The 101,621-nt window shown below is 28.2% G+C and overlaps 2 protein-coding genes across 3 annotated transcripts; both read right to left on the bottom strand.

The window, feature by feature from the left end:
* Window positions 1-1,447: 1,447 nt before the first annotated feature.
* LOC107446020 (immunomodulatory peroxidase) lies at window positions 1,448-69,378 on the bottom strand. 2 transcript variants are annotated; one of them, XM_087167452.1, is made up of 18 exons: window positions 69,120-69,257; window positions 65,367-65,493; window positions 62,931-63,099; window positions 60,122-60,340; window positions 57,201-57,329; window positions 51,219-51,348; window positions 48,921-49,129; window positions 45,377-45,547; window positions 43,933-44,112; window positions 30,702-30,803; window positions 29,825-29,920; window positions 27,961-28,158; window positions 20,000-20,136; window positions 18,784-18,945; window positions 16,594-16,790; window positions 11,768-11,937; window positions 3,573-3,675; window positions 1,448-1,600 (listed from the first exon to the last, which is right to left on the bottom strand). In XM_087167452.1, exons 3-18 carry the CDS (start codon window positions 63,013-63,015, stop codon window positions 1,519-1,521), a joined length of 2,370 nt encoding a protein of 789 aa, XP_087023578.1. In that variant the 5' UTR covers window positions 63,016-63,099; window positions 65,367-65,493; window positions 69,120-69,257; the 3' UTR covers window positions 1,448-1,518. The 2 variants fall into 2 exon arrangements, with proteins under 2 accessions (XP_087023578.1, XP_071035670.2); XM_071179569.2 differs by lacking the exon at window positions 65,367-65,493 and having other exon boundaries at window positions 69,120-69,378.
* A 5,577-nt stretch (window positions 69,379-74,955) lies between these two features.
* On the bottom strand, window positions 74,956-100,494 carry Tbc1d15-17 (TBC1 domain family member 15/17). The gene is made up of 14 exons (XM_043048899.3): window positions 99,911-100,494; window positions 99,706-99,798; window positions 96,706-96,847; window positions 94,795-95,008; window positions 94,274-94,385; window positions 89,051-89,383; window positions 88,181-88,284; window positions 86,548-86,642; window positions 85,255-85,371; window positions 84,523-84,623; window positions 83,791-83,890; window positions 82,374-82,471; window positions 80,913-81,029; window positions 74,956-78,937 (listed from the first exon to the last, which is right to left on the bottom strand). The coding sequence occupies exons 1-14, from the start codon at window positions 99,929-99,931 to the stop codon at window positions 78,632-78,634; spliced, it is 1,953 nt and encodes a 650-aa protein (XP_042904833.2). The 5' UTR covers window positions 99,932-100,494; the 3' UTR covers window positions 74,956-78,631.
* Window positions 100,495-101,621: the final 1,127 nt, after the last annotated feature.

Genomic DNA, 101,621 nt, shown 5'->3' with positions numbered 1-101,621 from the left:
AAGAAACATTTAAATGGGGCGATTAATCTTTAAATGTGGTTAGCTTACGAAGAACTTGATTTAAGCACGCGTAGAGCAAAATTTCATTCATATATTTTTCGCTAATAACCGTATGCTAATCCTTTATTTAAATTGTAAAATAAAATGTTTTTTTAACCTTCTAAAAATTTATTCTTAATTTAATAAAGAGATTTGAATAAAACTTTTCATTGAATAAAAACATTTTATTATCACAGCATGCTTCTGATAGAATGTAATTATATATCAGCTTTTTTATTTTAATTGTTAGTGTGTTCTTCTAATAATTGATACAATTTCAATAATATACCAATGTATGCATAGATTTGCAATAATATGTTTGTCAATTTTTTCAATATATATTTTACAATTATTAATATGAATGCGTAGTCAAGATCTTTAAGCATCTTGAAATTTCTCAACATCTTATATATCGTCTTAATCTTAAAATAAATGTGTTAATTACCTGTCTGAGCTTGTTTCGCAGAATTATTTTTCTAACTTTTTAATTATATTTTAACATTTCTCAAAATCTTATTCTTTATGCTCTAAGTGTATTATTTTTACATTATTATATACAAATCAATTGCTTTAGTACTTTAATTTATGTTTTCCTTTAAAGCGAAATTCCTTTTTAAATTATTGTTAAGATTTTATTGAAAGAAAACTTGGAATTATTGCCAGCTAGCTGAAAATTTAATCTTGTTAAGAAATTAAAAATGTTCTACTGATCAAAATCATTCGTTGCAGAACAGTTGACTATTTACTAAACATACTATTATTTTCGAAAAATGAAGATAAATGATTAATTGTTTTTTTTTATTGCATCTTATTTGTTTGAATAATGAAAATTAAATGCGTATGTGTGCACAGCGAAAAATTTCAACAATTTTTTTTGTTTTTTAAATGAACAAAAAACTATGGACACAAATTTATTTATTTTTTACGTTCAAAGTTATTCTTGCCCGCTAACTTTAAGAAAGTTACCCTTTTCTATCAAAAAGTTAAAAATATTTGCTTAACTCCTTGAATACTTAAGACTGCATCTTATTACGTGAGAAAACTGGTCATTAGATAAAAAGTTATTATAGTGGTCCGTTTTTCCATTTGTGAACTGTAGTATATCAAATTGCTTATGTAGTTATTATTTTCTTATAAGTTATCTGTGTATTTATTATTTTTATAACTTCCATTTCAATTTAAACTACTGCACACAATATATAATTCCCTAATTACTTTAGATAAGACATCAATTCTACAAGCATTAATTCAAGATAAAATGTACCCCATATTAGAGATTTCTAAATGGTTAAATTATACCTTGAAAGCATAAACCAGCATCGAAGAAATGTAATGTATTCTTTAAATGGAACTTACATTAAGCCTTAAGATTCAAAATAATTGGAAATAATGGATGAATGGGTAAATATTTCTTATAAATACTTAGTTTATTTATGTTACATACAGAAGTTTGAATAAAAATATATTTGAACAAAGTAATTACGTCCAAACCGGCTCATTTTTCCATGCACTTAGATTCATTTTTGGTAATTTTCCCTTTGAGCAATCTTCAAATGGATTCCTAGAAAATAAAACAGAATAACTATTATACAGAATTCGTAAAATATTGAGATATAATATCTAGGAAGTGTAATAGTTGCAAACTGAAGAAAATGTATCGAAAACCACTCTAATTATAACTACTTTTCCTCAAACAAATATTTACCAAAAATAAATAAAGATTTTTTCATAGTAAAACTCCCCCCCCCCGTCTTACCCCAGTTGTTAGACGGGTCACATGTTAACTCTAAGAGAAATTCAGAAATACTTGAAATTCAGAGAAAACAAATAACAGATGTTTCTGTTTTATATGAAAATTATGCATGTAACTTACATGTGATGTAGTCAAGGCCGTACTCAAGGAGGAGGGAAAAACGGACAATTGTCTTAGGGTCCGAAACTCTTCAGAGCACGACCAAAATGCGTTACAAAAAATTTAATGTCCTTAATTAGTTTATTAAAATAAAATTGCATGGAATTTATGTATATCTACATAAAAACTACAATTTTACATAAAGTTTTTAAAAATTTTACAAAATATGAAAATATTGCTTTTTGTTCTCTGAGTATAATGTCTGCAATAAATTTTGTCCTGGGTCCCGTAAGACCTTTTTTCCCCCTTCGATGCAGTTATCTTCTTCCTCTGCTGAACTGCAGCTTTCGTGGGCCCAGCATGTACACACATTAAGGGGTACTTGGTCTTACCTCAAGAGTAGAGGTAATCGAAACGAAACAGAACAGTGCTACTATCGGGTTGAATCCTTATTGTTTGTTAGGGCATGAATCTTTAGTATACATATAATAAGCTGGACTAAACATAATCTTTATAACTCCATTGACCAATAAATAAAGGTAGCTTAAGATCAAGGGAACATTAGAAAGTTGGCATTGTAAAACAAACTAATCTATAGAGGCGTCATAAATTAATCAGCAACAGTACTCCAATAGGTACTTCTTGATTAGTAAAATGTAATTCAGAGTTTGTCTGCTAAAAAGTCAAGAAGTTCCCGGTTCCCGGATACCACGCTTATCTATGTATCTTTCATTTCAAAGGTATCAGGTTCAAATCTAGTGTTAGATAGGTTTTTTTTCTCTTTTTACGAATTATTTGATTTTAGGAACTGGAAGCATGCAATAAAATTTTCAAATTAAAGAGCCTTTTTAATTTGATTTTTCCAGCAAATAATTTAAAATTGCGATCATCTCATTCGGTTATTTATAAGGTTATTTATTATCTCATAAGGTTATTTATTTTGAAAATACCCACTTTATTGCGAACAATAGCACCTATACAATTTCACGTGTGCTCTCCATTATTTTTCAGTTGTAAACCAAGAAAAAGGTAAAAGCTACAGGTAAAGATTGGAACGTGATTGCGTTTACCATGCCGAGGGAAAAAGAAATCATGTTCCAATCAAAAAATTAACTCTTTCTTTAAAAAAAATCTGAGTTGAATAATTTTTTTTATATATATTTTTTTTCATTACCCAAATAATAGTTAGCTGTAGTTCTTTTAACGCAGTCTGACTTGATTTTTGCAAAGAAACTCTTATAAAACATTTTGAAAATATATGCTGAAGGCACTTGAAGTTTCTTAAACACTCAGTATTTTTAAGTATTATATACATAACTGTTAATTTATGAATAAGGAAGTTACAATGAAACCTAAAACATTAAAAATAAAACTACACTCACGGACTTTGAGAATCTGTTTCCGAAAGCTATTGTATTTATTACAAAAAAAAAGCTTTATTTTTGACAGAGACAAATTCTTCTTAAACCATAGAACAACACACTGAAATGAGCTGAATACTGGAGTACAAAGTTTAGAAAGAATATTAGGTAATATTTTTTTTCTTATATTTGAGATAAAACTATGTTTTTAAGTATATAAGTATTAGTACTTTATAATCAATAAGGTTTTAAAAGTACTGAAGGCTTCTTTTTATAAGACAAAACTACCATCTTAAATCTGTTAGAACTGTTATACTAACCAATTAGCTGGCTTTACGAAAGATACGAGTTGAACTTCTTTGACATTGGTGTTATCACAGAATAAACGAGATAAAGTAACTTTACGTATCTCCTTCAGTTGTGCTACAATTAAGATAAATATTAATCAAAATTTGATTTAACTACAACAAATATAATTAAGTTATAGACATATAGTACATTAATATAAAACAGATCATATTTATATTAAATCAAAGCAAAGACATACCTGCATGTATTTTCTCTTTTCTTATAATATTTGATTTTATTTATAATTGTGATGCATAATTTTAAGATGGCTATCAATAAAATTAAATAAAAGTATACATAAAAATTCATTTGCAATTGAGCAGAATTGTTAGTGACATTCTCATAGCAAACTCACGAAACGTTTCTTTGACAACAGTTTTTATTTGAATTTTAATAGGTGTTGGCTCTTATAATTAGAACTGAAACATTTCTTTTCGGTTAAGTTTATTTTTGAAACGATAATATCATAAATATAAACGTAATTAATGTTGAACACAATGCACGACTTTGCTAAAAAAAACTTTGTTGACACAAATTCAACAGAAGTCTGCCAAGAATCAACAAAAGTTTGCAGTATCAAACAGATACGCGTTTTCAAAACTTTACAGCACTATAAGAGATACAGCAAATTCTGTTCTCCTTAAAAAATTTCTAAAAATGTATTTCACTTAAGAGGAAGGGCAATGATTCGAAAAAGAAGCGGAACGGATTAATGATAAATGTGGTCCTCATAAACTGGGCTTTCTCATATTTTAATAATTATCTCATATTTTAATAATTATTTCATATTTTAATAATTATCTCATATTTCAATAATTATCTCATATTTTAATAATAATCTCATATTTTAATAATAATCTCATATTTTAATAATTATCTCATATTTTAATATTTACCTCATATTTTAAAGAATACATCTCTAAAAGAATGTTGATAATCTATAGAGTACTGAAAGATTGAAAATAGTTCTCAAAGAGCTGTGGTAGCTCAGAGGATAGAGCGTTCGCCTTCCAATGAGATGAACCGGATTCGAATCTCAGAGATGGTTGGTCGATACGAATTCCGCACCCGTCTCGCACCGACCACAGAGCTGACGTAAAATATCCTCTGTGGTAGACAGATCATGAGTCCGCTTGCCGTCAGGCTAACAGCGAGAGATCTTCGTGGTTTTCCTCTCCATGTAACGCAAATGCGAGTTAGTTCCATCAAAGTCCTCTACGAAGGCAAATGTTTATCAATACTTAATCCAGGAGTTCCCTTGTCTTCTGGATTGGGTTCGAAGTTGCAAGGCTACGGAGTTGAAAATTAGCATTCATAAACCCAAAATTAGGTCGACTGTTCTTCAACTATCATAAAATAAAATACATCTGAATTCTACGTAGGACTTTTTGAGCTGCGTGATGAGATTGAATTAATCATTAAAGAATCACTTAAATACTTTAAAAGAAATTAGAAATGGTATAAATTCACTCTACTGTGTTAAGGGAAATATTTTGTCAAAGAATCAAGCTCAATGTAGGGAAATCCCCACCGAAGCTAGAAAGTTTCCTAAAATTCTCTGATTTTCCCCATCGATACGGATTATGGCTCTTTATGAGTGCAGAGTAACAGACATGGTGAAAGAAGAAAAATATTTCTAACCCAGAAAATTTCCCTAAATCCTCAACATTTTTCCTAAATCTTTTTCAGACCGAAGTAAAACCGAAGTAATCTGCAAAACTATGTAACAGTTGCGAGTATAGTTACTAACTTCAGCCATTGTCCAGAATGTACCATTTATCCATTTGATATATCTATAATTTATCTGAAATTTTAAAAATCACAAAAATAAATTTAAGTAATTAACTTCTACTTCAATTTAAATAGCTATTTATCTTTCTCATCATTACTATTAGTTCCCTATTAAATCATGATGGGAGACCAAAATTTTCCTGAAACTTTCAGAACGCACACACACAAAGACTAAATTAATAGAAGTATAGACAAAAGTATTGCGGCACACCGAAGTAATGTGGAAAAAAAATTTAACAGTTGCGAGTATACAATTAACTTCAACCATTGGCCAGAATGTACCATTTATCCATTTGCCATATCTACCATTTATTTGAAATTTCAAAAATCACAAAAATAAATTTAAGCAATTAACTTCCACTTCAATTTAAATAGCTATTTATCTTTCTCATCATTACTATTAGTTCCCTATTAAATCATGATGGAAGACTAAAATTTTCCTGAAACTTTCAGAACGCACACACACACAAAGACTAAATTAATAGAAGTATAGACAAAAGTATTGCGGCACACCGAAGTAATGTGGAAAAAAAATGTAACAGTTGCGAGTATACAACTAACTTCAACCATTGGCCAGAATGTACCATTTATCCATTTGCCATATCTACCATTTATCTGAAATTTCAAAAATCACAAAAATAAATTTAAGTAATTAACTTCTACTTCAATTTAAATAGCTATTTATCTTTCTCATCATTACTATTAGTTCTCTATTAAATCATGATGGGAGATCAAAAGTTTCTCGAAATTTCCAGAACGCACACACAAAGAGACTAAAGCAATAGACAAAAGTACTGCGGAACCCGTTAAAACTAATTAAGAAACGGAGGAATAGAGTGTGCTAAAGAATTCCAAACCGTATTGTCGTACATTTGTTTGGAACAAGTAAGGTTAATTAGAATCGGGAAACCAATTGAAATTTAAATATTTGCTTATGTTTTCTTTCGCTCTTCAAAACAAACCGTCTTGACGGCTTAACTGAAACCATTAAATCCTTAATTGAGAGTGTCAAGTAGAATTCGCTTTTAAATTCTGTTTGTGTAGTTAAAAGATTATTAAATGCTTTTAGATAATTGCGGAAATGAAATTATTCCGTCTATAATGAAATTATCTGAGAAATTGGGACCTTTTTGTATAATCTACTTAGTACTTTTTAACTATGTCTGTAAAACTATAAAATTAATTTTATTATTCAAAATTTATTTTTAGGGAAGAGCAATTTCAATTCAACCCATTATAATTTACCTCTGATTCACTGTTAGAATTTTCATTCCAAAAATAACAGTAAAGTTTACGGTGAAAAAATATTTATTACTTTCACGGTTTTGAAACCGTTTACAACTAGCATGGTTTCAAAATTATAAAAGAGAAATTCAACTGGACATTGAAGCTAGGCTTTTCGTTAATTAATGGGTATTGAAGTTAGGTTGTGGTTGAGTGTTTATCCAATGAACCGTGGAATGTAGTTTAATTAGTTTAAGTAGTAAACTTTTTCGTACTAAGCAGCTGCCATCTATGTATGAATGAGAGTATCGTATTCCAATAATCCAGGGTCACAAATTAGAAGTGAAGGACATTGAAAACTCTTCATGTTCTGAAGGGTATGGAGGAAATATTGCGGTGTCAACGCTGGGATTCGAACCCTCATCCCGTCAGTTATGAAATTGACAGATTAGCCCTCTTGGCTATAATATATACCCAGCTACAAGGAACTCAGTGGTTTCATTAGGTGGGCCTAGTTGGAGCATTAAATTTCTGGTTGTTTAGCCGTTTTATGTAAAAGCAGCTAATAAGTAGTTTTTCTGACAGTCAACAGTTTGAATACCATCTTATTTATAGTTATTTAACTATTTTGCTTGAATATAATAAAATAACAATAAAATTTCTATTTAGCAGTTTTTTCGAGAAATTTCTAACAGTGTTGCCGAAAAATTCTCAAAAAGTTTATAAATGTTAATGTAAAGAAAAACAACTTCATTCTTGTTCATTCTTAAAACTGTCTTTTCAAATTTTAAATTTGCTATTACATATTATAAAATCATAAGTTTAGTATATTTTGTATTCAAAATTAAATAATGATTTACATTGAAAAAGTATTTAAAATTTAAGAACTAACAAATCAAAATAATGCAATTTTTTAAATTTCATCTCTTCCAAGTTGGTTAGATTTTATATTCATTTCTACTTAACAATTTTATATTCTAATTAAATTTAAAACAAAGGAAGCTGGAGTTGTTAAACTAAGTTCTATTAAGTTCTAGGTTGATGTGCTAAAATTCCAAAGTCATGATAAAAAAAAAAGTTGAACTCAAATTTGTGTTGTCATAAATTTGACATAAGTTCTAAATTTAATTTTAAAATTTTAACGCAAATATTTGTTAGGTAAATATCATTGTACTGTAAAATTCTTATATTTTATAAACATTTAAAAAATACTGTAACTTAAATAAAAGAATATATAATAGAACTTTTACCCTTTTTTTAATCTTTATACTATCTTCTAAATCAATAAAACGATTTTGTTTTCCTAAATAATTTGGGAGTCAGCATAACGTAATTTTATCGATGTGTTAGATATTGATACTTACAATACTTTTATATGTTTTATGATACTTTCTACGATATTTTTATGATAGCAACCGAAATAAAGCTTCATTCTTTTTCCATTTTTATCCAAAAACATTACTATAAATTAAAACTGCAATTTTATATAATAACTTGATAGCTTCTGTAATTGATTAAGTTTGCAATTTTAGTTAATCACTAATTTAAGCAACATTTTTCAAAATCCTTAATTTTGTTACGAAGCGTTTTTCACATTAGGAAAAAGAACATTTTTGGCTGATATGTTTAAAAAGTTTAAAAGGTATATCAAAAATTCATAGTGATCTAAAACATTAAGTATACTCAAAGACATTAATTATGCATTTTTAATGCATTTTTAGTTGGCAACTGGTAATTCATTTAGTTGTCTGTTATTAACGTTAGTACAGAGATTTCGGCTACCTATTTCCACAATAATTAATACCCGCTTAGCAGTTGATTTGAAATGTTTACAATTACAATGTTAAAATGTTACAACATTACAATGTTCATGTTCACCATCTGGATAAAACACCTGATTAATTCATGCTTTTAATGTGTTTTGATGTTTCTTACATGTTTTTAATTGATGTTTTCAACAGTGAAGAATAATATTTTAGGAAAAATAAACCATGATTTTTAAACAAATTTAATAATGAAGTTTTAAACCATTGAAACTTAAATATTGTTTACATTTTGAAATAAAAAATTAAGATAATTTTGTTTTTTAAGCTTTAAATGTAAATGTAATGCTTAAAAAGAAAGTAAAAACTTATAGTGGTATAATTTTCATACTGTTAATATTTAAGACATTTTAAAATTACTACTATTCACCAAATCAATTATTACTATTTATTAATTTCTCTTTTCTTTTAATCCTCCTTATATATATATATATATATATATATATATATATATATATATATATAAGTTCAAAATGAAGAATAAAACAAAGAAAAATTATAGACATATGAAAAAAAGGGGTGGGAAATAATAAGTAAAAAAACAACAAACAACATTTTATTAAAAAAAAAAAAAAAAGTGAAATGTTAATTAAAAAACCGGAAAAAAAAATATATAATCTTTTCTTCAGCCCACACAATTATATCCGCTAAACAGAGTGCTTACTGATATTGTATCAATAAAGCCAAAGCAAAATATATTAATACAATAGTGTGAGGAGCACTCAAAAAAATTTTTTTATAAAATAACTACATAAAAATAGATCATAAAAAGTAAATATAACATGTAAAAACAGATAATAAAATAAAATAAAAAGAAAAAATAAAATAAAAAGAAAAAACATTAAAAAGGGGGGACTATAAAGCGAGTAGCAAAATCATAACAACTTACATGGACAGTTATTTTTCAAGAATGATTTAAAAATGTTTTCGCAGAAAGATTGCCAGATTACAAAATATGAAAACAAAAGATGAAAACAAATGCGCAAATTGAGTGTAACAAAAGGGTTCTAAAGTGTCGTTCTTACTGCACTGCTGAAGTGATTTGTTATTCGGAGTTTTGATTTGTTAGTTACCAAGGATGGGCCCGAAATGGATGTGCACAAGGTAATATTATACTGGATAATTTTAAAAATTGATCATAAATAGTTTTAGAAGATAGATGTTTATTTAAGAAAAAATATAAAATAGAAAAGAGAAACATAAATTGCCTGCTTTGCAAATAATTTTAGCCGCGGATTTGCACGATATGGATTAGCACATAGAAAAATTATTTAAATTATCAAAGAAAAATTTTTTTTCAATAGATAATTTTTAACACGGATTTGCCCGAAATGGATTTGCACATGGAAAAATTAACAAAGAAAAAATTTTAGCAGATAATTTTAACCACGGATTTGCCCGAAATGGATTTGCACATGGAATTGTATAAATTAATAAAGAAATTTTTAGCAAACAAATTTATCCACGGATTTGCCCGAAATGGATTTGCACATGGAAAAACTGTATAGATTAACAAGGGAAATTATTTAGCAAAGGAATTTTTAGTAAATAATTCTAACCACGGATTTGCCCGAAATGGATTTGCACATGGAAAGATTAACAAAGAAAAAATTTTAGTACATAATTATAGCCACGGATTTGCCCGAAATGGATTTGCACATGGAAAAATTACATAAAATAACAAAGAAATTATTTAGTGAATAATTTTGGCAATGAATTTTGGCCTGAAATGGATTTGCACATGGGAAAATCATAAAAATTAACAAAAAAATGTTTAGAAAATATATCTACCAAAATATACGATTAATTCAATGATTTTATATAAAATTTTATTACATTAGTTGGGTATCCATTGTTTTTTATCAGATTTTGAAAGAGTTTATCGATTTGTATTTTGGATAAATAAATATTACTACATATTCTTTTAATTCTGTTCATTTCATTAAAAGTGGTATTTAAATAGATGCTCCTAGAAACATTAGAATTCCAAGTAACTAGTTTATTAATATTAAAATTAAAATCATTTCTTTTATCATATAAATCAACAAAGCAGATATTTTCAACTTTCATAATACCCAAATCCAAAAAACTGAAATTAATATTATCATCATGATTACGAAGTAAGATTAATTCCTCAGGGTATATATCACTCAATAAAACAGTAAAATCTTGGATTAATTACTTATTGTTTTTCTTAACTTTCTTAGTGTTTTCTTGTATTTATTTCTTTATTATATATATATATATATATATATATATATATATATATATATATATATATATATATATATATATATATATATATATATATATATATATAGATAGATATATATATATATATATATATATATATGAAATGTTTAAAAAAAATTTAAAGTCTACTTAATTGGTATTATTATAACAAATTATTATTAATAAGTTCTATTAACTACGCATAAACTGCAAGTATATAGAAAATAAGATAAAATATTGCGAAAATATGGAAAATAATAAAGATTAATGGAAAATTTTAAAGTCTACTTAATTGGCATTATTATAACAAATTATTATTAATAAGTTTTATTAACTACGCATAAGCTGCAAGTATATAGAAAATAAGATAAAATATTGCGAAAATATGGAAAATAATAAAGATTAATGGAAAATTTTAAAGTCTACTTAATTGGTATTATTATAACAAATTATTATTAATAAGTTTTATTAACTACGCATAAGCTGCAAGTATATAGAAAATAAGATAAAATATTGCGAAAATATAGAAAATAATAAAGATTAATGGCAGGAGAAGAAGAGAAATTATTAAAATGAAATCATTTTTAAAAATATTAAGAAAAATTTATTATCTAAAATAATTAAAAATGAAAAAAAAATTAAAATTCGGAAAGCAAAATAAAAATAATAAAGATAAATAAATATTTTTTTGTGTGCTCCTCACACTATTATATTGATATATTTTGCTTTGGATATACCGATACCATAATAGAAAGTACTGCTTTTTACGGATATAATCGTGTTAGCCCATGAAGAAATTATATCTTTTCTTCATTTTCTCTTTCCGGATTTTTAATAAGTTTTTTTAAATAAATAAAAAAAATTTAAAATATTTTTAAAAGTTATATCATTTTAATAATTTTTCTTCTTCTCTTGTCATTAATCTTTATTATTTTCCACATTTTCTCAATATTTTATCTTATTTTCTATACATATATATTCATAAAACATATATGAAATGTTTAAAAAAATTTAATAGCCTACTTAATTGGTAATATGTTAACAAATTATTCCATGAGTAAGAAATTATAAAGTATCTGAAAAATTTTGCATATTACCTTCGTTAAATGATGATTCTTTACCACCATTTTCATACCAAAATCTGTCCCCTAACTTGAGACGTCGAAATTGTTCGGCAATAATGCAAGCAAATGTTGGACCCAGTATAGAATCTGGCAAAGGAGTTTCTGCACTTCCAGCTGGATACAAGTCGACATCATCTACATTCCTAAAAAGTGCATCAGCAAAAGTTATAATAAAAGTTGATGTGCAACTAGTAGTACGTGTTTTTCTTAACTTCAAAACTTAAACTTCTTAACTACTTTTCTTTTCTTTTTCAACTTTTAAAACTTCAGCTTCTTAACTTCTTATTTTTCTTCTTATAGTGATAATTCTTTCTATTAGATTGTCTTATGTAATAAATTAAGTAGTGTTAAAAAAATAGGTTTCGCGTTAAGAATTTATTTACATTAATTTTGTATTTTTATAAAAAAAAACTAAGTTGCGAAGTAATTATTTAGATTTATTTTTGATCCCTTTTAAAATGGCTGCACAAATTATAAACTTAAACGTTACTTTGATGCCGCATACTGCCCTACGAATTATTAATGACGGAGCTTGCCTTTTTCGAGCTATATATTATACGTAGCCTTGGTATAACATATAGCTCGGGATAGAGCGTTCGCCTTCCAATGAAATGAACCACTTTCGAATCCCAGCTATGACTGGTCTATACGAATTCCGCACCCGACTCACACCGATTACAGTGTTGACTTAAAATATCCTCAGAAGTAGATGATTAATGGACCCCTTGCTATCAGTCTAACCGTGGGAGGTTTTCGCAGCTTTCCTCTCCATGTAACGCAAATGCGTGTTAGTTCCATCAAAACTTCCTCCGCGAATTTCTTCCCATACTTGATTTAGGAGTTACCTTGTCTTCTGGATTGAGTTCAAAATTACAAGGCTACGGAGTTGAACATTAGTAGTCGCGAACTTAAAGAATTGGGTAGGTTGCTCAACGACGGTTATAAAATAAAATTTAAAAATGTTATACGATACTCAATTTTTAATTCGAGAGGTGCGTGAGGAAGTTGCAAGTAATGGGTTTTCTAATGGGTTGAGATTTCTATTTTATCACACGTCGGAGATGGAAATAATTTCAATACTTCAGTTGCATACCATACGAAAATGTTCCTAACTCATATTTGCTGTGATTTCAGTAATTTAATAGGTGTTTGAAAGACTTAGCTTTATTACTAAAATTTAATGGATAAAGTAGTTCGTTTACGTCGCACTAGAGCTGCACAATGGGCTATTGGCGACGGTCTGGGAAACGTCCCAGAGGATGAGCCGAAGACATGCCATCACAATTTTGATCCTCTGCAGAGGGGATGGCACCCCCACTTTAATAGCCCTGCACGCGAAGAAAGCACTTCACGGAAGAACAGTTTAACAAGAACCGATACAGCACACCCTCGGTCTCTACGCAGGCTGATCCAAGTGGTCACCCACCTGCACACTGACAGCCAGCAGTCAGTGATGCTTGACTTCGGTGATCTGCTAGAAACTGTGTTTTAACGATCAGTCCACTGCGGGATCAATGGATAAAGAAATTGAACAATAGCGTGGATATCTCTTTAAAATGTTTAAAATCTAAATCAAAGTACAAAAGCTTGGCAAGAGAGGACAGTAAAAGAAATGCTTTACTTATTATTAAAAACTATTAAAGATCTTAGGATTAGAGAAGTGATTGAAGAATTGGAATAATGCAGTTGAACTGTGCATTCGGATTAGTTATTTTAAAAATTTATTTGTTATACGAGATAATTTTGAAAGGTGACCAAGCTGGTTGCCAAAGGCCACTAGTCTATTGTTATTATATTTATGTGGATTAAGGTAATACTTTATTTTGAAAAAAATTTCAAAATTTATATTTTAATGCTTTGTAAGTTTTTTGTTAAAACCTTTTTTTATATCGTTAACTGCAAAAAAATCGCTTTCCAACAACATTATTTTAAAAATATTTTAAAGGAAATATTACCATAAGTTTTTTTAAAGATATTATAATATTTTAACGTTACTGTATATTCATAGATTATAAATGCAATTTTCTTCAGGGTTATCTTACATTAGTACTTTAATTTCAGTAATATTAAACATAGAAAATGTAAACTATTGTGAAATATAGAGCAATAACAAATTAAGTTATTATGAACAGAAAAGAATTTTTTTACCGAAACAAATCATGAATATGATTAAAAACTACAGTAATATAAAACTAATTTAGGAAATATAAACTATTGTGAAATTTAAAACAATAACTAATAAAAATATTAGAAACCGAAAAGAAATTTTAAATCAAACAAAATCACGAATATGAATGAAAACTACAATAATATAAAACTAATATAGAAAATGTAAACTATTATTAAAAACTAAGAAATAACAAATTAAGAGCATCAACAACAATAATCAATAACAAACTAAGAAATAACATAATTTAAATTAAGATATTAGGAAAAGAAAAAAATCATTTATAAAAAAAATCATGAATATGAATAATAAGGTCAAGTAATATAAATGTGTATGAAATAAAGAAAATATGAATTTGATAAAATTAAATTATAAATTTGCTTTGAGCTATGTGATTATGATTTTAAACGAAATAATAAACAAAATGGAAATCAAGAAACGAAATCAGGATTTAGGAAATTCAGAAGATTTGAATAAAATTTTAAAGGTGAATGAAATTATAAATTTGGTTGAAACTTAATAAAATTATTCTAAATTTGATAAAATTATGATTTGAGTTAAAATCGTTATAAATTTTTCAAAAATTTGAATTAAATAACCCTAAATTTGTAGGAAACTAAATTTGAATAAAACTTTCAAATTCTCAATTTGAATTAAATCTTTCAATCATGAATTCAGATTAAACTTTTATAGATTATAAAACTATAAGTTTAAATGAAATTATGAGTTTAAATTGAAGAAATGAATTTAATATTGAATTATGAAAACATTGAAATTTTAATGAAATGATTATAAACTTGAATAAAATTACGCAATTGTCTGAAATTAAATGCGAATAAAATTATTCCTTTTTTTTGGAACTTAAATTTTAAATTAAATTAGAAATTAATTATAAAATTTCAAATTTAATTAGAATTAGGAATTTAAATACTTGTATGAAAGTTGTTAAAAATTATAAACCTGAACAATGTTATAATCTCGGATTAAATTATGAACTTAAATGAATTACTAATTTGAATAAAACTTTGCTTGTAATAGAAGGTACGAATAATTTTTAGTAGATAATTAAAACAATAATTTATTTTTGTATGAAAACTAAAATCCAGCTCTAATAACAGATTTTTTTGTTCATTTTTTCTTAAATTAATGATAATTGCGCTATTATAAATTTAACTAATTATAAACTCGATTATTATAAACGCTATCATTAAAACTTTGCTTGTAAAATAAAAGAATAGAAGATATGAATAATTTTTTTATATATAATTAAAACAATAATTTACTTTTACAAGAAAACTAAAATCTCGCTCTAATAACAAATTTTGTTTGTTTATTTTTTCTTAAATTAATGAGAATTGCGCTATTATAAACTTAACTAATTATAAACTCTATTATTATAAACGCTATCATTAAAACTTTGCTTGTAAAATAAAAGGATAGAAGATATGAACAATTTTTTTATAGATAATTAAAACAATTTATTTTTACATGAAAACTAAAATCTCGCTCTAATAACAAATTTTGTTTGTTTATTTTTTCTTAAATTAATGAGAATTGCGCTATTATAAACTTAACTAATTATAAACTCTATTATTATAAACTCTATTATTATAAACGCTATCATTAAAACTTTGCTTGTAAAATAAAAGGATAGAAGATATCAATAATTTTTTTTATAGATAATTAAAACAATAATTAGTTTTACATGAAAACTAGAATCTCGCTCTAATAACAAATTTTGTTTGTTTATTTTTTCTTAAATTAATGAAAATTGCGCTATTATAAACTTAACTAATTAAAAACTCTATTATTATGAACGCTATCATTAAAACTTTGCCTGTAAAATAAAAGGATAGAAGATATGAATAATTTTTTTTATCGATAATTAAAACAATAATTTACTTTTACATGAAAACTAAAATCTCGCTCTAATAACAAATTTTGTTTGTTCATTTTTTTCTTAAATTAATGAGAATTGCGCTATTATAAACTTAACTAATTATAAACTCTATTATTATAAACGCTATCATTAAAACCTTGCTTGTTAAATAAAAGGATAAAAGATATAAATAATTTTTTTATAGATAATTAAAACAATAATTTATTTTTACATGAAAACTAAAATCTCGCTCTAATAACAAATTTTGTTTGTTCATTTTTTCTTAAATTTATGAGAATTGCGCTATTATAAACTTAACTAATTATAAACTCTATTATTATAAACTCTATTATTATAAACTCTATTATTATAAACGCTGCCATTAAAACTTTGCTTGTAAAATAAAAGGATAGAAGATATGAATAATTTCTTATAATTAATAATTTCTTATTAATTATAAAATTACCATATGAATAATTTCTTATAATTTTGTTTGTTTATTTTTTCTTAAATTTATGAGAATTGCGCTATTATAAACTTAACTAATTATAAACTCTATTATTATAAACGCTGTCATTAAAACTTTGCTTGTAAAATAAAAGGATAGAAGATATGAGTAATTTCTTATAGATAATTAAAACAATAATTTACTTTTGAATGAAAACTATCTAGCTGTAATAACAAATTTTCTTCTTTTTTTCTTGAAATAATGAGAGTTACATTATTATAGGCACATATATAGTTAAAGCTTACCTGTATAGCCTGCTGAAATTTCTAGCCGCTGTTGGATTCATGACGGTGAGTAGATCTTCGAAATTGCGAAGACGAGGCAAACCACAGTATTCACGCCACTCATTGTAGCCCGATAATCCGTGATCACGACCCCTTTGAATATTCAAAGCAATCAGGTCTAATCCATGACCATCCATACTGAACAATCTTCCACTCAGCTATGAACAGCAATTTAATGTTAGTTATAGATTTAACAGTATTGTCTAAATTTACAAATGATTTTCCAAGCTTAATAATTTGTAAACACTATTTTGAATTCATTGTATTAATCTAGTCACTGACTATTGAAATGCAAGAGCAACAGAAAAAGTACTATAGCATCTCGAATTTATAAAAAACGATTTTATTTTTAAAATATATACAGAATTTCTCATAAGACATTAAATATTAGCTTTTGTTAACCGATTCTTGATTTTAAAAAAACTGTAAATTATGTTCCATTATTTTTTCATAGGTAATTGCAAAGAAAAATGTATTCACGTATTATAAAAACCTATCATTGATTTTTTTCATGTATAAAAATAGGTACACATTATACAAGTTTTTAGATTTGAAAATTTCTGTGTCCACATTTGGGAAACTTTAACTAACTTTCAATTTATGTTATTTTTAAGATCAATTTTAATATCTGCTACAGAAGACAACTAATCAAACACCGATTGTAGTATGGTTTATTATTATTATTATTATTATTATAATTATTATTATTATTATTATTATTATTATTATTATTATAAGACCTCACAAAGAAATGGCATAAAGCGTAACACAAATTTCTAGCTATGTATAATGTGTAACACAATTTCAATTTCTGCTACAGAAGACAACTAATCAAATACCGATTGTAGTATGATTTATTACTATTATTAGGCATAAAGTGTGACACAAATTTCTGATATAAAACGTATAGATTGCTGATTTCAAATATTGTAAATTATTATTATTATTATTATTATTACTACTATTATTATAATTATTATTTACTATTATTATTATTATTACTACTATTATTATAATTATTATTTACTATTATTATTATTATTATTATTATTACTACTATTATTATAATTATTATTTACTATTATTATTATTATTATTATTATTATTACTATTATTATAATTATTATTTACTATTATTATTATTATTTATTATCATTATTATTATTATTATTATTTTAAAACTTCTCAAAGAAATGGCATTAAGTGTGACACAAAATTTTTATATCAAACTGAACTTTTTTTATAGACTTTGAACTGCTAATTTTAAATTATTATTGCTATATTAAACTATAAATTGAAACTAAAACTTCTATATCAATTCAACTGAATAATTTTTTCCATTACTCTTTCCGTTATTAATGCTAAAGAAAATGTTTTTCCTACATGGATGGTGCACTATTTTTTTTTTATTCTATTCTATTTTTTGGAGAATCAAGCATAGTAACATTTTTTTTGCGGCCCCTCTAGTCTTTTCGGCACATTTAACGCGCAATATCGCAGAAGCCGAATTATTGCAGAACCATGAGTGAACAAAAGATAAAAACATGTTTAAATTCAGTTCCTCAAAATCAATAAAAATTTAATTTAATAAAAATTTTTAAACAATGCGAGCTTGAAGCTTATAAGTACAAAAGCAATGCAAATTTTGAAACCTTTTAGCTCGTGCTTACGTTTAGATGCCCAGTAAGCATATGTATTTCAAACTATTTACAATGACTTTCATTTTCTTTAAGCAAAAAGTACTTAAATATTTTATTAAAGAAATTTAATTGACTTCTTAATTCAAAAATAAAATATTATATATGCAAATAAAATATCAAATTGATTATAAATTTTTGAATAATCTTTAATTTTATATAAGATATTTTTTTGAAAAATATGATTTCAAAATAATTTTAGAACCAACACATTAACATTAAACACAAACTCTATCAAACTAAGTATTCAAACAAATAGATTATATATGTTACAAGTTACTTAACATTCATAATTAACATTCTTCAACTGGGAAATATGCCTTAAATAATTAACTAAATCATTTAATGATATTGAAAAATGAAAACAAACCATGCGTTTAACTGCTTTAACTACACATAGGCTATAAATAGTAATCGATTAATGTCATTTTATTAATGAAAAATGAGTACTCGCCTCTTGAACTACGTGATGATCAAAGGATTGAGCTGGCTGCAAGATCATCCCTCGAACAAGAGCATCAAAACTGCCTTTTTCATAAAGAATAGATGGGTCGTAACTGTGGCTGAGACTGCTATTATACCTCGCTGCCTGCGCAGTATACATTTCGACTGAACTCTGCCACAAATAAATTAAAAAGCATATTTTAAAAATCAAAAGAATCAAGAATAATAGTCTTTTCAAAGGTTTTTTTTAAGGTTCAGTGCCACTGCCCGGTATACATTTCCCCGGTATACCCTACACTGATATTTTTTTAAGGTTCAGTGCCACTGTCTGGTACACATTTGCCCGGTATACCTTACACTGATGTTTTTTTAATGTTCAGTGCCACTGCCCGGTATACCCTACACTGATATTTTTTAAGGTCAAGTGCCATTGCCCGGTATATATTTGCCCGATACTCCAAACACTGATGTTTCTTCTAATCTATCATCAGTAAGTATTAAAATATTGAATAAATATAATCTATCATCAGTAAGTATTAAAATATCGAATAAATGTAACTATATCCACCAATAAATTAATATCAAATCGGGTGACATTTTGAATTTGTCATTTTTGAATGACATTTTGACGAATCGGAGATGTATTTTATACTTTGCCGGTTTCTCATTTGTCATTCTGTAGAATGCTTAGGAAATGTGTGAAATATAAATCATTTCATACTTTGCCGGCTAACTTTAGGCATTCTATACAATGCCGGATTTCATACTTTGCCGGTAACATATATATTTAAAATCCACATTACTGAATCGTTTACTGTTACTAGAACAAAAGCATACGATTCTGTATATTCAGCAATGGTCACAGAAAGTCAAGTTCTTAAGGTTTTGCAGTACTATCTTCTTTTGTTTTGAGTAGTCCATGTAAAAGCAGATCTTTGTGTAACTTAAGGCTGTTCTCTACGTAGCAACCTGATGTAAGGCGAACGAGCAATTCAACTGATGATGTTTATATTTAGTAATATCAAAAAATTTTTTGCTCGTTCAAAACTTTCAATTTTTGAAAAAATGGACACGGTCAGGAGCAAAATTTCCTAATTTTGTCCTATACTTATAGGACAAAATTTATGTAGCTAATTTGTATATGTAAATAACTGTGAAGTTATTAAAGCAACCAATTAGCATTTTACAGTTATGTATTATAAAAATTAAAAAGAATTTTTACTTACTTGTACTAATGTGTGCCCAAATCTGTTCGCTGCTGAAGCAAATGAATTGGTAATACCAGCATTTAAATCCTGATCATAATCAAAACTATAACCAGTTAGTTTTGGAGTCAGTTCATAGGCTGACATTACTCTATTGCCTGAAACAAAGCATTCTTTAAGGAATCGATACATTGATTATTTTCAGAACTTCGATGATGCATTGAAAAACAATTCAGAGTATGGTGTACCAATCTTTCATAATTGCTACAGCTTTAATTTGTATATTATTCAAATCAGATTAATATGAAAGTTTCGTATTATCATATTTTCTCGCAATGAACTGTGTTTTAATTTGAATGGCCTTTTCTTAAACCTTTTATAATAAAACTGTATTGCGAGTGACTTAAATAGAAGCAACTAAATAGGACTTGAAAGAAATACAGAGTGTCCCAAAATTCATCTTGTATTCATAGTAAGTAGAAACTTTTAATTAAAAATGAAGACTTTTTAATTGATTCTTAAAGTAAACAGTGTAGGATTGTATATGAAACAACATATTATACACACTCTCTTTCATTGACCCTTTTGCATAAATGTGTTTGAATTTCATTGATGCGGCATTTAATTTTAACACGTTGAATGCCATGGGGGTCACCGGTGAAGCACTGAGTTTGTTCGTAGCGCCACGGGAGTCACCGGTGACCGGCGAAGCCAAGATTATTAGAAACACATAGTTCAAGTAAATTTTTAATGCTTTTAATTTTTTTTTGTATTATTATCGTTACTATTAAAATGGTTTGAAGAAATTAATGCAATACATACTGAGAAAATCATTTTGACCAGATAAGCAAGCCGTGTAAAATTAGCGTGGTATTCAACGCCTTAACCTTCAAAGTGTGAGAAATCATAAGCTTGCCGGCATAAACCTTAGACCTCAAACCAAGCCAAAGTAAATATTGAAACCAACAGTGATAAATTACATAATTTGGTTGGACTTTTCCAAGCACTAAATCCAAAACTTACACGACCGCAAAAAATGACACAACTATGCTCAACAATCAAAAACGTTATTCCTTCACGTAGAGCCCTATTGAGTAACTCTGAGCTGCAAACAAAGATCAACAAGGAAAAACATAATTCTCTTGTGTAGGGCTCCTTTTTTAGTAACCCTGAGCTATCAACAAATCACATCAATGAAAAAACGTTACTCTTTCTCTTTGAGTATAGGTCTCCCTTTTAAACAAACCCTGACCTACCGTCATTCGGGGCTACTTTGTGCAGCGGGGGCTACTTTGTGCAAATTCGAATTTGGCATTTTTCAAGTGGTGCTATTCAGTATTATGTTTATTTCACGTTAAAAATGGGTGGAATTTGAAGATAGAAGTCTCTTCTATAACTACAAACATTTTTTCGAATTTTAAAACAATCTCAGAGTGTGTTTCGCTCATCCAATGTCAACAATTTTCCGAGGACGTCGGATGTCGAAAAGTGTGCGTGGAAACTTTAGCTGTGAAATGCAAAGACGTTGATAAAACAATTGTCTTAAGTGCAAAATTTTTTATTTATGCATTAATAAACAATTATATCATGTTAGCGTTAAGAAAATTTAAAATTAATAACAAATAAACGGAAAATGAAAAAAAAATGCACAGTGGGGCTACTTTGTGCAAAGTTTCATTCGTTTTTTTTTCGACAGAAAAATTGTCAGACGTTATAAAAAAATACCTCGAACGAGAAATTACCTTGATTACACTTTAGAAAAGCTGCAACAATGTTTGCAAGCAGTTGCTGGTGGTATGTCGATTGCCGAAGCTTCTCGGAAGTACAAAATCCACGGAAATACTATCTCTAATAAAATTCGCAAGAAACACGTGAAACGTGCTGGTAAACTATTATTTTTCTTCTAATGAATTAATCAAACGATTTAAAACATAAAAATATATTTTATAGGACATCAGGTGATTTTGACAGAAACTGAAGAGCAAGTTCTGTCGTGTTCATTCAAGCATGTTGCGTTCAAATTTATCAATATTATAAATGTTAATGAATATGTAATAATTATTATTTTTGAAATATCCATTTCAATGTTAAAAAAAGCTTATGGTTTCCTTTTGTTTAAGCTCAAATGTTTTGAAATAAACATTCTTTTTAAGAAAAAATTCTTCAAAAAAAATGTTTTTTTAACGCTGAAAATTATTTTCAAACTAATATCTTTACATATCTTGATGTTTTTGTCTTTAAAAATGTCAACAATTAACTTTTTTAACAATTTTATATCAATATTTTACTAAAAACATGATTATTAAACTGAATTCCTATCGCTGCACAAAGTAGCCCCATTTGGGGGCTACTTTGTGCAAGGTATGTCTTGACTTATTATTCGTAAATATTACATACAAATAATGCCAATATTGATCAAATTCACTCGTCTGAGTCCAGTTATGAATATAATATCGATAAATTTTGCTAAAGTTTGAATTAACATAGTTTTTTTACATGTCAAAGTTCAAAAACTGCGAAATCCTGCACAAAGTAGCCCCGAATGACGGTACCAACAAAGTTCAACATAAGAAAACGTTACTCTTTTTTTGTGTTGGGCTCTATATTTTAGTAACTCTGACCGGCCAGCAAAGCTCAATAATGAAAAAACATTATTCTTTCGTATAGGGCTCATTTTTTAGTAACCCTGACCTACCAACAAAGCACATCAATGGAAAAAACGTTACTCTTTTCTTTTGTTTTGGGTTCCATTTAAGTAACCCTAACCTAACAACGCAGCTCAACAATGAAAAAACGATACTCTTTCGCATAGGGCATCCTTTTTAGTAACCCTGACCTACCAACAAAGCACAACTATGAAAACAATGACTTTTTCTTTTGCGTAGGGTTGGTTTTTTTTTTTATTTATAAGCAGCTTAACCAACCCTGCTTAACCAGCTGTGACTGTATTTATTTATTTTATTTTTGAAACAAAATGAGTACAAAATGGTGCAAAATTCCAATATTGCTCAAACTTTGGGACACTGTTTATTAACATTTAACTATATTAGACTAGTTTCGTTTCTTGGTTTCAAAATTAAAATTTCTTCAAAAAAATTATTTTTATACGTAAGGTACAGTATACCGATGAAATTCAAACTCTGTGATCAAAGTGCTTACTTGACTTTCAAAACGAATCTATATCATTTCGAAATATTCTAACAATCTTTTTCAAATTCAATCTCCATCAGAAGTAAATTCTTTTCTTTTATAAGATATTTTAACAAACAAAAATACTCGAGCTCCACCTTGTACCTATTTCCATATTTTTCTCATTAAATTCCAGCGATCGCAAAATCAACAAATTAAACCTTTATAATATTCAATATTTTGTTCGAAAAACGTATTTCATTCCTCCGATCATTACTCATTTAAAATCATCAGTTTGTTAGAAAATAAATTACCTTAAGCTCAAAAAACAATTTGTTCCTAAAAACTATTTAAATCTGTTTAAATGATTACACATTTTCCGAAAATCAGAGGCTTGCAATATAACGTGTTAAGAATTATAATCACTAGTTATGGTTTCATTAGAGTATATTTTAAGCTATGAGTATTAAATAAAAAAAATATATAAATGTAGACAAAAAGTTTGAAAGTAAATACTTTCAGAAATCAAATTTAATGAAACGTTTTATGCAACATTTTTTTCAATTCCAACGAATTTTAATATTCGTGGTATAAAAGCAAGATCTTTCAGATAAGTCTTTTTCAGGGTGTTCTATAATGACTGTCTTTAATATATATTTTTTGAATCGTTCGAAAAAAATTAAGAGTGGTAAAAATTTGCTTTCTAAATCCGCTGCAGTTTCAAACAGTAATCAAATAAGTTTTGGAAGTTTTCCTCTTCCTTATTCCAATACAGATTTGTTAGTTATTATTTATTAGTTATTTATGTTATTTTTATTATGTATTTGTTATTATGTATTTGTTAGTTATTTATGTTTTTTTACTTAAAATATTAATTTTGACCCTTAGTATTTTCTATTTTGACAAGAAATCTAAAAATATCTGTTAAGGACTGTGATTACTTAAAACCTTGTATATTTCAAATGCATAATTAAAACTAAAGCATATATCCAAATTCAATATTTTAAATTTTCGCGAATGCCTTAAAATATATTTCTGGTATACTATAAAATGAAGCATTCTCATAACAGCCCGTTGGGGGAGGGGGAGGGGGTCATGGGGATTAAGATTGCACAACTTCGTGACCAACGTCATGACAGTGGAAATGTGATCAGCATTGTATCTCATATTCTATTTATTCTATTGTACAATCAATAACTTTTTTGAATCTTCTCAAATTCTTGTCAGTTTAATAAATTGCAATTATCATATGTTGTTTCTCGGTTTAACAAAAATGCTAAGTGTATCAATCCACGATTTTCAAACAACACTATATTCGCTGCTCATATTTCACCCGTTTGTTCTAAATTTTTCAAAAATATTTTTTCATTAATATTAAAACATATGAAATTTGCCCGAAAATTATTAAAGCAAATTCTGCCTAAAAACTTTTTATTTCATTTAAAAAAAAAAATTTAAAAGTCCCTAAAATTTTAGAAAGCTAAGAAAGAGTCAAAAAAATAATTAAAAACTGAAATTATATATATTTCACAGTTTAAATTTAACAACAGCAAAATATTTATGTTACAAAATTTTTAATTAGTAGCTGTTGTTGTTGTTCATTTACGTTTCACTAGAGCTGCACAATGGGCTATTGGCGACGGTCTGGGAAACATCCCTGAGGATGATCCGAAGACATGCCATCACAATTTTGATCCTCTGCAGAGGGGGTGACACCCCTGCTTCGGTAGCCCGACGACCTGCACGTGAAGTAGAGCACTTTACGGTAGAACAGTTTAACGAGGACCAATACCGCACACCCTCGGTGATTACGCAGACTAATTACTAGCTACAAGCTGAATATAACTTAAATAAATAAGTGAACTTGCTAAATATGGTTTTCTTACATTATATCAAGCAACTGATTTTTTGTCGCTGATATTGATACGATATTTTAAAAGTTAAAAAAAGTTTGAATGCTTCAAACTATAACTGTTACCGAATAATAACTTTGTGAACTTAGGATGTAGATTTAGAACAATCGGTAAAAGAAGTCCTAGGGCTACTAAATTAAATTAACGTATCCGGCTAGTTTCGACAATTTTTTCTTAAATATCAATATAAAATTTTTGAAAAACTAGTTTATGTGTTTAATTATGTGTATATACTAGCAAAAAATTATTCTTCATTTATTGTTTTTTTTTTTTTAATCACCATTTTTAGGTAAGAATAAGGCATTTTTTTATATACTCTGTAAAAAAAATCTATCGACCAAAATAAAAAAATCCTATGAGAATTTTATTTAGAAGGATATCAACTATTATGTAAAAACAAGTGTATATACTACTGAGTTAGGAATCAGAATTTTGAAAAAAATCAAATTTTTAAATATTTCTGCACTTGACTGCGCGAAAAAACATGCATAAAAAAAGAAATTCTACTTTTTTCTCTTAGTCTGTAGTTAAAAACATGCGTGCTCATAACCATAAATACTCATGAAAAACTGTAGATAATTATTGCAAAAACAACATGAAATATCGTGTTTAAGGTGTTGCAAAATGTGAAGAAAAGAAACTCATTTTGAGATAAACTCATTTGAAGACTTAAAATCACTAGTCTATCCAACGTTATCCCCTTGTACAAAAACTGCTATAACTTTGTAAATAATTAAAGTACAAAAAAAAGTAAAGTATTTTTAGAAAGCTAAGAGTTCAGGGATTTAAAGTTAATAAACTCGATCTCGAAACTTTTGTTCAAAATTTTGACCTGTCAGATACCTTAATAATAATGAAAATTTAAAACAAAATTAAAAAATCAATGAAATGCATGCATATGATTGAAACCATTACTACAGGGAGAAATAAAGCTTTTTATTAATGAATTTTTTTTTCATAAAGAAAAGTAAGAAATCGATACTTTCTAGAAAACAATGAATCACTTAGAATCGCATTAAATCTTATTTTAATTTCCATTTCAAAGAACTTTTTTTTAAGAAAATACATTCCATTGAGGATATTTTTTTGAAATTTATCCCTCATTCATATCCAAATAAATTCATTTATTAAGGCTATGCATTTTAAATATCTCATGATGAAGTAAGTTTTGGAAGGTTTTATGGGGTTTTTTTAGCCTCATTATCATGCATAATTAGATCATCAACTTAATGCAAAAGAAACTTCCAGCACAGAAAAACACCATCAATTTTCGAAAAATTATTAGCAATTGATGTTGCGCCATCTATTGTCTAGAAATGAAACTATGCTTTCATTGCATACTTAATATCAAAATTATCTTTTGAACAGTATTATCTTTCATAACTTATTAAGGCGTCAAAATAGTAAAGACACTGTTACAAATGCTTGAAAACAAATATTTAAAAACCGAATCTATTTACGTATCTATTATTTTCTTTAAAATGATGTCAACTTCCTAAATGTAATTGATACTTCTAGTTCTCATTAGATACCAAGTGTCTTGATACTTTAATGAAATTTGTTAAAATTTTGAACTACTTCATGTGAACAATTGAAAGTTCGTATAATATGTGTTACATGCACTTTAACATTTAAAATAATTAAACTCGAATATTTTTGAATCATAAATATAAATTCTACTGCTTTACTGCCAGCATTTAAAAAAATTAGTTCTCGGGTATTAAATAAATTTTTAACAACAAGTTAGTAATTATTTTACGGTAAAAAAAAGTAAGTATAATCATTTTACGGTAAAAAAAGTAAGTATGTTAAAATCTTTCAAAAAAGTTCTCGTCAGCATTTTTTTTTGCTCATAAAATTCAACCTTTACAAACACCAGTTCAAAGTAGTAGTTTTCGACCATTTGCCCATTTCCGTCTATTTTGAGCCAAATATACATCATTTTTAAGCTCCAATTTCGTTGTTACATAAGAACATTAAGCCAACATAAAAAAATATATAAAAAAAAAAATTTAAAAAAAACGGTTATTTTTAACCCACTAGCGCACAATAAATCTGTTATACGAAAATTTTTTGTCCTCAATATTTTTGAAAAGTTTCTTAAGCGAAACCATCATTTGTTACATGTTGTCTCTAAAGTTAAATCTGAATTTATCTGGACGAAATAAAAAAATTAAGCTTTTTATAGCTTCTTAATGCTTTAGTGACGATCAGACATTTTTTTTTAAAAATATATTCACAATATATTCTAAAAGTATAGATTCAAAATTTTGTACACATCTTGAAATTCTAACGTTGCTATAAATTTTCTGTACTAACTGACCACTTGGAGAGGTGATAAATTAAAACAACTTCGACCTTAGTAAAAATATTTTTTAAAATTAAAATTGCCAGTTTTATGGTCAAAAGTATCTATTGATACCATGAGTCTCAATAACTTTAATTTAAATTGAAATGGAAAAAAAAGGAAAGAAAATGGAAATACACGCTTTGCTGTATTTTGGTTTGGTAACCGGATATCTAACTCTTAACACGTCTCAAAATTAGTTACAAAATTTATTTATGATGGATTACGCTGATAAATAAGAAACTGCTAAACAATTTTTTCAAAAGAGCTATCTCCTGCATCAATATCGTGGCTTAATCAGAGAATAAAATTAAATTACACTTGTGCAAACATCTCACTTTAAAAGATCCGGCAAGCAGTAAAGTAGCGCTTTATATTTTATCAAGTAAGCGCCACCTTTTAGAAAACTTTGTAACTAATTTTTAAACTTGTTTTGGGATAAATTTCTAGTTACCTAATCATAACGTAACTGATCATTTCTATTTCATTTTTCTTTAATTATTTTTCCAAGTAGTCCGTCATTTTATGAACACCAAGTAACGGGGAAGTAATAGGTTTACCTTTTATAAGAAAAAAATACTCTTCATTATTACCTAAAAGTAGAGGCAGGAATTCACTGTATGTAATATGTTGAATTTCAGCGCAAAGCAAACGTCTGGCTTCGTGGAAGAGTATCTCATCATTCCATCCTGGATTCAGTTTAGAGAGTAGATCTGCCAATCGGTTGTGCTCTCTTAGCATTAATCCGTGCATGACACTGAGAAGAATATTTTGATTGGATCGTTTGTCACCTACAAAAATATATATTGTATCTATATAATTGTGAATAAATTGATTTTCCTATCTTTAATGAAATTATACCCTATTAACCAATAAGTATTTGGACCAGCGTGATTGAAAAGAAAAACCAACTTTATTCATAATCAATAGTTGGTAGAGCTTTCAAGAGAGGCAATTACAGCGTGAACCCTCCAGGGCATACTTTCCACAAGTCCTTGTATGACGGCTAGTGGTATTTTCTTCCACTCGGCTTGGAGAAGACATGTAATTTCCTTCACTGATTTTGGACTAGTAGTACACCCCTTAATTCGGCGATCCAACTCGCCCCAGAGGTTCTCGGTAAGGTTCTGTCTGGGCTCTGGGCAGGCCAGTCCATTCTATTAACCCCATTAGCACCATACTAAGCCTTGGTGACCCTCGCAACATGACAGCTGGCACTGTCTTCCTGGAAGTGACAGGAGTCCACCCCGTAAAGCTGCCACAACATAACGAGCACATTGTCATCCAAAATAGTGCAGTAGGCATCGGCGTTGAGCTTACCATGAATGGGGACCAAGGGTCCCAATCCATACCAGGAAAAACACCATTCATTTGCATAGGTGTCCAAATACTTATTGGTAGATAGTGTATATAGAAAATGCTTAAGAACAATTTATATATTAAGTAGTACCGTTTCAAAGATCAAAGATTCAATCTCAAATTAAGGCCACGGAGAAAATAATTCTGATAAAACTACCGTACTATATGGTAAAGACATTACTGGTAAAAAAACATAATTCTGATAATAAAAACCAAAATATATGGTATTTAACCATTCATTTGGTAATTTTTCTATTTATAAATTGTAACGGTCTATCGGAAACTCTAGTTTCCAAAATTGTAATTCTTATTAACCACACATTTAGTGAAACATACGGAACTGGAAAATTATATGAATGGAATAAATAAATGGCTTATTATGCTATGCTCTGAAGTATCATGGCAAATTGCCAAATTTCGCCACATTTACCAAATTTTAACGCGTATTACAAAACGTTATTTTATTGCTAATTTTTCCAAAATCATTACCAAAGTGTCTAGATAAAAACTATCGAGTTTTTGGTGATCCCATAGAGCAAGAAACAATTTAAATTTATTATATTCTGGTAATTTTGAACATACGTTTTTTCTCAGTGTAGACAGCTTTTTTTTTCTTTTACAAAAAAAATATTTGTTGGATTATTAATATTTATTGAAAATTTTAAAAAAAAGATTATTTTTCTTAAACAAAATATTGAAATATTTTATTATAAGCAATAAATAAAATTTTACTTAAAATAGTTTGATTTTACAAAAATCTATTTTTTAATGAGTTTTAGTTTTGATAGTTTGAAAGTTGATAGTTTTTGAAAAAAACAATTATTTTTTATTTTTTGCTATTTTGTTGCTGTTTATTATTATCACTTTTATTATCATCATCAAAAAGAGAAGGGAACGAATTTAGGAACTGGTCAGCAAGCAGCGGCTTTGCCCCTTATCTATAAATTATTTACAAATTTCCAAGTCCAGTTAATGACGGACATTTTAACATTCGTTTTATCTTTTCTATAAGTATTTCAACATACACTAACTTATATTAATTTATTTACAAAGGTTTCTTAATTCTTCAAATTGTGTAAAGAACTTTAAGAAAATGACCTGTAGCAAAACATGGTGTTTCAACTCTGGCACATGGAAGAGCTCGACTTCTGGGTAACATTAACTCTCCTGCAATAACTGTCCATTTCAGATTACCTATTAAAATGAAAACAAAAATAAATCCATTCAATAAACTGTTTTAATATTAGATTTGATTTTAACATCTGCAAATATTTATTCAAATTAATAGACATTTTATACCCTTCTTTGTGTTTTACTATAATTTTGGGACTATAAAATAAATCAAAAACTTTTTAGATACAATTATAAATTTTGCTTATTCAAAGAAAGTTCTTTGCAGAAAATAATTCTTATATAATTATTTATCATCTCGTACTATTTTACTTAATAAAGATCAATAATGTTTAAAATGTTTACTTTTTTACATTATGCTATTTTGAATGACAAAATACAAATTTTGAAAAAAATTTGTTGAAAAATTTAATTAATGAAAAATTTAAAATATGACTTTTCTGAAATTTTATTGGTAAAACACTGTTAGCTAGATTACGATTAATTTTCACTTATTATCATTTGAAATTAGATAGTTTAAAACGTAGTAAAAATTTATGTACCTTACAATTTTGAAAAAATCTTTTAACATTTTTTAAATTAAGAAACAATAGTACAATTATTATAAATTTCATAGAAATTCGGATTTAGAGCTAGTTTATTACATAACTCATAGACATTGAAGGTATTTATTGATTTTTTTTTTTCAAATTATGCCAAATAACAGTTTTGCTTCAATGTAAATAAAGTTTTGAAATCAGAAACACAGCTAATCCTTTCAAAACCTTTTCAATAAAAATGATAGCGAAAGACTTATCTATTGATTAAATTTCAAATAATGTACAATAATTTACAAATACTTTACCTCCTTCAAAGCTTCTTAAAGTTTTGGTGATATTATCTGAGGATCCATAAATAGACGATCCATCAATGTAAGCAGTCACTTGATTAAGCTGTTCTCTGGGGCCTATTGTGAGGACTTTCAACATTAGAAAAGACTTCAGAGTAGAAAATTATTCAAATACGGAGATTTGGAAAATTCAATTAGTGAACTATTTGAAGTATGGATTATTTTTAATGAAATCTTTAGTTTCAAAAAGCGTTATTTAAATTGGGTGCATCTTATTAGAATGCTTTCCCTTTACACTACCGTTTGTTGTACGGAGCATAAAATAAGAAACGGACCACCCTGAATAACTTTTGATCCAAAACTCAATCTTAATGGTTTGAAAAATTGACCTCAAATATGTTAATAAATTAGTATGGGTCTAAGGGAATAGAGCGTTCGATTTCCAATCAGGTGAACCGAGTCCGAATCCCGGAGATGGCTGGTCGATACGAATTCAACATCCGGCTTGCACCGACCACAGTGCTGACGCGAAATATCCTCAGTGGATCATGGGTTAGAGTCTCCTTGCCGTCAGGCTAACAGTAGGAGGTTCTCGTGGTCTTCCTCTCCATGTAACACAAATAAGGGTTAGTTTCATCTATAAGTCCTCCACGAAGGCAAATTTCTTCCAATACTTGATCCAGGAGTTTCCTTGACTTCCGGATCGGGTTCAAAATTGTATGGCTACAGAGTTGAACATTAGTAGTCGTAAATGTTTTTTTTTTCTTTTTTGATGCCTTGCCTATTATGTTTGAACACTCAAACTCCTAAATTCTATTTTCTGAGTAACTACTCTTGTTAATTTTAAGATTTCACTAAATTCTTTGAGGCCTTCTGGTGTTGCCATGAATCGCCACCAAGACTACCTTTTTGAATCCGCTTTTTTTACTGAGAGGTCACGTGCGTGCACTCAGAGTCTACAGGATGATATTCTCCGGATGACCCCTGACGGGGCGGGACGGAGTTAAGCTTTGATTGGCAGTCGTAAACCCAAAATATTGGGTCGGCTGTTCAACGCATAGAGTAAAGAGTATAGGTAGAGTTGACATGAGAAAGTAGCAGTGAAGCCGTCACTGTAACCGGTCGGCCATATTGGTTTATGCAAAACGTTCGAATGCTGCAGCCTGCAGTCTTCTGCGCGTTGAAATTGCTGATATCAATGTTATTTTTTTTTTATTTCTCTTTAACGATTTTCTTTATTTTACCTTTTAAACATTGAATTAGTTATATTTTTCTTGTAAAAATGACAAGCTGTGTTGCATACGGCTGTACGAATCGATGGACTGCCTGGAATTACATTTCATAGGTAAGTGTAAATTCAATTCTCTTATTCATTTTCTAATTTAGTATTTTTAAATTCTGTTCTTGCAATAAACTGTATCTTTAATGTCAGAAGACTAAAGATTTTTTTTCTTCTTCTTAACTATTAGGTATTCATTTCAAACCCAACCTTGATTCTTATCAATTTTTATTGAAATGAATCAAAATAGAATTTCTAAGTGGCTTATAGAATATCAAAACTATAAAACTAATTATAGATAAGATAATGTGATTTCGTTTACTTTTATACTGCTTAATTGACAATTAATATGGCATAATTATAGTATCAATAAGTAGAATGTGTTATTCGAATTAGTGGGAATGGTTAAAAGTATTTATTTTATTTGCTACAATATTTTATGCTTTTATGAAATTTAATCTATGATGAAGAGTCTCTCAAATCATTTTGTGTGTTTTTCTGTTATTTACTGTTATTGATCATTATTTGGTAATCTAAACATTAAAAATAAGCACTGCTGCTTTTTCAATTGTAATTCCGAACTGTTGCTCTGCTATTAAGTGGAATTTAAAAATATGATCGTAATGTCTAGTTTGTCAACAATTTGATTTTTATTCAACTGCTATTTTATTTATGACCACTCTTGCCCTGATGAATGACATAAAATTTTTTGAGAGTTTTTAACACACAAACATAATTTAAAAAATCCACCCAAATTGTTACTTTTTTTCACTTTTATAACCTTGGTGGAAACGTTTCCATAAATTTTAGAATAGAAAATCCAGTGAACTATAGAAACTGGCAAAAATCAGCCATACTCTCATTTTGCGAACTACTTCAGTTCGTACATTTTATTGATAATTAATATGCATTTAGGTTAATGAAATAAATTAAAAGTTTCAGTTGTGGGTAATCTATATTGGAGTAGTGGGTTTTAGTTGAGCATAATAGACTGAAAACAGACTATTTGTGCTACTGCATTTATTTTTTTGAAATTATCGACTGGATTAACTGTAATTATCAAAATTTTAATAAAGTTGTTTCTAATTGCTAATTATAAATCTTTTGAGTCGGTTCTTTAAAAGACGTAAATAATTAACGAGTTTTTATGTTCATGCTTTTAAGTTGGAATTTTATTTGCAGTTTTCCTAAAGATGAAAAACGTAAACAGTTATGGATCAAAGCTGTGAGACGAGTTAATTGGAAACCTTCTTCGTGTAGTAAATTGTGTAATGAGCATTTCTCAGAAGATATGATTGATAGAACAATAAATCTACTTGATGGTCTTACATATTCATTGATTAAAAAAAATTTGTGAACAAAAACTCTTATTGTTAAATAATTTAAATATTAATTTACTCCAGTGTTTCTTAACCTTTTTGGTAAAATGAACCCCTTTAAAAATTTTTAAGACGTCACGGACAACCCCCCTGTGAAAAAAAATAATTGCAAAAAGACATCCATAATTAGAAAACATTTATTTTTATTATTTTAATAGTATAAAAAATTTTTATAATTAAAATTTTTAATGTGAAGGTTGCTGCTGCTTTTCCTTAATTAACAATTGATTTAGGGTATAGTTTTCGACAAAGCAACGCGCATGTCATGTTCAACATTCAATCGATTTCGATGCTTTGTTTTTATTGTCACGAGTGTGGAAAATCCCGCTTCGCAAAGATACACAGTAGCAAACGGAATTATAGCTGCCATAGATCGCTTTACAAGCAATGGGTAGGCTTCCAAACGTTTTAAAAATTAGGAGTAGTTAGCGGATCCCCAAAATGCGACTCATGGACCCCTTAGGGGTTCATGAACCACAGGTTAAGAAACCCTGATTTACTCTAATAACTATTAAACTATTTATAATTTTCAATATTATTGCGAAAACCATTTACAAGATAGTGACAAATTAAAGTATTAATTCAAATTTTTTAACAAATGTATGAAATGTTTTTCACAACTCTTATTAAAATTCAATTATTTTCAAAAAATGACAATGCTTCAATTGAGGGCTATAATTTATGAAGGGAAAGTTTTTCTTCTAAAATTAATAAATGAATGAAAAAATTGTTAACAATAAAGTTACGTTTTTTTAAATTTTTGTTTTTTGTGTACTTTAAAATGTGTGTATAAATAAGTGTATATTTTTAAATTCTTATCACTTGTAATACATTTAATGCAATATTTTACTGTCGAATAACCAACATATATTATTCATATTTGTGAGTGAAGAATTATTATTCTTGACTAATAAACTCTGATAGTACTTACTTTAATGATGATATATTGATGGAAATTGATGGTATATAATGTAAAAATAAATAAAATTATTTATTTTTCTTTTATGTCTGTGTATTTTTTAAGAATAAAATATGAAATTCATTTTCATGAACTGAGAAAAAGAATTTAAAGTTCAGTGTTATTCTATTGAATAAAGGAAATATATAAAATAAATATAATAATATATAAAGCTTTTAATTCAAGTTTTTTAATAATTATCAAATGTTTTTTTACAACTTTTATTAAAGTATTAAAATTCAATTATTTTTCTATGAGGATTCAATCAACAAAAAATGACTGCTTCAATTGAGGGATATAATTTATGAAAGGGAAAGTTTGTCTTCCAAAATTAATAAATGCATGAAAAAATTACTAACAAAAAACTTTTTTTCTTTCTTTTTTAAGCATTAAATAAAAAATAACAGTTTAAAATAAAAAGCGTTTTAATTTAAACTATTTTTTTTTTTCATTTATGTGTCAAAAAAATAAATCTACATACATAAAATATTAGATTATTTGGCATAAAAATGATTAAATTTAATCTTTAGTTATGTTATTTTTATAAATATTAAATTGTAATAAATGAGGAGCGTGTTACTAAAAGCAATAAAAAAATTAAGCTTTGCTTGACATTTAAAAACTTTCATTTTTTAGCCATGCAACCATAGGTTACAATGAATGCTTTGCATAATCCAAGATGGCCGACAGTTACTTCAGTTTCTACTCATAGGAGGGTGGGAAATGTCATCTCTACTTATACTCTTAACTCTATGGTTCAACGACAGGTATAAAAATAAGATATAAAATAAATTATTACTGGTGATATTTTAAGTTGCGAAATCAGACACGAAAGCGTTCTTTCTCAAAATAAATATGCATTTTTTTCGACGGAATTGGATTTTGGGTAGGTAAGTACTTTATTTACGTCGCACTAGAGCTGCGCGATGGGCTATTGGCGACGGTCCGGGAAACATCCCTAAGGATGATCCGAAGACATGACGTAGCAATTTTGATACTCTGCAGAGGGGATGGCTCTCCTTTGGTAGCCCGATGACCTGCGCGAGAAGACGGACACTTTACGGTAGAGCAGTTTAACGAGGACCAATACTGCACACCCTCGGTCTCTAAGCAGACTGATCAAAGTGGTCACCCACCCGCTTACTGACCGCAGCCAGTAATGCTTGACTTCGGTGTTCTACTGGGAGCTGTGTCTTTACGATCAGTGCACTGAGGGACAACTTGGATTTTGGACCCCCAATTATAGGCGGCAGCGGCGGACTGGGAAATATGGTACCAATAGTTTTGTCAGAAGAGCAGTCCAAGGTTTGGATCCCTTTAATTTTACCTTATGCGTGCTTACTTTATGCGTAAATTTTACTTTATACGTGTTTCATCCTATCTCGAGAACTTTTTATTTAAATTGAAAGATTTTTGCACTCAATTGCAAAATTTGTTTATCCAAAAATAATTTCATGCAAAAAATAAATTTCATTCCATTGCTTAAAATTTTTTTATTATTTTATTTAATAATAGTCGAAAAATGTTTGAATTGCATTGAAAATGTATGCAATTTTTTACGTCATTCAAAAGAATGTAATTTTTTAAGACGAAATACAAAATTTGAACAAAATCGGTGAATAGTTCCTGAGAAATCAAGTTTTAAAAAGACGATTTTTTTTAAAGTTGTGCCTAATTGTTTGTGTCTGATTTTGTAACTTTAAAGAACATCTGCACTTACTAATTAACATATTTGAGGTCACCCCCTTGAACCATTAAGACCGGGTCTGAGAATGTTAAGTTCCGATCATTAAATGAAAAATAATTCAGAGTGATCCGTCTTTGCTTTTGTTTTCTAATTTGCACACTGTATATACATAAGACTTAAGAAGAAGAAAAATTTGTTGCTTGAAATTTATAACAGATTCCAGATACTTTCATATCACTGATTTCAAATCTGCAATCGGTTTCTCCCTCCAAGCTACAGTTTTTTTAATGATATTTTCAGTCTATTTTTTGTCGAAATGTACAAGTTTAACCCCTTAACGATCGGTTAATTTCCAAAAAAACGAACATAATAGTGCCTATTTTTTATCCCTGTATCCCTGATTAGTTCTGACATCTAGCTGAAAATAAACTAACTATCTACAATTACCTTAAAAACATCCTGGTACTGCCATCTGGTGTGTAAAATGAGAAATAAAATGTTCTCCGGGCAAAAGAAATGAATTAGTTTTATTATTATTGGCGCGTTACTAATGAACACTCCAGCCCGGAAATATCACGGGAGCGAGAAGGAAGGGGTTCGAAACGTTATATGTAATAGTGGGTAGTATAAATGTTACTACTAACTTCTAGATGAGTCAGGAAAGAGTTTTAACAGAATTTCATATTATCTTATTTTTTTTGTATTTATTATCATATTTTTTTGTATTTTTTAGACAAACAACAACATTTCATATAAAAGAAATATTTTATTTTTAATAGAGAACCAAACGGCAGTTCCACCTTAAGAAGAAATTCAAATCACAAAAAAGAAAATCTTTCAAAATACAGCCATTTTGTTTCTGTTTCTTAAAAAAAAGTATTACTTAACCTAAATTCGCCAAAACAATAATTTGTGATCCAATAAATTTTACTTCGTAACATATGTCTAGAATCATTAATTGTTGCTATAGTTTTCTTTTTTAAATATTTTTCCCTTGATGTTGAATTACTCGATGATATTATCTTTCCAAGTACTGCATTTAATTTGGATTATTATTAGAAACCTTGACGTAATGTAATAGTAACATAAGCAGTACCATTCTATTATGAAACTATTTTATTGATTCTCCATTAATCAAGATATGACAGCACCTCAAGAAGAGACGTTCAAAAAAGTTTTGCAAGAGCAAATGTTGGGTCACAAAAACGATTCTTTTTCCTACAGAAATAAAAATTGCATTGTTTTCTTCCATAATTTTTTTTTCCTATTTGGAACTGGGGCTCATGAGTTGTATATTAAACATATATAAGACCCCCAAACTAATTACTGAAGTATTTTTTTTTCAAAAGTAATAAATAAAATTATTTCCAAGCACTTATCGTTAACGTTTATGAATGAATTTTTAAACAATATAGACGAAGAAAGTATTGTTCAGAAACTTTAAAAAACGTTGAATTTTTAAAAAGTACTTTTCAGTGCTTGATGAATTTGTTTTTTGACAAATAGTTACATTTTGGAACAACTATATTCGTGGGACATTGGAAGTAATTTAAATAACCTAAATTTTTTTAGTTCTTAATTATAATTATTTGAAGTATTAATTTATGCTTAAACAATACATTGCTTATCTTTTTGTCCTATATATTCAATTTTTTTTAATTTTTTATTCCATTGCTTTTCCATACCGTACATTTAATTTCATTTTTACACAAATAAACGTTCGTTAATTTTTACTGGAGCATTTTTTTTCCTTCAAAACTTAACAAAAAACTTGCAAGAAAATTGAAAAAAATATATACTTTTTGATTGCTACATTAACCAACTTCTAAACAACAGTTTGTGCCAAAAATTGTTACTTTTAACAAATAGACAAAAATACTACATTAAAAAAATTAGTTAACCGAAATAAAAATGCTCCATGTTAGTACTACATTTTCTTTAATTCATCCGAATTGAGTAGTTTAGAAGCAGCATTGGGTATATATACTTGTATATAATGTTACAAAATAGTACATGAGTATTAATATATTACTCATGCTTATATATATATATATAATATGCTGAGTAATATATTAATACTCATGTACTCAGTAATATATTAATACTCATGTATATTAATATTCATGTATGTTATAACATTTCTTAGTCTTTCTTTATAGCTTGTCAAAAAATCACAAAATATTGTAGCAATATATTGTAAAAATTAACCAGTCAGCATTCATAAAATTAATATCTACAATTTCAATATTTGCAACAATGCCAATATCCACTTATATGCTTGTGAGCAAAAACTTTATTTCTAAAATAATTACATTCTTATGAAAAATAGTTAAAATATAAAATAGAAGAAAAATGATACTGAAATATGAGTCGCCGTGTATAACATTACTTTCATAATTGATAGCTGAGGGAAAAAAACTAGTAACGTTAATCGCCAAAAATTAAGTAATTTTTTCCATACTTTTTAAAATCAAAATGCTACATTACTATTATAAACTATGATTAACAATAAAGTAAAAATAATTCAATTTGATAGTTATATTATTGATTAATACCATTTTCATCAATTCTTTAATTTAGAAGTTCGTAATATTACGATACATTCAAAAAAAATTTGTAATAAGGAAAGAAAGAAATAGTTTTCAGAATTGCTAAAATCCTAAACAGAATTCTCTACTTTTCCTAAATGAGAAAACCAATGCGAGATATCTACTTGGACAAATTATCTGAAGACTTATTTATAGCCCATAAATATTTATATCTCCATTTCTAGGTCACTTTCCTCAGTTATACTGGAAAACATTTATTACAATTTTTTTTCTTTCGATATCTTCTATATTTATCATTTTTATAATGCTTCAGTTGTTTATATGCTTCAATACGATAATTCAAATCTTTATCTTTATTATATTTCAGTTTTTAACCGAAACGAATTTATCTAAGACTGATTATTTTTTTTAAAAAATGCGATCCTCTTTTCATTTTCAATTTATTTTTAATCAAAAAATAATAGTAAATGTTGCAACATTCGTAATTCCCGTCGGTAAATGTCGTCTACATTATATAAAACGCTAATACGTACGTATGTATGTATCAATAAAACCGATGATATTTCTTTTCTCGCGCTGGCAACAGTTTTCATTTTTAATTGATTGGATTCGGCGCGCAAGAGCACGTAGTGAGCAACCAGATAACAATAACCAGAGTGAGCATTATCAGGTTGTTCAATTCAGATTCATGCACTAAAAACATGACAATATTTGATTTAAGCTCATTTAGGAATTAATTGATTAATTGAAGTGAGAATGCTTTAAAAGGCCGCTGTTGAATTGATATTTTTCTACTGGGAGCTACCTAAACGTCTAAAAAACGTTTAAGTGTTTGTATTGAATGCATTGAATTTTTTTTATATTTCGCGTTTATTTACGCATTGAATTTTCACGCTTTAAAATGCAGAATATTAGTGAAGCAATATTTGATAATTTATTTTGCTAATATGTTTCTTATTTAGCTAATGTTTTGATTTTTTCACCATGTACAATCTAAATAGCTAATATACTTTTTTAAAAGCCAATAAGAATATTGGTAGAATTCTTCTACATAAGTACAATACTATGTCTTTGATGATAAAATACTATGTCTTTGATGATAAAATACTATGTCTTTGATGATAATATATTATGTCTTTGTGCTAGAACATTGTGTTCATTGGTGAGCGAGCGCAGCGAGCCATGGTTCACGGCGAGAACCACATAGGATTGTGTAGCAATTCTCGGGGGTTGGCGAGCGTTAGCGAGCAGGGGGCGGAGCCTCCTAGTCTATATTATATAAAACGCTAATACGTACGTATGTATGTATGTATCAATAAAACCGATGATATTTCTTTTCTCGCGCTGGCAACAGTTTTCATTTTTAATTGATTGGATTCGGCGCGCAAGAGCACGTAGTGAGCAACCAGATAACAATAACCAGAGTGAGCATTATCAGGTTGTTCAATTCAGATTCATGCACTAAAAACATGACAATATTTAATTTAAGCTCAATTAGGAATTAATGCGTGAACCACATAGCACGGCGTGAACCACATAGGATTGCGTAGCAATTCTCGGGGGTTGGCGAGCGTCAGCGAGCAGGGGGAGGAGCCTCCTAGTATTTTTATAAAGCCATTTTCTTGTAAGCTGAAATTTTATAACGCAACTTTTGAGATCAGTGAGAAACATCATATTTCATATTTAATTCACCCATTCCTAATGTAGCAATGATGATAATTACTACTTATATATATTTTTGATATCAATACAGTGCGCGAATTTGAGGCTAATTTTATCTAATATTCGGAATTTTATGCACTTAAAACCGTTTTGATGATTTAAGAATGGTGGTTTACACAAATTAACTTATTAAAAACATTAATTTAATCGCATAAAATTTACGCATACAGTGAGGAATTAATTTTTGTTGGACAGACATAATATGCAGAGTAAAGATGGAAAATAATTCTTTTTTAAGAAGAAAAAAAGCTATTGCACATAAAATCTACTATTAAAATATTATTGAATTATATAGTATTGAATTATATAGGGGTCACAGTATCCTTGCAACAATTTTTTTAAATAAAGGTATAATCATTCATTTTGTGGATACTTTACATGCTCATTTAACTTATAATCAATAATTTATCTTCAAAAAATATTTAAACAGTTTAATTTTCTTAAAATTTAAAAAATTTTTGAAAAAATTCAAAATCTTTAAATTTTTAAGGCTGTTTTTATTTTAACATACTTTCGAAAAAAAAAATTCTTAGTGCTTACTTCATTCATCTTAACAATTTTGTGCATTCATTTGTTGATATACCAATTAGGATATTTTTTATAGATGATTTTGTAAAAAAGTAGAAAAAAAAGCTTAAAAATTCCTGTTGGGTATATATAATATGCTGTAAAAATTTTAATACCTCATAAAATACTTATTCCATGAACAGTTTAGATAAATGTATTATACTTAAGATAAAAAAGTTTACTTGAGAAAAAAATAGTTATAAAAAAGTTTACTAGATAAAAAATTCCTTAGGAATTTAATTAAGATTAAAACACAAAATTATCATCTATGAGAAACAGCACTTTAAAGTCTGTCTGCTGAGCAAGTTTCTGTATTAGAGAAATCTAAAATCATTCATAACTTTTTTTAAAAATGTAGACAGAAAGATGATTTTTTTTAGTGCATTCAAAATAGTTTGAAGTTTTATTATAAGCAATAAAAAAAATTTCGATATTTTGGTCATTTTTTGGGCATTGTGAACATCTAAGTGAACATCATTATTCTCTACTATAAGAGAATTATGGTTCTTCACTGTGGTGGAAGGAAGAAATATACGACTCGTACGGTAAAAAAGCTTTGGCAGCTGAGAGTAGACATAGAACTATAATGGTCAAAAGCTTTGGTGACTGAGAGTAGACATACAGCTAAAATGCTAAAAAAAGAAGAAGAAGAAGAAGCTTTGGTGGTTGAAAGTAGACATACGATGGAAACGGTAAAAAAAAAAAAGCTTCGACAGGGGAAAGTTTTTTAGTAGACATACAACTGGAATGATGAAAAGATTTGGTGACTGAGAGTAGACATACAACTAAAACACTAAGAAAAAGGGAAAAAAAGGAACTTTGGTGGTTGAAAGTAGACATGCGATTGAAACGGTAAAAAAAAGTTTCGGCAGCTGAAAGTTTTTTAGTAGACATACAACTAGAATGATGAGAAACTTTGAAGACTGAGCGTAGACACGTGACTAAAACGGTAAAAAATAAATAAATAAAGCTTTGGTGGGTTAAAGTGCGGGTAAAATTTACAACTGAAATAATGAAAAGCTTTGGTAGCTAAAAATAATAGACATACAATCGAAAAAGATCAAGTTACTAAATTTATCAAAAAATACAAATGTACTATTGCTGCAAAACCATATCTTTTTTTAACAAATTGAGATTTTAGACCTCTGCTATAAAGGGTAGCCACAATCTGGAAGATGTGTGCCATTGATGAAAAATAGGTTTAAAATAGATCATGTGAAGTTTGAATCCTTTAACTCTTTATAAGACCATTTTTTCTAGTTATGTTAATTAAAAACATTCTTAGGATTGAGAGTGAGTTCTAAATAGGAATTCATTTAGCTGAAAATAATTTTATTATGAAGTCTTTTTTTCTTTTGGTAGGTCAATTTCAATTAACAAAATAGTGGCTAAACTAAATAAATTCTAGCTTACAATTTTATTATCATAATCAATCGTACATAAATACATTTGTTTCATTAAACAGACAAAAAGTAGCGAACAACTAAGTTTCAAAACTCATCTTTGAGAAAAATGAAACGATTGAGAAGGGGAAAAAAATAACTGCAATCGATGAAGTAAATCGATGGCACAATGGTCTCTAAAAATTAATTGAAAAGAAGAGCACATAAGAAAAGATGAAATAAAAAAGAATTATTGCATCTCTTCCAGCTATTATATATTACCACGTAATGCAAAGAGAAACTATTATTGCCATTTTCTTTTTACTCGTAAGAAAAACTCTACTCAAAACAAACAAATTTGAAGAAAGATATTTTCTAGAACTCAGATAAGAAGTGAAAATAAAAGTACTCCTTCCGGCCTTTTCTAATGCCCATAAATTATACTCCGAAGCAAGATACAAATAATTTTAATCTCGCGAATAATCATATCAACAAAATATATGCGAATTTCTTCGGATGTGATTTGCAATTTTTAAATAAAATTGCCTTTAAAAATAGTTAAAACTTATTTATCTTCATAAAATATACAAAAATCTCATAAAAAAAGCAAAGCCTCTACAAAAGTATTATGATAGTTTTGAGAAAATATTTTGTACAGATATATCAGAGTTTGTAATTAATTTTTTGTAATGTAACTGAAATATAAAGTTATGTATAAGTTGTAACATAACGTTAAGGAAACTGTAATAATAGAAAGATTCAGCATAGTGCTTGTCTTACGTTAATTGTAACGCTAACTCGTTTGCGATACAGCAATCTGTACTGAAATTTTTGCGCATGCGCCGTGAATCTCAAATGACATTAACGTTAGAGCTAGGGGGGACCGTAACGCTTCACAAAATCTTTCTATTATCACGCAAATAGGCATACGATCATTTTGGTATTAAACTAAAGTACCTTCAGGGTTGAAACACGAGATGATAGGGAAAAAAACGCTAAAATAGAGGAGAAATTACAAACTACAATAACAAAAAAGGATTGTACAATGGATAGGGGAACGAACAATGGAAGCTGTGGCTGAGATGCAACGCTAAATGATTTCAGCAGAAATATTACATAATTTTTCAAGTTGAATATCATTCAACATTGTACTCGGCCACTAACTTAGATTTCTGGGAATCATTCTATATTTTTAAAAAATCCTATGTCATATTTCTTTTATCCATTTTCAAATGTTTTTAAATCTATTTTATTTTGATTTCTACATTTTGTAATGGATTGCGTTCTCACATCTTGTAGCATTCGTAGCACTACATCCACACATATACGTTTTTCTATTATTTATCAACTGTTGATCACTGTTGATCTCGTTTGATTATGTTCCTCTACCTTTGTTGTAACCTTTGTACCTTTGTTTTTCCTTTGTTGTAACTTTGTTATTTCTCCTGCATCTCTTTGTTTCTCCTTCTCATTCTGCGTTTTGACACTGAAGATGGTGGTTTGTTATAGTACTGAAACATTCTTTGTGCTTGTTCCTTGTTATTTCCCACACTGCTCAATGTTGACGTTTGTCTATTTTTGTACTTAAAATTTCCTAATAATGCTAATAAATGGTTTCCAATAAATAACACTTTATTTCAAACTATTAAAAGCTTAAAGTTCAAAAATATTTCAGAATAGTCAAATACTTAACAAGAAAAATAAAAAAAAATTTAATATTTACCAAATGTGCAGTCAGATCGTGGAGCTGCTACTGATCGTAGAAATTGCATGCAAGTTACATTGTATTCTTTATATAACGGATCGTTGTCCGGTACATGAATGGGCATGCATTGCGGGTGCAAAAGCTTCTGATTGTTCTGTATTTCAGGATGACAGCAAAGGATTCCATCTCCACTTCCAGCTGAAAAACAAAAGAATGTTTAACTATAAGAAGTCCATCATTAATACAATACAAAATTTCTTAATCTATTTATTTACCATTGTTGTTTTAATACTTTTTACTTAACTCCCTTTCGTACATGTATACTTTTGAGCGGCAAACGATGCAATAGAAGTTTGATCACTTTCCAATTAACTGGAGTGTTTAAATTCTAATTAGAGTTCTCAGTTAAATGGTAATAGTTTCACTCGTGCCCTGTCTATTACAGTAGAATTTATCGCTAATTAAAGTTTAGACTACTTTCTAACCATGTTCAAATTTAAACTAGATTATTGAGTCAAATAATAATTTAAGTTACGGTCATTTTTTGACCACTTCATCAAAAATTATAAAGAATTGAAATTTTGACTTCTTTCGTCTAACTAAAGTACTAAAATTCTAACAAGAGCTCTGTACTGGCTTTCCCTGTTTTCAAATAAAATTTATCGCCAATCAAAATTTTGCCCACTTTCCGACACTGACGGACAGTAAAACTTTTTTTTTTTAAATAATAAAATAAAATTTTTAACACACACACATTTTTCAAGTGGAGTAAAAAAAGTTCTCGTTTTCCGTTTTAGGGTCATTTTTTTTAAAGTAATGTTCTGTTAAAATATTTTCAGAATTGAGACTAAACTATAAAAAGAAATTTGTTTAGCTTATTACCTAAAACACATTTGATTTCTCAGACATTCTTTCTGTGGTAAGGGGGGTCATATTCTCAAAATTTTACCAAATTAAAAAAGAATTCGGAAAAAAGAAAGCCATAAACATGAACTTGTGTATTTATAAATTGTTTATAACTACAAATAAACTCCATGAGATTTGATCAAATGAACGAACACATAATACACATGAAAATCTTTTCTCCCCAATGTTGGCCTCTCTTTTTGACCTCACACTAGCCTTTACTGTTACCCACATTTATGTAAACTAAGCCTTTCATTAGTACTTTTTTGTATTTTCTGAACTTATCAGAAGATGGCAGCACAAGTCATAGGTGGGGAAAACAGCTCCACCTATACAATTAAAAATTAATGAAATTTACGAGAAGTTTACTTCCCACAACTTGTAAAGAATAATGTGTGTCAAAACAGAATTATTCCCTCTTTTCAGAATAGAATAGAATTATTTTAACATAAAAATATTTAAACGTGCTCTATAAGAAATATTTTAAGTAAAATATCATAAGTTTAAAAAAAATAACAGTCAAATATCTATAAAACAGAAGTGATGTTGTACTTACCATGCGTAACACCTGTGAGTGACAAATCATAACCTAAAAATTGAGCCCACAGAGTAAAAGCTGTTGTGATTTTCCGGCTGGGTCTATCCAAGGGATAAAACACTCGTTGTGACACTTCTCTGGCACTTGGTAAAGGTCCTCCATCGTATGATGCTCGTGCTTCATTTATTCCTGCAAATAAACAAACATTTATCACTTTCACATGATGTGTCTACGAGTGGTACAAAATTTACGAAGTTATGTACAAAAAATTATTTAATATATAAATAAACAAACAAACATTCTATTTATTTTCATCTGTAACGCTATAGAAATTGTTGTAACATAAAATCTCTATTCATATTTGTTAAAATTTATTTATTATACTATCTATTCATATTTGTTACATTTTATTTGCTACTATCAACTCGTATATATTATAATTTATTTGTTATAAATCATTTGTTATTATCTACTTGTATTTGCTATAAATCATTTGTTATTATCTACTTGTATTTGTTATGTTATAAATCATTTGCTATAATTCATTTGCTATTATCTACTCATATTTGTTATAATTTATTTGTTATAATCCATTCGTTATATTTCTTTTGTTATAATTCATTTTTTATTAACTACTCGTACTTGGCAAACCCATTGGCAAAATGGGTCTTGGTTTGGATTTGATGGCGTCCACACACATTTCAACTGTATTCAAGAGTAAGATTTCAACTGTATTCAAGAGTGCGCATGCGTCGCCATTGCATGCGTTGCTATGACGACCGCTGCTGTTTTTCTTTTTATTCTCGCTAGCAGGCATTTTTAATGTATTTACATAATAATAGATCGCAACTTTTTTTGTCAGTTTTAACTTGTTTGCCCATGACAAACTCATATTTCAATTTGACGAGCATATTACAATTGTCTTTCTACTCGTTCACTTTTAATTTATTTGCTGTAATTCATTTGCTATTATCAACTCGTATTTGTAATAATTTATTGGTTATAATCCATTTGTTATAAATCTTTTGTTATAATTCATTTGTCATTAACTACTCGTACTTGTTTTAATTTTTTTTCTATAATTCATTTACTATTATCTACTCGTATTTGTTATAATTCATTCGTTATAATCCATTTGTTATAATTCTTCTGTTATAATTCCTTTGTTATTAACTACTCGTACTTGTTATAATTTATTTGTTATCATCTACTCGTATTTGCTATAATTTTTCGGTGCTATTAAAAATGAGATGTTTGGAAACCAAGTCGATCCTTTTCAAGAAAAACCATCTTATCTTTGTAATTTTCGTGTTTGGATGAAATATTTTGTGTTCCTAGAGAAATCATTGGGGCATGATTGTTTTAAGAATATTTTTACCGACTCTTTTAATTTTTTTTCTAAATTTTATTTCGGATATAGTTGTATCTGTTTGGGTTTTTTCCATAACTTTCAATTTAAAAAAAAAAAAAAAAAAAAACAATTATATCAGTCTCATTCTATTATTAAGCTGTACTTCTTCAAGAAAGAAAAATTTTATAAACTTTAAAGAACGTAAAATTATTTTTTTTTGAAAAAAAATAGAATAAAAGGCATATATTAAGCATCATTTTTCAATAGGAAATCGTATAAATTTCTGTAACTTACATTTATGTAAGTTCCAAAGCTTAGGTATAAGTAATAAGTTGTCCACAAATAATGTAAATATAAATTGTGGACAACTATGTAATAAAAATATATGTTGCTTGGTTGGTGTCGTATCCTCTATTGAATCATATTTCATGGTGTGCTTGAATAGTTTTTGTTATTTCTATGGCATTAAAAGAATACAAATCCTCTTCTGTGGGATAGTTTAAGAAGTGAAGGCCTGCAGCGACTGCAGGGCAGTTAAAAACGTGATATGGTGTCAGTTCCACATTAAGACAGTTGCCACAGTTTTGATATTTTCTAGTCCCATCTGTAGAAATTTTCATGTTTTTATGATGTTTTGTTCTTAGTCTGATGAGAGTAGTGGCTGTCTTCCTATCGATGTCAAGATTAGTTATTTGATCGTGGGCTTTGATTTTTAAAGAGGTGAATAGTCTGGGCTTTGCAAAAGCATTTGCATGTGCCAACGTGGTTGGGATTGAATTTTGATTTAGATCTCTGGCATTTTCAGCCAAGGAATCAGCTATTTCATTGAACTCTAGGTTCACATGGGCGGTAATCCACTTCAAGAAGCAATTTTTCCGGAGACGCTGAAGTTGTCCAAGTTGTTCTATGATATTCAGGATAAGGCTTGAGGTACCTTTGCTGAGGGCCTGTAAGGCAGACCTGCAATCGCTGAAGATGATGATACCACTAAAAAATATATGTCGTCCACAACATAGGTTCCGCAAGTGCACAACTTATGTTTAAATAATTTACAGGACAGAAGAGTAATTTTAAAAAAATACTACATCTATTCTATTTGTTATTCAATAAATCTATTGGTTAAATTTGAGGAAAGGAGGTTCAGTTTGACTTTGTCACTAAACGCCAGAACTACTAAATTTTTCTACTAAATTAAACCAGCTGTACTTAAGCTTTTACAATTGAAGTTTTTTGGAAATTGTTTGTTTATTTTGATACTCTAAACTGTACACTGTTAAAAATGTCTCGAAAAAATTGGTTAAATTACAATTTATTTAATTGCTATTTTACCATATTCCATTACAGTCAAATTACCATACATAATATTGAATTGAAACTGCTAACTGTGCGAAAATCGTTCATTAACTGCTTTTATCTAATACGGTTAAACAACCAGGATTTTATCGCCCTAACTAAGCCCACCTAATGAAGCCACTTAGTTCCTTAGTACCTATTACAACCGAAAGGATAAATTTGTCAATCTCATGATTGACTGACAGAGGTTCGAGTCTCAGAACTGACACCACAATATTTCCTCAATTCCCTTCAACACATGCAAAATTTCCAGCGTCCTGCATTCCCGAATTTGTGACTTTGGACTACTAAAATTCGATACTATCATTTACGCATAGATAGCACCACCATAAAGCTGTTAAACTATCTCTATTATCCAGTAAAATTTCTTATTTCGGATTTGAAGTCATGCTAGTTGTAAATGGTTAAAAAACCGTATAGTTAAGTATTCATAGGTTTTTAATCATATTAGTTGTAAACGGTTTTAAAACCAGAAAGGTAAAAAATTTTCTTTACCTTAAACTTAACGGTGAATTGGGTGAACAAACAGCTACTAGTAATTTAGGCATAATTTTAAAATGAAAATTCTAACAGAGTAACTACAATTACAGTAGTGTTATTTTTTTATCTTATAATTTTGCCAATACTGTGGTAAAAATGACAATATTTTCTGCACTTATGCTGTGTGATTATACTTGATGAAAGAATGTTTTTAAAAGATATTCTTTAGAAGCGTTTGAGTTACATATAAATGCAAAAACTATTTTCATGAAAAAAATAATAATTTTCAGTGCAAATATCATACAGAGCTCTAAATTTCAATTTTAAATAACTTCCATATTTAAAAGTTGAATTATTTTAACTCATAAGTTTACTAACCGTCGGCATATCGAGGAGGCAAGATCCTCGAATACGTTTGAAAAGATTTTCCCCATTCAGGGTGCAATAAATTATTACAAGAACCATCTGACGTCCGGTATTTCGTTGTTGGACAAGGAGACGATTTAGGACAAGTATCAGCAATAACGGTGTTAGCTAAACTAATGTGTCTTAATCTTTCCTTACTCTGCATAGAACTCAACTGGAACCTGAAAAATACAATAATAATTTGCTAACAGTAGAGTCCCGATTATCCGAATTAATGTGGAGCACGACCGACTCGGATAACCGAAAAACTCAGTTAAAGCGAAGAGTATAAAAAAGAAAAGAAAAAGGGTAGGTATAAATGTAATGTATTTAACAAATAAAAAATTTATACGAGTACACCGCATACAATTCATATTATTACTAAAAAGCTTACTTAAAAATACCCAAAGAGCATACTTTACGAAAGTTTTTACTTAAAATAAGTCCGTAATCGTTTTTTGCATTACATTACTTGGGAGCTTTCCTGCAGCATTTTCTAGCCGTTTCGCCATTTTTCTAGGGATAACAGAAAGGCTGGTGTCGCCACTTCTTGTTGTTCTACATATTCAATAGCACTTTCGATAGCTTTTAGTCCATCTGTACGAAGAGATATTTATATGCTTTGATTTTCATCCTCACTGTCTTCATCGTCACTAGATTCATTTTCATCATCGACGATATTAGTTGTTGGATTTCGTTTTCCTGAGCGTTTCGAAGATAAAATTCAGGCGGTAATTTCAGAAATAAAAAATAAACTAGAACAAAAAAAAAAAAATCCTTGAAATATCTGATAGCTCGGTTAAAGCGGAAACTCGGATAATCGGGACTCATTTTGGTATAATTTTTGAAAGTAAATTTATTTCAAATATTGCATCGTGTTTGATAAACCTTTTGCTGAATGGAATTTGTTTATGGAATAAATACCTTTTCAATGATTATCCGTATTTTCAAATTTTAAGTAATGACAACACCTAAGTAATTAAAGAATAGCTTGATGCTCTCTAGCTATATAATCATTACTATATATTGGAATAATGATATAATGGTATAGAGTTAAATTAGAATAATATTAAACTGGATTACTTAACTATACTCCTGATTCCTTGATATACGATAATACGAAACAGGATACAGGAATTTTAAAAACATTTTTTGCGAAGGTTCTTCTTTAATAAAATGGCTATCATTCGAAGTAAATTTTAAAGTTTAAGTAAAGAATTTCAATTTTTAAATTTATTATTAGTATTTTTAATAAAAAAAATGGTTCAAAATTAGATAAACATGACAGATTGAAAAGTAAATGTTAAACATCAATTTATTTATTTGTTGCTGAGTTATTTGTAGCAATAATTTGAAAATATTGCATGATGCCTGAAAAAATGGGTTTTAATTTTACGAAGAATATTAAATTTAAAATTATTTTTAAAATTTCCTTGTTATATTTTCAAGATGTGAAAAAAATATCCTTGGTTCAAATCTAATAATCGAAGAAGAAATCCAATGAAATATATTTCAATGAGTACATATTGAAAAAAAACCAAACCTTAAAAAAACTAGTTTCCGAGAATAAATAAACAAACTAAAAACTTTCCGTTTTTAATTCATTTTTACCCTTTACTTTAATTTATTTAGATGATATCCAAAATTCTTATTTTCCTTCACACAAAAAAACATTGAAATGTATGATACGTAAAAAATATTGCAACGTAATTTCAAAATATTAAGATTCGATAATTGCTCGCTTTGCATTATTTTTTTTTTAATTTTAATGTTTATTTAAAATAATTATCTTACCTGGGAAACAACGTAATGAATGTAATGGAGTATATCTAAAGTTAAAACTAATCTAGGGTTTTTCTTAAAATATAATGCAGTGAATGAAGACAATTTCACAATTTTAACATGGAATGACACTTGAAATGAATAAAATTGCTAAATTTTTCTGCCATACAAAAATTTTGAGCGAGCAATATTTTTATTTTCAATATTTTTCTCGTTAAGTTTAGATTAGTTTTTCAATTAGGCTCTCCTAACTTACACGCTATTGCTGAAAATTTTCAATAGCATGGGATTCAAAGTTGAGAACAAAAATCACAATTGAAGTTGGAAAAAAAATTCTCTTGGAGATGTTGAAATGAAATAAACCATCATTTAAATATTTAATTTGTTTTTGAACTTTAAATAAACTTTATAATGCGTGAAAAACTGCCTGTGCTTCCTATAAAAACGAGAACAGCGCGAAGTTCGAATGTTCAAATGTTACAAACTTACGTTTTAACTAACTTCAGTGTAGCTTCGACTCCTGTCAATCCATCTCTTCCCAATTCCCATACTTTCTTTTTATTTCCATCAAATTGTGCATCAAGAAAATACTCAGGGTTGTCCTTTCTCACTATCAAACCTAAAAAATTACATGAATAATACGTTATTAGGTTGAGATCAAAGTTTCTTCCAATATTTCCTGTAGTTGAACACATTATTTGAAAGGAAATTTTTAACTTATGTAGATCTCTAGATTAATAATATGTTTTTCGTATGAGACCAAAGTTTTTTCCAGTACTTCTTGTAGCACACTATAGGATATGAAGAGAAATGTTTAAACTATATAGATATCTAGATGAATAATGAGTTAATTGATTGAGACTAAATTTTCTGCCATTTCTTTCTGAACTTGAAGAAAACTTATCAAACTACACATATCTTGATAAATAGTATGTCATAAGATTGAGAAAAAGATTTCTTCTAGTACTTATTGTAACTCACTATAGGATTTGAAGACAACTTAAACTACACTGATCTTTCTGATGCACTGATGAAGGTTGTCCTTTGAGCATCCGAAACAGCTGTCTGCTTTTAATAATATTTTTGTGCTCTTTAACGTTGTCTACCTTAGTTTGTACACTGATCTCTTCATGAATATGTTATTAGGTTGAGACTAAAGTTTCCCCATGTACTTGCTGTAGTTCACTAAGGCTTGAAAACATTTTGAATAATGTATTACAACTGCTTACATGAATAATATGTTCTAAAGTTGAGAGTGGAGATTCCTCCAGTACTTCCTGCACTATTAAATTTAAAGAGAACTTTTTTAACTATACAGATCACTAGATGAGTAACATGTAATTTGGTTGAAACCGAAATTTCATCCAGTACTCCCTGTAACTCACTGTAGGATTTAAAGACAATTTTATAAACCATGCTGATCTCTTCCTGTTATTAGATTGAGATCAAAATTTCTTCTAGTTCTCTCTATTATTCACTATGGAATAATATATAAGATATAAGTTTCTCCCACTACTTCCTGTAGCTCACTAAGGCTTGAAAACTTTATTGAACAATGTATTATAGGTATTATAATGTATTCTAGTTATCTCTATCACTGTAGAATGTTTACTTTACTTTTACTTTTTAACTTTTTTAACTACACTGATCTCTACATGAATAATATGCAATTAGATTGAGACCAAACTTTTTTGCAGTATTTCCTGTAAATCACAATGGGATTTGAAGAGCACTTTTTAAACTCTACGTGAATAATATGCTCTTACGTTGTGAGAAAAATTTCTTCCAGTACTTTTTGGAACACTCTAAAAGATTTTTTTTTTAAATTAAACCATACAAATCTCTGCAGCCTAAATAAGTTTAAAGCAAGTTTAATTTCTATACAAAATTAATTTTAAAAAAAAATTAAATAAAAAATATCAAATTATTATTTTGTTTAAAGCTCAGATTACATTATAATTTTAATCAATAAATGCATTCTCATTATTTAGTTGCATAGTTGATTTATTTGAAAGTGAGGTATTTATGTAATTTTTTGTATCATGACTCATTATCCTACAAAATATGCATTTGACCATTTAAACCCATTTTTATGAGAAGGAGATGTCTTAGAACATAAAATAATAGTTAATTTGCAAATTCAATGTAATTTACATGTTACACACGTTAAACTTAAATTACGTGTAACTAACATGCATTTTTTTTAACATAATTTCAATTTTGGATGAAATTTATGTCTTCAAACTACTTGCATAAGTTATTAAACAATATTTATAAATCTATCCAAATCAACTAATTTAAACACTTTTCCTTGTCTATATCTTATAGCAAATTTCCTTTAAAAGGAATAAAGTTTTAGTTTTGTAGAAAGGTGTAAACTATTTTTATGTGATAAGCAAACGAAGTGATGTGAAAAGAAGTGATCCAGCAGTTTTGGAGTTGAAAAGCGATAGAAAACAAGAGATGCTGTCCCTAATTAAATGAATTTTCTTTGACCCCAGACATCTGAACTTAAACCAATGTTATTTTGTAACTAATCATTCGATCATGGAATTTAAAACACACTTCTTTTTATATTTTCTTTATGTATGCCAAGCAAAATAATATAACTTAACAGAAATTACTCTTAAATTTTTATTTAAATATAGATAAGTAATAAAATTTAACGTTTGGAAGTTTTTGAAGATTAAAAAATATCACGATAACATATCAAATTCTGACTGGCAGTGGTCGATAGTCGTTAGTTAGACGTTTTATAATCTATGGTTGAATCTTGCTGAGAGGTCCAAGAAATTCCGAAGTAAACTTGTCCAGCAACCTAATATCTATGTTTTTACCACAGCAAAACTAACTAAAGCAAAAATTTAATTACAACATATTGTATGAATACAAGCCACTTTTTAACTGGGATTATTTACATTTACGCCTACCAAAGTAAAACAAAAGAAAAGTAAGTTTTCATTAAACCAACAGTCTCTTATGAAAAGTCATTTAGTAAAGACCACTCGTTATATTAAGTACGTTCCTCGAATCTAAGGATATTTTGAAACTTTTCCGTTTCTGTTATTTAATCTGTATTGACCGACTTAGTGGAAAGTTTACCTTCTAAATACTTTGGGGAGAGAATTACCTCCAGTCTGTCTAATCCCGTTTCAACGAATTACCGTGACAGAATATTCCGCTAATTAGAAATGTATAGAGTAAAACCATGGTTACAGAAACGAGAAATCACCTAAATTATATAATATTGGTTCGAAATCATGAGTTAAATTTATAAGGAACTTATGTAGAAAGGATAGATAACGGTTTCTTAACCATACTCGGAACTCTATTTGCAGATATTTAATTCACGTTTATGAGTTGTTAAGGCTATTTTTGCGAACTCTGCATTCATATTTCTAAGAGAAACATTGCAAGATAAGCTTTCAATTTTTTTAACATTTGCCTTCTATTGATTTCGATGGAATAAGCCAAAAATAATTGATACACGATATTTTAAGTAAATATAGTGATTTAAGTGAAATAAAAATTTTCTCAGAAAACGATCTTATAAATCAAAGATGTTTGAAATGTTCACTTTTAATGTTTACACTCACACACTCAGTGGCACGACAGCCCATAAAGGGCCAAGGCCTACTGTGCCCATCTCAGTTTTCTTGACCTTGGGCTATGGGGTGCAGGAGCAGATGTTCCGGTCAGATGGTCAGCCGAACGCGGAACCCGCAGTGTTTAGTTCCCAAGCATGTTTGGTACTCATTTATCGACCCAAGGGATGAAAGGCTGAGTCAACCTTGCCCGGCCCGAGGATCGAACCCAGAACCTGCGGGCACGGGAGGGCGAAGTGCTACCACTCAGCCACCGGGCGTCACTTTTAATCCTCCATTTTGTAAAAAATTAAAAAAAATACTCCACCTAAACATTTCAGATGTATATTGGAAATAATATAACATTTTAGATGTATATTGGAAATAATATAACATGATGCTTCAAAATTCAAGATCTAATTTAAACATGTACAGATTATTCTTTTCTTTCAGAAAACATGAATAGTTTAACATTAGTAGGCACTATCTTTAAAATAGTTTTCCTTAATCAATATTAAATGCCAGCAATTTTTTAGTGTACTGTGCATAAAAATTAAATAAAAACTTTGCAACAGCAGTAGAATTTCTATTTGCTATTAAGGTTTTTCTTTTTTCTTGGTATTCTAAATCAAGTTTATTGGGAGTCCCTATAAACATAATGCAATTTTGTTCAATTTGAAAAAAAGCTATGAATGTCTTTTATACCGTTTTAACATTCATTTTAGTTTAGATTATATTTCAATTTATGCTAGTTAAATATTTTTTTCTTGAGAAATATTTTCTTTTAATTTTTATGTGACAACATTATGATACAAATCTTAACATCCGAATCCAGTTTTTAAAAACTGAAACATAAAGCGTTTTTTTTTAAACTTTAAGATTTTGAATATACAAAAGGGTGCATGACACACCGAAACTAAAATCATCCATCACGTACCGTTTGGAGAAAAAAATGACATGCTTTTATTGAATTCTCAGACATAATAATGCTTCGAGAGCCTCGAAATCTCGAGAAGGTATATAAAGTTTTTGCAGCTATAAAAGTTGCCAAGATCCCCCAAATTGTCACCAACTTGGCGACAATTTCACTATCAATGAGAATGCTTTTTCTTAGCCTGTAATTTGTTATTATGTTCTATGACTGCATTATTATGTTCTATGACTATGACTACATAAGTCACCAAACTAAAATATGGATTTTCGAAAAAATAGTGCTTGGTAAGAGGAAAAAATAATAACAGGTGCGTTAGTTTCAGCTAAAAATATACAAGAAACACGTACTTTCATCTAAACAACGTTTTTCTGTTTTAGAGTGATCCGTTTGTCAAAATTCTGAATTTTTTTGTTTATTTTTTTTATTGTTTATTTCAGATACTTCATATGTACGTTTTATTTTGTTTATATTAGTATTTATGTATATATGATTACGATGCTAAAGGAATCTTATTTACGATTTTTCTTAGAATCACAATTTTAAATCTTAACTCTGTTTAAGGGTTAACTTACATTTAAACATTAAACTTAAAATCTGGAAAGAATTTGACTTAAATGATAAGAAAGCTTGTTTAAAACTGATTTAGACCAATTTATTCAGGCACACATTTTTATTTTATGTGTAATATTCCAGCATCCTTTTCCTACTTGTATAGTTACTAAATTGAACGAATAGAAGTACTTAGTTAATGAATATAGTAATATATTGAGTATATGAATGAATAAGTTTAGTGCAAGAACAAATATGAAGTAAGTAAATGCGTTAAGCACAAGATATTAAGACTTTAGAAGCATCTAACTTAGCTTGGGAAACTAGGGAAGTGTGACTCACCAATTTTGAAATAAACTAGTGGGATGTATGCCTTATGAGGAATAATTTTAGGTAGCAACATTCGTTTCAGCCCATAGAAGGTCCTGTGAGAGATAAAAAATAATTCAATATATAGAAAGATCGGTATTTTACTACTTCAATGCAGACTATTAGTTATTGTAATTATCTGATACTTCAATTAATTTTGTGGTACTTTCGCGTATTATATAATGCATATTTATTGCCAAAATTGATTTCGAAAATTTTATACATCTGTAGTTTTATATATCTGTAGTTTTTCAGAAAAACCTGTTAGGTTAATTTTTAAAAAAATTAACATTAAATTTTTTTTTTTCAAAAATTTTCCAAATTAATTGAAGTATGCAATTGCAAATCAATTAATTAATTACTTAACCAATTACTAACAAATTAATTGGAGTATGAGACAATTACAATGACTAAAAGTCTTCATTGAAGTAATAAAATACCGATCTTTCTATATATTGAATTATTTTTTATCTCTCACAGGACCTTCTATGGGCCGAAACGAATGTTGCCCCCTAAAATTATTCCTCATAAGGCACACATCCCACTAGTTTATTTCAAAATTGGCGAGTCACACTTCCCTAGTTTCCCTTGTCAGTTAAAGAAAATCAAAATGCTAATTTTTTTTTGTAAAATTACTTTATGTGTTATTTACACTTATTCTAATTTATAGCCATTTTAATAATTTTAAACAATTTTTTGAATATAAAAGCTGGATGTTTTAGACGTAAAATATTATTTAAAATTCGCAACAGCCAGCTTTAATTTTTAGAAAAATTTAAATTTGTAAAAGTTAATAAAAATTGAAGTATGACTGATCCAAAGAGTTATTTTAAATTCAAACAAAAATTATTCAAAAACTATAACAAAAATTATTCGAACTGCGTGATTTTTTAAGCTAAGGCATATGCATTTAAAGTATGCAAATGTGACATTCATAAATTATATAATTGCCTAAAAGTAAAAAACTTAAATTCTTGTCTCAAGATACTCGTCTGTATTCCGTTTATTTAATTTTGTAAAATTCAAAAATATTACCTCTTCTTTGAAGTTCGATTTCCAGTTGATCAATTCTCTGAACAATAGATCGACCCTCTTGTCCAGCAAAGTCCAGATCAGAGGAACTTATATCTGGCATATTTGCTGGTATTTCAGGACGCAGAGGACCTGTAAGACAATCATAATTAGAAATTTCCATGGAAATATTTTCAATATGAGTCGGACGTTGCAATTGCATATCCATGCTTACTTAGAAAAACTGGAGAAAAAATAAGCTGTACTAGTGAACATAAAAGCGTAGAAAAATTGCCTAAGTTCAATAATAGAGGAATTCTCCAACAGATGTTGAAATTGTTTGGAGGGAAAATTAAAGTGAGAATTACGTTGTAATAATTTAACATTAAATATTCATTGACACCTAACACTTTTAACGATAATCGGCATAAAAAATTTTCTTGAGTATTTTCGCTATTTCTGTTGTTTTCATATGCTTCAAAGTTTTTGCAGTTCTAACTTCACCAAATATCCAAATGCAAAAAGTGTGCTTAAAACGTATTCTATCAATGAAATAGCGAAACTTCTTCGATAAGTGCACCAGTTTAATTTTTATAATTTCCGAGTATCTAGAGTGCCATTTGTTATTTTTTTCTGAAATAATCTTTTAGCCGTTGTACATTGATTTTAAACTATAAAATTGCATGATTATATTTGCAGTTCATGTTGCTTCAAATAGAAATAGAATGAATAGAAATATTCTAAAGCGGACAGATTCGGTGAGCTATAAAATGAAATCTTGGTAATTAGTGCTAAATCATAACAGCACCCAAAATTGCACATTTTTCAGAATCCGTCTATGATGAACCGTGGTGACTCAGGGGATACAGCTTTCACCTCCCAATAAGGTGAGCAGGTTCGAATCCCAGCTATGACTGGTCGATACGAATTCAGCTTCCGGCCGCACCGACCACAGTGCTGACGTAAAATATCCTCAGTGTTCGACGGATCATAGACTAGAGTCCCCTTGAAGTCAGGCTAACCGTGGGCTAACCGTTTTCCTCTCCATGTAACACAAATAAGGGATAGTTCCATCTCCTCCACGAAGACATATTTCCCCCAAAAATTGATCCAAAAGATCCCTTGTATTCTGGATTAGGTTCAAAACTACAAGACTACGGAGTTTGACATTGGCAGCGGTAAGCTCAAAATTGGGTCGACTGTTCAACGACGATAATAAAATAAAAAATCCGTCTATAATGGTTGCTAATATTAAAGATGTATCTTTTTAATGTTTTCTAAGAATGTTAGTGAATTTAATATATAATTTTCGTACCAGCTAAGTGGCACGTTTGCCATAGGTTTGCCATTTCTGTTCTTGACTGCCTTATCTGTAAATCCTTATACTATTTTCTCTGAAATGTTTTATAATTAGCTCAATTATTACAATCTTTAAATACATTTTATATTCTAATCAAGCATAGATATAAGGTTGGCACAGCCGGAAAAATTCAAAAACTGTTGACAAATGTTGTATAAAGCTTTCGGAAATTTTAAAAGTTTTAATATCACTAGAAATTTAGTAGATATCTAGACACATTTCTTTTAATCCAAAGTCACATTTTGCTAGATGAGAATTATTGAAAACAATTTGTAAATTAAGTAGATATCTAGATACATTTCCTTTAATCTAGGGTTACATTTTACAAGATAAGAATTAGTAAAAACAATTGGTAAATTAAGTAGATATCTAGATACATTTCCTTTAAACTACTGTTACATTTTTACAAGATAAGAACTAGTAAAAACAATTTGTGAATTAAGTAGATATCTAGATACATTTCCTTTAATCTATTGTTACATTTTACAAGATAAGAATTAATAAAAGCAATTTGTAAATTAAGTAGATATCCAGATACATTTCCTTTAATCTACAGTAACATTTTACAAGATAAGAATTAGTAAAAACAATTTTTTCCTTCGATCCTTCTCTAACACGTTTTCAATATTTCCCGGTTGTGGCCACCCTGTTATTCCTCATTGAACTAGCTCGTAAGACGTGCTTTTCAAAAAACAAAAATAAAACGTTTTCACCAGTCACGCATCATCTCTTATAAATAACTTCCAATAAGTTCACTGTATCTCCATCATATCTCCAAAAGTCCATTGCCCATTGTATATCTTATATAAGTTCATTGCAATACGTTGGATTCTGATGAGATTTAAATATTAAATTGTATTCTAGTTCTAAAGATTTAAGTATTTTAGTTGATATAAAGGTTATTTGAATTAAATCTTTCAGTTTTGGACAAAATCTTTTCAGTCTGGTGAAATACAAAATTGAACGTATTTATGCCATATTCGAATTTAACTTCTAGAACATTCTGGGACATTCGAATTTAACTTCTAAAACATTTGGGATAAAGCGGGGAATAGATAAATTTTTCCACAAAGAGCACCGGTAGAGTTAATTCCAGCGATTTAGGGGAAAAAGTTGTATCAGTCGAAGCGAAATAGAAACGGAGAATCGGGGGAAAGTAAATATAAAATCCTTATTTAGTTTATTGTAGGAAAAAAAATGAATAAAAATCTAACTAATTCAAAAAGCTTTCTATCGAAATGAACCAAAGATCCGGAATGTTATGCCAGTTTGCAATTCTCGCCAAAAGAAATGCCCTCATATTTCGCGCAGTTTTCCCACCTATGAAAAAGAGAATTCTTCTGTTAAAATTTCCCGCCACTCGCCAATTTGTTTGAATACTACTTACATTTTCATAATGAAAACTCACAAACTTAGAGTGTAAAGTGCAATCTTCATGATGTAAGGAGACAGTTTATGACATTTTATCATGAAAACACCAAAAGTATGTTCTATACATGAAACACAAACATAAAAATTGTTTTTCCTTTGCTTATTTGCAGAAATTATGCTGCTTCAAAATTTCCCGTTCTCTGAATAAACCAACCTGAAGCTCGTGATGGTGGAGGTTTCCCGGGACAGCATGTTCCAACTTGATTCTTATTTATGGTACATGCAGACTCTTCGAGGTCTTGTGCTGATTCAAACCGAAATACGCACAGGCCAGCTGGTCTACAAAAACCTTTTCCACCGTCATATGCTATGCACTTTACTTCCGGTATTTCTTCCATTGCTGGAAACACAACCGGCGTTTCTTCATCGAAAGCTGAAATTTTCAATAGCAAAAAAATTAACCTAAATAAGCACCATTACTAAAAATAATTTGATAAGCAATACATATTTAATTATTTAAAAAAAGTAACTAAAGTTTTGCACAAGCTGTAACTTCTTAGGAATAAATGTAGCTATCAGATTTTAAGATTTTTTGTGACCTAAGGACAAAAGGCAGATTAAAAGCTCTTAAAAAAAAGTATCGTCTGCACAGCAGAAATTATCTAGTTTCATGCATAAAAGCTGCCAATTTATAATAGTAGTTTATAACATTTCTTTTCATTATTTTATTCAAGTCAATAACTCACACGCAAAATCAAGCGTAAGAAACATATGAATAAAGATCCTTGGTTAAGCTTTAACCAAAGATTCATAAATGAGCTATTTAACCCAATCAGTTTCTTGGAACAATGCCAATAAAATGACCATTTATTTTCCAATCTGATTTTGAGTCTCATGTTTATATAGTCTTATGCTTAAAAGCTGCCAATTTATAACATTTCTTTTCATTATTTTATTCAAGTCAATAACTCACACACAAACTCGAGTGTAAAAAAAAACATATGAATAAAGATCCATAGTTAAGCTTTAACCAAAGATTCATAGATGAGCTATTTAACCCAATCAGTTTCTTCGAACAATGCCAATAAAATGACCATTTAAATTCCAATCTGATTGAGTTTTTTATAAAATGAGCATGTCATAAATTCCTCTTTATAGAGATAATCAAAAATCCGTGATGTAAGAGTTGACACACCGTCATTATTCCTCAATATTCACATTTTTCTTGCAGTTACTGATATCGGATCATTTCTCATATTAAATAATATGAAGTGTGTCGAATTTCAAATTACTGACAATGGCTAATAATTTAAAAGAATGTATGGTAAAGCTTATGCTCGGAAGCTTTCAGTGGTCAGAAAACTATTGAAGTCTGTATTTAGCATCCAGCATAGGGGTGCAGTTACTATTTGAGCCTTTTACCTAATCGGAAAGTGGTCATTATTTTTATTGACTATACATTTTAATTAGTATAAATATAACAATGAATTCGGTTTTTAGGGAACAGAAGAGAATTGAAACTTGGGGATGATGTCATAGAACATAAAGCTTCAGTTAAAATTTCAGTGCTCTAACTATTTTTTTAAGTGATCGGAAGTTTGATTGACGATAAATCCTTTTTGTCCAAAAACATCACAATAAATTTTGCTTGTAACAATGACAAAACGATGAGAGCTAATACTGTTGTCCAGCACGGGGCTTCAGATGAAATTTCAGTGTTCTAGCTAGTCTTAAAGTGACCAAAATTTTGATTGAATATTCAATTTGGCAATAAAACGACGAAACATTTTATTGTTAAAATGTGAGAATTTCGGCTGCTTTTAAAGTCGAAATTTTATTTCAATCCTTCATGAAAGTGAGTTGATGAGAACGTAATACTAAAAAAAATCAAATTAGTGTTTGTATTGGATTAAATAGAAGTAAGCCGACCGGCCTGTGTAGGGGACAGGGAACTGTCCTCGCATCAGAAAGGTTCTGGGTTCGAATCCCGGGCAAGGCATGGACGTTCTTTCCTTCTCTTTACTATCTGTCCTTACTGTGGGAGCGTACTGTGGGAGCGACATTGGCCCACCTAATATGGTGCCCCTGTGAGAGAGGTCAACAAAATCACCCTGTATGTGCCTGAATTGACGGATGTTAACACAAGTGGGCATTGGAAAAACGCCGACCAGGTGGCCGAGTGAATAGCATGCCTGACTGCGGAGCCGATAGTTGCGGGTTCAAATCCCGCTCAGGGCATGGATGTTTCTTTCTCTCTGTGTTCTATGTCCTTTCTCCTTTGTGTGATTGTGTGAATGTGACCCGCCCTATAAACGGGTTTGTGGTTGTGTGACGTGGGCGACGCTGCTCCACCGCCATGGCTTCGCCACGGGTGCCCACTGTGTAACGAGAAGAGAGTAGCAGTTCTGACACACCTGACCAATGGAACAATGCATCCCAAGTACCCGCCATTAAAAAGAAGGAAAAAAACAGAAGTAATAGCATATTAAATAACTTGAAGTGTGTTGTTGTTGTTTTTTTAAAATTATAAACAGACAATAATTTAAATTATAATATAAATTAAATTATTATAGGAAAATGAATGGCAAAACTTCAAAAGATAGGAAAATTTTTGTTTTTACAAAAATAAAAACTGTGTGTACATTTAAAATTTATATAGAAATCTATAAGAATTGGATTTTAATACATGAAAATTAGATCAAAAGTTATGCGTTATGCAAGTGCTTCTATTTTTTTAACGTTTCTATCTTATTCTCAACCCTTATTTTAATGGCATCATTAAACAAATGATAATTAAAAGATGGTATTTGATAATATATATATATATATATATATATATATATATATATATATATATATATATATATATATATATATATATATATATATATATATCGTTTTCATAAGTATAGAAAACCCACAGATATTTCAGCTTACCCAATATTCTTCATCATATGACTAAATGTAAGAATTATTCAATTTAAAACAAAATTTTAAAACTGGTCTATATTTTTGGTACTCACCTTGCCTTTTTATCCGTTCATAAAGGGAAACTTCAGTGGGATTAAAAAAACTTAAAATTGTGACGATTGCCAAAATGTTCAGCATCCTAAACTGCTTTCTGAATTCGCCTTGTCATCGCCATATAAAAGTTGTGCTGGAATATTCCTCTACTAAAATTCATGCTTATATCTAAAAATAAATGAAAATTAAAAAATTATTTGAAGGCAATAACCCAGTTAATTATTTAAGTGCACTTCACCGAATTTTTCCATCTGAAAAAATCAAGTTTTCATGTAAATTTTGTTCATAATTTCTGAGATGTATTTCTTTTCAAATATAAAAATTTTGAAGATGGATATAATTTCGAGAACAGTTAGCTGCTAAACTCGATCTTATTCCTTCTTAATATTTTTCAGTGATGATACATGAAATTTTTTTAAAAAAATTGGAAAAAAAAAGAGTTAAAAAAAGTTTCTTTATCTATAGTATTGAAAATCACATAGACGAACAGGTACTTGTTGCATATAATTATAATAATTTTAGCATAACGAATAATTACAATAATTTTAGCATAACGAATAATTTTAGCATAACGAGTATTTTAGCATAACGAATACCTTTAAATATTTTATCTAACCGAATATTATCTTATATACAAATAAAAGAAAAATTATCTTGCCTCATTTTATTCATGAAGGAAACTTAAAATATTTATTATAACAATGAAACGCATCTATTGTTGTCAATTAAAGACTAATCCTTCTAATGATTAAATTATTCCTTCTTACCTGATCTGCCAAAAAACTAATTTTTATTCCCTGATGTAGCACTTTTACACTGTCAACTCTTAAAATTAATTCCCTGAATGTACGCTTAAACTATAGATATTTGTTTTTAATTACATTTGTCTTTATCGTAATTTTATTCGTTGATTAAGAAAAATCTTCTGCGAGGTTGACAAAAAGTTAAAAATGTCGTTACTTAAAATACTACTAATCATCCTAAACGCTCTTTTTTAAAGAAATAAACAATTACTTGTGTTCAATATTCTTAAATTAACAATAACATTTCAAACGTAAACAAAGTTATTAACGTAAAAAATGTTCTATGTACTATAATTTAAATTATTGATGATCCGAAATTTATGTCTCGTAGGAAAAAATAGAGTGTAATTATTTCCGTAAGCATAAAAATCTAAAAAGAAGTCATTTAAAACAAAGGAGGCTGCCTAAGTCTTGATATGCGTATTACGTCACAAACTAAATGTAGCAATTTTCTTCAACTTTTCAACAGCAACAAAATTTCTTTAAATTTATAAATTAATTTCAATTACTAATGCCAAATTAAGTTGATAATTAATACGTTGCCACGACATTTAAAGTTACTTCCATTGAAAATTACAACACTCAGCAAATATGTTGACGAAACAAGCCAATTATCTGCAGTCTTTCAAAAAACTCCGCCTCTAATCTATAATATCATTATCAAAAATAAAAGGAACAAAATATACCTAATAGGAATCCATAAATTAGTATTTTAGTTGGAAAAAACACAAAAGTTTATAAAAATTGAACAAATCAATGGTTACCGAGAACAATTAGAGTGAAAATAGAATTTTTAAAAAATACATCTAAACGAGTTTATGTAGGAATTAAACTGAAAAGCTTAGTTGCCCACTTGTAATTTGATAATCATGCTCAGAAACACAATATTTTCAATTTTTTATGTCTTCTCAGTAGAGCGAACTAAAATACACGAAACGTTTGGTACATTTATAGCCAACATTTATCTCTGAATGCGAAAATATTCCGAATTGTTAAAGCACGAGAAATACTCGTAGTACAAGAAAACAATTGATATGTTACCTGGAACGTTACCTCTTTTATCTTTCTTGCGATATATTACTGAATAATTAACAAATAAATGCATTATTATGGCTCGTATTATTCATGTTCCTTTTATTATTAATTAAAATGTGCATGATGGTTAATGCCGTAATTTGCTTATATGGGCAGATCTCTGAAACCTTTAACTTTTGATAATAAATAAAACAATAAAAAATAATAGGCACACTATTTTTACACCTCCAGAATTGTTTGAAAACGCATAAAATATCAGAAAATAATCGTGAGCATCGAAAATTTTGATGCCCTTATAAGTATAAACAAAAAATTAAAATTTTTGAACTAATTTTTCTAGGTTTATATACATTTCATTAAAAATCATAAAAACGACAAAAGTATCATTTGCTGTTGGATGTATAGGTTCAATAAGTTTACATGTAATAAACATGTAAACTTATTGAACCTATTTTTCTTTTATTGAGCAATTTTTTCTTTTTAATAACTTCATCCATATTTACCCTTTATTTTTCATCAAAAATTATTAGTATCATAAATGAACTAAAAAATTTTAATATTAAGTTAAATTGTTATAAAATGTATAAAAAGGCTTACTTTAATTATTTTCAGTCAAAAAATATCTTCAATTAGTAAAACATAGGGAAAAAACTAAGTTCTGATATGTTAAATTCAATGAATTAATCCTGAGGTTACGGTTTGACAGGGTTATGGTCTGGACAACCTAGGGAATAGATCGAAAACTTTACTCAGATGCAACGCAATGTGATGCACACAACACAGAAAATAAATTAGGCAATGACAAACGTGTGATCAAAATTTTGATTGATTTTAACATTTACTTTTCAGATCTGCGTCTGATTACGGTCTTGACATCGTAACTGTAACCTCACCTTGCCTTTTTATCCTTTCATAAAGGGAAACTTCTGTAGGATTAAAAAAACTTAAAATTATGACGATTGTCAAAATGTTCAGCATGCTAAACTGCTTTCTGAATTAGCCTTGTCATCGCCATATAAAAGTTGTACTGGAATATTCCTCTACTAAAATTCATGCTTATATCTAAAAATAAATAGAAATTAAAAAATTATTTGAAGGCAATAACCCAATTAATTATTTTAGTGCACTTCACCTAATTTTTCGATCTGAAGTTTTCATATAAATTTTGTTCATAATTGCTGAGATGTATTTCCTTTAAAATATAAAAATTTTGAAGATGGATATAATTTAGAGAACAGTTAGCTGCTAAACTCGATCTTATTCCTTCTTAATATTTTTCAGTGATGATACATGAAATTTAAAAAAAATTTTAAAAACTTAAATGGTAGATTAATAAAGTTCCTTTTATCTATAGTATTAAAAATCACATAGACGAACAGGTACTTGTTACATGTATTTATATAATAATAAAAGAGTATTTTATCATAATGAATACCTTTAAATATTTTATCTAACTGTATATTATCCTATATACAAATAAAAGAAAAATAATCTTGCCTCCGTTTACTCATGAAGCAAACATAAAATATTTATTATAACAATGAAACGCATCTATTATTGTTAATTATAGACTAATCCTTCAAATGATTAAATTATTCCTTCTTACCTGATCTGCCAAAAAAACAATTTTTATTCCCTGGCGTAACACTTTCACCGTGTCAACTCTTGAAATTAATTCCCTGAATTTACGCTTAAACTATAGATATTTGTTTTTAATTTAATTTGCCTTCATCGTAATCTTATTCGTTGATTAAGAAAACTCTTCTGTAAGGTTGAAAAAGAAGTTAAAAATGTCGTTACTTAAAATACTACTAATCATCCTAAACGTTCTTCTTTAAAGAAATAAACAACTACTTGTGTTCAATATTCTTAAATTAACAATAACATTTCAAACATAAACAAAGTTATTAAGGTAAAAAATGTTTTATGTACTATAATTTAAATTATTGATGATCTGAAATTTATGTCTCGTAGGAAAAAATAGAATGTAATTATTTCTGTAAGCATAAAAATCTAAAAAGAAGTCATTTACAGCAAAGGAGACTGCCTAAGTCTTGATATGCATATTACGTCACAAACTAAATGTAGTAATTTTCTTCAACTTTTCAACAACAAAAATTTCTTTTTCTTTAAATTTATAAATTAATTTCAACTACTAATACCGAATTATGTTGATAATTAATTCGTTGTCACGACAGTTAAAGTTACTTCCATTGAAAATTACAACACTCAGCAAATATGTTGACAAAAGGTTTTCCAATTGAACATCTATCCGCAGAGTCTTTCAAAAAACTCCGCTCTTAATCTATAATATCATTATCAAGAATAAAAGGAACGAAATGTACCTATTAGGGATCCATAAATTAGTATTTCAGTTGGAAAAAACACAGAAGTTTATAAAAATTGAACAAATCAATCGCTATCGAGAACAATTAGAGTGAAAATAGAATTTTTTAAAAATACATCTAAACGAGTTTATTTAGGAATTAAACTGAAAAACTAGTTGCCCATTTGTAATTTGATAATCATGCTCAGAAACACAATATTTTCAATTATTTAGGTCTTCTCAAATGAGCGAACTACAATACACGAAACGCTTGGTACATTTAACTGTTAGCCAACATTTATCTCTGAATGCGAAAATATTCCGAATTGTTAAGGGGCGAGAAATAGTACAAGAAAACAATTGATATGTTACCTGAAACGTTACATCTCTTTTTTTCTTTTTTGCGATGAATTACTGAATAATTAACAAATAAATGCATTATTATGGCTCGTATTATTCATGTTCCTTTTATTATTAATTAAAATGTGCATGACAGTTAATGCCGTAATTTGCTTATATGGGCAGATCTCTAAAAAACCTTTAACTTTTGATAATAAAAAAAACAACAAAAAATAATAGGTACATTATTTTTTGCACCTCTAGAATTGTTTGAAAACGCATAAAATATCAGAAAATAATCGTGAGCATCGAAAATTTTGATGCCCTTATAAGTATAAACAAAAAATTAAAATTTTTGAACTAATTTTTCTAGGTTTATATACATTTCATTAAAAATCATAAAAACGACAAAAGTACCATTTATTTAATAAACATGTAAACTTATTGAACCTATTTTTCTTTTATTGAGCAATTTTTTTCTTTTTAATAACTTCATCCATATTTACCCTTTATTTTTCATCAAAAATTATTAGTATCATAAATGAACTGAAAAATTTTAATATTAAGTCAAATTGTTATAAAATGTATAAAAAGGCTTACTTTAATTATTTTCAGTCAAAAAATATCTTCAATTAGTAAAACATAGGGAAAAAACTAAGTTCTGATATGTCAAATTCAATGAATTAATCCTGAGGTTACGGTTTGACAGGGTTACGGTCTGGACAACCTAGGGAATAGATCGAAAATTTTACTCAGATGCAACGCAATGTGATGCACACAACACAGAAAATAAATTAGGCAATGACAAACGTGTGATCAAAATTTTGATTGATTTTAACATTTACTTTTCAGATCTGCGTCTGATTACGGTCTTGACATCGTAAATGTAACCTCACCGAATGACAGTTTGTGATTATAAACCTAGAAAAATTAGTTCAAAAATTTTAATTTTTTGTTTATACTTATAAGGGCATCAAAATGTTCGATGTTCATTATTATTTGTGTCTAGATTTTTTATCGAGAGCGATTATTTTTAATTATTTTTTTTTTATTATCAAAAGTTAAAGGTTTTAGAAATCTGCCCATGTATCGCCGAAAATCGGGCGGCTAAAGTCGCTGTTTGTGGTAACGTGTTAATCGCTCTTTTTCTTTTCTTTTCAACGCCTATCAATTTAAACTGCACATGAACTATGTTATTATTTTAATCCCGCCATCACCTTGATCAACCCCGATAATAATTTTTCCAACATTGATTTTTTCTTTCGCTTGAATATTTGTTTCCAATTCCGAATGTGCATATTTTTTACAATAATTTCGAAAATATATAGCAAGGACCGTAATGGCCAAACAGTCTGCTTTTTACGAAGTGAAGTAAGAAAATTCATCTAATTCTAAAATTAGATCTTTGCTCTTTAAGTTAATTATTGTCAAAGTTATGTCCCCGTAACAGTGAAATAACTCAATGATTCGCGCATTTCTATGTAATGAAAACTAGTATAAAAGTTATTAAATCCAAATAACTCACTACTTTAATCTCAAACAGTTCGAAAAATAAAGGAAGTTTTTTTTTAAAAAATTGTTGGCAACTGTACGAGGAATTCAACCCTTCTTATCACATATTCTTACCATTACTACTTCTTACATCACAAGAGCGATTTTAACTTTAAAAATTAAAACAAACTTACCTTAAAATATCGAAGGGCAACAGATTCTAGAAAATTAACAATGCAGATTTCGTTATTTCATCATCCAGATTATTTTGTTATTCAAAACCTATCTCATGACCTGCCCATAAAATCACTTTAAGAAGTCAAACTCATAGCACATGGAATGAAAGTTGATTAAGTAAACTGACTTTAGGGCCTCTAAACGAAGGTAAAAGTCGCCGAGTGAGTATCTGAAAAAAGAAAACAGTTTACTTCTCAAGGTGAAGTCACATCAGTCGCATTAAAACATCTTTTCGTGTCGCACGCGATCTTGATTTCATCATCGAAGGAAAATAATTCGCCATGTATTCGACTGCAAACTTTGTGACCAGTGTAATTTTACTTAAATATTGTCTTTAATCCATATATTGGTCTCGCAGAAAGTCTTGATATTTAAGACAAAAGACAGAGTACTTAAACTTCGGTTCTTCTTATTAGATTCTAAGTATTTTATTTCATTTTATTTTATAACCGTCGTTCAACAACCGACCCAACTTCAAGGGTTTATGACTACTAATGTTCAACACCGTAGCCTTGTAATTTTGAACCCAATCCAGAATACAAGAAAACTTTAGATCAAACATTGGACAAAGTGGACACGCTCACAAATCATTCATTCAAAATTTAATTCTTGCCGACATTCGATTTATCATCGCTGCAAAAAAATCTTTTGCATCTGGATTTGAAATTTCTGACTCCAGATTTAAAATTTTCTTTCAAATGAAAAAAAAAACTGTGTAAACTCGTATTTGCGTAATAAATTATCATTATTTGTGGCCTGTCTCACATCTTTAGGTATCTGGCTTTATGGGTATGCAGCGGGTAATGTTACGTTTCCGACCTTATATTAATGAAAGATGCTTGCTTGTTAGCGTGTTCCAGACCTACGTGCACTATTATGAACAATAGTTTTGTATGAGTCGTGGTGGCTCAGGGAATAGAGCGTTCGCCTTCCAAGGAGGTGAACCGGGTTCGAATACCAGCAACGGCTGGTCGATTCCGTACCCGGCTCGCACCGACCGCAGCGGTAGCCGGATTATGAGTTAGAGTCCCCTTGCCGTCAGGCTAACCGTAGTAGTTTTTTGTGGTTTTCCTCTCCATGTAACGTAAAAGCGGGTTAGTTCCATCAAAAAGTCCTCCAAGAAGGCAAATTTCACCCAACATTTGATTCAGCAGTTCCCTTGTCTTCTGGATTGGGCTCAAAATTACGAGGTTATGGAGTTCAACATTAGTAGTCGTAAACCCGAAATTGAGTCGGCTGTTTAAGGACAGTTATAAAATGAAATAAATACTAGAGCCTATATAATTTTTAAACTATTAACCCTATCTACTTTCTTTGATCTCAGTTCCTTCAGAGAAAATAATACCTCACTTGTCGAGTTAGTAATGTTCAGGTTTCTTATCCCTTTGTTTAGCCCCTCAAACTTGAGATGATGGTCAATACACACCTCCCAAGAGAGGTTAAACTTCAGATATTGGATACAAAAACCTAAATTCCTAATTTCCAGCTTTCCCTCAACAATTTTTTTTTTTTAAATATATATAATTTTAATTTTTAAATATATATTTAATTTTTTTATACAACGAAACCGGTCACGTCTTTCTAAAACAGACAACACTTAGACCCATTTCACGCCTAAATAATGATCATAATTAGAAGTAGAGCTCTCTCTTTTTCTTTAGCAACCTTGATTTATTATTCCGGAATTGTAATTTTATTTTATTAAGATATGAATAACAGACGCTTAAAAAAATTTCAAAAGGAAAAAATTCGATAAGAATAGACTTAGACGCACTTATATCAACAAATAGTAGTTTTATTTTTTAGTTGCTTATTTGATCTAGAAATAAATAGCTTTATTTTATAATGATCATTTGACGAGATAATGACTAATAGTGCTGTGTTCTTGTAGCTTGTTCTATAATCAAAGGGGATTTAGCAACGTGTTTATAGGCTGTAGTTGCAACTAAAACAGAAAAAAAATTGAAGAAAATCTGCTTTTATTTAAACTTGAAAAAATAAAAAAAACTATTTTTTACTAAATACATATAGTGTTTGGAAGTTTAAAAATAAGATTCCAAACTTTAAATAAAAAAAATATAACATTCGATAATTAATTATGAAGTATTAAACCTATCAGTGTAGAACTGTTGCTGCTGTTGTCGTGGGTCATTTAAGGCAAGGGATGCAATTGTTCTTGTTTTCCAGTGACGCCATCTATGGCCAAGAATTCGAATTCTGCCACTACCATACGTCACATCCGTTTATAGGGCGGACCCATTCATACGCCAATTCATTTATCCACAGATCGTAATTTTGTCCTGAAGCAGAGAACGATCAATCTCTAATTCAGTACCCCAGTGATATAATTTGCAATGGGAACATGGAGGACTTTGTGACCCGACATATTTTACGTGCACCAGTCATCATTTACTACACGGGGAGTCTTCGATTGGCTGGATTCGAACTCCCGTGCACACGAACGAGAGTCCAGCGCCTTGCCTACCAGGCAATCCCAGCCATTGCAGAACTGTTAAACTTTTAGTAATAAAATACCACAGGAGTCCCTCTTTTGGCTGCAGGAATGCAACTACGGAGTTGAAATTTGACGTAATGAAAGGGCCAGTTTCATCTATGAACTAAATACGAGTCATTACTTTTTCTCTTTTTTTTCGAAATTCCAACTTATTCCAAAGTTATTGTCATTTTCAGTACACATATGCGACTTTTTTTTTAACTTTTTATGCTTTATTTAACGATTATTTGCGCAATGAGAAAAATTTATTTTACTCTCTAATTTAGATAATAATTTATTAATAATTATAATTACATTAATAATTATAATTAGTATTGATATTATTAATGATTCATTATTAATACTAATAATTTAACAAGCTCGCACTCGCCTTGATGTAAAAAGTAATATAAAAAAGAAATAGAAAAATTAGAGAACGATATTAGATATTGCTAGGTATAAATCTTAAGATTTATGTTGAAGTTTTTTAAAAATATTAAAGACTCAAAAGAGAAGCAGTTTCCCTTTTGAGCTGGTATATAATATAATGTTGTCGTTATTTATCGTTAACAATTAAAATTACTTCCCATTTATTATTTTTTATTGTGTCACACAATCAGTATTGTTAAGTAGAAATATATATATATATATATTTTAAGTACAGTTAATTCTTTTACAAATTTAAGTCGTTCAATTACTCACAATTAACAAAATGTTTTTACATAAAATTATAATAATTTCATATTTTCTTAACAAAAAAAAATATTTTTTTAGAAAAATATAAATTTTCACTGTGTGAAATATATTTTTTTAGAAAAATATAAATTTTTATGAAATAAATAGATCAAGATAAATGCACGGTTATAATAAAGGCGGTTATAATTTTATAATGTTTTAGCTATAATTTCTGATTTTTTATGCTTTTATTATTTTTTTCCTAAGTTTTAAATAAATGAATACTGTTAGATATTGTTGTTATAGGATTATAAATTTGCAAAAAATTAATAATTTTGAATTCATTTTTTAATGCTTAAAAATATATTTCACACAGTGGTGACAATTTACTAAGGTAAAGATGTTACACGAATGCTAGAACTGCAAAAAGTGCATTTCTTTATTTGTTACGTTGATAATATTTATATGACGTTTTCAGATTAATTCAAGAATTTTTCTAAATGGAATTTCAATCTGTAAAAGAAAGAACAAAAAGAAAAAGATTTAGAAAAAGTAGCGATATAGTTTGATAAACTCGAAAACTAACTCAAACTCTTTCGTCAAATACTTTATTTGATTAAGGATAGGACAGCAAATAAATATTAAAGGGAGAAAAATTCTTTTAGAAATTCATTGCCAAATGTGTTAAGAGTATTTATGCTTTTTTTTAATGTATATTAATAGTTATAGATCGTATTAAAAACCTATAAATCCTTGTTTATCATGGTAGTTAATTTCATATTTTCATTCTGAGATTAGTTGCTTTGAAATTGCTACTATTCTTAATCATTGGTAAAAAATGTATGCATTTGTGTAACACCATTAGTTAGTCTGAATTTTTATATTATAACACACATAATACATAATAATTTTTGAATACTACAATTTCAGTTATTTTTGTATTAAATGACTAGATCAGTGATTGTCAACCACTGTGCCGCGGCACTGTGGTTGGATTCACTGATCCGCTCTAATCCGGGCAGGGGTCTGTCTAGGTTTTTTTGAGAGGTACCTATTTTGTGAAAATTTAGACATAATATGTGAAAAATTAAAAATGATATTAAAAAATCAACACAAAAACATAGTAAAAATATAGGTTTATCGTTTCTTAAGGATACAAAAATAAAATTTTAAGAAAAAGTACTTTGTGAAACTACCGTTTTTCCTAAAGTTGAATTTGTGAAACTACCGTTTTTCTTAAAATTGAATTTGTGAAGGTACCGCTAAACGGCAGTAAATTCAACGTGGACAGACCCCTGCCGGGCAATCACTGATCCGCTCTAATCCGGGGCCAATGATGATTAAGAGTATTTATGCTTTTTTTAATGTATATTAATAGTTATAGATCGCATTAAAAACCTATAAATCCTTGTTTATGATGGTAGTTAATTTCATATTTTCATTCTGAGATTAGTTGCTTTGAAATTGCTACTATTCTTAATCATTGGTAAAAAATGTATGCATTTGTGTAACACCATTAGTTAGTCTGAATTTTTATATTATAACACACATAATACATAATAATTTTTGAATGCTACAATTTCAGTTATTTTTGTATTAAATGACTAGATCAGTGATTGTCAACCACTGTGCCGCGGCACTTTTGTGTGCCGCCAAATTCTTAAAACGTGCTGCCAAATATTAGAAATGTGGCAATAAAAATTATAATACTTTTTTTTATTACGAGTTAAGTTTAAATTAAAGAAAAGTGTATATATATATATATATATATATATATATATATATATATATATATATATATATATATATATATATGTATATGTATATATAATATTATATATATATAAATTGTATAATTTTTCCACGCTTTAACCGCGTGAACATCTTTGTCGACGATTGTCTTGTCTCTGACAATCTTAAAATAAGTTAAATCAAGAAGGAAGTGTTTAAATTGTCCTTGACAATTTTAAAAAATGTTGAAATAAGTAGGAAATTTAATGACTATTAAAATTATTAATTAACAAAGGAAAGCAAGCTAAATATTAACTTTCAAACAGAAATAAAATCTAATCATTAAAGTAAGTTATGCAATTAATAGTTATAAAAACAAATTAACAAAGGATAACTAACAGAAAAATGAGCTAACAATTAATAATCACCAAAAATACTAGTTTAAAGAAATCACACGAAAAATAACAGTTAATAGCTATAGAAAACAAGCTAACAATCAATAACTAGCAACAAAAAAAATGACTGTTACTAACTAATAAAAAAATTAGTCGAAAGAAATAATTAATCCCTTAATAAACATGCTTTTGCAGTACATATTATTTTATTTCACATTCAAAATTATTATCACAAACTATTTAACACAGTGTATTATAGGTAAGTAAACAACTTTTAAACTAATTTTTGTTCAATGTGTGCCGTCAAATTTCGAAATCGCCAAAAGTGTGCCGCCAAAAAAAAAAGGTTGAGAATCCATTGTCCATGAACAAAAAGAAGTCAGCACTCAAATTGGAAATATGTAACAGGAATAAAGGTGGAATCGTGACACAGTTAATCTTATGTTAAAATTCTGTTCACGTTTTAATTTAGCTCTGGACACAAAATAAAAACATATATTAATTAAGGAACTCATTTATTACTTTATCACAGAACGACAAAAGTACAAAAGCACATTCACCAAAAATTGCAATGAGCAAGTTATAACAGTGGTTGAGTACAAGATATACAAATAAATTTTTTTTAAATAAAAAAATTTTCTAAAAAGATATTTATATCCTCAGCAGATACACAGACATGATTTAAACTTACAGTTGAGGCACATTATACAGGTATTACAAAAATACTTTATCACCAATAATTTTCTCAGTCAACACATAAGTACAATTTCACTTACCAACTAACCAAAAAATATTTTAAAGACGTAAAACTAATGTAAGGCTTCTTCTTGCCCTAATAATAACAAAAATATTTTTCCACAAACAAATTAACACATTTATGTAATGTAATTAACACATACATAGAGATAGAATAATTTTGGGAAAAAAATAACGTAATTATAAAAAACCATCAGTACTATAAAAATTAACGTGTTTTAACTTGATAACTGGGTATGGGCAAATATTACACCATACACGAACTACTATTGCACCGGGCATTACAACATTTTTCATCATGGTAATAATTTTAGGTATCATGATATTACTTACAAAATTCCTTGATTTGAAACAAGTTGAACAAAAGCTAATTCCTCGGGGGAAAGGTTAAACTATTCCTAATTGAAATAGAAAACAAACCAACATTAAAAAATTCAACTTTTTAATACCTGAATTCAACCATTTCTTAGGAGATAGTTGAAAATACACTGTTGCAGTGTATAAGAATTTTCCTTATTATCATTCTAAATTTGACAAAGACAATCTAATACTGCTTTCAAATATTTTTTATTTGAAAAAAAAAGGTTTCAATCAAAGTCCTAACAACATGATACTCAACTTTTATTTAGAAAATGAACCAAAAATTTTTAATGTAATAAAAATCTATTACTGAATAATATGAAATTTTAACAAATATTGATTTGCGTACAATTTAGTATTGTTTATGAAATTAATAAATAAAGATGAGACTTCATTAATTTAATTAAGTTTAACAATTAAAAAACATACAAATAAACATTAACAGCAAATATTTTGCTCTCTAACATCGATAATGATCTATACAATGACATTGTTTTAAACTGAGCTTCTTAAAACAAACAAATATAATGAAAAAAGTAGAGATGGGACATTTAAATTTGTAAATCCTCAAATCTTACAAAAGATTTAAAACTCTTCTTAGTTATTCCATTAATATCACTGTTCAAATCCCTGAATCCTTCCCTTCATTTAATTTTTAACTTAAAAATTCAATTCCAAAAAGTAGTTTTACTGACATTTTCAAACATTATTTAAAAAGTATGCAAGGAATTTCTTAAAATTTTAACACTTAATAAACAAATGCTAACATACAAGTGAAAAAAGGCATTTTTAAAATCATAATGTTGAAATTTAACATCTTGATTCTTAACATATCACATTTCATGCCATTTAATTATTAAAAAAATGTATAATAATTTAAAAATTATTTATTTTTCAGTTTCTAACCATCTTACAGCATTATCTAAAAAAGAATGTGTTTTTTTTTTATTCATAAGACTTTTTAGCACTCAAATCTATTTAAATATGATATTATAATATAAAACAAACAACACTTTTTAATCTCTTAAAAAAAAACACTATTGTTAAGTTAAGTAATTGTTTTCCCAAATTACTTAAGGAGTGAATTATAAATAAAAATATACATTTCATAATGGCCTTTAATAGTCAGTTTTAGAATCCTCATAAGAGATATACACGTGGAAAGTTGGATTTAATGACATTAAAGCAAGAAGAAAGAACAATCTAAAATTATGTCAAATAACTATTGAGGAAAGTGGAATGAAAATACTCAAAATCAGTTTGAATGCCTGATGAAACTTGGAAGACTTTTGAATATTAATTGCCTTTCACCTCTCTTGTTTCTTCGTGCAATAAAACATCTTTGGGTGTTTTCAATATCACGCTCTCTCAGTAATGATTTATTAAATTTCAGTATCATAATGCTTTCCTTCCTGACTTTAGAATCCCTAGTGTATAAACTTTTTTCACTTTATTAGATAAATATTGTTGGGGAAATTGAGTCTGCAAAATGAGAAAGACGCTGTTTTAAGAAAACACAATTTAAAGGGTTTGTTTCAGCAGCCATCTTTTGGATAACATGAAATCTTCTTCAGGGTACGGAGCCAAATTATTCAACAAAAAATAAGCATTTTTCAAGCATTCTTCAAGTATTAAAAAAATATTTTTAAGCACTTTAAAAAATATCATAATTAGGCAGGGTTGGAAAGTTTTTGACAATTGACGGTTGTATCTTGTTTTAACCGTCATGTCAAAAAAAATGGCATTGTTTTTGACAATTATCAAAAATCATTAAATTTTGAATCATGTAAAACGAATGGCGTTTTCATACGCTACGAACTGACAATACGTCAAAATAGATTGGGGTTGAATAAATTGTGAAAATGTTGAATAGAACAATTTGAACTGCTTTTTGCATAATTCGTAGCAAAAATCAACATTAAAAATCACATTTTTAAAAAAAGGAAATTTAAGCACTTTTTAAAAACACCCAATGAAAAAAAGCACCTTTAAGGGCTTTTAAAAAACAAAAATATGCACCTTTAAGCACTTTTTAAAAATGCTATGCACCCTGTTCTTATTTCCAGAGGTATCAACTTATACTTTTAAAAAAAACTTCTAGCTTGTGCATGCCTGCAAAAGTAATAAAACTAATATAGGAAAAATTTAAAGTGATGTTCCTTCTAAAGTTTAAAAGACTAAGGGATTAAAGGATTCCAAAGAATTGAAAGATTCAAACACTTCTCATTTAATAATACAATTCCTTTTTCATTTTACAATTCCTTCCACCTCTACAACAAAGCTTTCAAAGCTAAACAACATATCATCACAAAAAATAATGGCTTTAAAAAAAAAAAGATAATTCTCTGAAATATCTTTGGTTCTGATGATCTGAATTTTCAGGAATCGAATCTTTACAGTTCAAAAAAGTGACCACCAATATAGTAATTAATTGGTGCAAACAATATTTTAAGTTACAAAAACAGACATAAAATTGCACTTTTTTTTAAATAAATATATTTTTTTTTGATGGAACAAAATTTTTGACCATCAAAATAAGGGAAATAACTGCAATCTGGAAAATAGGTGCCTAATAATTTAGTCAGCGAAGCGGGTGAATTTAAAAACCGCTTAATTTGCTTAAACACTACTAGAGACTTAGGGACTTGAACTTTTGTGATGTCAACCTGGTTTCTCTTAAACCTGTTATCCCCTCCAACTATTGAGACTATATTTTCCAGATTGCAGCTATATTTTGATGGTTGAAAATTCAAATTCGTTGAAGAAAAAAAAAGGCATATTCATTAAGTTTATATTTTGTGTCTGATTTTGTAACTTAAAGTTAGCCTATTTCAGGCAAGTTATTTTGAGCTATGAAGATCCCTCAGTTCATTATAATCCGATCATGAAAACAAAAGATATTTAGAGTAATAACTTTTCTTTTTTTGAGCACTGTACATGTTTAATTGTCATGATGAAATTAAAACTATGAATCTACAAACTATAGGATTAATTGCAAAATGCATACTCCCCCATACAGCTGCAGAGCATCCACAACTAGGCACATTTTAATTCTTTCTCATGAAAAAGGATCAAATTGCCATTGATAGTTATTTTCCAGGTCAACAAACTCATCGATGTTATCGGCTGATACACCGAAAGGTTTCTTTTTGTATAAAGCTGTCCTTTCAGATTTTTTCACTTCCCTTTCTGGGGATTCTTTGGGCGATTCAGTAACTGGCACCTCTTTTGGTATATGCTCCAGTCCTAATATGTCTTCAACAATATCTGACCTGTATTTGCTGTTTTTTATCTGCTGAAAAATTGCTTCTGCTTTGCACAATGTTTTGTCCAAATCAATTTTATAAGACATTTCATTCACATGCTGAAAATTAAAACTTTGTGTTATTGAAAATGAATCATTATGTATGAATAAGTAATAAAATAATTAAAAAATAATAATAATAAAATTTTATGATAAAGGAAAATAAAAATTTAACCAAATAAAAAAAAATGAGTCAAACAAATAAAGAATTGATAGTAATAAACAACAAAAGTATATAACACTAACGGAATATAAATACAGTACAGAACCCGTTATCCGGAAATCAGAAAACCAAAAAACCAGTACAAATTCGATAAATTTTCCAGCCATTTTTTAAAAAATGTTTTTTTTTCTCATAAGATTTTAGGATTTTTCTTTCTTTTTTGAAAGATGTTTACCTTACCATCATTTTGGAAATAATCATTAGTGTATTACTTCATCGTTTTGACTTCTTTCTAAGATTATTTCCAAATATTGTTTTTTTTTTTAGTCGGGTTAAACAATAAAAAAAACGGCTTTTTGTAGAGATTCAGAAAACCGGAAAAATCAGTTATCCGGAATAGCGATGGTCCCGATCGTTCCGGATAATCGGTTCCCTACTGTATTTGTGAGAAAGAAAATATTCCATGTTAAACTTGTAGAATTATATGTCAGTATTTGTATTTCCATAAGGAAAAGAAAAAAAGGTGTAAGAGAATAATATAATAAAAAACTATGTAATAAATTGAAATAAAATACTATATATAATGCAAGTAAAGATAAACATTCCAAAATTTCCTTCTTAAATCCAAAAGGAAACAATATTGCATTTTATGCAACTTTCAAGTAAGGGCTTTTCAAATGATGTAATAAAATTAAGCATGACACTATTACAGTTATTTTTTAAAAAGCAGATATCTCCAGTGGAAACTAGGTAGTTACCAGAGTAATCAACAAAAATCCAACATAATAGAGACAATTATCACTATTAAATTGTTAAGTGGTTTAAAATATACTGAAAAAAAATTAGTATCGAGTACAACAGCATATTTTATACCAGCAATACATATTTAAAAAATATTTAACAATTAAAATTTGGTTCAGATGGAAAATTCTAGTGCTGTAACATATTTGTAATAAAATACATTTTTTATATAATGAACAATAGGAATCAACTAATTTTTAAAATGTAATTATGTATGCATTTCCAATATAATCAATAATTAGCTTTTGTCAAATTATGAGTTATAAAAAAATTATTACATTTAAATAAAGGGAAACTGCAAAGTTCCCTTTTCAGTTTCAGTCATTTTCCTTATTCTAACAGTTCATATTAAACATATTTATATCTTTCAAAACTTTATTTTTGATTAGCACTAAAGTGATATTTTTATTTGAAATGCGAATGAGTCTAAAAGTAATTACTCAAATGTGGAATTCAAGTCTCTCCTTTCTCAATAAGGCTTGAAAATATCGGAATTTTTAAAAAAAAAACATGTGAATATCAGTAGTAATAACTGAAAAAGTAGATTGAAAAAATATTGGTTACGTCACGTCAAAAAGTGACTAATAAATTGACAAATTTCCATATCTTAATAAAAAAACACCACTTTTTAAAGCAAACAATTTTTTAAATGTTTGCCTTTTTGGAATTGTTTATCATCATCAATGTTATACTTTTGTGTTTGCCTCAGTACTTACAGTCAAAAGTTATTAAGGAGCTTTTTTTCCCGTCGCGTTATTGAAATTTATCTGAAATTTTGTTTTTCTCTAACAAATCTGCATTAAAAAAAAGTCATTATCGTGATTAAATGAGAACTTAGGAAGAAAAACCGAGGCTGCTGGTAAGGACGGAATAAACGTCTCATTAACAAGATTTTTGGGTAAGTAACGATTTTAGATTAGCGGAACTCGGAGAAAATGCTTTTGGAATATAAGTTATTGATTCTTGAATTTCTGCAAATTAGAGGAAGAATCACATGCCTGTAATATAAAAAGGAAAAAACTAAAAGTATTTAGATTGACTAAGATTGTCCATTTAAAGAAAATTTACTACCTTTAAAATTTCTGTCAGTCCATATTCATTCTCCATGATTGTCAATTTTTCAGAATCTAGAATCGCTATGCAAATCAACAAATGAAAGTTTTTACAAGGCAAGCCTGTCCAAAGTACCTATAAAAAATTGCAAATTTCAAAATTTTTTCTAATTGCTGTTTCTAATTTGAGAAAAAATATATTATTATACGTATGACACTAATGATATGAACAATAATCAAGGAAAATAAATGAATAGATCAATAAAAAAAATTGAACTTTGAAATAAAAAAAAAACAATTCTAGAATTAGATAAAGTAATATTTCAAATGTATACACAAAAATTAAATAAGAAGTTTATCTTTATAAATCAAAAAATTAACAGTACAATTTTATACTTTACAATTAAAACATTTTTGTCGCCCAAATTATTTGCAATTTTTAAAAAATTGCATAAATAATTAGACAAATTAATTAAACTAGAAAATGTAAGGTCATGAGAAACACTTGGAAAAAAAATAGTTATAAGCTTTCAAAAATATAAAGCCAATGACTTAGACTTTATAAAAGTTTTAACTTCAGTTATGGATTTTAAAAAATTATAATTTAAGCTTCAGTTTGAAATCTCAAAAAGATTTTATTTTCATTTCAGAAATAAATAAAATGTGCATACTAATGCAGTACATTTCTTTGATGCATTGATATACACAAGACATTTGTCTTAAATATTTCATTAAAAAAAATAGTAGAATGAATAAATGAAGAAAGAATAAGACAGCAATTAAAGAATTTCAGCTAAAAATTAAATTTTCATTCATGTCTAATATAAACCAATAATAAGTTTGTCTAACAAAATTCACTATCTTAGAGGAAATTCTATTCTTCAGAACTTTCATCCGATTTGAGAACTGCATGTTAAGCCATGCCATTAGGTATACAAGACATAGAAAACCAAAAAGAAATGCAGTTAAAATAAAATAAAAAATTAAAAGAATGCTGTTAAAAAAAAAAACAATCGAGAAGACTATGTATTGAATTTTTTTAAATTAAAATATTTTTGTTTACATGATGCTTGCTTTGTTGGAGCAATTTTGAAAGTATCAAAATTAATGCTATAAAATATTTTTTTATCTGGTTTTTATGAACTTTTATTAAGGGAAATGATATATCAAGAATACATCAATAGCACTTGAAAAATGTTCTAATTTTTTTGAAATAATGAGAATCTTAGTAACAAAGTTCAATTAAATAAGATTAAATAAATTTAAAGAACCATAAATATTAAATTATCATAACAATATTAAAAATTCTAAATCTTCATTAAAAATAAGTCTATCTAAAGTATTTATTTGCTTAACACAAATACTTTTTTTACTTTTTCAATAAACCATTTTTAAATAATGAAAAAAATATTTCATAGATAAAATTTTATGTGAAATATAAAGTTTTTTTCGTAAAAAGATAAAACACAATAAAAATTACCTCCCACAACCTCATTATGTCCATAAACTTAAAGTCTCTCTTAAAAAGGATCAATAACCAACGGAAAGCGAAATACATGTTACCAGAATCATGTCTCTCTAAATGAAAAGGGGATAAAAAACAATGTTAACAACAGCAATATTAAGAGTATGACTTATTAATACACATATTAAATAAAATTATATACATATAGTTTTATGTGTTAAGAATTTAGTTGCGAAATAGAACAATCTGCAGTACAATATATCCAAGGAAAGATTAATATTGAAATAATTAAAAACCAGGAAATTGTTTCATAATTGATGCTTGTTTAACATTAACCAACTATTCCATTATAATACATTTAAAATATACTTTCTGTAAATGAATAAACAAAATTAAGATTCATAGTACACTGCCAATTTTACTAGAAAATCACAATAAATTTTAAAAATTAACTAGCTGATGATAAAATACAATAGTGACAAGCAAAAAATAGAACTACTATTACTATAATTACTATAACATTAAACTTGCAATTATTATTTAAGAATACAAATACTGCTATTTAGTAGCATGAGCCATGCATGAAAAAAAAACATAAGATATTTCTACTGCACTTCCATTCTACTGCACGTAATCCATTTTATGGAACATACATTAGGAATTCGAATTGTCTCAATTACTGATAATTTAAAAAAGAAAAAAAAATTTAAAATCTATCTCAGTAGCCTTAAAATTTGGTATTCAACTCAAAAATCAACAATTCAAACTGAAATATTGTAATAAATGAATAATCTATTTTAGATATTTTTTTTATAAAAAACTAGCATACTCTTACGTTAAAAGACAGAAGCTTTCATAATCAAGTTGACTGCAAATTAAATCTAACTAGATTTACAATAACACTTTGTATTTACAGCTGTATTTACAATTAACATAAACAAGCTGTGATTCTCACAAATTGTAAGAAAATCTGAATGTTACATGAGTCTTATAATATGTTACTACATAAATTATCCTTACTATATGATACATGTAGAAAGGATACAAAATGAATAGTTTCCTTTCTACAGCCCTTTCATTATTGTCAAAACTCAATTTTTAAAAATGAAAAAAAAAATTTATGATTAAAAAATACATAAATTATTGTACTTTTCAGCAGAAATGCTAAAGATATTTTTCATTTATGGAAACAAGCTGATGTTAAACTTGAACAGTGATCAAAGAATTTTAAGCTACAACAACAAATAAATATTTTCACTCATTAAACTATTTCTATTAAACATCAGTTTTTCACACAGCTTAGAGCAACAAATTTACCTTCAAATAGCTTAATACAAAATATAAAGTTTCAGACACGTTTTGTATGAAATTCTGAGTACACTAAAACTAAATATTAGTTAAAAATATTCATTAAACATTAATAAAACATTACCTAAGTAACTACAAAGTTGTGAATCAACAAAATGAAGCAGTCTATGCAGATCTTGCAATTGATTCTTCATACCTTGCTGTTCCAATTCAAAATTAACACCCTACACAAAAAAGAAGTAAAAAATTATATTACACATTACAACAAAAAGATAATTTGTTTTACTGATTTTCAAACATTAAGAGATTTGATTATTCTAATTTTACTGAAATAGCAGGAAAATTTCAATGAAAATCCAGACCATATTTTATCAATACCATGGAATTTTTCATCAGAAAACTTTGTTTATTTTTAATTTGTTACATGAAATATTCGATTTTGTAAACAAAATATATCATTGAATGAAGATTAAAACATGGAAGTTTCACTAAAATGTGAAATTTTAGCAGCAAATAATTGTAATAGATTTTAGAATTATTTAACTCGAATCTCAATAATTGATTACTGTTTATGACAAATCAAAGACTAGTTATTTTCCAGTTATGGTGTAAGAATTTTCTAAGCTTTTGTGAATGAAATCTATTTTGAAAAAAATTCAATACCAAACACACTTTCACAAATTCTCGAATTACAAGGAGATCGAATAAAAAAAATTATCAAAGTACACATCAAACAAACACAAAAGATTCTGAAAAATAAACTTTAAATAGATAGTATTGTATGACAAAACAAAATAAATAATTCTTTCATAAAATTAACATTTGAGCAACCATTAATTTTCATAAAAATACTCACAATATTTTGTAACCATCCAGCAAAGCACCAAAATGCATCTATTTCATTCTGCATAACTACTAATATAGGAGATAGAAGATCACTCATACCCTGAACATACCCTAAAATAAAAACAGAATCTTTAATATTATGTAAATACCAGGGGGGGAAATATAGCAACTCAAAAAATATTCATAAATAAAAAAACATCAAAACTTATATAATTTCTAATTTATTCAAACTGATGAAATTGAAGCAATATTTTTCTACCTAACAAATATCTGGTGTAACAGATAAAAATTTGGCATACATCCTCATCTTTGCTTCTCTAAAAATACAAAACATTCTTACAACAGTTGTGGGCCAGGGGGTCACGGAGATTGAGTCGCTAGTAAATGCTATTAAAAATTTAAGTAAATCAAATGAATATTGAAAAAAATTAAAGTACATAATTAACTATTGTCTCCCTCTTACTAGCTTCATTTATAATTCTTTTTTAACATATCGAAAAATTTATAATTAATTAATCATGTATATAGTTGGACATATGAGTGTATTATAAATTTACTTAGAACTATATTTAGAAAAATATGCGTTCAATAGAAAACTATATAGGTTTTATATTGTTTTGCAAAAATGCTATAATACTCAGTAAGGTACTCAAAAGCAGCAAAATTGAAAGACCTAGTACATCTCTAAACAATCAAACTACAAAAATAGGTGCACAACAAATTTTATAAAAAACACACTTACCTAAATCAAAATTGTACATACAATAAGTTGTGAGTATATCTTGCAACATAAGTATATTAGGATTATTCTCTCCTTCAAAAAAAGGATGCGTCCTGTCTGTGCGGCTAACATCTTTTTCTAAAAAGTAAGCACACTATTTAAGAAAAAATAAATAAATAAAATTATTGTAAACAGTTTAACATTTTACTTAATACTAGGAGGCTTCGCCCCCTGCTCGCTGGTGCTCGCCAACCCCCGGAACTGCTTTCGCAGTTCATTACGGATTGCTTCGCAATCCAATGCTCGCTTTGCTCGCTCATTGGATACGTTCTTAACGTCTAGCTTTTGTATACTTTTTTGAATACTGAAGTTCCAAAAACTTTTCACTGTATAAAATTCTAACCCTGTACATTTCAATATTAATTTGAAATTGCAAACAGTTCACATATTTTTCTTAATCACACTATTCTAAATTTCAGTTGTTGAGAAAAGTAACTGTCGTAAGTTTTGTTTTACAGTCTTTCCTTGCAGCATCCTATTCCTTTAAATATTTGAATAGAAACAAATATAAATTGCATTCAATTTTTCATTTGCTCTAATATGTAAAGCATTTACTTTTTGTGTATTTTCAATAGACTTCTATAACTGATTGTACCAATGAAAATATTTTGTACAATATTATAAAACTTAACCAAAAAATAATTTTAAGTGAAAAATAGTTTTTAATACTTATTATTTAAATTATAATGCATGCATAATTTTAAATAATGTAAAACTTTCATACTATAAATACTAAATTTTAAAATTGAAATGAAATTCGTTGATATAAAATTTACAATTAATTTGATTGCAAGAACAAATATTCTCTGAATAATAAATAAAATATGCCTTTTACAAATACAAAATGCTAAAAAACAGCTTTCAAGTACTAAAAATTGGCTTTAAAATAATTTTTAATTGGTTATACTTTTTTGTCGTGACAAAAAAATTATACTTTTCATTAAAAAAATCTACTAATTTTTAAAATTTACCATTAGATAAATTCAGAAAATTTAACTACTTTTAATATTGAAAAAGAATTGCCAAGTTTTAAAAAATATTTTTTTCAAAAAAATTATAACTATGCAACCATTCTTTTACTAATCATTACTATTGATATAACAAAGCTATGCTAATTAAAACAATAGCATAATTTATATAATATGAGACTGTAAAATTAATGATTAAACAACGTTATAACATCAAGGTTATGAAATTTTTATAATTTGTTGATTTACGAAAACATAAATAAACATAAAACAATGATAATTATACCTATAAGACTTTTTCTTTCCCTTAAAGCAGAAAACCTGGACTCTTGATCAGCATCAAAAGATTTCCACTGTAATTTCATTCTAAAATAGTCCTCACTAAAAGTAAAAAAGAATGAAAAATTAAAACATTAATGAAAACTATAACGAATTGAGATAAAATTTAACTTAAAATACAATTAACTTGATATACGCTATTAACTTAATATGCAAAAAATACTAAGCAATTAACTTAAGTAAAAAATTAGCTTTCCCATATTTTTTGGTGTATTTTTTTGGAAATGAATGAAATATTTTCTAAAACTCCAAAAAGTATGAATGAAAAATAGTACACAAATGTATGCAGTTCAATTATGCTTACTACAGACAAGCTGCTTCTCTCAAGGGTGGTCTGCAGGAATTTTGTTCTACATATACTAGGAGGAGTAATTCTTAATGTATTATCAGTCAGTTTTCAATTTAAGCATTTGTAGAAATTGCCAATACTTGCACAAAAGAAGTATTGCACAAGACCAACACTTGTGGAGCGAATATACAGGGTGGTCCTAAAATATATGTCAAAAATGCAAAGGTAGGTAGAGGGGACCTAAATAAGCATATTTCGTATAGAATTGTGTGAGCAGTAATGCCGCCTTGAGCCGGTAGGGAATCGAATTTTCTTTTGCCTTTACTTGTCTTTTTAGTTTCCTTTGATTCATACTGCTTTACAAGCTAGTGCTTTAATGTGCCATTACCGCAAACACATTCCTATCCGAAATATGCTTATTTATGTCCCCTCTACCTACCTTTACATTTTTGACATATATTTTAAGACCACTATTACATATATATATAAAAAAAAATTTTTGATGTTCTAGACATTTGGGGGATTTCAGAATGAAAGCTTCAGTAAATGATTAATTGAAATATGAGTGATGAGCTTGAGAAAATTCTTTATATTGAAAGATAAAATAAAACTTATAAAGAAGAGTAAAAAAATAGAAAGCTCCCGAAAATTAGCTGCACTATTCGGCTGTAAAAAAAATGCAAATTAATGACATCTTAAAAGAAATTATCATTGCATGGACCATTATTTTAGTGAATTAGGTTTGTACTGGAAAATCAAGCCATGTAAAAAAGTTAATGAAAATTTGAATAAAATTCTGCTAAAATGGTTAACTAATTGCTGTGCAAAAAAAAATTTGCTGATTTCTGGACTAATTTTACAGGAAAATGCTCTGCAAATTGCATGCTAAAAAATTGGGGATAGAAAATTTTTAGGTAATTCAAATTTTCTACTACAATTTAAATTTTATTTTAAAATTTTAATGATGGTTGAAAAAATTTAGATCAAGATGCTCAGCATTCTCTATCATAAGCTGAAAAGAAGCAATTTTGCTGGATGGAAATTTTGTCACAAAAAATCACTCACTATGCTAAGAACGTCTGTAATTGTGATTAACGTACATTCAAGCCTTCTGCATTGTATTTGGACAGTTATTAAATCCTGATGAGAGTTGAAACATAGCAATAAAGCATAATTTAAAATTTTTATCGAAAACTTTATTTATTATTTTTTATCCGTGTAATAAATATGTAATCAAAAAATAAATTAAAATACATTACTTCATACTACATTAAAATTTAAATATACTTACGTCTTTTTCTTTTTAACATTTGCTCTACTTTTAGCATTTGAATCAAAAGCAAAAAAATTTAATAAGAACTTCCAAGAATCTGGTCGTGCAGCATGTAAGAGCCCCTAAAAAATTTTACAAAGTATTGAATGTTTCAAAATTTTTTGATTTAAAATTATAAAAATAAAAAAGTATAATACATTTATTTATGAAAATCACAAAAATATTCTTGTTAAATCCAAATATAAAATATATTAGAATGAGTTTACAAGTTGATGAACTTTAATGAAAGCGAAAAATGAAATTTAAACCCAAAAACTTATATATTTTGGATTTTGCCAAGTTTCTCCTGGTCTACTGGTTTATTAAAAATTCTCCTGCTTTTTGTACATTTCAGAAAACTCCCTAAACTTGAGTAAGTTTCCTGAAAATATCCCTAATGAAATAAAATTTTGGCACCTCACTTGAATATTTAAATAAGTGTCACTAATACACAATGAAGCGAGCCTCATTTATAAAAATCAGTTAACTATCTTTGATGAATTAAATGCATATTACTATTCAAAATTATGAGTAAACATAATACATAACATTTCAAGTTCATTTAATGTTAATCATAACTATTGCAGCATTTCTATTTTGATGACTATAAAAATCCCTAAAATTCCCGAAGTGTAAAATATTTAGTACTTTTTGTAACAATTATCATGAAATTTATATTGTTTCATAAAATCTACTGGATATTGCCTAACCGTGTTGGCAGCTATGTGTTATACGTAATATAAATTTTATAAAAATATGATTGTAGAAAAAGTTATAAAAACTATTAGAAGTAATCTTTATTTGTTAAAATTTAAAATAGCAAACTAAAAATATGTTGCAGATACTTACACCCTTAAATATTCGCTGCTTCAATTCCTCAATTTCAAGTATTTTTCCATCTGCATCAAAATGAGAAGTAAACTCCTCTAGAGTCATGGGTTCTTCTCTTTCAACTTCTGGTCGAGGAGGAAGATCAATTCGGGTAATTAATTCATAGCCAGGCTCTTCATGGTGATCAATATCAACATTCAACACATTTCCAGAGATAATTTCAGTTATCTGTTCTTCTGGGCATACAGCATAACCTTCTGGCTCATTTGGATAAACCAGATAGTCCACAAGAAAATTGGTCACTTTGGAAAAACCGCCCATAGCAGTATTTACTGGATCATGCATTAATTTCTAAATTTGAAACAAAAAATTTAGCATCAAAATCATTTATTATAAATAACAATTTGCATAAATAGGTAATAAATTTATGAAAACAGGGGACATGTTAATAAAATTAATAGATTTAATATAAAAAGTTTTTAAATATTTTACAAACAAATAAAATAATTTTAAAGATATTAGATATAAAATTGCTTCTACTTTTTTTTAAATTTCTTGTTTTTCAGAGAAGATAAAAATAATGACATTACTCTTCTTTTAGTTTAATATTTTATAACTTAAGTTTAAAAAAATTTTAAAAACATAAAAAAATAGCTTTTCAATAAAGATTTTTCTCAGATTATAAGTTATCAAAATGAGGCTATTTATATACAAAAAAAATTTGATACAATAATCTAACAAGGAAAAATTTAATCTTAAAGATTAGGAATTTTAAATGATGTTCTGCAAACTATCCTTTCTTAAAATTCAGTCACCGCAAAAAAGTTCCATTTATTAAAATTATTAAATGCTAATCTATATTATAAGAAGCAATAATTTTTAAATTGTCTTCAAACTGATAATATTTCTTTTTTATTATGCATTGGATACAAAGAACTGAAATTTAATAGCAAGTGAATAATTGCTATTAAATTTCAGCATGTGGAAGAAATCAATATCTAATATTAGAGCCAACTTGGTTTTCCGCTGTCAGTTGCTCCAGTAGAAGGTATATATCTTTCTTAACTTGAAGCTGCAGTAATAGTCAACATATTTGTGTCTGTAATGAAGGTAATACTTTTACCATATACAAACCTCTGCATCTGTCGCTTTGTTTTTTAATCATTTAATGGACCATTACTTGAATTTAGTTCAACATAATTAATAACTTTAGGGCTAAAGAAAACTAAATATTAAGTGACTTTTTAACAAATTTAAAAAAATTCAGTTTCAGAATGCAAAACATTGTTTATTATTTAATTTGTGTTATATTTTTGTCCAGAGAAATGTAGTTACTATTTTGTTCCAAACTGTCTAAATCAGTGTTTCTCAACGGGGGTGTTGGGAGTATACTGAGGGGCGGTGGACTTTTTTTGGGCGACAGGGGGGCGTTAGGTATGTTTTGGGCGGTAGGGGGCGATGAGCATGTTATGTTATTCAAATTTAATTTTAATACTCCCAAATAAAATTATTAAATTAAGAATCATTTAGTAAATAAAATTAATCTGCATACATATTCTCCGATCCGAATCAGCACAGCGCATAGGCAATTACTGTAAATATCTCTGTTCAAGTTTGTATTTTCTCTAATCATGGTAATATTATTGTAAAGCTACCACAACGACTGCTTATATTCAAAATGTTTTTAACTCATTGTTGTAATTTCATGATGAATGGAATAGGGGCCGCTGCGCGGCCCAGGTGCCCAGTTGTTTTTAAATAAAGTAAGTAAGTAAGCACAGCGCATGAGGCAGTAGTTTTTGCCTCTGACTCATTTCAGCCATTTGGTGAAAATTAAAGTGCATGCTCTTTTTGTAAAAATGTTCGATTTGACCCGTGTTTCTTATGATAGTTCAGTTTGCTTCCTAGCAGTTTTTTACCCAGTTTCGATTCGATTTCATTGTTTATTTGGCTAGGTACGTTTGTGAATTAGTTCTTAATCGTAAATTATTTATTAATTTGAAAAAACAGTTGATTTTCTTTCATTCGTATTTTGCTGCCACCAACAATGTCGGTTAACATAAAGAAGTGTATTCAATACAGTGTCACATACTTGAAGTTTAGATTTGTTCAATCGCCCTCGAACTCACAACTACCCATGAATTTATTTTATAACTAAGTTTAATATAATGAGACAATGGAGCCTTCTCGTTAGCAGAAGCATTTGCAAAATATTCATCCTCACAAACAGAATAAAGATTTGTCATTTTTCACGAATATCAAAGACAAGTTTCTGAAGGCACCTTTGGCCTCAGGCTTACTGACAACCTAATCACAAAAATGCGATGATGGTTTGATAAGTTCTTATAATATATCAAAATTAATTGCTAAATCTGGGAAATTTCATACCATCGGCAAAGAATTGATACTGCCGGCTGTTAAGGAAGTTTTAGGAACAGTTATACACTATCTAGCCTCATCCGATTTAATCAAAAATATCCCTTGCAATAGTGGGTCGACATGGTGGGTTTTTCGCCGTTTTGAATAGTGTGGTACCAGATATTTTAGCAGTTCACTGCGTGATTCACAGACAGTATTTAATAAGAAAAAACCTCAGCAACCGTTTGCATCAGTCATTGCAATGTGTCATATCTGCTGCAAACAAAATTCGCAGTAATGTTCTCGATGATTGATTACTCAGACTGCTGTTTAAGAAAAACTATGAAGAATATCGCTTGCTACTACACCATGATTCGCTGGCTTTCCAAAGGAGCCTTGTCTCAAAAGGTTCTTGAATCTTTTCGACTCTGCGCTTGAGTTCCTCGAAGATAGAATGTAGCTCTGAGATACAGATTGCTAGAATTTAAGATAGACGTTGGTGGATTTACTTGCAAAATTAAATGGTGTTAATTTGCAACTTCAAGGTGACAAACTCAATTTGATCCCTACGAAATCAGTTATTTCTACATTTCAAAACAAAATTATTTTTTGGTAGCAGAAATTTGGTTGGAATGAGTTCAACCAATTTCAAATCTTATCGTATCTTGAAAAGAATGGCGAAATTTCCTCTGATGATACTCAAGAATTGCCTCTACTCTGGACTGTCAAAATTAATTCTTATTTTCAATTTCCTTCCCTTTTTCCTACTTCGTTGAACACGTATTCAGTGCTGTTATGGATCAAGTCACAAAAAAGAGAAATAGACAGGAAATCATGCAACGAGGGGACTTGCGTCTTCACCTCAGCAAAAATATTGAGTCGAACGTTAAGAAATTGGCTATGAACCATCAAGTACAATCATTCCACTGACATAGTAACTTGATTGCTTCGTTGATACTACTTTTAGTTTTGGGTGTTTTTTCAATTATCTAATTAAGAACAGGTGACTTTTTTTAAGTATAGTTTTCTTTGTTGCACTGTTTTTTTCATTACCATATTTATTTTTATTATGACAAATAGACTGTGATTACCTGCCTGGAGAAAATTATCGAGTTAACGTGCACATTAAATTTTTTTTAAAAAAAACAAGCAAATTTAACGTTTAAAAAATTGCCTAAAAATGCATCTTATAATTCAGCACACCCCCTCCGTCCTTATGCTCTAAATAACTGGATTATCACAAAGGGGGGCGTTGATATGTTTTTTTCTTATTAAGGGGGCAGCAACGTTAAAAAGGTTGAGAATCTATGGTCTAAATCAAAGGAATGCTTTATTAATTGCGATAAATTTTGATAATTAATAGGAACCTAATATATTACTGCATTACTGCAGGTCCCATGATAATAGTTTTTATGATTCAACAATAGAAAATAGAATTGAATTGATACAAAGTTTCACAGAATGTTTATATTTCATACATATTTTTAAATATTTATTTAAAAAAAGGGCATCTCCGTTCAAAGTTACACTAAAAAAAAAACTTGTAGCTAAGCGAAGCGAGCTAAGATAGGAAGCATTCTGAAACTAACTCCATACCAATAGAGTGCATGGAGTGAAGCCTCTCTAGCAGGGCTCGCAAAACCGCCCTTCTGCGGCGGTAAAAAATTTCCCCTGGACAACGAATTTCTCGAATCCGACGTCTGCGCGAACGGCCATTTTCCCGCTAATGTTCGTGATACATTTTCAATAATTATAAATTATTATTATCAGGGGTGATTGTGAGCCCAAGTCAAAATTCCAGAAAATTTCTTGAGTTAAAAAATAAAATTTAAACAAAAACAGTTTAAATTGAAAAATTAGAAAACATTTAAACAAGATTTTTTTCCTTTTTCTCAATATTTCTTAGTTTACTTAAAATATATTCAAAATTTTACACATACCTATATCATTTACATACCTGCCAACTTTCACTCTTTCCGAGAAAGGATTTTCAGAGTGGTTGTAAAACAATAAACGAAAAACAATCTGACTCAAAAATATATTTATATTTTGATAACGTTGAAATTCGCTTGCACTAGAATTATTATGCTTTAATATATTTATTGTAATTATTTATATGTAGTGGTGGTCAAACTCATTTATAATTAGCATTATAATTCAAAAAGTTAATTGGAATAACCTGAGTATTGCTACCACTTTAAATATGAAAATAAAATCTTCCGGAAAATCCGGAAGAGTTGGCATCTGCATTTACACACTATGATGACCTGGAGAAGTATAATTAAAATTTACAAATATGTCTTTCTTTCTTGAGTTTACGATAACAACTATTTGCTGATAAAAAATTAATATTAATCATGAATATAAGCTTATAAAGTATCTCTCTGGCTCTCCCTTACAAACAAATAAAATAAACTGTGTTTTTAAGTTCCACCTTTGAAAATGTGATTACCGGAAACTTCTGTGATCAATGATTTTTTTAAACATCTGGACCTTCGATCTCCGGAAACTTCCGGAACACTGTTAGCAAAAATTCTGGAAATCCGGATTTTTTCCGGAGCACAATCAGCCTGTATTATTTATTTCTTTACTATTAGTAACCTAGTACCTACTATTAGTAACCTAGTATTTCTTTTATTACTTTATAATGTAATCCTAGTAACTAATAATTCATTGTGCAATTTATATAAATGTTTGTAATAAATAAGAGAAAATTATATTTTTATTTATTTAGAAACTACAGGTAAGTTTCAAAGGAGGACGGGTACATTGTTGGACAAGCCGTCCTCGGGGACGGGGAAAATTTCTGAGTTTTTTCGAGCCCTGCTCTCTAGAAGTTCATGGAAACACATGCATTTAAAACAAAAGTTTATACAAACATACCGTTATAATATGAGCTCTTCTTTCAGTAAAAAGGTCAAGTTCACTAAATGATTTTTCCAGAGCTTCAACTTTCGGATCAACTGTTAGATACAGATTATTTTCTTTCTTTGATCTGAAATATAAACATGACACAAATATTAACATAACAAAATTATAAATTCTCACTAGTTAGAAGTATCTTCAAACCAAAGCTGTGAAGTCACTGAGTGAAATGTTAAACTTTGACTTCACAAATGTACCTCTGACTTATAATAGTATCATTTTGGGTTATTCCGCACAATTTAATGCTCTTAATAAAATAATTTGAGTACTTATTTAACAGTTGAAGAGGAGAAAATAATTTTTAAACTCAAAGGACGATTTACAATGTTAGTTACTAAACAAAAATATCTATAAATTTATTTTAATGAAATCTTACTTTATGAATTTAATAATAAAAAAACTTGACAAAGAATAAATATTTGATTTACCGTAAAAATAATAACTTGAGAATCTGATATAGTTAAAAAATTACATCTTACCTCTGAAAATTAACATAACCATCAAGTGCAGCACATAGTTTTCCAAAATCACAAGTATCAATTTGAAAAGAGGGCACATTTGTTCCGTCTTTTAATAAAAAAGTGACAACTGTTGTATGCCCATCACATACCTCAGATTTTTTAAAAGATTTTAAATCAGAGATATCAAATTTGATCTCTTTGGGCATACGAATTGGCTTGATCTCTACAGCATCTAAAATTAGATAAAATTTGAAATAATTATTTAGAACATATTAGTGAAATTTTATTGTATACATAATGAAAGACATATGAAATACATGAGCTACAAAGTTGTATATTCTTTTCCAAACATTAAAAATTGAGACAATATAATGAATATAAAATGGAAACATAAACTTTTAAATTAAAAGAAACTTTTAATATAATCTATCTGAGAAACATCAATTAGGAAAGTAATTCAAACAAATTTTTCAAAGTTAAATATCATGACAGTAAACCTTACCTAGATTCTCTTTTTTTTTTTTTTTTTATTACTATCTACTAGACTTTTGATTTAGATAGCTGTTTTACTATAGTTAATTTTAAAAAAAATTAGGTAATTTTTCTTCCTCCTAATAAGTACCTAATTTTAAAATGGCATTTTTAAAATGAAATATTTCAGTAAAAAAAATGAAACAAAAATTTTAAAAACTACACTTTTCCAATGGTCTATAAAGGAAAATATTATATTCATAAATTTAAAAAGAAAAAGCCAAATTTCTGTCTACGTCAGGAAAGATATGTCATGAAAGGATTGAAACTAGAATTGAACTTAAAGACAGACCTTCAGCTAAAATTAGAGAACAGTAACTAATCAGAAAGGGGTTAGAAATTTGATTTAAGAAAAAATTTTACTTATAATGGTTAGCAAATAATTTAATCTTGTATTTTCATCAGACATAAAGCTCCAGTAGACATTTGAGAGCCTGATTAGAAAATGGTCACTACTTTCTCTATAAGATAAGATTCACAGACACAAAAATGATATAATAAAAACATAACAAATAACATATTTTACAGTGTATTAATCAACTTTTTAAACTCTTTAATGTAGCCTGTGATTAGTTGAATTTACACCCTTTACCTGACAAGGAAACTTGTTATACCAAATTCTTGGTTTATATACCTGTCTACAACATCAACAATAGCTAATGCTTTACTTTAACACATCAGAAATTAGAAATGCAAAACTTATTTCAAAATATGTCCATAGGAATATTTTTGCTTTAAGGAGTCATAAAAAAATGCTATAATTAAGTTATATAAGCTATAATTAAAATTATTATAGATTGATAATGACTTAATTATAGCTTACTATAATAAGAACAATATCAATTTGGCTTTTTTTCAATATTCTTCAATTAAAAACACTTTTTAAGTATTGCACACTTTGTCTTACTTCTCTGATAATTTAAATTTTACATTTCACTTTTCAAAACAAATTACTATAGCAAAATTTAACTTTTCTCTAAAAAAAAATTTCATACAATTTTTTAAATTTTAAGTAAATTCTTCAGCTATATTTTTTTGGTGACAAAAAATTTTCTTTAAAAAGAAAGATAGATCAAAAATTTTACATTTTTTAATACTTAAAATAGTACCTCAAATTTTGATATTTTAATGTAATTTCTGAGTCTCAAAGATTTTTTTAAAAAATTACAAGGTGGAGAAATTGTTATTATAGAATTTTCTATGCTAGTCATACAGTTTCTTCCAATTAATTTTTTATACGGAGATAGGACATTCAAGTTAATCTTTCAAGGGACACAAATTTAAAACACAATCAATTGTAAAAGTATACCATTCCTTATAAAATCTATAACTTCAAACATTTTTGAAAGATAAGAAGGGTTCTCCATCCAATCATATTTACTCTTTACTGCAACCTACCAATGCTATCATTATGCTTTGCTCGAAAACCAACGGACTCAGAAATATCTTCCCACTCCAAGTTTTCTGATTCAGGACTTCCCCCAGACAAATCATCTGATTTCAATTTTAATGGTTTCCATTCAATATCTGGTCCATGAGCCTAAAAATATAAATAAAAAATTATCACCTATTATGACATTTTATTCGATGAAAAAAGCGAATTACTTAAAACCTGAATTATAGTGTTTTAAAATGGAATATAAACAGCATAAGAAATTTCTATAATAACATATTTCATTCTTATAAATATAACTGGGAATGACAAACATTAGAGATGTCAGCTTCCTCCAACAAAAAATATGATTCAATTAGTAAACTATCCAAAAATAATTTCATACAAAAAAAATAAAGAATCAATCATGGGTAAAATAGGAGAAAAATAAAAATCATACACATATTTTTTTTAATTGATTACTTTTTAAACATTGGTGACACAATTGTCAGCTATCAAGTGTAACCAAAATGAATTTTATAAAGAAAAAGAATAAAATTAAATTACCTCATTAACTGCTTAATAGATTTTAGACATAAATTTAGGTTAGATTTTAAAATTAAATAAACATCTTTAAACAGAATATTAAATTTTTAAACATAAAAATACATTTTATTCTTGTGAATTATCAACTAACTTGGACTCATAAAGAATAAAGGATTTGCACCTTTAACAATTAAAAATTTGAAAGTAATCCAAAAATAATTCTAAGCTGAAGAAAAAAAAGTTTTGGACAATATGTTACAAAGTTAAAACTAAGAATAATTGCTTTTAAATCTTTTTATAATAATTGTAATTAACATTGTTTCATTTTGTAATTGACACAAATAGTACAATGGTGGACTTACTCTACTAAGAATAATTTGATTAAGAATTATACGAGTAAAATATAATGGTTAAAAGGAACAAATTAGATCACAATAGGTCTAGCACAAGAAGATTGTTGTCTGATGCTTTTCACTTGTGAAATTAGAATTATGTACTCTCCTTCAAACTTCGATATAAAAGCAAAATTTTAAGTTCTGAAGAGTTTCAGAGACTAAGCAATTAATAATTTTGTTTAATTTAAAATGTGAATAACAAACACTTGAATTATATCAAGTATAATACATAATTATAAAAATACTACTAATTGCTACAAAAATCTTTGTAAATTGTTGAATCTCTAAAATTCCTTGAAAAAGAAGCTAGAAACACTAATAGAAAATAAAGTGAATCATAGAACAACAAATTTACACTACATAAAAAAGCATAATTACGAATTAGAACATAATTTATACCATAAAACATTGGGCCCATGTAGCCAGTAAATTGACCAAATATCAAATGTATTAGTCATTAGTTGACAAATTCTTAGTCAACGGCAAATCTTAACAATTTTTTATGATTGATTTTTTCCCATAGAAAACTTCAAATCAAATTACAAATTAACTATAAATTGAATTATTTTATAAAATAGAAATTCAAATCAAGAGTCACTTTATAGTTGGGGGAGGAGTAAATGAGCTGGGAGATAGAATGAAAAATGTCAATGCTGTTTTTAAGATAAAGAAATAGAAATAAAATTGGGGTTAATTTTTTTAACTTCTTAGACTAGAGCAGTAATATAAAAATAAACATGAAGCAACGTTATGTTATAGTCACGAGAAAATATATCTTCTGCTAAAATAGTATTATAACATGCATATTTTACAGTATAATTTGTTTCATGTTTTAATTATCTCTCTTGTTGATTACATTATCTGGTCTTAATATAATTTCAATTGGTTACAAGACGTATCATAACAAAAATTACTATAGTCGAATATATACAACATTTATTCAAAAAAATTTTCTTCTACTCATTCTTTTCAGAATTGAGGAGAATATATATTTTGCTTTCTGGTAGAAAAATCATTTGGCTATACATTTGCAAAAACACAAGTTTGTTTCCACCGAATTTAGGATTTTATCGTATTTGGCGAGGTGACGAATGCTTATCGTGGGTCCTAACACACATTATCAAGGCCTGCGCTAAGGATTTTAAATTATTAGACAGGAAATTAGCCAAATATCAAAAGTATTCACCGATTTTCAAAAGTCTTTGCCAAGTGTAAATCTTTCATTTTTTTTGATTTTTTTTCCTATTAACTGTTTTACAGCAGTTTATTTCAGTCTTATATTATTCGGACCCAATTCTAATGGGTTATGCAGCGCATCTACCAAAAATTACTGTAATCGGATAAAAAATACTGATTTGCTTAGAAAAGTTCTTTTTGTTGTAATTTTAAGGATCGTGTTGAATATATACTTTTCTTTCCAGCGGAAAGAATCATTTACCAATTTTATTCACCAAATTTACAATTTTATTGCATTTGGTGAGGCACGAATGCTTAGCGTGGGCTCTGACTACGAAATTAATTCCTGGATAACTCAAGATTCACTTTTATCACAAATTATTACATTGATCCAAGAGTAGCCAATTATTTACACAGAAAATTTCAACAACCATTCAACTTATTACAATACCAATAAGAAATAGTAAAATTGCAAGCACAAATTTATTAACCTAATTTTATTGCATAGTAGTTACACATTTCCTACACAATAAACATATCTAAGTCTTGAAAATTACCTAAGCACAAATGTTTTACAATTGGTAGCTTGGTTTAACGTAAAATAATATTTTTGATTATATTCTAACTGCAATCAAACAATTTCACATAATGCCATATTGTACCAAAAATACAACTTTTATTTTTTTTTAAACGTATTAATTTATAAAACTTTTGAGAACCGGGACAGGAAAATTTTTAATTTTATTTAAAATTTTATCAGAATTTATTATATTTAACCATTTTTCAAATCTTTCTTTTATTATTTACAATATCATAAAGACACTTTTTAAAAGATAAAGTCAACATTTAATGATAAACATATTATACAAACTCGAGAAGTATGTTGGAAAAAAAATTTTATTATCTTACTTCCTCAACAATCATCAACTTTCCTGCAAATGGAGCTTCATCTTTTAATGGTCCAGCAATGGACACAACAACATTGTCCAACTCGAAAGTGACCTAGGAAATGTCACGCTCCATTAGTTCAATAAAAAATGTCAATTTCAGTAAGTAATGCTTTAAAACAAACGACAAATATGCCAGTTAAAATATTCTAGACTTTAATACATACCTTTCTATTAGTAGAGTCCATAATTTTAAAAAGAAAATTTCAAACCAAAACACAGACCACAATCATCAGCAGATACACTTCGAATTTTCCCAACTTTGATGAACAGTATCGAATAAAATAGCTAATATTAACGAAGAAGAGTGCAATAAACCTATCTCACAAATTGATTATAGTATGAGTAACAACTATAAAGGGCGTGACTAATCAGTTCGAAAATTTCGCATTTGTTTACGACTCAAAAAGACATGACATGAGGCAATCATAGATCAACTATCAACAAACGAAAAAAAATGATGAAACATTCTTTCACATTCCTTATTTCACCTAAAGTACAAATTATATCCACAAGAGAGCAATAGCATTGCATAAAAATGGTTGGGTTTGTTTCAGAGTGGCGCTCCAAACACAAAAAACAGGAGATTAACCAAAAGGTTATTAATCTGGATGATTCAGGTTGAGTAAAGATAGTTCATTAAGTAAAAGATAGATTCGCATATGATCAAGCAAGATCTGTTGAATCAAATTAAGAATTCTGAGGGAAAAAAACATTACAATTACATTATTCGCGATCGCAACACTCGAATACGCCATCTGGGGAGAGACCGGTTTCATGCCTTTAGCCCTTCTCCCTTCCCTCTCCTCCTCTTTTCAGTTGTCTAGGAATGTACTACGATATTTTCCTCTTTCTTAATATTTTTCCTTTTTATTTAATAAAAATATTTTTTAAAATTTCCATGATACTTTTCTTTAGAACTATGTTTAATGTAGTTTTCAGTTCCATATAGTTTTTCAAGTTAAAAGATTTTAATCTATATGAAAATCAAGAGAGAAACTAATGTACTTCCTTCCTCTATGACTTTCCACACGCTAATGGGGAAAGCATGTGAAGTGTTGCCATAGGAAAAGAGTTCTGCTCTACGCCACCTGCAGCCCATTTCGATCACCAATATAAGTAATAATATCCTTAAAAAAAAGTTGATTAGAACACAACATTAAAAAGGGAAATTTGTAATTTTGTTCCAATAAGAGCTTTCAACTTTAGAAATATTTAATTTGGACGGAAAAGTGGTCAAACGCGAGGGCGTTATGGGTGTTGTTTTCAATATAAATCTAAACAATGGATGGTGTTTTCATTATGGATGGTGTTTTCTACACTAGGGAACGCTGCAAGCTCGGTATCGCATAAATTTCCGGGTTACTGTTTCCGTTGTTTTGGCATCATTGTGTTTTGAGATTCTTGCAAACAATGTATTTGATTACTTATTACTTGTATTTACAATGCTAACAATACTGGTGTTTACAATGCTAAAAGTGTTAACACTAACGTAAGATGCTGCACAGCTTGCAACAAGAACAAACAGTAATAAACTTATGGAAAGAGGACATATCAAGACTGCCAAAAAAGCGAGTTATTCAAAATCTAGCAACCATGTCACCTTTTTTAACAATATATCTATAAATAACTAAAACAAATTTTCTCTTCAAACTCACCAGAATTATTTAATAACATTAGTATCTTATAAAATACGGCAGATTTGAGCTCAGAAATTATCTAATTTACTTCTTTTATTGAAAACAAAATTATCCGTTTGAAAATTAGATAATTTCTGTGCTCAAATTTGCCGTATTTTATAAGATACTAATGTTATTAAGTAATTCTGGTGAGTTTGAAGAGAAAATTTGTTTTAGTTATTTATAGATATATTGTTAA

This window comes from Parasteatoda tepidariorum, chromosome 1 (genome assembly GCF_982258835.1).
Source record: "Parasteatoda tepidariorum strain Cologne lab strain chromosome 1, Ptep-v5.0, whole genome shotgun sequence".
NCBI lineage: Eukaryota > Metazoa > Arthropoda > Arachnida > Araneae > Theridiidae > Parasteatoda > Parasteatoda tepidariorum.
The sequence above is the reverse complement of the archived record's forward strand: the minus strand, read 5'-3'. Positions and strand labels throughout refer to the sequence as shown.

Coding starts and splice junctions, on each gene's coding strand:
- LOC107446020 (XM_071179569.2), bottom strand. CDS start 63,015: ATGCTGAACATTTTGGCAATCGTCACAATTTTAAGTTTTTTTAATCCC. Junction 28,159..29,824: donor AACACCATGTTTTGCTACAG/GTCATTTTCTTA, acceptor ATATTTTTGTAG/GTGACAAACGATCCAATCAA. Junction 11,938..16,593: donor AATTTCAGCAGGCTATACAG/GTAAGCTTTAAC, acceptor TGCACTTTTTAG/GAATGTAGATGATGTCGACT.
- Tbc1d15-17 (XM_043048899.3), bottom strand. CDS start 99,931: ATGGACTCTACTAATAGAAAG. Junction 83,891..84,522: donor CTGGATGGTTACAAAATATT/GTGAGTATTTTT, acceptor TTTTTTGTGTAG/GGTGTTAATTTTGAATTGGA. Junction 78,938..80,912: donor GACTGACAGAAATTTTAAAG/GTAGTAAATTTT, acceptor TTTAATTTTCAG/CATGTGAATGAAATGTCTTA.